This window comes from Motacilla alba, chromosome 19 (assembly GCF_015832195.1).
Source record: "Motacilla alba alba isolate MOTALB_02 chromosome 19, Motacilla_alba_V1.0_pri, whole genome shotgun sequence".
Lineage (NCBI taxonomy): Eukaryota > Metazoa > Chordata > Aves > Passeriformes > Motacillidae > Motacilla > Motacilla alba.
The window spans coordinates 249,276-363,251 of NC_052034.1; the positions used below are offsets into that span (position 1 = coordinate 249,276).

Sequence of the window (113,976 nt, forward strand, 5' to 3'; positions counted from 1 at the left end):
AAATCCAGCCGAGCTCTTCAAATTCACTCATTAAATGCAAATACTCTCTTTTTCATCTTACATTAACCTCCCTTTAATGGTGTGAAAATGTCTTTTCATTTCACAGCTCAGCATTAAAAGACTATATAGTGAGAGGTTTCTGAAGTGTTATAAATCAATAGCAGCTAGAGAACAGAGCGGGTTCCTGCTTTGCTTGCACTGGGGAGGAGCTGCTGTTCCTATAATGTCCAAATCAATCCCCTTAGCTGGCAGTGCCTCCAAACCCTGCCCCTACCAGCTGCTGGAGGCTGGGGTCTGGCTCTAGAAAGTAAGCTCTGGATTGAGGCTTTCCTCTTATTTTGGTGAGATGAATTTCAGTTTCCCCTCTGATGGTGCAGTTTAATGGGCAAATGCAGTTTGCAGATGCCCCTCCACAGACTTTGAATTTCCTGTTGTTGTTGTGGTGTTCCTGCCCTTCAGCTCCTCTCCCAAGCAAGAATGAGAGGCATCAGAGAAGATAAAATGTTTTTCCTCACCTGCCTGTCACAGAAGGTGCCTGTATTGCTTCTCTGGCTGCTTCATGGCTTGGGTAATTAATTGGGGCGGTGATGGAACCTCAGATAAATGGTGTGATTCCACGGCTTCTCTGCTGATGGGAACACTTAATGGGAAACTTACTGGGAATGATAGAGTGATGTATTTAAACAAGCTAAAAGGAGAGTTTGGGTGATGTTTTGAGCCAGCGTGACAACCACAGATCTCTGGCAGCTGACTATTTCCCACTCTGCAAATCCAAACCTAGAACTGAAGGCTGGTGTGCACATCCCCGTGCCCGGGGCTGGACCTTGGCAGCAGCATGGAGGGGGCTGTCCTTGTCCCTCATTTGTGTGGTATTGCACCAGGCTGGAATCTCCCTCAGAGCAAATATTGGGAACAGCTCCCAGGGTGCTGCCAGCCACCCCATTTGCTCCTTTTCACACCAGGTTTTTGCCACCGGAGCAGCAAGCAGAGCATTCATGTGGAGCTGAAACCTTGCAGTGTTATTTCATCTCCATTATTTTTCCCTCCTGATCTATTGAGATATAACCACTTTCAAAGACAGGGACAGATTATGGTCACAGAGATGGCTTAGCTGGGACACAGCTAGTCATTTTTCCTTGCTGATATTTTATTAATATATGTTATTAACCTTGATTCTCCTTCCCCACGGTGCTTTATCATCTGAACTAATTAATTCTTCTTGCAAGATGTGCAGGGAAGGGTTGGGCATGTGAAGGAGATGTGTCTCCAGGTGGCCGCAGTGGTACCTGCAGTGAGGGGTGATCCCAGCTGAGGAGGAGACCTGGCACACAGCAAACAGACCTGGACACATGCACCTGTAGATTGGCTGAATTTGCCCTGTCCCTTTTAACTGGCACAAACACTGAGGGAGATGATACCCTAAGGAATAACCAAGCTGGTTTTCTGCTTTCTAAATGAACACAAGATAGCCAGGAAGAATAAACAACTTGTTTGGTTGGTGCTGGCAGCCAGCACCGTGTGAGGATGTGCAGCACTGGCCAGCCCCCCAGGCCCCCCTGGCCCTCCCTGCTCTCCCCAGGCTGCTGTGGGTGATGCTCAGCCCCAGCCCACCCGCGAGGGCCCAGCAGGATGGAACGGGGCTGTGGCAGGGGCTCCCCTCTCCCTACCCCTCACACCACGGTGTGCCCAGCCCCAGGAGCTCACCAGCAACTCTGTGCTCCCAACAGCTGCTATTAACTCTCTTCTTCATTTTCTTTCCCCCCACCCCCCTCTCTTGTTTTACTCCTTCCTTCTCTCACACCTCCCTGCTCCAGGGCTGACATTTGCTAATAGCAGCATGTTGGTAGGGAAGCAGTGGAAGTCTGAACGAAACTGGGTGCCTGCTATAGCCTGGCAGGGTAAATGTAATCCTGTTAGCAAGATGAAAATACCAGGGAGAGATGGAAGGAGATCAGAAAGGATGACTGTGCTTGCAGAGGGCAAAAGAAAATACGTACACAAATTCATTCAAAACGAAATAAAAATTGACTGGATTTGTAAACAATCTTAATGTCCTGAAAATGGCTCATCTGATTCATCTTACCCAGAGATCTCATTGCACTGAGTGACCTCTGTGTTCCCAGCCTGGGTTTATGCTCTTTATCTGCAGGGTCCGTGGTGCTGGTGAGAAAGGGCACTTCCAAAACCATGCGTTGCTCCTGAGCCACTGCAGGGCTGTGGAGCAGGGGGAGTCGTGTCCCACGGTCTGAGGGGCTGTTTGTCCATTCTCGCTGGGAAATTCAGAACCTCCAAATGCTGAAGGGGAGAGAAGGTTCCAGGGAGATCTTCCTGCAGCTTTTGATGCTACTTTATATTCAGCAGCAAAGTCCTCACCCGGATGAGCCAGTGCTGTCGGTTCTGCCCGTGGCTGTCCGAGCACCCAGGCACTGCCCTGGGCTGGGGACAGTGGCCATCCCCCTCCTAGGGCCCGTGGGCACACACGTGCTGTCACAAGCCAGCGTGGCTGGGAAGAGGGAGTGGGAGCATATTGTCCTTGATGCCAGGAGAGATCTGAAATCCAAATGTTGTTTCAGGGAGAGCATCTCTGAGAGCAGCCTACAGCGTTTTACAGGCATTTGAGTGTTCTTCCCTTTGAACTAAGCTGCAATTTGTCTTTGTAGATGTCTCTAATACATTAATACAAATGGTGTAGTAGTGGAAATGCATTATAATACTGCACAGTGTTGCTCTTAGTAATTCTCCTCCTTCAGCAAGTGAACACTTCCTCGCTCATTTGTATTCATTGTTTTGATGCTTAACTTGAAAAATGTATATTATACAACAGGCTGAAACCCATGACGAATAAAAGGAAAGAACCCAAGGGGATAATAAGCATCTCAGCACTGCTGTGATGTCTCCTGCTGCTAACATCAAAGCAACCAAAGCCATCACGGCTGTGTGCAGGGGACAGGGAGTTCCATGGAGTTCCATCTCACCACAGGGATGGGGACCCCGAGACCAGGGAGACCAGGGAGCACCACCAGGGCCAGCACCTGCAGGGGCTGCTCCTTCCTGTCCCCGTGTCACTGCAGCTGGGTCACGGCCCCCAGCCCCGGTGCTCTCAGCCCGAGACTGCTGCCTCCTGTGCTCCAGCCCAGCAGCTCCTCCTGGGCTTGTCCCGTCCAGCAGGACCTGGCTCTGTCCCACCCTGCGCCCCTGCCCCTCAGCCTGCTCTCGAGGAGCACCTCTCCAAGAAGTCTCTGATGTGTCAGGGGAGGTCTGGCTTTTTCCATATATTGTTGTCTCCAGTAGCCTCGTCCACATCCTGCCTTGTAATTCACACCATGGAATCCTGGATTTAGTTTGGGGGTGTTACTGTCATGGACTTTTACCCTGCGAGTGTACCTGTAAAGCCATTAATATTCAAACAACTTCACTAAATAAGCAACTACACCACAGTAGTTATTTATTACTGTTTATGATGAGACTTACCTAACTGATTTCTCCAACACATTTCTCCAGAGGAAATTAGATACATTGCTTAGTTAAAGCTGTGCCAGGAGGAAATGTTTCTATAAATACTTACCAACTCATCTGGAGAGATGATAAGTGCTGGTGTGTCCTTCACAATGTCATGTTAGTTGCTGAGTCTGGTTTAAAATTCAGTTGTTTATCTTCTCCGGGAGAAAGAAAACCCGATGGTTCTAAAGTGAGGAACAAAGTATATGCAAAAAATCAGTCCTGAACTCTGAAACCTTGGATCTAAGGACTTTTTGCTTCTTTTTTATTTTATTTTATTTTAGATTCAGTGGGGAATTGCCAGACAGGCTAACACGTTCTGCTTGCTTACCTGGCCCTGGAGGACAAAGTGACACATGGTGGCAGCCAGGATGTGTGTGCCACCAGTGCAGTGGTGGGAGCAGTGTCTGTGCCCAGCCCTGGCATGCCCTGCATCCTGAGCCCTGCTCACAGGGAGCTCAGCAGGAGGAGGTGCTGTCCTGCCCATGGGACTGCAGCCCCCTGCAGCAGGTGAGTATGAAATTCCGCTTCAATTACACTGAAAATTCAGTTACAAAAAAGGAAGTTTAGTTGTGAATCAGGCTGAGGCACTGTATGAAATACATTCAGATAAGCAAATGAGTTAACTAAATCTCAGATTTTGCCAGTTATGAAACCTCCTGTGGTTTCCAGCAGGCCTGGGAAATAGAAACAGCCGGCAAATGATGAAAAACATTCCTATAGGCTTCCACCTATGGGTTGCAGGAGGGATGCAGGGAAATTGCATCCTGGTTTACATGAAATAATACACAAAGAGCTGGAATGGATGAGTGAGATTGGGGTCCAGCCTCAGCATTCCTCCATAAGCACACAGAAGCTCTCATTTCCAGTGCCAGCCCCTGTTCAAGGTGACTCTTCAGTTCTGCTGCTGCTTCAGACACAGAAGTGACCCAGGGGCACCCAGTGATTTATTTGTACTAACTCACCATTCAGCAATAGCTGTGGGTGCCAGCAGCTCCCCAGGGGCCGCGGGGGATGCCGGTGCCCCTGCAGGTCCCCTGGTTCCCCTTGGACCCGTGGCTTGATTTACTTATTTCTCTGAGCATCTTTCCTCCTGATTTTTAGAAGCTCAGATATGGGCACTGCTTTGCTGCTGGCTCTGAGGTAATGGGTTTTTTTGCCAGTTACTTTGTTATACAATCTCAAATGTCAAGAAATCCACCTACCGGGCTGTCTCTGCCTTAATAGCTCTATTACCAGCTCTAGCTAGTTTCAGAATAAACTCTAAAACTATGGCTAAACACACACATTGCATCTAGCTGCAGCAGTTAAACAGGCTAATTCCCACTCTTGCCTGGAAAATTGTTCACTCGACAGCTCTTTGGACCTGTCAGGTTATTTTTAGCCACAATTAACACACCAACATACAATGTCATAGCACCCCTTCTGTTAACTGATGTGCCAGCACTTTTCTTTTTTATTCAGTAAACTATAAAAAGTTTAAAATTTTTAGTATTTAAAGCCTTGAAGGAGAAAGCCCCCCCTAGTATTGATGCCTGATGACATTTAGTCAATGAATTAAGAAAAAAAGAACGGTGATGGTTCTGACTGTCTCCCAGCTCTTGCTAGCACTAAATTACAGAATTAATAGGCTTTTAGAAGAGACTGACACACAGTTACTGTGGTAAAGACAATTAAAAGTGGAAAGCCACTTTTCTCACCGCATTTAATTTTAACTGGAGGCTTTGAGACTCAATAAATCTTTTTCTTATTTCATTCTCACATTTTCCACAGGTATTCAAGTCTTTAAGGAAAGCTCCTGCTATAAACAACTTAATTTTTTCTTTCTTTGAATCTTTTGCTATTCTCTTTTTTCCCTTCCTCAATAAGGAGTTGAGGTTCTTTCCCATCACCAGCACCTTACTTTCTTTAGAATTGCTGTTACTGAGCTGTGGCTCAGGTTTTATGAAAATACAGTGTGGCAGGAGTCTCAGTCCCATCTGGGATTTTTCTGGCAAATCTAGCTGGGGGGAAAAAAACCAGACAAAGCCACTTGTCTGCAGGAATATCTCAGGGCAGTGGGACCAGGGTGTAGAAGAGGGTTGGGTTTTTTGGGGGGTTTTTTGGGGTTTTTTTGGTTTTTTGTTGTTTTTTTTTAAGAAAACAACAGCATCATGAAAATGGAAATTTTTATGACAGTTTTGGAAACAGACTCAGAAAATCTTTCTATTCCAAGAACTTGGGCTTAATTAGCCTTTCCTTAAGATAATGGTATGAAATAGAAATGTCAATTTTCTTTAGAAACACTTTCCTAAGAAACTCTTCTTAAAGAAGTTGCTGAGAATGGGTTTATCCAGGCTCAGTGGCTGTTCAGAGGGAGCTGCAATGATTCAGCATTCCCCACGCAGTGGCTCTCTGCAGGGTTTATTAGCACAGCCTGCTCCAATGCCTCTTGGAAAGCTCTTGGCGCAGCGCACTGTAAGTCTCTTCACCTGCCAAAAATTGTTTCAGGCTCTTGTTCAATATCAAGTTCATTTTGTGACCTTGGGTGGAAGCACAGTGCTGCTGCTTCTGCCAGTCAGTTCCTTTGGGGCAGTTTCTCGGGGGAGATGAGCCGTGAGTCAGGCACATCTCCTGGCCAGGGGCATCGTGGTGCTGCTGGTCAGGTGCAGAGCCCACACCCTGTGAGCACTCGGAGGGGTGCAGAGCTCAGCGTGGGGAGCTCAATGCAGATACCCCCGTTTAGCACTTCGAACAGAGTTCATTCTGATGGCAGCTTTGGTAGAGGAAGCAGGACTCTGGGAGACAGAAGAGCCTTCCTTCCCTGCCCTGGTCCTTCGGACAGGCCTCTCTCGGCAGGACCACCATAACTTGTGGTTGCCTTCCAGCTTCCCCAGCTCGCTGCCACTGCAGCTCTGCCCTGAGCTGATGCAGAGCAGCTTCCCTTGCCGAGCAGAGGCAGCAGCATTAATGTCAGGTGACATTTATACCTCCTCCCCACTGACTTAACATCGTGTGAGTGGTTCAATGTCTCCACACAGATTGATGGAGCAAATTACCCTTGCGAAGGACCTGTGTCTCTCTGGCTGTAGGGACTCGGGTGACTAATTTCAGCCTGACACTTCCCTTCCAAGGCAGCAGCACTGAGACGTGTCCTGGCCATGCCCCCGTTGCTGCTTCCCAATTGACTGCTTGATGAATGGCCTGGCCTTGGCACTGGCAGCAGTGGTGATGGATGCACTGCCCGGCTCTGCGGCTGTGCCTGGCCAGCATCTGGCACAGCCTGCTGCTGCCACCTGCTCCCAGCACCTCGCCACCCTCAGAGCAGCCCCACGTCCCTTAGGGACCTTGTCAGGAGGCACTGGTAGCCAAGGGGTTAAAGGAGCTCCACAGCCAGGGCCCTGTGGCTCATAGTCTCCGCTGGGTTATAGTCAATCCCTGTATGATGTTGTCAGGGAGGGTGAAATGAACTTGCAGTAGCTGAAAGCAAGAGAGGTTAATTAAAAATCTTGATCAAAGCGTCATAAACTGCATAAAAGGTTCCATCTTTTAATTATTTTTAAATGGTCTCTCAGGCAGGATGGCCAACAAGAAGTCCCTGTTCCCAGGGCCTGTGAGCTATGGGATTGTGTCATGATGGCAGAGTCAGTTATCACTCGCTGTCCAAACGAGAGAAAGGCACAGCCCGGGATGGTCCCCCTGTTGGGGATGAAAATGAGGCATTGGTGATGAGTCGTTGGCACTGCTCTGAGGGGTCAGGGAGCTGCACAGACCCTCCCAGCTGGGGCAGAGCCGTGCCTGGGGCGAGCCTGGCCGAGCTGGCCTTGCATCCCCTCGGTGCCTCAGCTCTGAATCTCTCACCAAGCGAGTGAGGTTTCAGCACCTTGCGTTCCCACAAGCACTTTGTGCTGTAGAGTGAAATCAAAGCAGTCAGCCCAGCAGCGGAGCGTCCTAGCTCCCTGTTTGACCCAAAGCAGCTCTCTGTGCTTCCCAGCACACTCCTGCACTCGGCAGGGAGCTGCCAGCTGCCCCCGGCTCTGACTGCGCGAGGGCAGAGGGGCAGGGGGCACAGCAGTGATTGTCCAAGGAAGACTTCAGTGGGAGTTTAGCTTACAAATGATAATTCTGCACTCTGTGTAGGATAGCTGGGAGATGCAAATTCAAGTCCTCCCCACCACAGCATGGTGTCCAGGCACAGGTACGGTGGGTGTCAGTGCAGGGATGTGCTGTAGTGAGAACAGCGAAGGCTCTTCCAAATCCCTTCTCCTGGCGTGTGAAACAGGACCAGAGTAGCATGTGCTTCCTCCTGCCCTTTGGCTTTTGTATCTTTCTGTGCTGTCAGAGGCCTGTATTTACCATACATTATACACTTAGAAAATGACAGGCCTGTAACGCTGACTGAAGGCAGTTATGTGGTAGTGTGAATACAAATAAATAGCATTTCCAGTGCGATACTGGGATAGTCTGGGCTGTCTTGGGTGGGGTTCTGCAATTGCAAACACTTCCTGTCTTGTGTTGATTTTGGATTTCATGCAAACATTGTTTCTATCCTATTGTTTAGCCCCTGGGATAGGACTTTTGGAATACAATGATTTCTTGTATAAAGGCCCAGGTTTGAATCCAGCAGTGTTCCTTTCCTGTCTGATGGTTTTGCTGTGAGAGGGGAAAGAAGTGCTGGAGAAAAGAGCAACACACGTACACACAGCTAATAAGAGCAGGGTGTGAAAGCGTCCTGTCCTCCCCTCCCACCCAGCAGGGATGGACTCCACAGCGAGCTGCAGCACCGGCAGCCGTGGGAGGTGTCGCACACGGTTTGCTCATCACCCCGTTTGCTGCAGAAGCAGCCCATCACTGCTCCCTGGAACGAAGAGAAGGACAAGGGGACCTCAGGTAGAGGATTTGTGTGGCCTTGGCAACCTGGGCTGGAGCAGTGGCCACCGTGCCTCTGGGGCCAGCCAGCAGGGGAGGGGAGGCTGCAGCATCTCAGCCCCCCTGGCAGCCCAGGACCTTCAGAGCACCACGAGGGGCTGGGGGTCAGCAGCCCAGGACCTTCAGAGCACCACGAGGGGCTGGGGGTCACTCCTGGCACAGCTCTGAGCACACCCACCCCACCAGCTCACAGCTGAACTGCTTTTGGAGAGCCCAGTCCTGTGTTCTGCAGTGAGCAGGGGGGCTGTTCACAGCATCCTTCCATGGACTGACTTCAAGTGGCCCCTTGAGCTCTCTCAATTAATTAGTTTGATGAGGAGCTGGGTTAGTTACCAAGCACATGAGCCTCAGAAGCCAACTTACAGAGCAGCTGTGAACTGGTTTGTTCTCCTAGGCCAGCACAGACAGAGCTGCTCTGCATCTCCCACATGCTTCAACACAGACTCGTGCCCTTTTCCCTTTCTTTCCTGTCAAATCCCATTCCCTGGGTGCTCTGCCTCCTCCTCCAGTGCTGCAGAGGACAGCTTTTCCCACTTGCAGTATGGCTCTGCACAGCCCACTCACCTCTCAGTGTCAGTGTGATCTGTGTTACAGAGACATCAAAGCACGGCATCCTCGGGAAAAGGAGAGATAAAGGGAGAAGAAAATGTTCCAGAAGCACTGACAAGCAAGAGTTGTGTTCAGCCCCTTTTGAAACAATAATCTCCCCAAAGGTGTGCAGAGCACTCCAGCAACACACAGCGGGAGCAGCCGGGGCTCTGTGCACAGCGTAATCTGATCATGCTCTCTTTGGATAAGAAACACAGCTTCATGCTTTCCACCTTCTAGGAAAGAGATTTATTATGAAAATCAGGTCCCTGCCTCAGAGCACATAAAAAACAGTTGGCTTCATAACCTTGGGGAAAAAAGATAAATAAAGAAATCCCATGAGACACGTGTGAGAACTGAGTAAGTATTAAAACATATGTTGGAACATATTGATCCCTGAAAGCCTCCTGCAGCAGACATGAATCTTTTTCATTTCCAGCCCCACTGATAGTTTAATGAGGATGGTGTGTGCCACTCACCTGGATCAATCATTTATGCAGATTCCTGCCAAGCCCCCACCACTGGCCCTGTCTCAGCGCAGCAGAGAAGCCCGTGCCACGTTTCAGCTGATATCAAACCTCTGCAGGGCGCACAGCCCAGCCCTAGCCAGGCAGCCTGTCTCAGGCTCCAAGGGCTGCCACCTTTGTCAGGTCAGAGGGATGTCTGAGGACCTACTATCTGACCTGTGGATCAGCATCCCTCCTGTTATTCTTGTCCACAGCAATGTCCCAGTGACACCTGCTTGGTGTGAGCAGAGTGCCTGAAATGCACCCTTTAATTCCTGTGTCAGGTAAACCAGATTTTTCCTTCTTCTCAAAGTGTATGTGTAATAAATATAGCACAGGCCTAGGAGGATGAAAAGATGAATCACAGCTATGAAAATATTTGACTATATTTTAAGCAGGACTCCCAGCAGGTACAACCATAGCCATCTACCACTGACGTGCTTCAGAGGCATCAAAAGACTGGTTTTTCCACCACTGAGTTACCGTTAATTATTCTTAAAATAAAGTGCTACCATGCAGCATTAATTCAGGAGAAACTGTAAGTTCCTTGCTATTTTCTACAGCTTGTTTTCACGATGAATTAATGGGAGTTAATTTAGCAGTTCACAACAAACAGGACCACTGCAGGAATACAAACTAGGTGTTCCTCCCTCTTGTTAGTGCTCCTCTTCCACTTTTATTAGATGTAGTACAAAAGGTCTTAGTCTGGCAGAGAGTAAATTTGCTGGAAAGGCAGAAATCAGGAAAAAATACTGCATGATTTTCTCCTCTTGTGGATATTGACAGTTTGGCACAGATGCATTGCTCTCACAGTGGAAAAGAATGGTAAAAAATGGGCTCTAATTCTTTGCAGCATGTTAATATTATATCTGTGAACTGTGTTGGTGTTGTCAGGTCTGTGTAGCATGTCCTTTGTCCAAGACCAATCCCAGTTTTCTGGAGCAAGAGCCATTTCAGCCCACAGGTGGCACTTTGACTGTCGATCACTTTCTCTAAAAATGCCAGAGATTTCAGTCGTCACTGAGATGGAAAACTAAAATAAGCAATTTGGAAAGCATTCTGCATCTTGGAGAGGCTTTCTATAATTTATTCAAACTCAGCTTGAAATAGAGAAATGGTTTTACCCCCAGAAGCATCCAAAAATACATTGTGTTAGCAAGTGCATTGTGTAGGAAAATAACCAAATCTTCAAAAGCTGCAGGTCGAGGTCCCTGTGCTGACAAAGGGCTCATGTACAGCTGCAGCTCCTGTGATGCCTGTGCAAGCCAGATGCTCAGCAAGTGTTGGGGTCCAGCTGGTGTGCAGCCAAGAGGCTCTTCAACCGTAATGTCCCCACAGCCAGATATGAATTCAAGATCCCCCTTAGCCAGTCCAGAAGCTGTAGGGATGCACAGAGGTTCCCTGGGCATTCCAGGAGAGTAGGATGCTCCTGCCTCCTGGCTCAGGCTTCTTTCTCTGTGGTGCCAGAGATGGGAGTTAACTTTTACTGCAGCGGGCATCTGCTCTAGAAGGTCACAAAGAACAAGAGGAAACAGTCCCAAGCTGTGTCAGGGGAGGTTTAGACTGGATACTGGGGAAAATGTCTCCTTAGAAAGGGTGTCCAGCCCTGAGAAAGGTTGCCCAGGGCAGTGGTGGAGTCCCCATTCCTGAACAGATTTGAGAGACATGCAGGTGTGGCACTTAAGGCCACCACTAAACCCTGTCCCTGGCAGTGCTGGGGGAACGGTTGGACTTGAGGGCCTTAAGTGTCTTTCCAACCTCATTAACTCTGTGATTCCACAAAGCTGTTGCTTGTTTTTTTTCTTTGAAGGTGCTTCTGTCCTTCTGTGAGACCATGAGTAGAGCAGGTTGGGGTTTCATTTCCGTCAGGAGCAAAGCAAGTCAGTCCTGGAGATGCTGCCTGTGTGGTTTTAAGGATCTGTAGCAGCAGTTGTAGAGACTGGGGGCGGGGAGAATGGCACACAGAGAAAATTTCATTCAAGCAATTAAGGAATCACCACACTTTTATGATTAACTTCTTGTTCCCAGGCTGAATGCAGAAGCTGTTAGTGGGGGCATTGCTATTCCATACCTGACACGAACAATGGGAATATTTGTTCTGCCCGGGAGGATTACACCTTCCATTAATCTAAGTTTTATTGAAAGTTTAAATAACAGACAGACAAAATTTGATCAATTAGCAGTGTAATTCCAAGGAGATGTCACAGTGAAATTAAATCTCAAGCATTTTTAATGCAAAGAAACCTAGGAGCTCCCTCCAGTTTTCTTTCTCAGTACAGTGTTTAGATTTTAATTGAAAGTTTATTCTGCTTTGTGCATCTTCTAGTAAATTTTAATTTCAGACTGTAATGAGAACAGTTTTCTATTACAGTGTTTGTAGCATTTCACAGATAGATCAAAGATGCCTCATAAATGAAGAAAACAAACAGGTTTGTGTAGAATCCACTAGCCATGGAAATCTCCAGTAGAAAAGATATTTATGTGGGGAAAAGGAGAGGGAATTGGTGCTGTGATGAGAAAGGATGCATGGGGGGAACCAGGTGGCTGTGATTATTGTACCCACGTGCTCCAACCCTGGGGCTCACTCGGGGCTCCTTCAGGTCCCACCAGACAGCCAGGGCTGTTCTCTTGCTCGTCCCACCCCAGACAAAAGCTGCTCCCTGAGCCCACCCCGGCACTGCTGCTCCTCTGCTTCCCAACTGCCGTGGTCCCCTTCCTGCCATCTCTCCATTTCGGCTTTCATTTCCCTATATAATTTCTCTGTCCCCAGTGAAGTGTTATTGCCATCATTACTGCTCCACATGTCTTCCATCGTTCTTATCATAAATGTCATTCTCATACTGCAAATACCAGAAGTGCCACAACCTTCCTGTGAATCTATCTCAGTGCTATCTTTGGAGACATACCTCATCTGAAAAGAAGCAATACTGAAAATAGCTGTATATTTTTGGATGTATATTTCTGTCTGGATGGATGTCAGGGATCAGCTTATCGGGCAGCTGGAGCAATGCAAATCCCCAGTCTGCACAGGTCTAGTTTTGTTTACACTATGAGAGTTCCTGGTCAAACCTGGGCCTTGATACCCTTACAAAAAGCCTCCCAAAAGTGACAAAGACTGCAGGTTTAACAGAAGATACCGGTGAGGAAAGGTTTCCCAGTGATAGTGGAGGCACAGAACGCAGCAGCAGCAGGGACTGAGCTGCCGGGTGCGCAGCACACGGGCTGTGATGGCAAATCACTCTGGACTATTCCCCTCTCAGTCACCATCAGATGAGCAAATACCAGGAGGATCTGGTGCTTGTGAAAATTAATAGACGTGGCTGCACATTCCCAACATCTGATTATCTGTAACTGTACCTGCCAAGCCAATCTGTTTGTGAACCCTGGGGCACCAGGCAGCTGCAGCCCTGGCTGGGGCACACCAGCTCTCTGTGGCATAACCATGCCTGGGAGGTGAGGATTTGGGCTTTCTCAAGAAGTAATTTTTCTTAGTAAAAGCAGTGATTAACCTTGCTTCAGTCACGAGCAGCAGTATTTAAAACAACAACAAAAAAAAAAAAAGGCAGCTGAGAGCTGCCTGCAGCTTGGCTCGGGCAGCCGCTGCTCCATATGGCGTGTGAAATGCCAGCACATGAAATTAACTCTCATAAATAAGTAATAAGGGCTGATTTGCCCAGATCTGGATGGGCTGACTTCCTGTGGAACACAGCCCTTAACCGTGGCATCATTGTAACTGCAGGTGTTGGAGATCACAGAGTTCCAACAAAACGTGTATTCTCGGGAGAGCTTGGAAGGAAAAAACCACTTTGGGAAGGGGCCAGCATTCCAGCCTCATTCCAGGATGCTCAAGGAGGAGTGCGTGTTTGTGTTTTCAGAACTGAGTTTCAGTTTTCTGACACTTTTCCACAAGTCAGGCACAAGTGAAATTGTATTTTTTTCAAACAGAGCCTTTGAAATAACCGAAATTTTCCCTCTTCCAGAGAACTCCTTGTGTGGGAGTTCTTTTTCCTCTCCAGAATGTGAGAAAATTGAAATAATGAAACTTCCTCTAAAAAATCAGAAAGATTTGTCCCACGTCACATATCCCATGTAATCTTTCACTGACAGTACTGGGGGTTCAGACTGAAAGCCCTATTCCTGCTAGAACAGAAATTCAGTATGCAAGAAGGTGGCAAGATTTTAGGTAGAACTCTAGGACTTAGAGTTGCTCATCTCTTCTCTGACAAAAGAAATTGAACACAAATAGTCATATTCTCACAGACCCTGGTGACTTGAGACAGCAGTTTTTTAGCTCATCTGCAAGAGGCCTTCCCGAGTGCCTGGTGTCCACTCGCAGCAGGCATTGCTTCAGGTGTTGACCCAACTGAAAGGGCCAAGCACCAGAGTCTGAATCCCCCTTTCCAGCAGCACCATGGGTTCCTGGAGGCCTGGTCCTGCAGAAACAATGGAATTTTTCTTCAGTCACCGTCAGTGAAATGGAAGCAGTGTCACTGGGAGTCGGGGATTGATGAATGGTCCCTGAAGTGCGGCAGCGCAATCTGTCAGGGCTGAGGTTAATGGGGGGAGTGGAAATAGCCTGAGCCTGCACAGCTGACATCATCTGCTAAATTAGCTGAAAAGCAGCTCACAGCGTGCTCTGCCCCTCACTTCACTGTCATTGACCCCAGTGGCCAGCTGCAGCCTGGGATCCACACGGAGCCTTAGGCAGCTCCTGGGGCGGGCTGGCACTGCCCGGCTCTGCGGGGGCTTGGGCACCACCCCGGAGCACTGCCCCGGCACAGGCCACACGGCCACCCTGCCTCGTTTCAGTGGGACACCAGGCTTGGCTGCAGTTTGTCCTCAGCCACTCTTAGGGCACAGAGGGGGACTCACAAAAACGGGGGAAATCCCACTCAGAATTCATCCCCGTGTGTTGACAGGGTGTCTCACAGGGGAGGCTCTGCATCCCTGCCACTTCGCCAGGGTCTGTTCCTGGTCAGAGCTGGTGCCACTGTGGCCTTCAGAACCAAGCTTACTCTCCTGCCAACTGGAGTGCTTGAGAAATGTTCCAAATGAATTTGGTGCTCCACCTGTGCTGGAGACCAAATTAACCCATAGCTGAGGAAATAGAAAACCAGGAATTTCATTGTTTAATGGCTTCAAATCCTTTACTACTTAATTGCCATTTATATCATAAATACTGAGGAAAATCAAGGTGTTTAAGAGGAAAACAGATCCTAATTTCTGATGATGTCTTCTTCTCACCTTACAGGAAGAAAGGTGCATTCAGAGGCTGGGTTTGGCTCGGGAGGCATCACTCTGCAATGAGAGGCTCCAGCTCTTCCCACAGGTGTGATAATTCACAGTTTAGATAAGTTTTTTCCTGTCCTGAAGGTAAAATACAACGCTGAAACTGCCAGGAGCAGTTTTTTTGGTTTGTGGTTGCAGCATAGCCTTTTCTGCCCTTTGGACATATGCCATGAATGCTTTAATCCCAGCAAGGGTTTTATCTTAAACAGATACAATGAAGGATCTGAGAAGTAGGTCAGGGGACATTAGAGGCTGTTTGATTCATTGTGAATTGTGTGCCTGAAATGTCATTACTTGCATGCAATGAAGCTGCTGTTTTGTTTTAGAAAACAGCCAAATGGATGGTTAGTAGGAGAAAGGAGAGAGGGAGGACTGGGTTTCAGGGGACCAGACACCATTTCAAGCAGGACACCACCACCCCAAGCGAGTGCTTGAGCCACCTGTGCCAGCAGCAGGGACCAGCAGCACCCCAGAGGTGCAGGGTGAGGCTCTGGGGTGGCGATGGGGTTACAGATGTGGCAACAGGAGAGCTGCAGCTGTCTCCTCTGCTAGCAAAACAGTGCTTGGGGGACACTCCTGAGATCTTTTCCAAAGTACTGACAATATTTCTTTCCCCCTCACAGTGCTTTACCACCCTGTGTCTGTCCAGGATGCAGAGTTTTCATTTCTTTTAACGGTTCTCAAGAAATTATTGAGAAATAAAAATGCATTTCAAAGTTATCTTCAAGGCTTACTGTGGTTCAGATGGTTTCTTTAAATCCACAGTGCATATGCTATTTTTCAAAGCTTTACTGGTCCCCAAATGATTGTAATGGGGTATTGACTGGCTTTACTGTGGCCTTGGGAGTTTAGAAAGGAAAAAAGTAACTTAGCAAGGGAAAACCCTTTAAATATATATACATGAAAGTTTTTAAAGTTCATCTAGTCTGTGTCTAGTTTTGGTATTTATAAACCAGACACTGTCATTAAGGTTAACAGCACTTTCCTGTCCTGGGAATGTTGCAGCAGCCCGTTGACTGGAGCTCCTTCATGCCTTAAGAAAAAGAAACCACCCATCTCACAGGGCTGGTGCACCCCTCAAACTGCTGAAATCACTGCCAGGAGCGGGAGCTTGGCCTCACAGCACTTCCCTGCCATTGCTGGAGAGCCTGGGATCCTGAAATGTCCCTGTAACAGCATTAATACAAGATGGATATAGCTCCATACCCTGGATCTGAAACTATTTAACCTGATAAATAGTTTCAGTTAATGGACAGCAAAAGGAATGATGCTCAGTAAATTTGATTTTATGAGCCTTTCACTTATTTGCTGTGCCCATTAGGTCGGAAGTTAGGTAATGGTGAGTGTCCATTAGTGCATTAGCTCAGTGATGAGGGAGCTGAGTTGGAAGAAAAAGACAATGGTGGAAAGCCCCCTGAAGGCAGGTGTATTTATTAAACCTTTGCTCCTTGGTGGTGGCTGCAGTGGACACTGAGCTGGAGAGGCATCGGGGTTTGGTTCAGGTGGGAAGAACAGCAACCCCTGGATCCCCTTCCTGCTCCCACAGCATTTGGTCCGTGTTTCTCCTGCCGTGGGGAGCCTGAGACAGCCACAGGGGCTGTGGGGCAGGGATGGGGCTGCTCATGTGCTCCTGTCCCAGGAAAGCCTCTGTGCAGTGCTGGTGTGATGGGCAGCCTGGGGCTGCTCCTTCCAGTCATGAGTACATGACCCAGCTTGTAACAACCACAATAACCATTTCACTGATAACCCTTTCATTTACTCACTTCCTTTGAATTTTTTTTCTCTGCCCAGGCAAATTAGTTTTTAAAATCTCCTTTCCCAATTTCTTCGTTACCCTGGGATTATTTACACAGCCCACAAAAAGCTGTTTACTCTTCTGGGTAATTCAATGAACATTCACTTGCTTTGAATTAATATGCAGCGTTGTTCCAAGTGCTGGCAATTTAGTGGTAATTGGAACATCTCCTTACCATGGAAAAAACATCCAGCCTCCCAAGTTAGTTTTCACAAATGGCATTAATGCAGCAAGAGAGCCAAATTCCCTTGTTTATGTGCTAGCAAGGAAATATGGAGCTTGTTAGCAATTACGCGGTAAATTTTCTTCCCCTCACCTCCGGATGGTGCTTCCTCTGTAGCTGTGGGGCTGTTTGGGTGACTGGAGTCTGTGTCCCACCACTGCCAGGCCTGGGTGAGTCCCTGCTGTGCTGATTAAGCAGTTTGCCCCGATGTGTTACAGGTGCTGGACAGGAGTTGGGTGGGTAAAAGGGGTTTGCAGCAGGGTGTGGAGGAGCAGGGACAAAGAACCTTTTCAGCAGCAGTTTGATCTTGCCTGGATGCACATCAGAGGTACGTGCTTCAAGCTGTTTGTGAGCCAGGTGAGCTCAGCAGAGCTTTCCTGCAGGATTTGGTAGGGACGTGTGTAATTGCAGTACCCCTTGCTCAGCTGGGGATTGATTCCATCCAGTAACAGCATCAGCCCCTCAGCAGGCATTTCCATTTCCATCTGCTGGGTGCACTGACCACGACAGGCCACGGCTGTGATAGAGACCTGTCTGTGAGGCTAACAGAACCTGATAGACAGCAAACGAAATCTGTTTGCTCTGCTCTGTTGTCTGCTCGCTTCCCTAATCTGGTTCTGCTTACAAGGGCTACTCAGGATGCTAACCCTTCTCCAGGGGTTTCCCAGCAATGGAAACAGCTTTGTTAGGGACTGAGGACAGGGAAAGAGATAATAAGTTGCATTTGTTTTGAGGTTTTGACACAGTTTTGAGGTGCCAGTGGGAGCACTTTGACTCTGTGCAGCCCAAAGTGAGGGTTCTGTGCCTTTCAGAGCCTTTTTCTTCTCTTAAACTTTTCAGCCCATGCAACCTCCTGCCCAGGCCGGACATGGAGCTCAGCCAGAAGGGAAGAGAAAATGTTCTGGGGTTAGTTAAACTCCCAGGTGGGGTTTGCTGCTGGATGTGGCTGTGAGAGCAGCTTCCCTGTGGGATGACGAGTCTCAGAGCAGCAGAGCCCTCCAACAGCCTCTCCTGCTCTCAAGACATTCTTTCTCTCATCACATTTACTGTAGAACTGGAAAATGTAATGATGAAAATATTTTTGTTGATTTTTGTGCTTTGCTTTTGACCTGTGAAAATGTGTTTACAGCAGGGTTTGTGTTAACACCCTGAGAATAAACAAGTGTGAATATGGCACTGATCATGCTAGTACAAAAATTAATGTTGCATATGCAACATTAAATACCGCTAAAGAATTTAATTTAATTAGGGAATCAGTCCTTATGGAAGCCAGCAAGCTGGCAGCCCAGAGAGCCGAAATCTTCTGGCCATGGCAAGAGCTGAGCACCCAGGATCTCACTGAGAGCTGCTGCGTGGGGCACACCTGGCCCTGGTGGCAGGGGACAGAGCAGGGTGCATGAGCTGCCAGCCCTGTCCTTCGCTGCATGAGCAGGGACTGGAGTTGAGAAACCATCTCTAGGGACAGTATTCAACTTCACGAAGTCTCGGGGTGGAAATAGCTTCCAGCCACCAGAACTGACCTGGGGACAATGTAAACCCACAATCCAGAGAAGAAACCCTTCAGAAGCAATTAGAAGGCTCTTGAGCTAACAAGCACACTCCAGACTCCTTGACACCTGCTCATGGAGGCGGCAGAGCTCCGGGGCTGCCAAAGAGGTCTTCTCCATGCCCTGCTGCTCTTCACAGCCCCTCTGCCAGCCCCCAGGGGCTCGTGGCCCTGTCTGCAGCCCCCGTGCTGCCGTGGCACCGGCTCTCCTGCGCATGTGGTCCCTGCCACAGCTGGCAGCTCCCCTGGGTCTGAGCTCTGGGCCTCAGATGTGGAGAAGATGTGGGCTTGTGGGCAGTCCCCACACAGCTCAGATGAGCAGCGACCCACCCAGCACAGTCCTTGTCCCCTGAGACTGCCTTCACAAAGGGTGATTAATGCAGTCTTTGGGAGAGCACATTGACTGAGACATCTATTTACAGAGAGCTTCCTAGTGGTGTCCTCAGGAGAGCAGGGATCCAGACAGCACAGTGTGTGTTGTTAGTAATGTAAAAGGACACTGTTATTTGTATTGCATCACTGAACTCCATTATGTCTTTTATTCACCTTGTTTGCAGGACAGAAGCCATCACCAATCAGCACTCACTGGCAGGTCACCAGGGCAGGTTTTATGCCACGAAAGAAAGAGGCTGCTCTGAATCCCAGCAGGACGGGGCTTACAGTGCCCCTGGCTCAGCATGAGCCACCTCCTCAGCTCCCACAGCAGCCCTGGTCCTCACTGGCCACCCTGGGCACTGCCAGCAAAGCCACCTGAGCTGGCAAGGATGGGAATGCCCAGGGACGGGGCCATTAGCAGGACCTTACCCTCATGCCAAGGTCTTTTTCCTCTGCCAGTTTTCGGTGGAGCTTTCCCTGCACGTCCCCTTGCCTGCTTGTTGCTAGAGCTTGTCACAAGTACTGGGGGTCTCTGTTGGTCACTTGGTCCCTGTCTCCTCCCAGAGCAGGTGCTGGCTGTGGGGCAGGGCTGGGACCACCTCACACGCATCCCTTGCAGGTCTCAGGTGCCTTGGCAGAGCTCTGCGAACAGCTGCTTCCCTCTCTCTCTGCATTGAGATTAATGCTTGAACAGCAGTTGTCCCATCCATCTCTCTGGGAGACTTCCTCCAAACAAATAGCAGGAGGAGGTGGCATCTATTTGGGAATGACAGGGCTTCAATCTATTTATTCCACAGGTAACTGCTCTCTGCTGAAATGTCAGATTGACTCTTCATCTTCCACGGGCTGGGTGCGAGCGCATGTGGCGGGCACGGCCCGCCTCCCCTCATCTGCAAGGAAAAAGAGTCACTGAGATTGATTGCACAGTTGAATATGCAGCATGGTAAACAGTTATTTGGAAATTATTGTTTGTGTTTAATTATGACATACAGAAGTTTAACAGTCATAAATTTTTCATTGGAGTTGGAATGCAAATGTAAGCTTTAACATGCATCAACGAAAGACACAAATCAGCACTTCCCACAGCACATCACAGCTCTGGGGCGGGCAGCCCCACGCTGCTCATGGGCATCCCCCTCCTCAGCATCATGGGCCAGAGCTGTCAGTGAGCTGCGAGTGGCTTGGAAACCAGAGTTTACTTATTTCTGCTTGGCTTGTCCTCTGCAGAAAGTCCGTGAGGCAGAGCAGAGGCTGTGACAGGCAGTCAGGGCTTCACTGCCCCTTGCACTTCTGGGGTGCAGCCAGGGTGGGGAAGGGCCTGTGGGTGTCACCTCCATCCTGGCAAAATAGGAAAACTTTCTGGTTTCATGAAAGTTCCTTGTCAGCACTTTTGCTGCTGGCAACAATTCTTTCCAACAATTATCAGATTAATTTTCCCCATCTTTTCTCTCTTTTTATTCCTTTCTTATCTCTTTCTTCTCATTCCCCCAGCACATGCACATGGACACATGCTGTAGCTCTTGGCAATTGAAGAAAATGAAAAATAGATATGTAGAGGGAAAAAAGTTTAACAGCAAGAAAAGATATGGTAGAAAAGAGGGTGGTAATAAAGGAATCTAATTAAAATGAAAAATTTCTGTGGGAAAAGGAAGTGGTGTTGGGGGAGGCAGAGGTAGAACATTGTTTCTATCCAGCCTGCTCTTTTGGGGGAAGAAGCAGCATTTCCCAGCTGATTAAAAGCTGGTATGATAATGACAGTTGAGTATTTTTCTGTCTTTGTATTTCTGAAGCAAATCTCTCGTGGGACAAAACATATCACTCAGTGAGTTGCATAACGTTTAATTCTGTATCAGGCAAAGAAGAAACTGTGTCTGTGTTGTACAGCTCACACGTGAGCAGAAAGGTGAGCACACGTTCTCTGAGCACCCACTGGTGCCTCCAGAGACAGCAGTTCTAGGGAGGATTGTAGGGAGAGACAGGAGTCCAGAGGGTCTTGTGACTGTTTCAGGGGTCAGCAACTGGGGTATGGAGATCTCAAAATAGATGTGCAGAAAGGGCTGACCTGTAGCTGAAGGATGTGTTTGAGCAGTGCTGACCTCGTCATCAAAGCTTGAGATGAAACATCTCCCCGGACAAGTTCTGTTTATGATGTTCTCAAGCTATTTTAACAACAGTATTGTAGCCAGTGGAGCTGTGATTTACTCCACAATGGCAGAGGTGTCCTCGGGGCCCCTGCAGGGTGGCCACCCTCGGCAGGGGGAGAGCAAGGGGTCACAGCCCTGGGGACATGTCCTGCAGCCAGTTCATGGCCACGCTGGCTCTGATGCCTGAGCTGTGGCAATGAGGGACTCACTGCTTCAACACAGAGTGGCCCAGACACAGCACATTGGGGCAGGGGGTGCTGAGAAGGTGGATAAATGGCACTGGGCTGTTTGTGTTTCTGCATATTGTGACTCTGTGCAGCTGTCAAATGACCCACGGCTAATCTCAGTGATTTAGGCATCTCTCTGTTCCTTCACTGGTAAGGGTGACAGGGGAATCTGTGGCCATTGGGACCCAATGAATCAGTTCTGGAAAAACAAATCCTCCAAAGAGGAAACTGTCTGTAGGAAGTGGGGTGTGAATGCTAAACCAGAGATGTGGCAGTGGGAATGGCTTTCCTGGGCTTTGCCTTAAGATTACTCCTTGCTGTCTGTCACTTCTTGGTCCTCTTGCCATGTTCTGGTTGGAAGGACACCTCTGAAATGAGGGATGAGCCATAATGAGAAAATAAATGCAAATTAATCAAAGATGACACTAGAAATTATGTGAAACATGATTTCTTTGGCATAGTGTTCCACTGTAGGGGGGTCTGTGTGTGAGTACCCAGGCACACGAATGTGAGCCATCGCCGTTCATTGTTACAGTGCTCACAAAAGACTTTACAAATATGAATGCTAATAGCTCCCACGCAGAGCTGTGGGTGACCTTCACTTGGGGCTCTGGAGCTGGATTCAGAAGCCATTGGTTTGCTTGCTGTCTGTCAGTTTTCCTTTGTGGTTTCAGGTACAATCATGAGTGGCAGCAGCAGTGGCAGTGACAGAATTCCCCAGTGAGCAGCAGAGCCTGAGGACCAGGTGGGTAATGGTGAGATACACCTGAGGTAGGCTGGGGGGAAAGGAGGAGTAATGTGGTACTCAGGCTGTATAGCTGCAGTGGAAGGGAAATGCTGTTAAAGAACTGAAGTGGTTCTAAAAACCCAGAGTATTTAATCTTGGAATGCAATTTCATTCCTGTAAAATCTTTCACTGGCATGGTGCTGGCTGTGGAGGTGAGTGCCAGAGACCTTCTGCCCACGACTGCAGAATTTAGTCAGCTTGTGAGTGAGCAGTGATGCATGAATAACCAAGACACAATGTGTGTCCTTTCATGAGCGTTCATGCTAGATCTGTGTCCTGAGAGGAAAGCAGTGTTTGGGTCACAGGACAGGGCAGCGGGAACCTTCAGTCCCACGGGAAATAAAAATGAAAGAAGCAGTGATATCGAGAACTTCCCCAGCGAGAGATGGTGTATCACAGTTGTTCTCTGTTCTAAACACCACCTTGAGCTCTTGCAGGTCCGGTGAAGAGAAAAGTGAAATGAAAACATTGCAATGGGTTAGAAAATGCTGAACGAGACAGCTCCATTCAGCGCGAGTCTGCGACATGTCAGGACTGGCAAAATGTTTCAGTGTGCCAGTTATTAAAAATGAAGAAATTGTGTGCAGTGTGAGGGGTGATGGTGATTGATTGTGTGCTCGGAGCTCGTGGGGTCAGCCCGAGCCAGGGCAGTACCCACGTGGTGACACGGCAGGAGTCGCAGCGATCGCTACCACGCTCAGAACTGTTTTCACTGCTCTGCTAAAATAAATACCTCAGTTCTGCCAAAACATATTAAAGGTAAAATGAGTCACCACTAAGGCAAACGGAAAGAAAATTCCCTTGAAGGAAGTGAGCACAAACATAACTAAAAGCAGTAGATTAAAGATTGAAATATAAACTGCAGATGACAGACAAACCTTTTCTTGGTGATTTTCCAGAGGAAAAGCATTTCTCGTGTCTTTTTCACTGTGCACTCTGCCTTCCCCTTGCAGCACCTCACACTGCCCTCACAGCCTGAACCCTGAGAGCTCTGAGCCTTTACTTGCCAAAACTCCATCCCCCTGTCCTGCTGGGTGTGATTATACCCATACCCATATCAAATGTGTGTATGTTTCTAGAACAGTTATACACTTTTGGGGTTTTTTGGGTTGGTTTTTTTGGGGTTTTTTGGTTTGGTTTTTTTTTTTCGGGATACATTCATGCACATTGCATGCAGTGGGCAGTTAATGGGCTGCCCCTCTGCAGTCAGAGGTGTGCACACACTCACCCTCTGCTCCCGGGGTCCCTGGCAGCGTGGCACTGTCCCCACCAGCGTGGCACTGTCCCCGCCTGCCACACCCGCTCGTTGGAGCCATCCTGCCAGAGGAGCCCTGGGTGCTGAGTCACTCCTTCCTGGGTAAATATCAGGGTAAAAAGACATGACATTTTCTGGGCCGTTCTTCTGTATTAATAAGATTCCAACTACAGGGTGACCTTTTCACAAAGGATTTGTAAATGCCAAAAGCTGCATAAAAATCTCTCTTTCTCAGGCAAACAGAGGCATCATAACTTTGCATTTATTTCTGAAATGGTGTTTTCCTGTCTTTTCCCCTTTGATCATCTCTTTCCCCTGAATGGATGTAGTGACAGCTGCACCTCCAATAGCAGCTGTGCAAGAGAATGAGAGAAAATCAGTGATTGAATCATTGCCTGCTCAGGGGATCATTCTGCTCAAGGGGCTGGATGAGTGAAAACAAACAGGACAGGGATGATGCCCAAGCAGGGAGGGATCAGCCTCTGCAGGAGAGGGACCACAGAGCTTGGGCTTGGGCTTTGCCTTGGGCATGGGGGAACACTGGTGCCACTCCCAGTTTGTGTAAGGAGGGCTTACACTGTTTATTGCCACTGAACCACATTCACACCCAGAGAACAGGAAAATCAGCACCAACCCAGCACCCAAGGCTTTTATGTTACATTGCATTTAGGGTATTTGATTTATCAAATAAAGGCTGCCTTTGCAGCAGGCTTTACACCCTCTTTGGGTGTATTTCCAACCATAGGAAAATAATAACAGCCAAACAAAAACCCAACAGAACAAAAGGCTTATAGCTTTTCCAATGGAAAGCTGAGGGTTCATCCAAGAGCAGGGCACTGGTACACACCACCACCACCACCCTGCATTTTGTCGAAGGCCCCCAGGGCATGGACCTTGCCTGACCTCTTTGGTCAGGCTTTCAGTGAGCTTAGAGTCGCCCTGAAAATCACTGCATTGCCTTAATTAATACAGTGTGTAAGGAAACTCTCGTACCTTTTTCTTTCACCTCCATGGTTACCTTTTTCCTTTGTCCTCTTTCTGCATTTCTTATGTCTTTTCATCACCAACTAACATAATTTAATTCCTTCTCCCTTTTGCAAGAGTCCAGAGCCTGCACTTGTCACTGGCAAGCATTCAGCTTTTCCTAAACTGCAGCTTAAAAAGGAAAAAATGAGGCTGGATCTGAGTCAAATGCAAGTTTCATACTTTAATGTTTTATCACCTCAAAATATCATCCTGCTTTTAATTTCCTGAGTGATTCTTGTGCCCAGCTCAGCAAATGCTAATACGCTCCCCTGATTCCCACTCCGGTTCCTCCCAGGTTTTCTAATTTTCCTCCCATTTCCGTGACAAGTGTATGATCAAAAGGAGCAACAAACTGTAGGTGGGTTCCTAAGGTGTCACCTCAAATATTGAGGGTTGATACGAGAGCAGGAAATATGTCCACGATTGAATAGGAATATGTGCCAGGTAGACATGAAATCAGCAAAAACTTATCCCTAGGGTCCTGGTGAGTTACCTGGGAGTCTGCATGTCAGCTGCCTGGACTCTAGGCCAGGTTCTTCAGTCAAGCCAGGACAAACCTTCCCCTCATGCTCCTTCTGTGGTGTTACCCTCAGGACTTTTGCATCACAATCCAGGTTTCCCTTCAGCAGCACACAGCATTACTTTTTGTTCTGCTGCATTGACTAATGAGAGTAATTGGTCTCTGTCCTCTTCATAATGTCCCTCTAAGTATTTGTAAAGAGTTATCATGGCTCCCTCCAGTCCTCTTTTCTCTTCACATAAAGATTCTCAATTCATTTTAATTCGTCCTCCCTGACCCTCCCTCCCACTCCCACTTTATATATCGAATAATGGAACCCAATTACCTGGCAGCCACTCCACATTTGGAGGAGAGAATGGAGGAGGGGACAGCAGCGTGCACTGGAAGACAGCTGTGAGTTCTGCGGTGGCCAGCAGGTCGCCCTGTGTGTGACCACTGCCCGGGCTCAGCAGCCCTGGCTGGGTGCGAGCCCTGCAGCACCTCCAGGATCCTCAGGTGCCGCCGCAGCTGCAGCTGGAGCCTCGCCGGGCACTGCCGGGCCCTGCTGTGCCACGCCAGGACATGCAGCACGAGGGGATGCAGAAACAGAAGCAGAGGCCAGAATCCCCTCCTGCACTCTGTAACATAAGACGAGGGTTAATTTGGATTAGCAAAATGGAAATGTCAAGCTTCGTTTACATTCTGGCACCCAGTGTTAATTACCTTTCCCTTTTTTTAGTAACCATTCTTGTGTTCTGTTTCCTCACTTAAAACTGATAATAAGCTGTCCATCTATGTAACCACTCTGCTGACACAAATAATGATGGATATGGAAAGAAATAAAATGAAAATCTAATGAGACATTGCTCAGAATGAGACAAAAAAAAAATTGAACCATGTTCTTTAATCATCAATGTGCAAAGCCAACCAGAATGAATCTGTTTCAAGGAGGCCTCATTTCTATTTAAATGTAAAATACACTGAAATACTTTAAGAACCACAGAAAACTATGGATTTTGGATAAAAGGCTAAATATTAGCCTTGTAATTCCAGCCAAAAAAAGCCCCATACCAACCAACCAACAAATTCAATGCCCTGGTGCTGCAAAGAGGCCGATGGCTTCTCTTGCTTAGACTTCCCAGAGGGTAAAGCAGAACTCCTTAGACATAAGGTCACTGAAAACTTCAATCACTCGTTTGCTCTGCAGGACAAAGACTCATCAATTGCCAGCATCATCATAAATACAGGAAAAAAGAAAAAGCCTAATTCTGACCTGATGCTGGTATAAATAAGAATATCATTGCATAAAGTCAATAAGAGGTCATGAGCATTTTGAAGGGTTCAGTCCTCTAACCTTCCTCCTTCCTTCCCCCCCCCCCCCCCGTTATCATATTTTCCCCCATTTGTGTTTGAATCTGCATTTCTACTCCAGTGCAGAGTGAGACACACTGCCTGGCTATAGCAGCCACTTCACTGCCGTGGTCCATGTGTTTCAGAGCATATTCCAAACACTGTGATCCTCAAGGAAGCCCTGTATCAGGAAGAGTTAGTAAATTTAGAGTAATAAATCCAGTCTTTGAGAACAAAGAGGGTCTTTGTTTACCTTCTAAACAGAGGTTTCAGAACATACTCAGAAATCATCCTCTTCTTGGGCGTATAAAATTAAAATTTTTAAAAAAATCTCATTAAGAAAAGGAAGCCAGACTCCCAGTCCTGTGCTCAGAAAACAAGGCTTTAATAAGCAAGATGTTGTGGAAGCCTGCAGTGAGATTTGTGTGAGTGGTGTGAGGAGGGTGACAGTGGATGTCTGTTCCTTATGCTTGCTGCAATGGGAAGGGGTGCCCCTGAAGTCCCCAGGCACTGTGTAATTAAATGGTGAGATGTGTGACAGCCAGAAGGATAAATGGGTTCAAAAGAGATTCAATTAATTCAGAGGAGAAACCTATCTGTGGCTGTTAAGCCCCTTGTTCCCAACACAACTCGTGGCTCAGGAAGTCTGTAATCTGCTAATTACTAGAAACTGAGAGCCTGATTTGTGGGCTCAGATCTGTCCAGTTTCTGCTGGAGACAGGGTGCTGGCTGGGTGATTTTAGATGCTCCAGTGTAACAGGTCTTTTGTTTGGGTCGTGTAAAATCATCTCCCTGGGGCCTCCGTGGTGCCCTGCTCGTCCCTGCTGCCTCAGTCCCTGAGCCTTGTCACTCAGCCCTGCCCCTGCAGGATCCTGTGGCACACCCAGCAGAGCTCCAGAAGATCCCAGCGTTGTTTTGGGTCTCCATTTCATGTTCATCTGCCCCTTAGGTCTTTGAGGGGTATTTTTCCCTTCGTGTTTCTTCAATTATTTGGATGATGTTTCATCACTGCAGTCAAGTAATTGCACTGGCACATATGAACATTAATATTTGCCGTGTGAATTGAGAAAAACACCATCTTTAAACCTCCACAGCAAAAATGCTCCTCAGCAACAAATGAAGGTGCCACAGCATGAGCTTCCCTGCAGCAGAAATCCCTGCTTCTCCTCCAGGACTTTGAACACCTCCACCACCAGTACCACAAACAAACAGCAAAGTCAAACACTTTTTTCTCAAACAGACACCCAGTCCTTGTGATTTCAGATGTGATTTTGTTTCCTGATTTTATCTGCATGAGCAGTTTGAATGGTTTTATAATTTGCCTGTGCTTCCATTTTATCACATCTGCCTCCCATCTGTTATTTTTATGGTTTGCATTCCCATTCTTCTCTCCTAATGCCAGCAGCTTGACTGTAAAGCTGATGGCACATCCTAGAAACTTATCACCTCTCTCAGAAAAGCATGTCTCGTGCAGGATGGCGTAAGAACCACCTGGAGAAGGATGGGTGGATCTGTTATTAATGATTTTCTTTAGCAAGAGCCCACACTACCACTGTACGTGGTGCAGGTGCATGTTCTTTTCTCACTGCACCTTCCAAAAGTCACACTGAATGAACAGAAACCAAACGTAAACAAAACCTTAGCGATTCAGGGGTGTTTGTCTGCTATATTCCACTGTGCTGAGAACAAAGCAGGAACAGAGTGAGCACTCCAGGGCTCCAGGCTCTTCCCAAGCCTTATCCCAAAAGACAGGGGTGTGTGGGAGCAGAGAGCTGGTCCCAGGGATGTTCCATGAGCTTCCCAGGGCTGCAGAAGTGAGGGAGAAATTGAAAACCAGCCTCTGGACCCCCAGGCTGAGCAGTTCCCTGTCACACTCAGAAGATAAATAAGTAATTTGGTCACTGTATCATGACAGGCATCCTCCTCCCGAGCATTGCAGTGCAGGGACCCGGCCACAAAACACCTTTGAATCAAAGTCAGTTCACTGCAGCTCTCACAACCCTGGCTCTGGTCCACAGAGCCCGCAGAAGAAATGTGAAAGGGGCTGCAGGACTTGTGCACTGCTGCCGGCTTGGCATCAGGTGGAAGAACCATAACGTGCAAAATAAATACAGAGTTTCCCTAATGTCTCCAAAACTCAGTGCTCAACCTCTGATAAACAACAGATGAGTCCCACATGCGCCGCAGGCTTGGGCCACTCAAAATTTTCACTTATTTGTGCAACACAGACTTTTTCTCCTTCTTTTATAATTTTCCAAGCACATGTATAATTGGCTCTGGCCTGCTACCAAGAGGTTTATTAGAGCGGCAAGGGATGAAACTAATGATTGTTAAGAAGATCTAATTCCAAGGATACTGAGTTGTTGATTACACATTTATGGCTGCTAACCAGCAGCTCTCGAATAAGGGCCTGCGGATTTGTTTACCTTGCCAAGGCTCTAAGATGTAGCCAGTCACTAAAATTCAGAGTTGAGGCAGAAATCAATACAGAGCTGCTGAACACCCTCCTGTGCAGCTGGGAGAGACTAATTGCTGATGAACCTATGAGTCCAATAAAAATGTGCATAATTTAAATTGTATTAAAGCCATAAGCTGCTAAAACATCAATATTTAAACACCATCCCACCATCCCCTGCAGTGTCACTAGGGATCTTACAGGAAGAACAGACATTGCTGAACATTAAAGCAACAAAGGCGAAAGAATTGCCTGAAATATTTCTTTCACCACATTTCTGACCTGGATTTGAATAAAAGAGTCTCACGGAAAAATTTGGCCCCAGGTGTTCTTCCTCTTGGTGCCAAGAGCAGGTGCTGGAGCTGCAGCTGTAGGGGGAGGTTCACTGAGGGCTGGCCCTTTGACAGCAAGGTCCATTCCCAGTCTGTTGACCATCCTGGCAATACTCAATCCAGAGCTCACCTGCTGAGAAAAATGCATTTATCACCAAGATTCTACCTGTGTGTGCTCTACAAGGTGTGCACGTGGCAAACCTCCATCATTTTCTCAGACACTCTGGGATACATACCATGAAATTTAACAAGGTGTGTCCTATACAGGGCTGTAACATTGCAGCTGTGTGCACTAATTAGATAACACTCATTATTGTTCGTTCAATTTGCATTTGCAGAGGCGGTGCCAGCACTGGCTGCCGGCCCTGATTGATTGCTCCCACTTTGCATTCATTAGGAAGGTGGCCTCAGCACGGTGGTTTTACAGCGTGTTTGCCACCCCTTAACTGGAAATGCCAGTCAAATGCCTTGAACTGTGTCTCTTGATTAACAACATTTTGCAAATGCAGTGCAGGCTGTTTGAGCGACCTGACAGGCAGTGGTGGGGCTGGGCGAGCACTGCTCCACTCCCTGCAGAGCCCCCCTTCCTGCAGGCCAGGTGGCAGAAACGCTGCTGTGACACAGGGGCTGGGGACAGCTCACAGGCACATCAGGGTCCTCAGTGGCCGTGTCCACTGCTCACCTCCTCCACGCAGACGAGATTGACAGAAATAAACGGGCCTGTCAGAGGGTTTGGCTTTGTCAGACAATACTGAGCTGGGGCACATACAGGTCTCAGTGACCTCTGAGGTTTTTCCTTCATGTCCCCTCAGCTGCAGAGCGGGGTTTTCTCTGGACCATCTCACTCCAGGCATCACCTCGGGGATCACTGGAGCCAGGGACTCATCTCTTGCCTGGGTTGCTGCAGCAGCAAACAACAGCCTGGAAGCACCCACTGCCCCAGCCCAGGGACCTCAAGACCCTCTGTTCCCAGAGCCCCCACCCTCCTGTCCTCCCCAGCTCAGCCCTTTGCCGCCAGTCACTCAGACTGACAAAAGGAGGAGGCTGGGCTGGCAGGGATCCTCCTCTCAGCACATCCCATGGCTTGGCACAGCTGCTTCCCTGCCAGAGCAAGGGCACTACGTGGCAAGGTGATGCCATTGAGTGCTGGACTGATTTTGGGGGATTTTCCCTCACGCTAGTGTTGCTGGGCTGCTGACACACAGCAGCTCCACAGCCAGTGTGTTCAGCAGATGAACTGTCGCTCCAGCTCGTTCCAGGGTGAAACACTGTCACTTTTCCCTTTTGCATATGCAGCACACACTGGGGAGTTCAGCTCTGTGCACAACAGATTTATTCATCAGTAATCGTTTCATTTCTGCAAAGGAAATATGTTCCACTGCTCCTGCAGCTGACAGGCTCTGGCATCAGTTGGAGGCTGAGGCTCCGAAAGGAGGCAGAATATGTTTATGGAACGAACCACAGCTGTTTGCAGTATTCCCCTGCCCTAGCAATTATTTTAATAGAAAGAATTCCTGGAGGGTTATTTGGCTTCACATGGTGCACGTTGTGTTCACAGCCACTAGTTCAGGTATCAGGCGAGAGAACCTCTGAAGACAGTTCTGCTCCTGTAAAGCATTTTTTAAAAAAGGCAGCAGGTTGAATGCTGCAGCCTGCTCACACACCAGAAAACACTTGCTCCCATGGGTAGCAGAAGAAATGATAGGAAAGCTGGTACATTTACATAATCTGCATTATCGTAAAGTTGTTTATCAGCATCGCTGAGCTGCCCAGTGCTCCCAGGGTGTGAGAAGAGATGCTGCCCAGTGCAGCCGATGCTGTCTAACTTAGAGACACAGAAAAGGTGAGAAGACACATTCCTGCAGAAAACATGAATCATCTGGCTCCACACATTTTTCCCTGAGGGAGAAGAGGTAGGACCTCCCCGACTTGTTCATAGTGCAATGGTTTCCATGGGTGCCTTTCTGCCCCCGTGGAGCAGTTCCTGGAGGAAGAGTCTCTGACCAGGCTGGCTGCAGCAGTGCAAAAGGGAGTACTTGCTCCAGTGCTGTATTTCCACAATAAACTGGAGTTCATTTAAAATTCAGCAGCATTGTGTGAACGTGTTACTGCTTTTCCTCAGAAATAATCAGTCAAGACAGTCCTCAGACACTGCTGCTCATTAAATAAAACACCCGGAGTCCTCCCGAAGGGGAAGGTTCCTCAGGGACTGGCAATATTTTAGCCTGCTTGCCATCTGAGGGCTTTAAAATACTTCAGAAGCATTAATTAAGTCTCAGGACATGCCTGTAAGATGGAAGATTAGCATTTACTCAGCGGTGAGCAGCACTGGGGCTGCAGGCTGGGGATGCTCCAGGACTGTAGAAGTTTGGATGCGGTGCTGTGAGTCCCAGAGCGCTGCTGGTGCCAGCACAAGGGAGAGGAGGGTTCCCAAGCTGCAGCTCCTGCCCTGACCCGCCTGTGGGGCCAGGCTGGTGGCCTTGGAGAGGAAGGTGAGTTCCCAGGTGGGGATGCTCTGCTCCCAAAGCTCCTGTGCCAGCTCGGGTGGCTGCCCTGCTGCCAGCCTGGCCCTCCCAAGCCTGCACTGCTGCGATCAGCACTGGCAAGCACCCGTGTCCTTCACCGAGAGCATCTCGCACAGACGTGGGATTTGGTTCAGGTGGCTTAATGAGAAAATTAGTAAATCCCTTCCTGGGTTTTTTATGTTCAAACCAGGTGTCCAAAACATGAGCTATCTGAATTCCTTATAGCTTTGGGATGTTAGACTCAGTTTTCCCTCTGAAAATGCCCATTTTTCAGTGCACAGGAGAGCTCTAGCTGTTCATCCCACCAACAGGACTTTAGTCACACACTTATGAATGTATAAAGGGAAGTCAAATGCTTTAATACTCCTGTGAAAATAGATATAAGAGAGGAAAGCACAGGTAAATAAAATCTGCCAAGTGATGCTTCGGAAAGTTGTCCAAAAAAAAAAAAAAAAAGAAAGAAAGACTGAACAAATATCCTGTAACTCAAAGGGGAAACAGGTAAGGGTTTGTGTCACCAAACAGTGCTGCTCACATACAGAAATGCCATTTCTTACCTGGAGATTTAGATGAGAAGAGAAGCTCAGTGATTTTTATCAGTGCCTTTAGTTTCTCTGCAGAGAATATGAGCACACTGCTACTGACAGAACATCAATAATGGGGGAGGTAAACACTTCCAAAGCGTTAATTCTCTCAGCATTGTGAGATCCAGCATATGCATCATCACTGCACGTCAGCGAGGGATAATGTGAGCAGGCACCACAGTCTAAAATACAACAGTGCAATCTGCTTCTGAAAGAGATTTCCATGTGGGAGCAGACCATGTTTCAGCAGTTTCCCATAACAACACCACGGCCAGACGCAGCTCCTGGCTGCTGGAATCTGCCTTTGTCACAAACAGCTTTGCAGTAAATGCACCTGGTGTGGATGAGCACAGCCCTGTGGGTCAAGGGAAGGGAAAAGGCAAGGGCAAATGGGAAAATCAATGCCATTGAACTGTCACAAACCGTGCAAACACCCTGAGCAGCACGGGAGGCAGCTTTCCCTGACTTCCCAGGGCAGGCTTGGCTTTGACCTGCATTCTGCATGCCCAAATCATTTAGTTCTTATGAATACTTAATTCCCCACTGAATTGCTTCAGTGCCAAGTAGCTTTCCCTTACTGCACTTCCTTCACCCCAGAAGGAGGTTTAGGAAGGCAAAATGATTCTGGACCATCTTCTGGACACAGAATGTAGGCTTCTGTTTGGGGTCATACCATGGTCTCTGACTCACTAACAAGAGCTGGGAAAGAAGAGATTGAGCAATCTCTGTCTCTATCTACCTTCCATATGTTTATCCAGGACACTACTAGATCTGGGCAAAGGATTACGCACAAATATTTCTTAGATTTTTTTTTTTAGTCTTGACCATTTTCTCACTCCTCTTATATGGGGTTTTCACTTCTGTGACTTTATTCTACCAGCTCTGTTTAGTATCAAAGTATTCACTGAAGCAGCAAATTATACATGATTATTGGAGATTACTCACTGAGAGTGAAGTGATAAATGAATAATTAATTCTCATTATTAGCACAGTCTCCCTGTTGCCTGTGGCCTCTGTGAAACGAGGACCCCGTTGCCTTAGGTACTGTGCTAGCAAACGGGGACAGGCAGCTCTGGCTCCCAAAGGGCTCAGCCTGGAGAGGTGGCACAGCTCAGGGGAAGGTAGAGAGGTGACGCAGGGGCTGGGGCAGCATTCCAAAGCCCCGTGGGTTCTGCACAAAGAAATGCCCAGAGGCTCCCTCATTTCTTTGTGTGCTGGGTTGGAAGGGTGCTGCCCCTCCCCTGCGGAGCTCATCACCCCTCAGGCACAAACACCGGGGGCAGCTCTCGCTGTGCTCTCACTAACCAGCACCTCTCACAACACCACTGATTTTTCTGTGGCCATGTTATTTCTTTGGCCTGTTTTGCTCTTTGGCTTAGAGGGTTTTTGAGCCTCAGCTCCACCTTCTAAGTCAGGAAGGTGAAACACAGGTGCAGGAGCTGCTAGGGAGAAGGCAGGAGGAGCAAAACCCCCACGTTTCCTCCCTCCTGCCGGGGCTGCCGTGCACAGAGAGTGATCAGAATGATGTATAGCTGTGGAACTCCCCCAAAGCACACACAAATAAAACAGGGAACAGGTTGTAAAATATGTTGGAGCTGGAAAATGAATGATCTCTGTCAACTATTTAAAAGCAATCCAGTAATGTGAACAATCAGAAGTGAAGAAAAATCAATACACTTTTCATGGCACTGAAATGGAAAATAAGTGGGATTTTACTCTGGTAAAATCCATGCAAACAAAACCCAACAAATTAATTCTGCTTGTCAATGAATATGGTCATGTCTTCAGCAGCAGCACGTCTTCCCACAGCACATCCTCCTTCAGCCCCAGCACTGTGCTAGTGATGTAGCAGAAATCCCCACTGGACTCAGTCGTACATGACAGAGAATTATGAACCATTGTGTGTTATTCCCAACACACTCAATTTGTTTAACAAATAATTCCTCCAGGAAGGCTTCAAGGAAAGCAAACAGACAACAGAGCACAGCAGACACAGCCCAGTCCCTGCTTCTGCACACAAAATTCAGACAAAGCACCAGAGTAAAGCAAAGCATCACAGTCCCTGTCAGACAATTGGGGGCACAACCAGAGTGGCCAAAGTGGCCATTTCTACACTCCGAATTGCAGCCAGCTTCTGACTCCAGGTAACAGAGGGCGACGGCCTTGGGGGCACGGGGAGAAGCTCCTGCAGCAGTCAGGAGGTGTGGGGGCCCCTCCCAGAGAGAGCTTGGTGGGAATTGGAAGGGGGAAGGTGTACAGTGGGGAGGGATCCAAGCGAGATGGATCAGTGGGTGGAGTGAGACCTTGCAGAGCTTCACAGAGCCACTCAGTTTCTCTTGCAGGTCTCAGTGCCAGGCATGCACAGAGACAGATCTATCCGCTTTCCTTTCCAAACTTTCCTCTCCTACTGGACACAAGAAATAGAGCCAGAAACAGCACGGAAATTAAAGACCATGGCACTGGCTGTAAGAGAACTGCCAGATGTGCAGCCAGCTTCTGGGCCTTGGCCAGACCCGTGTTTGGCACTGTTGAAGTTCACAGCTTTCAGCAACGTTCCCTCTGCATCCCAGCAGCAAAGGTCGTGGCTGACTCCACCCAAGATGGGACTTGCGGTACCACAGGAAGGACTTCCAGCAAGCCTAACTAATTTCTGCTCACTGGGACAAACATTCTTTAAACTTGTTGCATTTGGCAAAGCTGTAAAGGAAACATGAGCAGCACCATGAGCACAAACATGCCGTTTGCAGCTGAGCCTCTACCGGCAGCAGCTGCTCCGTCCCTAGGCAGAAGCTACTGTGAGACGCGAATTTGAGGTCTCCTGCAGCGCCTCCAACATTGCAGAGACAGGAAGGTTTTTCCCATTTAGTCAGCCGTGTAAGCTCTAAGCTGCTACAGGTACAGTTATTTATGTTCAGGTTACCTGCAGAGCCGATCTCCGCAGGTTCGGTTTGTGTCTCCGCTCCGCGGTCCCGGGCGGAGCTGACACAGCGCGGGGCTGAGCCCCTGGGCAGAGCCGGGACCGGCTGGGAGAGCTCTCATCCTGCGGGCGGTGAGCTGGGCTCCGGGGCTGAGCCCCTCCAGACCCTGGACAGAGCCGGGACCGGCTGGGAGAGCTCTCATCCTGCTGGCGGCGAGCTGGGCTCGGGTCCTGCGCCTTGGCTGAGACGAGCCTGCATGGAGAGGGCTGCTCGGAGCGGAGATGGCTCTCGGGGCCTGGCCGGGGCCAGGAGAGCCCCCAGCTCAGCCCCCAGCTCAGCCCCCCAGCTCAGCCCCCCAGCTCAGCGCCCCCAGCTCAGCCCCAGCTCAGCCCCCAGCTCAGCCCCCAGCTCAGCCCCCCAGCTCAGCCCCCCAGCTCAGCCCCAGCTCAGCCCCAGCTCAGCCCCCCAGCTCAGCCCCCCAGCTCAGCGCCCCCAGCTCAGCCCCAGCTCAGCCCCCAGCTCAGCCCCCAGCTCAGCCCCCCAGCTCAGCCCCCCAGCTCAGCCCCAGCTCAGCCCCCAGCTCAGCCCCAGCTCAGCCCCCCAGCTCAGCGCCCCCAGCTCAGCCCCCAGCTCAGCGCCCCCAGCTCAGCCCCCCAGCTCAGCCCCAGCTCAGCCCCAGCTCAGCCCCAGCTCAGCCCCCCAGCTCAGCGCCCCCAGCTCAGCCCCCAGCTCAGCGCCCCCAGCTCAGCCCCCAGCTCAGCCCCAGCTCAGCCCCCAGCTCAGCCCCCAGCTCAGCCCCCCAGCTCAGCCCCCAGCTCAGCCCCAGCTCAGCCCCAGCTCAGCCCCCAGCTCAGCCCCAGCTCAGCCCCTCCTCGGGAAGGACACGGCGCTGGCCAGCTCGGGGTTCAGGACAGTCTCTCGCCGTCCTGAGCGCTCGGGCTCCGGCACCTCCCACCAGAGCCCCGTTCAGTGTGGGGCTCAGACACTTCAAATGCGCTCTGTGCCGCAGTCACCCGGTAAATTAACCCTCAGCAAGAGGCAGAGCGGGACTCGCTGCCCGCGAGAGAGGGAGCGCTTCTGTTCCAGCTGTTCTGACAGCTGTCACCCAGACCCCCGCCTGTCGCTAAAGGCAAGCAGATGATGAGACTTCATTCCTGTATTTCCAGCGCCACCTCCTGTACAGAAGGGGAAACCTCTGAGTTCAGCAGCTCCGAGGAATGAAACTGGAAAATTCTTCCCCCACCCACGTGGAAAAACTCAGTGACTATTGAAAGTAAACACTGAAGGATTTACATTTTCAGTAGCTCAACAGCCCACTGAGTTGTGTGCTAGAGACACCCACAGGTGCCAAAACCTTCTAATTTTACAAAGAAAGTACATCAGCCTCACTTTGTGTTTGTCATAAATTTGTGCAGTTTCTGGGGTGGGATGTAATGGGTGAGAGAAATAAACATCCACTATTACAAAAAAAAGTAAAGCATAAGTCTGGCTATAAATATCAAAACCTCACATCAAATAAATTCATGGGACCATGATTAAAGTATATGACCAGAAATAGTTATTTTTTCTTTTCTTTGTCATCCTGAGCCTCTCCCAGAGGTTTTCAGCCTGGGACTGCTGTGGGGCTGCAGGGTCCTGGCTGTGGCACGGAGCACACACCCCATCCTTGGGGACCTCACTGCATCCAGCCACACAGACAAAGCACTGCAGCTTTTTTATATTGTATAAAGAGTTTGCAAGCATTAAAAAAACCACAGAAACAAAAACATGTTGGGTTTTCTTGTCCCTGATTTCAATTTCAAATATTAAGAACAAACCTGATTTTTATCCATGGGTGCCTTGCTTGGTGCCCAGAGCCATTGCCAAAGCCGGATCCAGAGCAGCAGCTCTGCAGAGCCACATCCCTGGAAGTGTTCAAGGCCAGACTGGATAAGGCTCTGAGCACCTGATCCCAGTGCATCTCCCTGCCCTTATCAGGGGCGAGTAGGTGATCTTTAAACTTCCCTCCTAACCCTAAGCAATTCTGCGATTTCATTCGTCCTTCTACTTGCTGACAGTGCCTAGAAAATTACTTGATTAAATACATTCAGGAGGTTTCCCACGAAGCACTATTCAGCATGATTATCTGGTACCTCCAGACTTTCATTAAAGAGACAGACAAGGTCTTATCATCTTTCCTAATAGCTGCCCCATGCTGCCCTGCCAGATCTGATAAGCTCTCAAGATGATTTGGAACAGCCTTAGAACATCCAACCACTTTTAATTGGGGTCAGTGTCTTCACGTCGGCAGATGCTCCTGTCACAGAGTGATCAAATCACTCTCCTCTGTGACCAGGACAGGCAGTCTGCAGCCCAGTGAGCATCCCTAGGAGACACAGAAGGTGCTCAGGCAGTGAACTCACCCTCCTGTGACTCTGCACCTCTGGCAGGGCCACACTGGGCAGCACCACTGTGTCCCCAGCTTTGGCTCTGATCACATCTGCCATTGCTGGCAGAAGCTGCTCTAAAGCTGTGGAAAGCTGGAACCGAGTGAATGAAAGACTCTACACAAACTCCTCTGAAACCTGGATTTAGGTTCTTGTTTCCACAACACTCACAGTTTGTTTAAATGATAAAAGTGAGCGAAGCAATCCTGGCTGAGCAGCGTGTTTCGAGTTTGTGTTCCAGTTGTCTGCAGCATTTGAGTCTCCCTCCCACCAAACTGAGGAGTTCAGATTCTGTGGGAAGCTTTCCAAATTCTGGCTGGAATACTCGGCCATTAATTCCCAACTTGCCCATCTGCCCGGTCTAGAAAACATTTCTTTAAAACATATGTCAAAACTGCTTGTTTATCTGTCAACATTGTCTCACACTGTTTAAAGTTTAACTTTTTAAACCTCTCAAGGTTGACCCTGCTCTGAAGGGGAGGAGCTGTCAGTGGGTTTGCCCCATGTAACAACTGCCCGTGGCACCAGACAGGCCGTGTGCCCGCTGATCACAGCCCGAGCTGCTCAGGCTCTCCCACAGCAGCCTTGTCCCTAACCCCTGTTAAAATTAAAAAAAAAAAAAAATAAAAAATTAAAATGGATTTGAAAGGAGGCTGAGGAGCTGGAGAGAGAAAATGCAATCTCCTTGTTAGCTTACCTGCACTGCCCAGAGGCCTGATGCCCTGAGGGGAGCTCGGCTGGCACAGAATTGTTGCCACATGGGCTGGCTGCTGACAGGAGCCGGTTGATGTGGAGCTTTATGGAGCACTGATCTCAGTTCAGACAGGACAGCTCTCGGGGTTGAATGGCTGAGTGTGCAGAAGCGTGGCTGGCTCCTCCTCCACTGCTCCAGTCCCAGAGTTGGGAGCACCAGCAGAGATTTCCCCGTTTTTGTTGCTGTGCTTCAATATTCCTCTTCTTCCACCGCTGGGGTGTTTGACCTCACGGGAGCTCCCCCAGGCCCCCACTGCCACGGCTCTGCCCAATCCATGCCCTCACCTGGTTTTCAAAGGAAAGTTCCCAAACAGCTCCTCTAAAGCTGTCGCTACATGGCCACACACAGAGCACATACATGGACACAAAATATGTTATTTATTGTGAATTTTGCAAAGACACATTTAAGCAACAAAATATACATTTGTGAACCTTTCATTTTATACATAACAATCTGCTACCATAGCAATAAATTAAATATACATTATTTACAACAGACATAGGTCACCAGAAACTACAAAGCACTGCCTCTCTACATCAAAAATAAACTTTGTCAGATACATTTCTCCAAGATTTATTTTCACTCTATAAACTCTCTTCACATTCTCTGCTGTAAATCCAGCATTCCCTCCGCAGGACATCCGCAGCGCTACATTCACGGGAGGCGATGCAAGCATGCGGGGCTGGGCGGAGGCTGCGGAGCAGCGGAGCGCAGGCGGGGCCGCAGCGGCGCCGGCTCTGCCCCGGCTCTGGGCGGTACCGGCACCGAGCACCCCCCGGCCAAGGGATGCCAGCCGCAGGCACAGCCCCTCGGGGCAAACACCCCTGGGCCCTTACCTGCCGCTCTTGAAGAACCTCAAAACTCTGGGCAGAAACGGAGTTTGTGCTTGGGCTGCCCTGCTTCCCTCCGAAAAAGCGGTGCCGTGTTGTGCTTTGGCTCTGTGGGCTTTCAGGAAGATGCGAGTAGGTGCCAGCGCTGTCCCGAGGGGCCCAGCGCCGGGCTCTGCCCGCCGGGGCAGCCGCACGCCGGCCCCGAGGGAGGCGACGCCGCCGGACGGGAAAGGCCCCGGCACAGGGACACGGAGCCCGGGCACCGGAGCTGGCCTGAGCCCAGCGGCTGCAGAACCAGCAGGCAGGACCCAAACCCGGCCCAGGGGGAGCACCCCAGCAACAGAGACCCCTCCACACGGCGGGGGCTGCCCCACCACCCCTAAGGCGTTTCTGAGCCCCCTCTGCTCCCTCTGCCATGTCCCTTCTGAGGAGGGCAGAAGCTGTGAGCATGGAAACAGTGGAATCAGAAAGGAAAATGCACTGCCCAGTAATTCTAGTGTCAGTTAAGGATCCTTCCCTTTATATATATAAATATATATATTTTATACATATATATATATATATATATCCCTTTTATATACGTATGGATGTGCAAGTGCCACTTATAAGCACAAAAGATTTTGCAGAATATATACAGGAACACCTCCACCCGCCGCTGGGAGGGCAGAAGCGCCCGGGCTGTGACACAAGCGCTGCCGAGCGCCCCGGGACAGCCCAGGGCACTCCGGGCTGCAGGGAGCCGGGCCGGGGCAGCCAAACCCAGCTGCTGGAGGGAGGATGCACAGCGGGTTTCGGGCCTTTGGCCGGGAGTGCTGCTGGGAATGTCCCGCAGGAGCCGCTGGCACGGCTCCTGCCAGAGCCCGGCCCCGCCGCTGCAGCGCAGACAAGCCCAGAGCACGGCAACTCTCCCTGAGGCTTCACACTGTTCTGCCTGGTAGTTCCATTCGAATAATTCCCAAATCAATCAGGTCAAAAAGGAAAGCCACAGTTTCGAGTGAAAAAAAAAAAAAAAAAGGCAACAAAACAACCAAAAATGGCAAACCAGCTGACAGTAGCCACTGCATCATCGGCTGAAAGATCTCACGGAGATCAACACCCACAGGAATGACAACATCTACAGAACCGAGTGACTTCTCAGAGGAAAAAAACCCAGAGCAGACCCTGGGAGCAAGTCATTGCACCAGTCAGTGTTTCACTGTGCAGCCTCGGGAAATCAGACCAAAGCTTCTCAGAGGAGAATTGGGGGCGGTTTGAAAGTGCTACTGAAGCATCATCAGACAAGTGCTGAACAGCAAAGTGTGTGATCCTGAGACACCTACAGCTACAGGCTGGGCTGAGCACACTGCATGCTCCTCTTCCAAAGGAAACTCAAGGCTTAAACTCTATTGAAATGCAACTGGCTGGGAGCAGGAGGAGCATCCCCATGGGAGTTATTGATATTAACTAGTCCTACACAGCACTTGGGGCCGGTGAAACTGTTCCCTGCCTTTTCACAACTGTTCTCCTTCTTTAACCTGGTGCCCCCATCATAGCCACAGCCTTCCCCCATGGATTAATTCCAGCACCAGCAGAGCACCTACGTGAACCGGATCCGAAGGCTCTGGGGGAGCAGCTCCCTGCAGGACCAGGGAGAGCAGAGCACGATCTGCTGGGCTGGGCTCATCTCTGGCCGGGAGATACAGGGAGGAGGGCAGGTGATGGATGAATCCTATCAGCACTTCCCCAGAGAGAGGGGAGCAGCAGCAGCCACAGCCACGGCGACTGCCCAGGAGCACAATTGTGCCTCTGAAACCTCTGTCAGGTGCTTTGTGCCTCTTGCAGCACCCACTGGAAGAAGGTGGCTTTGGCACTCAAAGTCCTGTTTTCAGTAGGAATCACAAACTTGAAGAACTGTGTTCACTTGAGACTGAGAACCTGATTTCATGAGGGTGCCCAAAGGTCACAGGCTGGGGGGACAGGGGGGAATATCACTGCAGCATCAAGGCCTGTCTTCCAGGAAATGGGTAAGGGAAATCTGAAAGCAATGTGAAATTTACGGACACGCTTCAGGAAACTTCACGTGAAGTTCCATAAAAGAGCAAAAGGATTTCTTGGCATGTTGAGAGAGGTATTTTCTGGGAAAGGGCATTATGGGAGAGTTACCTTACAGAATCTATAATCCTTTCAGAACAACAAGAGCTTGCTCAAAAGCAGCAGGACAGACTCTGTAAGGGCTGGAGCAGCCTAATGCCTCACAAATCACCAGAGTTTTATGCATTTGCTTGCCTGGTGATCCAAGCCATAGGGCAAAGCAGAGCCCACCAGGTAAATCCCCTCTGGTTCCAGTTCTAGTACTTAGAAAAGCTAAAGCTGTAATACAGCACAGCTTTAGCTTTAGGTCACCTTTCCCAGGCCTGTGCTCAGTGTCAGGCAGGGACAAAGCAGGGAGGATGAACCTGCCAAGGAGGATGAGTGGCTGCTGTCCCCAGCTCCACTCCCTGGGCCAAGTCACTCACCTGCCTCTTGTGCAAGGAACTGAGCAAGTCTGGAGCAAGGGGCTGCCTCTGCCCCAAGAGTTTTGGGGTGTAGGAAGGAGCTGGGGGATGGCTGGGGAGACCCTGCAGACCCCACTCCAGGGAGAGCTGCCCAGGGCCCCCCCAGGGAGGTTTTGCCCCATTTTCTCCAGAGAACAGCAACAGCAAACAATGGTGGAGGGCAAACTGCCCCAGAGCCACTAACCCCTAACTTTGGCCTCACCCTCCCACCCTTCAAACAACAAACATAATCCCCTGTTTCCCCCCCGATAACTGCAAATAAAGCATGGAGGGACCTAAACTATGTGGAGGTCTCTCCTGCTGCCCCTCTGCCCCAAAGGAGCTGCCAGGCAACCCAGGGACAGGGGAAATGGACGGTGCCCACCAGCTGCAGCACATTGGGCAGGCACAGGGTGACCCAGCACAGCACCAGCAGGGGACATGGCCCTGCCACGTGCGCAGCACAGTCAGGGACACGTCCCCTCCTGCACGCAGGGCGTGCACTGGACAGGGGGACAAGCGGGTGACAAGGTGGCTGCTCCCTGCCAGGACAGGACTGCAGCAAGGTGAGAGCTCTTTTCTGGTGTGGCGGGCGAGGGCACCTTGCTGCCCGCAGCCGGGGCATGCGTGGTCCATGGGGTGCTGAAGATTTTTCCCTTTGTTGAAACATTCTGTGCAAAGAAGAAAAGGATAAAAGTCAGGAGTGTGGAGGGAGAATATTCCCAGCCCTGAGGTGCTGGCTATGAAGCACCTGTCCCAGGGAGGGAGCTGAAGCCACGGCAGTACCCTTCCCCAAAACGCCAGGCCACCCATCACTCCCAGGTTGTGGGAGAAGGAAACCCAGTGACTGGGTGGAAATCCCAGCTTTTTGAGACCCATGCTTTCAGAAATGTAACTTTCATTTCAAGTTCTATGGGCTCTTCTGCTCAGTTTGGATCTTCCTCATGACACCCTTAATTTCATGGAACAGAAGGAACCCAGGTAAATCCCACTGAGTTCCCTTTACCTCTGCCCATGAAATCCATCTCCCGTATCTTCTGTTTCCCCTTGGATTTTTGGAATGGGTAAGGGCCTGCACTGCCTTTCCACCCCAGTGCCCAGAGCACAGCACAGCACACCTGGAGATGAGCAGCAGTGCTCGACAGAGGTTAACTGGGAAACTGCAGCCTGCTGGGCTGGGGCGCCTGACCCTGGGAGCAGGTGCAGGAGCACGGTGCTGCAGAAAGGAACAGCAGCACTGGTGGGTGCAGACTGCCAGGGATCCCTGCCCCTTCCCTGCCCCACCTACAGCAGCATCCGAGGCGTTCTAAGGCACAGGATGGACCCATAAGCAATAGCAAGCAGAGTGAGCAGCCGGGGTTGGCTGAACACAGCTGGCCCCCAAAGAGCCTCTTTGCACAATACAAAACACACCAACACTCACCTGTGACAAGTTCATGACTTCCTCCTGCTAGTGGCTCTATGTGAAAGAACAGAACACGGGGTGGGTTGCAAACAGAGGGGCAAGAAGTCACAAAATCCCTTCCCTTTTCTCCCTCATGGCCCCAGAGCCGCCCCCAGAGCCAGGCAGGGAGGACACGCTGGCAGCATCCCACAGTGAGAGCCCTGGCACCTACCATGCTGGAGCTGCCATGGCTGAGCTTGTCAAAGCGAAACTTCAGGTTGGACCTTGGAGAGTTTCTGTTCTTTAGATCTGCTGGAGGGAGAGGACAAACAAAGAACAAAAATAATAAACTGTGAACAAAAATATTTGCTGTAGTACTGGCTGCACTCGCCCAGCTAGGCACTTTAATAGGCTGTCAGGAGTGCTACCAATATTTAGTCTGCCTTGGCTGAATGTTTGGCAAAAGCTGTACATTAAGTGTTTGTGATGGAACAAATTGAGGCTTAATTACATTTCACAGTCCTTCCCCTGGAAATGCCACTGAAAAGGCTACAAGGAATGACTGATCCATATAATGTATGGGTGGATTTTCATGTTCTTGGCAGGAAAAATACAAAATAAACACTTCAAGCATTAAAAAAGGCTGGTTTAAGAGTTCAGAAAATCACTGACGAAGTAAGGAGGAGGACCCGTGGGGTGCTGAGACACAAGAAGCCTGCCTGCACTCCGTGGTCCCATTTTGCCTGCAACACTCCCAGTTACAGAGCTGTTTGGGTCTGTTGGTGCTTCCCAGCTGTTTCAAAAACAGCTCCTCAGCTGACAGTGTGTCTCCACGCGGCTGCTGGTGCCTTGTGGCAGGCTCTCTGTGGCTCAAGGAACCAGAGCCATGGGGATTTGTGGGCGAGGGGTGACTGCGGCCGTCCCCTGTCTCGCTGCACCGCCACCACAGGATGGGCCAGCAAAGAGCTTTTCCTGCCTGTCTGGCCCTTTTGAGCTGCACCTCACCGTGCAAATCATCCAGCTGAAATGGATGGAGTTGGTGAGAGGGTTGGCAGGAGAGGATTGGAGCCAAGACCACGGGAAGCTGATTGTTGATTAAGTAATTGTGAGTCATGGCTCAGCCTCTGGAGACAGAGTTTCCACGACTACTGCACATGCCTGTCAGGGGAGACAGAGGGAACAAAGCCACAGCAAGAGCCACCTCTGCTCTCTAATTGAGAAAGGAAACCAATTCCCCACGGAAGCAACCACAGCACATGGGGCCATCTCTGCAGAGCAGCCCTGTCAGGATGGGGCTGCCCCACACCCCGTGGGCGCCCGTCCTGCCAGGGCAAGCACAGCTCGGCTTCGCCAGGGCTGGGAGGGGGCTCCTCCATCCCAACGCACCACCACAGGAACCCAGGGGCTTTGGCTGGCTCCAGGAGCGAAAGGCAGAGCCGGTGCCTTCTGCCAGCGTGCGTGTCACCCACCTGTGGGGCTCCTGCTCATGATGACAGGGGTGGCCCCCGCGCCGGGGCTCTCGCTGCCGGGCGAAGCGCTGTACACAAACACGTCCTGCTTGAATGGCGACGCCGTGGAGGGCTGGCTTCCCTGCTCACAGAGACAGGACATGGCTTTTCCTGCAGTCAGGCCTTCCCCCACGCCCTGCCAGTGCCCCACTGCACCCGTGCCCACTGCAGCTACTGGCCTGGGCAGAGCGAGCCGTGCCCAGGGCATTCCAAGGCTCGCCGGGGTGCCACGCAGTCACAGAATGGTTTGGGTTCTTGGTTTGGAAGGGACCTTGAAGACCCTCCCTGCCATGGGCAGCGACCCCTTCCACTAGACCAGGTTGCTGCCAGCCCTGTCCAAGCTGGCCTGAGACACCTCGAGGGATCGGCAGCCACAGCAGCCCGATGTCCCACCACACACCAACCCTCCTCCCCACAGCCAGAGATGGGCTGAGCCTCCCCACCTCAGCAATGAGCAGGCACCGGGGGCTGCAGGCTCATCCCCCCTCAGAGCCCGGGGGTCTGGAGGCAGCAGGGAGCCGAGGGGAGTGGGGAACGTGCCACGGGGAGGGTTTGGTACCCACCACGCTGTCGTACTCCTCCAGGGTCTCGCTCTCCCCCGCCGTGCTGCTGAAGCTGCTGGTGCTGGAGGAGGAACGGGAGATGTTCGACCGCCCGTTCTCTTTCAGCTTGATAAAAGGCCTAGAGAGAGGCGGAACGGAAGGAAGGGCGCGGGGCTGTCACCAGGGAAGGGTGTCCCTTGGACTGTGACAGGGGGACAGACCCTCCTGCACACCCCCGGAGCAAAGTGCTGCCGAAGGAATGAACCTTTTGGGGTGCTTCAGCACACAACCACTTCCAAAGGCGTGGGATAAGGCATTGGGTGGGTGCCCAGCAGGAAACCCTAGGTGGAACTGACTTCGCCTTGGCAGGGAGGAACAGGCACAGCAGCCTTCCATGTCCTGAGGATTCGGGCAGCCTCGGTCAAACGCTGCTATTTGCTCTTCTTTGTAAAGACCAAAAAGGAGCTGTGCTCAAGAATCACCAGAATCTTTTCTCCCTTAATATCAAACTTATTTACAGTAAAATTTAGATATGATTTTGTTTGACAAATTCCTTGACGTCTGCTGAGCTGTGGTGGAAGGAGGATGGGCTCCTCCTGGCTCACCTGTCTTTGTTAGGGCATATTTCAGGGGAGCTGGGGTTGGATGAGGTTTCAGATTTCATCTCTTGGGAAGAATGTCCCAAATCTGGCGTCTTCTGGGCTCCAGAAACACTGTCACTGAGGGCACACAGACAGGTCGCACAAATTATACAAGAGACTTTACAGATATGGTCAAATTGTAGTACCCAACACCAACTACAAACTGTGAGAATGGCAGAGGCTCTGTAGGCACCACCACGGACTCACCACCTTGTCCTGCTCTCCGCCTGGCTCTCCGATGTCGTGTGCAGGCGAGGGAACAGCCCTGACCGGCGCTTGATGGGGCTCCTGGACTGGTTCTTGGCAGCAACAGCTGGGACAGGGGGCTGAGAGCAGAGAACAACAGGGTTTGAAGGCACAGCTCTCTCCTGGGGCTGCGAGGAACTGCACCGCCTGCACATCTAAAAACCCCATAATGCCAGAACTTCTTTTCTATCTCCTTTCACTTTGGGGCCAGAACCCCAGGAAGCTTATCCTTGGTTCTTCCACAAATGAGCCCAACTTGAACAAGGCATCCAAATCCACAGCCTGCTCGAGTCTGCCCCTCAGCCTGGCCCTCGCTGCCCATGCAGGGGACTGCCAAGCTGAACACAGTGACCCGTCGGGCTGTGGAGGGGTGGGAAGAGGAAGGGACAGTGGGACAGAGGGACAGAGGGACAAAGGGACATGCTCACCGAGAAGGTGGTCTTGGTCACCTCGCCGCTGTTGTGTGCAATGCCCCCGCTGAGGCTGCCTGGGATGCCACTGCCATGGTGCTTCTTCTGGCTGCCCACCATCGTCTCCATGGAGTGGCTGCGCACCCGGATGGCTCTCTGTGGCACAGGGGACAGGGGACAGCAGGTCAGCACCACCCAGCAGGGTGCTGTCCCCAGAATCCTCCCCAGCTTCAGGTCTTCCCCAGGCACAAGGGAGAGCAGCCTGTCTATGGCTCCCCGAGAGCAAGCACCCCCCAACAACAGCACAGCTCGTGGCAGCAGCCCTGGCAGGTGCTGCTGGGCATGGGCTGCCCCTGGGGAGCCCCACAGCCACCACAGGATCAGATTTTCCCCCCACTGCTCTGTGCTATCAAGGACTCCATCTCTGGGACCAGGAGATGCAGACACAAGCCCCAAGCCCTGCCTCCTGCCTGGCCAACCTCCCAGACCCCTTGGCAGGAGTGGAGACCACAGCCAAGCCATAAGCCATGTTTCTGTGCACACCCTCCACAATTCTGCCTGGACTCAGAGAGGACAGATGCTCTCCTGCCTTTCCTGCACTTCTCCTGCACCTCTCCAGCCTGTCCCAAAACAGCCCCTAAGCTGGAGGCTTCACAGCCACATAAAAGTGTTTCTGTTCTTCAGCAAGCTACTGCTTGAGAATACATTTAACCTGAATCACTGCTGTGGCTTCTGGGTTGGTCAGTCCACCTCTGGAAGGGACTGGAGGTGAGCTGTGCCCCATGGCAGCCCCAGGCTCTCCCTGCTCCTGCTGATCTTCATTTCTTCATGCCCCTTCCCTCACTCTTCTCAACAGCAACCTTCTCTGTTCCCTTCTCAGCTATCCCCTCAGCCACGGCTCCTCCAGCCCCTGAAGCCCAGCCCAGACTAAAGAGTAAATGAGCCAAGGCAGGCCAAATTCCCAAGGGTGCCTCTGCAGGGTGCAGGCTGTTTGCTGCTGGCTCCGGGGGGCATGGAGACACAGAGAGACCTGTACCAGGGCAAGAGGAAGCTGCAGCCCTGAGCTCTCACCAAGCCTCCAGTGCTGAAGACCACAGCCCCAACTGCCCCTCCTGCCCGGCCAATAACGAACATCAAGCAAGAGTCCATCAGGCTGAATTTATTGGGGTCAGCAGCGTTCATACACAATTTGATGTTGTTCTTAGGTAAAAGTGATCCGTTGCTTTGCTGCGAAGCAGCAGCCACAGGCACTCACACTCTGCAGGCTCCTGTCCAGGGCTGGGCAACTCTGAGGGGTTCCCCAACACCCCAGCCCTGAGGAGTGGCTCCTTTCCCCGCAGAAGAGGCAAAGGCACCTCTCACTCACTCAGAGCCCAGCAGAACTGAGCTCTGCTCGCCTCTGAGAACTGGGCCCCCATTGCCTGGCCAAGGGGATGGGTCGTGGGTGCAAGGCAGCGGGCAAAGAGATACGGTGGGGCCAGGTGTGAGCCCCTGCAGCCCTCCTTTAACAGTGGGGCCAGGTGTGAGCCCCTGCAGCAATCCTTTATGGTGGGGCCAGGTGTGAGCCCCTGCAGCCCTCCTGTACGGTGGGGCCAGGTGTGAGCCCCTGCAGCCCTCCTGTACGGTGGGGCCAGGTGTGAGCCCCTGCAGCCCTCCTTTACGATGGGGCCAGGTGTGAGCCCCTGCAGCAATCCTTTATGGTGGGGCCAGGTGTGAGCCCCTGCAGCCCTCCTTTACGATGGGGCCAGGTGTGAGCCCCTGCAGCCCTCCTGTACGGTGGGGCCAGGTGTGAGCCCCTGCAGCCCTCCTTCGGCGCGGGTGCTCCCCGGTCACTCCGAGAGCGCGCGGTGCAGGACGTAAGCCAGCAGGCAGCCCAGCAGCGCGGGCCCGAGGCGCCCAACACGGACCACGGGGCTCACCTCCCACCCCAGCACTCCCTGCAATGCCAAGAGAGCACGGTGTGTCTCCTCACACACACAAAGTGTGCCAGGACATCACTGCTCCACCTCAGCGCTGAGACCCAGAACGCTGCGATGTGTGACTGACTGCACAGCAGTGCCCTTCCTACACGTCTCACACTGGAACAGGGCACATCCGAGCCTCTGCAGCGGGCTCTGGGGAGCTGTGCACCCCTCCTCCCCAGCCCCATCCTCCGGGTACAGGATGAGGCGGCTCATCCACCAGTCTCACTTCCCTGTGCTACAGAAATAACCGTGCCTGAGATAACAGCAGGAGCTGTCCCAGCAGGCACAGCCAGGACAGGCCCCTGCCCAGCCAGTGACAGCCACCCAGCGCCAGCCCCCATCCGTGCTGCAGGGCAGCTGCCCCACAGACACCTGGCGATGGCTCATACCCTCACACTCAGGTGCTGCCCCTCCACCTCGAGGGGTGTCCCTGCTCCCCAGCCAGTCCCTGTCCCCACTGCCAGTGGCTGCTCAGAGTTTCCTCCGCAGCACTTGACCCATTCTTTTCCCTGCAGCCCACATCACCTGCTTTCCCTCCCGCTCACGCCGTCTCCCTGGCACTCTCAGCACCACTTCCCCACTCCACACCCAGCACATTCTCTCTGTCTTGTGTTTTAAGCACAACGACCATCACGCCCACCCGCCTGCCATGGCAGCTGCCCCAGGCACCCCTCCTGATCCCTGTCCCCCAGCGGTGCCAGCCAGCAGCCACAACGGGAGCGGGACATGTCCTGCCACAGCAGAGCCCAGCTGCAGGCACACTCTGTGGCAGGGGACTGGGCCTGAACTGAGACCCCTCCGGGGACACAAAAAATGCTGCAGCACACTGGCAGAGGGATGCTCAGGAGCTCTGGAGAAGTCACTCCAATGGGGACACTCACCAGGAATGCAACCGTGCCAGCTTCTGCTTGCTCCCACTGGGACCAGCTTGGGCACTTGGCAGGCTGAGCAGGCAGTGGTGGCAGCAGCCCCCACCTCCTCTTGCCGCCCTACCCTCAGGGGACACCTCTTGTCCCCCAACTGCACTCTGCCAACCCCAGGTGCATTTTAGCTCTGCTCTTGGCAAGGGCAGGGCTTTACCTTGAAAGACTCCAGAAAGCCTCCATGGCCCCCATTCTCCAGCTTGTCCTCCTCGGGGCCCAGCCCCAGCATGGTCTGCGTGTGCCCGTGCAGCTCGTCGTGGAGGTTGTCCAGCAGGGCAGCCCGTGTCCGGTCCTGCGGGGGAGCCAAGGCTCAGCCAGGGCTGCAGGGAGGAGCAGGGGCTCCGACCCAGGCCAGCAGCCGTGCCTCCCCGGGGGCAGGGTCACCACGCTCCCGTCCCTGCGAGCACTGACCCAGCTCAGCAGGGAAAGGCGGCTTTGAGGAGGAGTGGGACAACTCCCGAAGCCGCTGCAGTAGGGACACGTGGCCAGCGTTACCTCCAGCTTGGCAAACTTGTCGGACTTGCAGCAGGCGTTCTCAGCATTGATGAGCTTGGTCAGCAGGAACTCCCGGAACTCGGGGCTCTGCAGGGACAGAACCCAGGGAGAAAACACCCACCATTTTAGGGCTCTCTGCATCTCTGGTACCACAGCTGTACCAACCCAAACCCCAAGCTCGCAGCACCTGGCAGTCCCTCCAGATGTGGAAGCTTTGGTGGAAAACCCCAGGTGGGTTTGAGGTGCTCGTCTGCAGCAACACAGCCCCTCAGCACCAGAGCTGCTGCTGCCGCCTTGCTCAAGTAAACCATGCAGTGGTGCATGGCCACTCACCCTACCATAAACACCAGGGGCCTCAATGGAAACCAAAATTAATGCAGGTCAATTCCAGAAGTCCTGTTTTCCCCAAGCCAGTGTGCTTGGAAACACCTCAGACACGCACATCTACATTTTTATAGCTTGGAACATGCCTCCCTCTCAGCCCCTACCTTCTGGAACACCGGTGGGCTCGGCAGGGGTGGGCCAAAGGAGGGAACGTCTTCCCGGGCTGTGACTGACACCTGAGGAGTCAAGAGACATGTTATTCCCACGGGTGCAGCAGGATAACAGGGTTTATGCCACCTACACCCAGGTGATATGTCAGACTGTTCCAAGGCACATTCAAATGCTGAGGATCATCAAAACTCTTTAACAAATGAGCTGTTTTACAAACATGTATTTTATGTACTGATGTCTGTATACACACATTATGTCACAGTGCATACATAACACACCTGAGTGCACACTCAGCACACAGGTACAGTCCCCACCAGGCCGAACACTGACTGCATCACTGAGCACAGGGTAAGTGCCCTGGGTATCCTGTGCCAGGGCCTCATCATCCTCACAGGGAAGAATTTCCTCCTAATCTCTAATCTAACCCTGCCTTTCCAAGCAGGAAGCCATTCCCCCTTGTCCTGTCACTCCATGCCCTTGTCAAAAGATGCTGAAGCAAAACTGGGTGGGTGCACCCTGGGACTGCCCTCACCTTGTAGGCTGTATTATCCGCCTCGGGGTTCTCCACCTGCACCACAATGTAGGCGTGCAGGAAGTTGGAGGCAATCATGTCTGGCACAAACGGCGTGTTCTCCTCTTGGAAGATAATTGCCACAATGTCATTGCCAATGTGCCTCTTCCTCTGGAGCTAAACCGAAAGGGAGAACATTGGGTCAGCAACACCAGGCAGCTCTGCTCCTGCAGGAGCAAGGGGCAGTCTGGGAGCCAAGCAGCCACTTCCCACGGGGCCGGGGCGCTGGCAGGGCAGCGTCAGGGCATCCCCACCCAGACCCTTCTGCACAAGCTAACAGCTCTCTTACTTGTTGCGTGTCTCCCTCGGTAAAAGGCAGCTTTGTAGAGACATGAAACATTATCTCCCTGTCCCTGAACACCGTGTACACAGACTCCACTCCCGTCTGCCCGTGGCTGACATCCAGGCCTCCTCGAAAACTGGAGATCAAGGGAAAGGCGGAGAGAAACCAAGAGATGTTAATTGAAAGCTCCACAGAGAGCACCAGCGGCTGTCAGGGGACAGGCTGATGGAACAGCCCAGCTCATTTATCTTTATCTAGCAGCGAGCAAATGGGGAAGAACAAACCGTGCGTCATGTGTTGCAACCAGCCATCGCTGTCACCAGCCTGAAATACAGGGTGCACACAAAGCAGGGCTGGCCAGCCAGGGCTGACCACAGCCATGGGCACGAGCCGTGGCCTCACCATCCCTCAGCAGCAGTGGAGGTCTCTGCCTGCACGGTGGGAGCTGCAGGGACTGCCCCGGAGGCACCCGTGGCTGAGCCGCGACACCGGGCGCAGCACATGGCCACAGACTGCCTTCCATCTATGGCTGAATATAGCCAGATTTTATCACAACCTCAAAGCTGCAGGAAAAGAAATTTTTCTCTCTTGGCAGCTCAAATTTTTTTTTTAACTCCCCCAGCTTTGAAAAACAAGCCAAAACTATATTTGCTTCTGCTCCGCACATCCCGCTCATGAGCGAGATGACTTCTGTTCTCACATGTAGATATTTTTACATATGACATGGTCTCTTGTTAATGTATTTGTAAAATCATCCTTTTTATTTAACTTACCCTTTGAAGTCCTGGAGAGTTATGGTGTCTCCCAGAAAACTTAAGAAGTTCTTGAAGGCAGCGCTCTCTTCATTATTGCCAAACAGCTCCTCCTCTTGGGTCTACAAAACACAGGGTGCATGTGCTGACAGCCCCAGTTTCCCTGCCTGTCCAATCCCCTGCCATTCCCAGCTCCATCCACGGGGTCCCTGGGGTCTGGCCAGCACCTTGCTCATGGTGTCCTGCACAGCCACAGGCTGCTCCCCACCTCTGCTCCCCAGGCTGGCACCACCACATTCACCACCAGCCACCAGCACCACCCGTGGGCTGTCACAGCCCGCTCAGCACAGCCCAGGACAGCCTAGGGCAGAGCTGCTGAGAGCCTCTTCTGAGCCCCAGCAAGGACCTTAGGATAATTTCCAGCAAATACCAAAGCAGAAGCGAATCCTCTGTTGAAAAATCCCTAATTGTCTCCTGCTTGCTGTATTTCAAAACAATGAGACCCTAATGACAGCCTTGCACAAGTCACTCAATCCAACCCAAAATGCAACATGTAGAGTGCCTGCCAGAGTAATTTAATTCTCAGTGAGTTCTGAGGCTGAGTTCTGCCCTCCCCAGCCAGAGTCCCCCTGCTAATGACAGCATTTTCAGCAAGCGCCTCTCTTCAGAGCCCGCAGTCCCTCCAGACAAACGTAGCTGTTTAGCTGTCTAAACATATATCTGATTAAAATACCACGCCTGCTAAAATCCACTTTCACATCCGCTTTTCCCTACAGCAGCTTGTGGGCTGATTTCCATACTGAGACTTTTCAGTCACATCATTTTTTAATGAGTGGGGAAAACCTCCGAGCAATGAGAGACAGCCAGTGAGGACATCCGGTGACACGAGGTGCTGCACGTGGCAGAATTAAGGTCAGAGCTGAGCCTGTGCTCGTGAAACGTGGATCTCTGGTGCACAGGGACACGCTCCATGAAAGCAGCGTGGGGACAACTCACCTGCCTGAACTTCTGATAGATCACACCGAACTTGAACGTGTTGTTGACCTCATGCTCATCATAAGACACTATCATCTGGGATGCCTGCAGGAAAGCAAAATGCCAGTTGTTTCATCTGGTGGTTCAAAATGTGATGGCCAAAAGATCCATGGTGAGGAAAGCCCACCAGAGCTGCAGCAGGGTACAACAACAGCTGGGCAGCATCGGGGGAGTGGAAGGGGGTAAGAAGCCAAATTCCCACATAATTAGGCTAAAAGTTTTCAACGCTGGCCCTGGGTGTGGTTGTCAGTGTCCCTGCAGAACACACAACCAACTTGGGCAAGTTACCTCACCTTGGGGTAGAGAACCGGGTTAAACTTCAGCCCAGAGGCATCGTCACAGAAGGCCTGTGGGCAAGGGGAAAGAGCAGTCAGTGCCAGGTCCTTGGCCAAAACTTCAGCCATGAATGTCTTATAAAGAAGCCAAATACAGCCTCCAATAGCAGGAGCTCCCCACTTCACACCCTCTCTCTCAGATGCCCCATGGCCTGGCTGGCCCCAGCTGAGGATGCAGCAAGCCAAGTCCCAGGTCCCTCTGTGCCAAATGAGGGCCACCTTCTCTCCCTTGCCCAGGACCAGCAGGAAACCAAGAGCAGGGCGAGCACACAGCACCACCCAAGCGCCCCTGGACCTGAGAGCCCAGGCACTGCTGCCCAACACGTGCCAGCACTGCCTGAGGTGCACTGGCCCAGGCTTTGCTGCACGAGCTCCAGCCAAGCCAGGCAATTCACCTTTGCAATCTGGGGGATACTCGGGAGTTTGCTGAATCCTGCCAATGGAATCCTTTCATGCAGTGTCTTCACTTTGGACCTAGCAAAGAAACAAAGAGCAGGCAGATGTCAGAGTGTCTGCAGCGAAGCAACACCCGCTGCTGGGAAACACAGCTGTGCTGCATTTGTTGGGCTGGTTAGTGAGCAAAGGCTCGATTTGTCTTCTCATCTCTTAAAATATTCATAGTTCCAGGGAAATGACACAATGGTTCAGACATGCTGGGTCCTGTCAGCTTATGGAGGGATGGTGAGAGAAGTGGCTGGTGTTATCCCAGGGAGGATTAAACCCACAGAGGTTTACGTTCAGTTCCAGCGGGTTTAGCGACAGATCAAAGTCTCACCTTCATTATCAGGTTTAGGCAGTCCCAGCACAGAAACATAGGGATGCTGCCACTGCCTCCCGTCCCACCCAGACCCCCTCCACATGCTGCCAGTCCAGCTCAAGCTCCTGCTGTAGAAACAGAACCAGGGACTCCCAAAGAGAGAATATTTTGTTAAACAAAGTTGGGTTTTTTTCTGTACCTGAGTATAACCCTTAAATATTCTGTGCCATCTGTCTCCTCGCATTTAACAGAGAGGATCAGATTTCCAAGGCTGCTGGCTGTACAGTAGAAATTTAAATGATCCTAAAAATAGAAAACAGCATGTTAGCAGCCGGGAAGCAACTCGCCGATGGCAGGGACACTGCCTGGGCACTCACCTGCCGCCCCAGCACCCTCCCATCACCCCCCCTGCCCCCCGTGCCAGGAGCGGGGCTGTGAGCAAGAGGGCAGGGGCTGCCATACAGGGCCCCACGTTGGCTGAGCCCCAGGTCCCCAGGGGCAGGAGGCTCAGAGCCAGCATCCCCACTGCTGTCACAGGAGACCTGTGGCTGTGGGGCCCGGGGCAAAGGCCACATGTGTGCCCCTCACTGCCATGCTGGGAACCCAGCAGTGCCTCCATTCCCTGCAAACAGGGAAATGGTAAAACTTGCCCAGTTTGCTCTCAAGTGGAGAGTTTTCTTAGTCAAAGGTGTGCAACTTTGAGCCCGTGGGCTGGAGGAACCCACCTTCCCCAGGAAATGCTTGCGGTAGGCTCTGGCCTCTCCCTTGCACTCCAGCTTGTAGCCGTAGGTGCTGGGGCTGAGGTTTTCCTCCTCCTCCTCGCAGATGCTGCTGTCAGATGAGGTGGGCGTGCCAAGGTTTTCTGGGTCTTCTATCCAGTACCCCCCAAACTGGGGCAGGATGATCAGCGGGTATGGGCTACCCTTCTCCAGGATCTGCAGAGACATGTGCCGTGAGGGCTCAGGCAGGACAGGGGTGTGGATGAGGGATGCAGAGCTCATTGCTCCATGTTTTGCCCCCCTGCTGCAGCAGACCCCAGCCCTGGCACCAGGAGGGACACATCCAGCCCCTCTCTGACACCTCTTCTCTGTCACAGAAGAGGGCACATGCTACTGAGGAAAGCCAAAAACCACAAAGGCAGGGAGGGGAACACACTTTATGTAGCTCCTCTCAGAAACAGAATCTCCACCAACTCCTCTGCCACCAGCAATTTTGGAAAGGCATTCACCAGAAGGTGTTCGGGGGTTCAGGGCACCCACCTCATCGATGCTGGGGTATGGGATGTAGTCTTCCTGGAAAAAGGAACCAAAACATCATCTATGACCATCTGCTCCCCACCAGCTGCCCCTTAAAACCCCAGCCCTGCCCACCCAAGGCAGGGAGCGCCTCCAGCACCCGCTGGTCCCTCGCAGGAAGGCACCAATGCAGGCTAAGTCCTGCCTAAAGGGAGTTCCTGTCCTGGTGCAAGTTCCCAGTGCGGTGGCAGACCGCAGCCCTTCTGCACAGCTGGAAGCTGAAATGCACGGGTCTGGACACAAAGCGGGATTAGGGATTTACAGGCACCGTGCTCCCATCTCTGCCATTCAATCAGTGCCTTGTTTTAGATAACATCTAAATCCTTCCCAGCCCTCTGAGTGGCTGTCTTTGACATCACATTAAACCTCTGAGATGGGAGGGACACTTGAAGAAATCCCCTCAAGAAACAAAAATCAACCAACCTTGTGTTTTTGGCTTCCAGACCTCTGTTCTTCCAGTTTTGGTGCCTGTTTGGAACAAAATGAATGCATCAAACAATTGAGATGCTTTTACCCACACAGGAAGTCAGTCCACCAACATGAGAGTATTTTGCTACATGGAGATCACTCCAACCCAAGCGGCTGGAAGGTGAGGTCTGTTCCTGGGACAGGCCCTCTGCCCTCAGGGGCTCTGCTGGGGCACACATCCCCAGTTACTGGCATGCACACTGCTGCTCACCTGCATTTTTTCCAGCATTTCGAAGAATTCTGCCGACTGAAAAGAAAAGAAGGAAATCTACTGTTCGATAAAAGCAGACACAAGGCAAGCCAGTCCAAGCCACACCACAGCAGGGACACTGCACCCCCACCCTGAGCACTTGTCCTGCTCGCTGAATGTGACCAGGCAGCTGTGACACCGGGATTCCCATCCAGCCCCACCTGGAGCTCAGCATCCTTGCTGCAGCTGCCCTCGCCAGAAGCCCTCGACTCCCAAAAACGCCGAGCTTTGAGCACGTTTGATCAGGGTTCTTGAATCATTTGTTTTCCTAATGACAGCAGCATTGGTGAAGCTGCTGCCGTGGCGCTGGGTTGCCCGGTGCAGGGTTAATCCCCCTTGCCACAGGGACTAAGGGGATTACTGAGCGGCTCCTGTTAGAAACCCGTTCCCGCTGCCGGGCAGGAGCCGGGCAGGAGCCGCGGCACCGCGCCCACGGGCGAGTGGCCCCGCGCCCGGGGCGACACAGGGGGACAGGGACAAGCACCCCAGCAGGCGGGCACAGCCACCACCGGCTCTCGGGAGAGCTCGGACCCGCTGACGGCTCCGCCGCGCTCTCCCCCGGCGACAGGACCTTCAGGTGAGCCTGTTCCTGATCTACCTGTGCTGCCAGCGAGGGCCAGTCCCGGCGGTGGCCGTGCTCCCGGGAGCTGCTCTGGGCCCCCCTGGACCTGCTGGACACTCCCGATCCCGCTCCCAGCTCTTGCTGCTGCCAGGTACACACAAATAAACTGCCCTGCCGAACTGCGGCTGCGAAGGCGGCGCTCCCACTAACCCTAAGTGGCTTTCCTGGAGGCGTGGCGCCCCCGCCCCGTCCCGTCCCGTCCCTCTGCCCTCCCTCGACCGCCCGAGGGGCGAGGGAAGAGCCGCGTCGGCAGCTCCCATCCTCCCGGCTGCCAGAAACGGTGTGCGGGAGAGACACGCGTGATTTGGGGCCAAAAAAAGGGGTCATGGTCACAAGGGGAAAGGCAAGGGGGGTGATTTTTAGTGAGAGCTTAGAATAGACCGAATTTCTCAAAAGACAAAAAAAAAGGAAAAAAACAGAGGAAGCGATAAAGAAACAAAAATCAAAGGAAAGGAAAAGTCTGAGAGAATTTTTTTCCTTTAATATTTGTGGTGAGCAAAGGTCGGATTTACAGCACGAGCAGTCCATGGCTGCCAGCACAGGTGGAGCAGCTGTGGCTGGGACACAACCCTGGCTGTTTCCAGATTTAGACCATGCCCCTCCTTACCTAACACACCTGCAGGAGTCAAAAAGAAAAACCTCAGGCTCAGACAGCTCTGTGCCCCCAGCGGAACACTCTTTAAAAAGTCTTCCTTAGATTGAGCTTGGTTTGGATTCTGTTTATCTCCAGGTACAAATGTTCTCGGGCAGTTCCAGGTCCTGCTCTACCAGTGGCCAGAGCCAAGACCTGACCCCACGGTGGCCCTGGCCCCAGCTGCTACTGAGAGCCCCAGAGAAAATGCCACACGTACTGAGCACGGCATGCAGCCCTTCAGAGCACACCTGGAGCCAGCTTTCCTGGGCCACAAAGGAAAGGACAGAAAGAAAACCCCGCGCCAGGCAGGAGCAGAGTGGAGGGCAGCAAGCAGAGCTGTGCACCCCTCCCCAGTGCTCTCCCCCCATGTCGCAGCCCTGGAAGAAACCCATTTCCTTCCTGGCATGGCCACATCATGCATCAGCCACACAGCCAGACCTCCTCACGGGCACCCAGCAAGAGCTCCAGCCCCGCCATCCTGCCCAGCCCGCCTCCCTTTGGGAGCGTTTCCTCAAGCCAGAGGCACAGCAGGACAGCCGGCTTGTTATTTCAAAGGGTGGCTCCCCTGGGAGGCAAAGTGCCCGGAGCAGGCTGGGCGGGCAGCAGGCGGGGTTCGCAGGGCACAGGTGGGGTTTGAAGGGCACAGGTGGGGTCTGCAGGGCACAGGTGGGGTTCGCAGGGCACAGGTGGGGTTTGCAGGGCACAGGCGGGGTTTGCAGGGCACAGGTGGGGTTCGCAGGGCACAGGTGGGGTCTGCAGGGCACAGGTGGGGTTCGCAGGGCACAGGTGGGGTTTGCAGGGCACAGGCGGGGTCTGCAGGGCACAGGTGGGGTTCGCAGGGCACAGGTGGGGTCTGCAGGGCACAGGTGGGGTTCGCAGGGCACAGGCGGGGCTCGCAGGGCACAGGCGGGGTTCGCAGGGCACAGGTGGGGTTCGCAGGGCACAGGTGGGGTTCGCAGGCACAGGTGGGGTTCGCAGGGCACAGGCGGGGTTCGCAGGGCACAGGTGGGGTTCGCAGGCACAGGTGGGGTTCGCAGGGCACAGGTGGGGTTCGCAGGGCACAGGCGGGGTTTGAAGGGCACAGGCGGGGTTCGCAGGGCACAGGCGGGGTTTGAAGGGCACAGGCAGGTAGGTGCCTGCTGGGACGCGCAGCTCAGGATGCCCAACCCCGTGGCGGGCACAGAGCCACCCAGCACGGGGCTGGGAGGGTCACCGGGAGGGAAATACCCTGGGAATCACCCAGAGGCAGGCAGCCCGGGGCTGGGGAGGGTCACCGGGAGGGAAGCAGCGCCGGGACCCGGCGCCCCGCCTGGCAGCGCCCTCGCCCGGGGCGGCGGCGGGGATGGGCCGGCACGCATGGGCCGGGCGGAGAGGGATGGCGTCGGAACCGGCTGCATTCCAGAAACCACCTACTGCTGCTCCTGCGGGAACAGCCCCGAGCCGTGCGGCCGCTGCGGAAGCGCTGCCGCCCCAGCCCGGCCCCGCACCGCACCCTCACCTTCATGGTCGGGGGCGCCGTCAGGGGGGGCGACAGGGGCCGCTCCGGGACGGTCACATCCGCGCTGTTCAGCAGCTCCTGTTTCCTGGAAAACCAAACACGGGCATGTCAGCTCCCCCCGGCCCGAGCCAGCGCACCACGCTGGAGATAAGGGTTATCTCCTCAAAGCCGTGGTGTGCAGCTGCCTGTGCAGTAATACCTGGAATCTGAGAAAAAACCCAGCAGGCAGTGTGAGGAGGTGATAAAGTCATCAGAAGAGCCTGTGCCCAGGGTGGGCTGCGAGTCCCCAGGTGTGGTGCTGGTGGTGCAGGGACAGCAGGGCTGGGCTCCTATGACAGGAATCAGCCATGCCCGGGGCTTCCCTCCCTCTGGCACCCTCCCCACCCGGGCAGGACCTGCGGCTGAGCAGCCTTCCGGCAGCAGAGGAGGCTCAGTGACACCCAGGGACACCCCAGCACGGCTTTGCAGGGACCCAGCTGAGGGCCCTTTGCCAAAACGGCACCTGGCACCCCATTTGGAAGTACCAAGAGCCATCATGAAGATGCAAGACCCCAGGAAAGCAGAAAGCAGCCTCTGTGCCATGGAGCTGTCAAGACAGCCCCCCCAAAAGTCCCCTAAGCTTTGGAAAAGCAGGGCCTCAGCCCTCCCCTGAAGAAAATTCCCATCCCTGTCGCCCGGCGGTTCCGGGCAGGCAGCCACGCCACCACGCAGCGGCACTGCCAGATGCTCCTCCGGGAGTCAGAAAATCTGAGATTTAATTTAGTTTCCTCTTGTCCCTGCCAGGTTAGTCCTGCAGAAACCGGGCCAAAATGCCCAACTGTTTATCTCGGTAACGAGGTTTGGTTCCCATGGCAGCGCGCCCCGGGATGGCTCCGCGCAGCGCCGCGGCACCGATCCCGCCGGGCCCTCCAAAACGCACAGCTCCTGCCACGGGGTGCACCTGCAGCTCCTGCCCCCCGGAACACCTGCCCCCGGCCGCCAGCCCCACCACCCGCGCCCTGCCCTCCCAAGCCCCGGGGTTTGTGACAGCAGGTGACAACACCTGCGGGTCGTGGGTGCCTGCAGCCCCTCCTCGGCAGGGCCCCGCGGCACGGAGGTGCTGAGGGGATGCACTGGGGAGGCAGAGTGGGACCAGCAGCATCGTCCCACTCGCAGCCAGGGGAGTCATGGCACCACCTGGGCTGAGCCAGCGAGATGGGCTCAGCCAGAGGCACTGGGGGAAATACCCACTGCATTGAGTCCAAATGTGAATCCAGACCAAGAACTGGTGTCTCACATCACATTAAATCAAACTAAATCTTCGTTCTCTCTTTTTCATATCAGAGCAGGTTAAATTTACATTGTTACACCTCATTTAAGCTCCTGGCATCTTCCACTTTTCCAGTGCAAGAAATTAGCTGGAGCAATGTGGGGCGATAGCAGAATTGCTGTCCTGCCCACCCGTACTGTTTATCAAGCTCCTTCCCCCTCTGCTCTCCACAACCTCACCATGTCTCTACTGCTGAAAATTGCCGAGGATGACAGATTTTCCTTGTTTGCTCTTTGACTTTCTAGGACACTAAAGCACAGCCTGATCTGGAGCAAACCACTCATCCCCTGCTCTCCTTGCTTTGAACCCTGAGCTCTGCCTGATTGCACTCAGCTGCACAGTGGCCTCAAAGGCATAAAACAGATACGACTTTGAAAAGATTAAAGTTAAAGGGATGCGCACAAATAATTTGATTTGATCTGGGATTTGTAGTGGGTTGCCATAGCATCATATTCTAAGTATTATAAAATCACCCAACTTAACAACATGTTCCTCTGTCACATGCTGGCTGCTTCTTTGGGGCCAAACTGCTGGAACTGCTCCTGCAGTTCCGGGAGAGCAAAACAAGCCCATCCCCAAGGACTGCTTGGAACGGGCCTCTGCGCTGGGAATCTGTTATGGCAAAGTCCAACCACAGGCGCCGATGATTCAGCCCGCCACCAGCGCGGGGCTCAGGGGCCGGCGCCCATTCCCAAACTGATTGCCCTCGGAGGACGATAAACGAGTCAGGGGGAAGATTAGCACGCCCTTGTCTGTGCACCGGGAGCTCACAGCAGCCCCGCTCTGCGACCCAGCTGGCACGGAGGGTGCGAGTCTCTGCGCAGCCTGAAGCACAGCAGAGGATGGGCCCTGGGCACGCCGGGCAGCTCCCCGGCACTCGCCCTTCCCTGGCACCACAGGGGATGTGCAGCTCCAGCAAAGGGCACAGCGCTGTGTCCGCCCCCTAAGGGGGCAGCTGGCAGCTGCCAGGGGGCTCTGCCCGCCCCTGATGCCCACCCTGGCCACGGCCACAGCCGGGCAGCAGCGCCCAGGACGGGCCAGAGCATCCTCCGGAGCCGCGCGGCCGGACACCAGCCTCTCCAGAAGGAAACGTGGGCATCACTTCTGCAATTTGATTTCTTTGTTTTTCTCGTTAGGCAAATTAAGAGAGAAGGAAAAAGAGAGAATTAGAATCCTGCATACTTAGTAAATCTAATTAAGGAAATACCTTAATGCGGTTATGGCAGGGCCGACTGCAGGGTTTCCGAAGGGAGACTGAGATCAGCCCAGCCATCCCGGCCCCCCCGGTGCTGGGGGGACCTGTTGCCAGCTCTCAGGGAGGCAAAGCCCACCTGCCAAGGGCTGCTCTCCTGGCTCCTTCCAAAGAGGGAGAAAATGGGGATTTTCCCCCTCATTTTGGGGGGAAGCCATGGACACCGGTGAGCTCCCAGCACAGCACAGGCAGGTGAGGTCTTTCTCTTTAAAGCATCCCTGATCACAGTCCTGAAGCACCTTCAAATTAATATCCTGTATTTGGTAAAAGCCCTGTTCAGCAGAGCCACGGCTGCCTGGACCCCTGGAGTGTTCCCAGCCAGACCCTGACTCCGAGTGCACCCCTCTCTCATGCTCTCTCAAACCAAAGCCTAATGAAAACCCCCAGTGCATCCCACCTCCTCATTTTGTCCATCGGATTGATTTCCCAGACAGGCTCTAAACCAACACAGTGCATTTAGATAAACCCCAGGTGGGGAGGGGAGATGCCAGTCTATTCTCTGACGTGGTGAAATGCTCCACATGTGGCTGGCTCTACCTCTGTCAAGATGTGCAAATGAGAAGGGAGCACCCCAGGTTACCCGCATGCCTATGCTCAATTCCACAGACCAAACCTGGCCTAAGGAGGTACCAAACTCCTGCAGCAACAAGTTCTGCCTGTCAGATGCCTCATCCTTGAGAAGGTCAGCAATGACTCTTCTGTAAATTAACAGCCTCTATTTTTGGACTCATCATTTTTTATCCTTGATGGGCATCACCTTGCCAGCTGCTTGCTTTTTAGTTTGTTTCATATTCCATGCCTGATCTCCTAAGTTTTCAGAGGGGACTGTGCTTCCATATCACTTTCCATCCCCCCCCACCCAGGCTCAGCCCTGTCCACAGCGGGCAGTGGGAGTGGGGCACATCCTCCCTCTGGGGGGGCTGCTCTCCATCCCCCACACAACTGGGACTGACCCCAGGGACACAAGCACCTGCTGACACACCAGGCAGAGCAGCACGGCCAGGGGCTCTTGCCAGCTGCTCACAAATTGAAAAAAAAACCAAAAAAAAACAAAACCAAAAACTGTGGGTTTTTGCAACACAGACAAGGGCACCTTGCTGTGAGCTTACACCTGGAAATCTGCAGTGAGCGCCTGAACGAAGAACCTTGCCCTGACTTTGAGCAGCTCTCCACCCAATCCCAGGATGCCAGGCAGGCAAGATCTCGCTGCATCATCACTCATCCCACGGAGGACAGCAGCAGAGGACATGCACTGCTGCAGGCTCCCACTGATGTCAGACAGTTGTGGGGCTCCAGAATCCCCAGACATGGGGTGCAGCCCAAGCACTCAGTGCTGCAGAGCTGCCAGACCCTTGGGCAGAGCCCCTGCCGTGGAACATCTTCCCCAGAAACTGATTTACCTTGTTATGTCCTGGCTCAGCTTTGCCCTATTCAGCAGTGCTGCCTTCTCACATCGAAGCCTGAGAGTCAGCAAAAAAAAAGTGCAGCATTTTCTCATCTACATTTCTTGCAATAAATTACATATTTGCAAACTGCCAGCCTGCACCTGCACACACACAGTGTCCCTGGCCCGCTGTCCTCGGAGTGGGACTGCAGCCCTGCTCAGGGAAAGGTGACACAACTGCCGGTGGGGTGGGCTTTAATTGCCCCTCCAAACAGCAAATAAACATTGTTGAACAGTTCAGCGCTTGAGCAGGCAGGATCCCAGCTGCCTGTGCTGGCCACAGGGGCCACTCTGCTGCCTGCACTGGCCGTGGGGTCCCTGCTGCAGCACACACTGCCCGTCCCGCTGGGCAGGGGGCAGCAGCAAGGAGCTGACTCCTGCTTTGCCTGCACCTCTACAGACCTGGAATCTTCCCAACGGGCCAAGGGCTTCCCACTGGGCCAGCCCAGGACAGGACAGTGAGGCTCGAAACGCAAGTAATGGTGAAAAGAAGTTTTTATCCTTTACAAAATGCGCTGCCTGGTCTGCCTTGCAGGAATATAGAAAGTGGCAATTTCCCGCAGATCGGGGTAAATCAGCCAAGGCACTTGCAGACATTTTCAGACCAGAAGGCTCGTCTGATCCTGTTCCTGCCAAACCCGAGCCAGGAACCTCGGGCAGCCGTTTCTGAGCTGATTCAATAATTTGCAAATTGCAGAGAACAGCTCCCAGAAACCTGCGCCTCCAAACGCCGCGGCACTGGTGCCAAAGGGCAAGGGGAGGCTGTGAGAGGAGACGTGCCCCCCACCAGGGCACCCACCCACCAGCTCTGCCCTGTGAGAGGACAGCCACCACGGCGTCACCTCACTTGCACGTGGGACAGTTGGGAAAATTCATTTAGATATAAATACAGTTCCAAATGCCAGGCTTTCAGAGCAAAACAGGAGAAAGGAAGAGCCCGCAGCAGCAGCCACCCCCCAGACCTGCCCCCCAGCTCAGGTGTGCAGGGGAGGCACAGGTGAGAAGACTGCAGGTGGAGGGGCAGGTAAGCATCACCCAGCTCTGCCAGGGGAGCCTGGTGTGCCACGCTGCGCTTCGCTGGGCTGCTGACAGGGAGGGACATGGGCCACCACAGACTCTGCAGCTGCCACCGATCCTGCCAGGCTTGCATATGGCTCATGGAAAGCAAAATTCAATTGCAAATGCAGAACAAAGACTGAATGTAGGAGGGAAAAAAGCAAACAGGAGCAGGTGGAGGAACAGAGTCCCTTTTGACGATGCTGCTAGCAGTCCCTTCCTTTTCCTGCAGATTATGTCACTTTGATGGCCCTGGCAGCTTGCATAAGATGAAACAACCACCGTAAAGCACTGCTTGAATTCTTGCAATCACTCCCATGGAGGCTCCTCAGTCCAAGGCAGACAGAAAAAAAACCTCCTCAGGGTCTTGTTCTCCCCTTGAGAAATCCGTGTGACTCTTGTTGCACTCAGTAAACCCTGCAGCAAGAGGCGCACTGAGACGTTCTGTGCACAACATGATGCTGGGGAAAAAAATAAAAAGGAAAACCAGGCTCAGACATCACGGGGCAGATTCCGGTGCAAGTTCAGAGCCAGGTTTTTTCTAAGCACTCCAGTGTCGTGTTGAGCTCATTCATAAAAACCTGGTACCTGGGGGAAAGAGAACTCTTTGGCAAAGTCTTCCTCGGTGTGACTAGTAAAGCACGCCCTGCCCTTGAGGCAGGTGCAGGATTGGCCAGTGAGTTTCAGTGGGTACAACATCCAGAGGACCATTCGGGTCCCCACCAGTGTAACTCTGCACTCAGACAGTCCCCACACACCTGAAAGCAGGAGGAGAGACGTCAGGTCACCCCCAGCCAGCCAGTCCCTCCAACACATGCCAGCTGGTAGCTAGAGCCCGTGGTCCAAGGGCAGAGCTATGGCTACAGCAGGCCTGGGCTAAACAGGACAAAGCCCAAGGGGCAACAGCAGGGGCAGGAACAGCCAAGCCCAGCAGGGAGCCCCAGCACAGTCCCCACACCTTCATTCCAGCCCGGGAGTGGGGTACAGGGGACCCTGTAGCCACGGCTCAGCTCAGGTGAGCAGACATTAGTGCTGCCCATCCAGGGCCTGCGGGTTGGCTTTCTCCAGCTGTTCTGCTGTGATGATCTACCTAACACCCCAGGGAGACGAAAATACCTCAAACCAGCAAGTGACACAGGAACTCCCCAGGAACGCCACTGTTCAGTCCTTAGTGCATCACTGACATCCTGCTGTCCATGGCCCCAGCTGTCCAAGGCAAAGTCCCAATGCCAGCAGCACTGAAAAATGGGGTACAAGCCCTGCAGTCCACAGCTGATGGCAGACAAAAAGCTCCATCCTCAGTCAGCTCTCTCTGATTTTTCATGCTTATAGATTAGGGGGTGGGGGAATATTTTACAATCACGATTCCAAATAATCATTTCTTCATTCATTTTAGTCTGGTACAAAATCACAAATTGAACCAAGAAAAAGAAAGAAACAAAAAAACCCTCAGCCTGCAGCAGTGCCCATGTTGCTTCCACCCTGAAACAGAGGTACTCACACCGTGAGGTTCGGGTGCATATTTCCGACTATTTTTAACACCAAAGTTGCCAGAGCAGCAGAGTCCTGGAGGAGAAAACTCCCTGCCCGGGGCAGCCCGCACAGATGAGCGCGGGGTCAGCCTCTGAGGCCGAGAGCAGCTCCCGAGCACAGCGGGGGGAGCGCTGCCCGCGGAGCAGATGCCAGCTCGCAGAGCCCGCGGACAGGCCATTTCCTCCGGCACAAAGTTGAGCACCAAGCACAGCCCATGGCTCCGGCAATGAAAGATGAAACCGTTCGTCAGCTGTTCCCGCCGCAGACAAAGCTGCGGAGCCGAGTTACAGCAGACCCGCACGGGAGCCCGAGGGGGCCCTGGGGAGCGCGCCGCCCCTCCCGGGCGAGCCGGGCTCACCGGGCCCGGCCGGGCTCACCGGGCCCCGCACACACACGCACGGACCGAGCGGCCACGGCTGCTCCGCTGCGCGGCTCCCGGCGCCCCGCACAGCGCGGGCGGGTCGCGGCTAGCCCGGCGCCGGCTGTCCGGCCCCCGGCACCGCTCGGCGCGCACCGCGAGCGGCTCACGATCATCCCGGCGCCTGTTCTCCAGCTCCCGGTACCGCCGCCGGCACCCCCCGCCCCGTAATTCCACCCGCCGCCGGCCCCGCGTCCCCCCGCAGCCCCCGGGCTCTGCCCGGCTCCCCCGGCGTCACCTTCTCTCGCTGCTCTGCCGGGAGCGGTGCAGCAGCCCGATCAGCACCACGGCCGCCCGCACCCCCGCGCGCCGGGACCGCGTCCTGCCGCCCGCCCGGGACATCGCCGCTGCCGCCGCCGCCGACCGAGCCCGGCACCGGCGGGGGCGGCGGCGCGTCCACGGCCGCGACCGCCCCCGCCCCGCGCCGCCCCGCGCGCGCCCCGCGCCGCCGGTAACGAGCGCGGGGCCGGTGGCGAGCGCGGGGCCGGTGGCGAGCGCGGGGCCGGTACCGGAGCCCCGCGGCGGCCCCGGAGCGGCGGCAGCGCTGCCCCTGCCCTCCCGCAGGCCGGGGGCCGTGGGTGTGTCCGCAGACCCCCGGACACCCCCGGGCCGCTCCGCGGCGGGCGGGGCTCTGGGCACGTCACGGGCACGGGGAGCGGACCGCCGGCGGCACAGCCCCCGCTCACCCGGCACCGAGGCTGCCCCGGCTGTCCCGGCAGCCGCAGCCCGGGCTCCTCACGGGGCGAAGTGCCAGCGCAGCCCCCTCAGCCCCCGCACAGGGAGGACTCGCTCCCCCCACAGCCGGGCTCCTCTCCGCAGCAAACCCCGCAGGAGCTCTCGGCTGGCCCCAGCCTGGCCCTGCCAGCCCTCTGCCGGGCCGAGCATCCCTCCCTTGAGCCCAGGCTGCAGCAGCAGGACAGCACGGGGCCTCGAGCCTCTCCCGCACACCGGGAGCTGACACACAGCTCCCTCCAGGAAATGAATTCTTTTTTTTTATTAAGTAAACTGTAAATTATCTACTTCTCACTTCAGCACCTTTCCCTGGAAGTCCTCGTTGCCATGGTGATAAAACACCCAGGTCCCTCTGCCCCCCTTATCTCACCTCCCTCCTCTTCCAGTTTGATTTTCACAGGAATTAGACACAGGACGAGCTACAGCACTTTGAGCTACTTCCTAGTCTAAGGGATGGAAGCACCATCCCTGCTGCCAGCACCATCCCCCCAGCACAGGACAGACACAGGCTCCTGCCCAAACCTGCTGGCTCTCTGTGTCCCTGCAGCCACCAGGAACAGCCGAAACAATCCTCCTGCAGCTGCTCCAGCCCACTGCCCTGGCTGGGTCTAAGCAGCCTGCCCTTAGAGCAGGGAGGGCAGAGCCTCTGGCAGTGGCACACGGTGCAGGGCCCCTGGGGCAGCTCCAAGTGCCACAGCCAGGTCAGGGTTTTGGGGGGGCCCCTGCCACAAACAGGAATCTACTGGGGGGCACACACAGGCTGCAGGCAAGCGCATCCATTCCAGCAGGACCTGAGCAACTCCTGGGGAAAGACAGCAAGAAAGGGCCCTGCTCCCCAGCCGCAGAGCAAGAGCCCAGCACAGAACAGGAGCTGCCTGGAAACCCCCAGCTGGGGCAGTCAATCATTAACAGGGCATGGGGCTCCCCTGGCAAAGCCTGTAATAAATGTGTTTGCTCAGGAGAAACAGCTTGCAGAGGCCACAGACCACATCTGGCAGGGAACAGCCGCTCCTGCTGCCTCGGCCTGCCTGTCACACTGCTGCTTCAGCCGCCTCCCCGCCTGTCACCCTCTTGTCCACCACCCTTAAGGAGATCAACAGAGCCTCAGTGCTGGCCTTCTCTATCTCAGTGTTTCAGCAGAATCTCTAATCAGCTGGATTCCTTAAATGCAACAACAACAAAACCCCTGTCATTGCCATAATCTCTTTCTGTATCCTACTGTAAGTCAGATAAAAACAGGTGTGATGTTATTTTTGTCAACACACCACACGAATTCACCCCAGATGAACCAGACAGCGTTTCAGCGTCACCACAGCACCCATCCCGATCTACACCGTGCACAGGGAGCACTCCAGAGAGCCAAGACCCAAACTGAAATGCAAGATCAGTGCTTTTGTGTTTCACCAGACCTCGAGGTCCCTGGGGAGACTGAGGCAGCAGCAATTCCAGCAGACAAGTGTTGAGGTACCCCTTTTCCCACAGGAAAAAGTCCAACTCATTCTTCAACAATTGCAAAATGCATTTCTGTCTCCTCAGAACCACATCAGATGATGCCAAACTCTGAGTGGTGCTGAGAGAACATAAGTGGGTAAGAGGAATGAATCTTGCTAAAGATGCTACCTGCACTGCCAAGCCTTTCAATAAAGTTGTTGATGGATCAACAGATCTCTTCCTGCAGAAAATACCTGTCGGCTTTCCTTCAGGCTGAAGCTAGCAGTCTGACAAATTCCTCAGGCACAGGAAAAAAAAAGATTAGATCCTATTTCTGTGCCAAATTACACCAATTCTCAAATTAATTTCCAATTAATGGAGGGGGAGTGGGTTAATTTTAAATCTTTTAGCTCTCACATTAAACAGGCAGATTTGAATTTCATTGAGTCTTCCTCTCTGGAGACATTTTCCACATCTCTCCTCTCCTTTCCCAGACAAGGTAAGTATTAATCTCCCCTTGGTTTATGCTGAAGTGGCTTTGTATTGATTTTTAAAGATGTTAAATTCTCTCCTATTTGGAAATAGACAGACACTTTGAGCAGAAACTCAGGTTCCCTCTCCACGCAAACACGGCCCAGCCACAGTGGAATAATGGCATCTGGACTCACTGCAGCTGATCTGCAATTTACAGCCTGAGGGCAAGACAGTAGATGGTGAGGGGCTGAGGTGGGCTGGGGGCTGTGGGCTCCTAGGAGGGCTGGATGCCCACACGGCAAAAGGAACCTGGACCTCCTTCCCCACAGGACATCACCTCTGGCTGAGCCAGGCCCTGCAGAACCTGCCCAGTATTTCTCAGGTTCTGCCACCTGGGAGCTGCTCCAGCGTGGACCAGGGCAGGATGACAGGGGTACCTAGCAAGGCACACAAGGTGGCAGGGCTGGTGCATCGGGAAGCTCCTGCCCTGCCTGCCCTCCCCATGCCTCACCCCCTCCAGCTCCATCCAGCCTGTTCCCACAGTGGTGCCACCAAAGCATCCATCACCTCCCTGAATGCTTCAACAGGAATGCCCTGCCAGGGCCAGCACCCCCAGAAGCTCTCCAGATATCCCAAAGGACATCTAAGACAGAACGCTGCAGTTCCAGACATTCCAAGTCTCCATCCTTCCTTTAAAACATCAGTATCAGCCTGTCAGTGACTACACTACCTCCAGGGTAAGCAGTTGCCCGTTTCATGAAGAAATAGATATCCCTTGAAAAATGCCCTGACGTTTTTGCTCCAGACAAAGCAGTTTGGCAGTGAACTGGGAAGCCTGAGGGGCTGGAGGGAGCACATGACAGGTCAGGACAATTACACACTGTGATTAACACATCACCTGGCAGCCATCTGGACACTCTGCTCAGAAAGGAGGACCTGGAAACGCCAGACTGGGACAAGATTGAGCCTTTATCCCCAGGAGTACTGAATCTGCCTCGAATAAATGACACTATTAATATTATTATGAAGCCATTAATTTATGTAATAACTTTGGCTTTTGTATAGATGCTGCTGTGAGATGAAACCCCCCATGGGTGAGCAGCCCATCAGTCTGCCTCAGCCACCTGCAGAGGAGCCAGCCAGTGCTCACACCTGAGCTGCAGCCACAGCTGAGCCCAGCTCTGGTGACTCAGGGCTTCTCTGGCCAGAGCCGCGGCGCTGCCTCATCAGACAGCGCAGGACATGTCCCTGTCACCCTCCGTGCCTCCCTGGCCAGGAGATATTTCGGGTTCCCTCGCTCACGAGGGACAGTGCCAGAAATACAGAGCTATGCCAGGCATCAGCCACAGCGGGTGGGGCACGGCCAGCCCATCCTGCCTGAGCCGCAGGGGCTGAGGGAGCCCAGAGATCTGCCCAGGGCCCCTCCCCACCACCCCGGGACCCTTCTCCACCCTCTCAGAGCCCCTCTGGGCCCTGCCTGGCAGCACACCCTGTGTTCAGCAGGGCACCTGCCCTGCCCAGCCCGGGAGCTGAGAGGGGGCGGCTGCGCCAGCACCATGGACTGGGAGCCAGCGAGGAACAAAAGGAGACAATGCAACACGGCCCAGACCCAAAAATAGTAACTGCTTCCCTGCAAAGGAGCAGTCACATCCCCATCTCCCTGGCACGGCAGAAACGGATTTGGGAGCTTGCAAACGAGGGAGAAAGCGATTACAGAGTTTCAATTGGTGCTGCAGGAGGAGGATAAGAGGGCATCCACTTCTACAGAAGTATCACAAGAAAGAGAGCTTTAGATTACACTACATCCAGCCCCAAGTAATCTGATTAGAAATTTATTTTATGGCTCCAGTTAGAAAGACATGAAGGAAATCCCAGGAAAGCACAGAGCCAGCTCTTCCATGCAGGCAGTGAGAGACAGGCACAGGGAGCCCATCTCCCCAGAAATGGTGTGAGGCGGGAGTGACGCGCCCAGCCACCCCGGCACCACACCAATGCTGAGACTGCGTCGAGGTGTGCCGCGGCGTGGGGCAGCCCCAGCCCCCAGCTGCCACCCCACACGTTGGCAAGGCCCAGCACAGCAGTGCCCCAGCCCTGGCGGTCCCTGGGCCCCAGCACTGTGGCTCCTGCACAGAGCAGCAGAGCTGAAGCGCAAGGAAGGAGAAATTTACCTGCTGAGCTCAAGGAGGAGCACACAGGGATGGGCTGCCCTGTCCAGAGCCCATCCCTGTGACAAGTGCAGTCCAGCACTGACCTTCTGCCTGGGCTGTGGCCCAGGAGTGTCCATCTCCCCAGCACAACTTCCAGCCCTCCCAAGCAACAGGCAGAAGAGTGGCCACAGCCACAACAAAAGAACAAAAATAAAAGAACTCTCCCTGCAGAAAGCAGCTGAGGTCAGGGGGGTCGTGTCACCTCCCCTGGGCAGAGGGGATGCTGAGGAGCACAGCTCAGGAAGCTGCTGGCAGCAGCCCCTCCCTGTGCAGCCCAGGCTGCCCCTGCTCGAGGGTCTCCAGAGCAGCCCATGAAGGGGCTCCTGGCTGCAGCGTGTGCAGGTGCCACTGAGCACCGTGTGTGACAGGCACGCTCAACCAGACCAGCTCCAGAGGGGAGCTCCAGAGCCACAGCCACACCAAGAACTTTAAGAAAGCCACCAAAGAGCAGTGACCCAAGAGCAATCAGTGACAGGAGCCTGGAACACTGACCATGCCATCAACACACCAATGCATGAGTGGGTGGTTTTCCAAAACCCATTTATCAAGGAACAAAGCAAGCTATGGGTACAAGGAGTCTCTTGTACACCTCTCCCATCCATTGTGTGCCACTGGCCACGAGCCAAACACTATTCTGTAATTGAGGCAGCCCTGAAGTGAGCCACCCTTGGGCTCTTGCTGCTCAGCAGCCTGGCTGCGTGGTGGCAATGGGGGGCAGCATCAGCCACAGCAGGGCTGACACAGAACGAGGTAGTCATGGCCACGACGGCAGCACAATTACATGGAAATTGTATTCCTGATAATTTGGGATATTTCTCCCTGTGAACGCAGGCCTCCTGAAGAGATGAGCTCCAAGATTTCAGCATCCAATTAAATTAGATCAAATCAGCAGAGGAAATTAGTCTTTACAGCAAGAGCAGATCCTCTGAATTTTACTGGCAAATGAGTGAGCTAAATGTCACCATTGATCATTAACATCACTAATAAAGCCAGATTTGGGAGGCACAGCCACTAACGTGTGCCACTCACCCAACGCTTCCAGCACCCCCAGCACCCTGCTCAGCCCCATGCAGAGCAAAGAGCACCCCTGGAGCCTTCATGCCAACCAGTCACCACGGGAGTCCTGCTGGGGAGCTCGGGATTAGGCCCAAACTTTAGCCTCAGCGGAGCAATGCCCTTCCCGAGGGTGCTGCCAGGGGTGTGGAGGAGGAGGTGGGCACGAGGGGGTCATGGGGCAGGTCCCAGTGCCCCGGGGGTGGCAGCAGGAGCAGCAGCAGCAGCTGGGCCCCAGCCACTCTTCTGGAGATGACACCATCTCAGTTACCCGCCTCCCTTGTTTGATGTGAAAGCATTAAAAGACATATAATTTGCAGAGCTAAAACACAGGTATTATCTCTGACACATCCGTACTACAGGGAACGTTCTGAAGTCAATCACATCCAGGGGCTTCTGCTGCTCAACAGATTTTTCCTTGCCTCTTGCTCCAAATAAGAAAAGATGGAAAATGAAGCAGTTTTTAGCTGCAGACTCACCATCTTCCTCTTCAAATCACCTCACACTGTGCAACCTCACCAATGATTGGGAACAAGAGACCCAGATCAGCTTGTCAGGGCTTTAGAATGTGGACTCTGCGTTCCAAACTGGAAAGGATTAACACTATATTGTTGTAGGAGAAAGGAGCTGTCGTGGTCCCTGGTGTGACACCAGTGACATTTGAGAGGAACGAGAGAGGACGGTGCCTGAAAGGACTGACCTTTGAGACTTCACAGAGACTCAGAACACAGCTCTGACCTATTCAAGTACCTGTCAAGCCTCTACACGTCCCTTCTGGGGGGGAGCCTGAGATGAGCCGTGTTTCCACAGCAGGCTTTGGAAGACGTGAGCTCCTTGGGTACGGTATGGGTCACCGAGAGCATCACGAGCCCCAGTGACAATAAACCAGCCGAGATGGAGAGGGCCATGCCCAGGAGGAACCGTGGCTGGGCAGTGCCACTGGGTGCCAGTGGCCGCCCATCCCTGCCAGAGCAGGAGGCCAGGCCCTGCCAACTGGCAGGAAAAGCGACAGCCGGCGGGAGCGGTGCAGTAATTAACAAAATTATCATCAGGAACAAACCACGGGCTTTGGCAGAATGCCGGCACTGCCACGCCGGCACTGCCTACCCTGCCCTGGGCTCCTTGGCTAGGCAGACACGGGGCTGCTCACGGTCCCCAAATCAGGGCACCTGTCCACGGCCGAGGGGAGGCCAGCGGGAGCACGGCCGGGGCCGAGGGGAGGCCAGCAGCCACCCCGCGTGGGGCAGGAGCCCCTGCACACCCTGCCTGGGTGACCTCTGTGACTGCTGCAGACAGGGAGTGAACCCAGCGCAGATGGGGCCGCAATCACCGCAGCCACCATGGCTCCCTCCACCCTTCTCGACAATATTTGCTCTCAGAAGGTGGCTGCTCTCCCAGCAACCACCCTCCGGCTGCAAACAGCTCCCAGCCTGACAGGCTATAAATATGGCAGGAGGAAAAACCAGCACAGTTTATTAGTTCTGAGACAGAGCTAAAAATAGACCCATGTGGGGCTGCTCGGTCCTCTGGGCAGATGTAATTGTGGATAATCTAGCTTTAAATATGGGAAGGCTGTCTGACAGCAACAACAACATTTTAGCATATGGACGGGGCGGCACTCGCGCCACCCCCAGCGTCACGGGGAGCAGCATCTGCACCGCCGGATCCCAGCCCACCTCTTCTGCTCCCCGGCTGGGCTTCCTGCAGGAACCAACCCTCACACGAACCCAAATGTCTCAGCAGGCCACCAAGAGGAAAGCACAGAGTCTAATACCAAGGGGGAGCATCAGTGGAGCTGTGCCAGTGCCCATTCCCGCGGCCTGAAATTTTATATAGCTCAGGCTTACCAGATTAAATGGCTGGGACACTCCAAGTCCTCAGAGCTGACAGCACCTTCCTCCTCCTGTGAAAGCTTCCTCTGTCCCAGGCAGGCTGTGAGACGTGCTGGGAGGATGCTATGTGGGTGCAGGGTTGGGTGTGGGCAGGCAGCCAGGGCGATAACTGCCCTTCCACGAAGAGGGAAGCGCTCCCGCCTGCCTGCCAGAGATAGCAGGGAGACGTTGGGACTGGCTGGATTTTGTAAATCTCCCACCAGCCCCTGGGCTGACGGGGAAGGACAGACCATGCCACCATCCTGGCAGGCAGCTCAAGCAGCTGAGGGCGAGCAGGGCCCGTGGCAGCAGCAGAGCCCTGTCACCATCCCTGGGCACACACCTGCAGCTCCCTGGCACTGCAAGGCGCTTCATCCCAGCAGGAACCCAGCCAAAGACCTGCTGCCAACACAAGGGCTCGTTTTGCCCGGCATGCCATGCCCAGCCATGGCTCTCTGAGCTGTGCACTCTGCTGGGTGCACAGCCAGCACCCACCCAGCATTGACCCACGGGGAGAGACAGCCTGGCCCCATTCTGCCCTCCAGCTCAGCACTGGCTTTAACTGAGTTTAAAGTTTTCTGCAAGGCCAGAGCATTCTTTGCACCCTGGCCCTGCACACTCAGTCCTTCCCCCAGCACACAGGCAGGAGGGGTCACTGCCAGGCTCCAGAGCTGGGATGGCCATGCAGGGCATGCTGCTGGTGGGGGTCACTGTTGGGGTTTGCACTGGGCTGGCTCCACGCCCATAGCAATGGAGAGCAGCAGTTCCAAAGACACGGAGATGGGAAGCCTCCCTGCGTGCTGCAGCTGGCTGCTTTGCAGTAGTTTTGACAGCGTTTCATTGCATGTGCTTCTCTGGCTAAATATAATTGCAAAACATACATTTACATGCAATTATCCATTTATGAAGTGCTAATAAGTCAAAGGAATTTACTTAGATGCAATCTGCTCGCCAGACCTTGTCCTCACAGGACCCAAGCACAAACATCCAAGATCAGTGCAGTAGTCAGTGCAGCCAACGCCAAGATGCTAAATCATTCCCACATCTTCCCATTAACTCAGCTCCAGCCCATCAAATATTAAAGAGCCTCAAGCCTGGACACAGCTCTTTTTAAGAAGGTTGAGCAAATCTTTCATCCCTTCCCACCTTCATCCTCCTGCTCCCATCAGCAGAGGAGCATCACATGCTCTTTCATGTGAGTTCTGACTGCACACACACTGACTCCCAGTAATTGCTGTGCATGGCTCCTCCATTCCACAGAGACACGATTATTTTGGTGCTATTTCTGCTTTATAAGGCTAAAAGAAGAGGTGACTCTGCCTGAAGGTGGGGCTTTTTTACTGACTTTTTTGTTTCACACTCTGTGGTTTCTCAGTACACCCCATCAGCTCCAACGAGCAAACACCCAGAGCACAAAGGCTGAGGAGCTGCCAGCAGGCACAGGGCTGGAGTCCCCCCGTGGGACATCACCCCACCAGTTTGCTCCACAGAGCAGGAGGAAGGGCCCCACGAGTCCCCATCCCGCTTTTCCACCTCCAGCATCCCCAGTACAAGGATTTTACAAGGCCAAGGGGGCTCGAGGGTCTCTGCCTGCCTTCCTGGGGACTCCTGCACTTGCCGGGCTGCTGTGAGGGGCAAGCAAACCCACCTGGCTGGCTCACCTGGCCAGAACTGCTCCTTGACATGCAAAGATGCTCTGCAGGCTGATGTTTTCCTCCAGGGTGACCTTCCCACCAGGGAAGCAGCTTAGCTGCCATCTGGCTCAGGCCTTCCCTTCCCGGCAGCACAACCTGACCTCAAACACCCCACGTGTGACCAGGACTGCATGGAGCTGTGCCCCCAGGAGTGCCAAGGGGACCCCAGGAGCCTGGAGACACTTGCAGCTCCCTACAGAGACTGCATGTGACACAAGAGAACACCAGGCCAAGGCTGGGGAGCTGCTTCTGGGCACGATTCCCCTTTTGCCAGCCCAGGGGATTCAGCAGCTCCAAGCGCTTTCGCCTGAAGTGGGTGAGGAATAAAAAAATGTAACAGAAAAGTAGGGATCACAGAGGAATTGGTCCAAACCAAATCCAGGCTCTGCAAAGGCCAAATCCCATTGACTGCCCAGGGGTCTCAGTTTCCACCCCACAGCTCCCTGGGGCCAGCCCCAGTCCCAGCAGCTCTCAACAGCCCCAGCACCCGAGCAGAGCAGCGCCAGCGCCTGCTTCCACCCCGGGGGACGTGCACCCCCAAAAGCAGTCACAGAGTATCCCCAAGCCCTCTCCCAGACTCTGCATCCCCCAGAGAGCGCCTTTGGGCAGGAGCATATGTCAGCCCCCCAGAGCAGCCAGAGGCTCAGCTTCCTCCTGCCGCAGGACAGGGGGCTCCAGAGCCAGGGCTGGCCCCCAGGGCACTCAAACTCCAGAGGTGGCACAGGGCACGGCAGCTCCTGGCTGGGCTCTCAGGTTGCTGTGCCCGGCAGGCACGGGCATGGCACGGCTCCCTGGGGCAGAGCCAGACCCAGAGCTCCCCGGCTGCCTCACAGAGGCTCTGTGGCTGCTTGGCAGCAGCTGCCCGGGAATGCCCGAGCCCTGGACAACACCTTCCCTGCCCACCTGCAGCCCTGGCACCTTTTCCTGTCACCAGAGGGGTCAGCTGGGCCCTGCCTGTGCTGCCAGGGCTCCTCACCATCACCTCTCGACACTGCCCCTCCGCAGCGCCTGCTCGCTCTCCAGTCCCTCAGACACATCCACGGTTACCATAGGAACGAACGAAACCGAACTGAAGAAGAAAACCGAGCGGCAGGCAGAGGGAAAACTGCTTTGATGCCCCAGTGCCACCCGCGGGGTGAGTTTATCCCGACCCTGTGCGGGCAGTTTGTCCCGGGGAGGACAGGCAGGGCTTGCCCTGCATCCCTCACCCTCCTCTGCCGGGGCCACTCCAGCCCCCGTGTGCTGGGGCCTCCCCGGCCTCTGCAGCAGGGCTGATGCCTGCACGAGGCTCCCTGAGCTCCGATTTTCGGTAATAACCTACATGGGAAAGAAAACTTCCAATGCCGGGTGCCTCTGTGCCACGGGTTAAACCAGGACACTCCGACAGAGGCTGCAGCAACAACAGGAGGGCGCTAAAACCCCAAAAGTCTGGGTTAATAATATTTTTATAATTTTAAAAGCTTTTACAAGTACGAAACGTGGCTCTGGCTGAGCCCCAATTGCAGAACCACTTAATGAAGCAGCCTACCCACAGCCCAGCAGCACCACGGGGCTGTGGGAAGCATTAGTGCAAACAGCAGTGGATGTTCATCAAAAGCTCCAAGGAAACTCCCTCCTCTGGCCAGGGCAGGAAAGGCAGAGAGAGAGAGAGAAGCGTGGCCCCAGAGCCTCACCCTGCCCAGGCAGGAGCACGGCAGCGTGCCCACAGCACTGGCACAGCGTTCCAAGCTGCCTGGCACGGCGCAGAGAGGCGGCTACAGGGGGGTTCTGCTGCAGAACTGCTGCAACACCTTCGAAAAAAATCAGGGCACAGTGTGCAGCACAAAGAGCAGCTCAGTCCTTCTCAGCTTCACGGAAAAAGGAAAGTCTGCGGAGAATTCCCGCCACTCCCCAAAGTGGTAGGCATTGATTTAAAGTTCTCATTAGTTCAGCACAACCCGAGCAAGGAGCGTGGTGCCAGCGATTCTGCCGTGCCATTACAACGGGCACGCGGCTGGCTCAGGCAGCAGCTCCCCCAGGCCTTCCGGATACTTTTCCATTAATGAATAATTTGCACAATGATTATAGAGGGAAACCGCATGAGCCATCACCCCATGCATTGCCTGGAGCCCGGGGGAGGCTTGGCCAGAGCATTTCTGCATCAGCACAGGGTGCAGCTGATAGCACTGGAGCTGCACGTGGGCTCACAAGGGGGAACCCCGACCCGGGGTTCCAGGAATCCAGGACCCAGAATCCAGGAGAGGGGAGGGTGCACTACAGTGGGAGGGAAGGGATCAGTACCCAGGATGTGCAGCCAGGAGCACAAAGCTGGTGGGAACAGGAGGCAGGTCCCAGACAGCCACGAGTGCTGCGGGAGCGGAGAGCATCGGTGCCACCACTCCCAGACTTTCTGCACCTTCTCTTCCCTATCAGCTGAGGGCATATCCCAGCAGGGATGGTGACCTCACACAACTGACTCCATCACAGCACAGAACCTGGCCCAGCAACCGCCTTGCCAGAGCTGCACAACCCACACCACCCAGCAGTGTCCAGCAAGTGCCAAATCCAAGATGGACCCACCAAGCAACACTGCCAGCCCACAGACCCTCCTGGACCCCAGTAGCATCTCCACCCCCTCCCCAGCAGTGCCCAGAGCCCCTCAGCAGCACAGGAGAGGAGCTGGGTCACCAGCACTCACTGTTCCACTGACACCACCTCTCCAGACTGAAAAACAAAATACAAAACCTCCAGACTTCACTGGATTTCCACCCAGAAGCTCCGTGCCAGCCTGACCTGCTGATTCCCACCCCCATGACCCCCGAGGCAGAGCTGGTGCCCCGTGGGCTGCCCCGTGCACACCTCAGCCCACTGATCTCACAGCGAGCGTGTCACCGTGCTGGCTGCAGTCTCCCAGTGCCTGATTCACTCCAGGCTCCCAGGAGAACAGACTGCGGGACACGCACGAGCGCGTGTCCCGGAGTGGGCGGACATGGCTGGACTCCACTGCACCAGCTGGAGCCCAGCTCCCAGGAAAGCATCCTCCACACACGGAGCCAGCTCCCAGCCCCACGCAGCCCGCGGGAAATCACAGGGAAGAGCCAGGTACTCACTTGATCTTCAGGCTGGCCAGCATTGTCTTGTCGATCCTGAGGAGAGAGCAGAGGAGGGTGTTACTGCAGGCACGGGGCTCCAGATGTAGCTGGGAGGGGGCTGGGTACGGGGGGCTGCTGCCAAACACGACCTCAGCACATCCTTTGGAGGTGCCAGCTCCGGCTGACACGACGCTCGCCACAGAAAGATTTCATTGGAAAACAAAATCAGCCAAAAGATAAACCAAGATTTAACCCAAAATGAAGCCTGGCAGAAAGCGAGAAAAGATCCCCCCAGTTCTTTCCTGGTGCAGAACTGCTGCCTCCCAGGCTGGAATGCCAGAGGTGAGCTGGGAAGCAGAGGAGGGCATCGCCTGTGCCCCAGCTCTCTGCAAAGCACAGCTGCCACAAACCACATTTTACAGATCGTGGGCCTGTGGCAGCCCTGACGGGCTGGGAAGATCCCCCAAACCCCACGTATTGCAACCCAGCCCCAGGCAGACAAAACACAGAGCAGCCCCATCGCTCCCAGCCCTAGCTGGCTCATGTGGGAGCAGGAGCCCCTTCACTCATTTCCCTGGCACTGGTAATGAGTGCTCATCTCCTCAGAATCATTGTGGTTACAGTCATATTAATATTAATTAATGCAAATTATAGTAATGTCTCAAAATGCAAAATAACGTCTTTTGGCAGTCACTGAAAATGCTCTGTTATCTGCCGCATTGAATCAATTCCACGTCTCAAAAAAAGACCAAACAGCAAAGTAACACCCCCAACACCCTCTTGTTTTGTACTGTGATCGCAGAGAACACAGCGTGGCCACAGAAATACAGCTTCCCCCCACTTGCAGCTCTACCCTGTCCCCCCCAGGCTGGGCTGTGCTGTCGGGAGGGGGCTGCACCCACGGGTGGCACAGGGGGCCGGGTGCTTGGCACTCTGTGCCCAGGCTGAGCCCGGCAGGCACTCGGGCACAGGAGCCACTGCCCTTCCCAGGGTCCCTCACTGGCAGAAACCTCACCCTCCCAAAACCCCATGGCCACGGGAGCTCATTCCAGGCATTTCCCCAAGCATCAGCTTCCATGCTCTGCTCTGGAGAGCCAGCGTGCTGCTGCTCCTAAAAATAGATCTAGGGCACCTGCTATTGTGACTGAATACCTCACAGTCCTGCCCAGACCTTGTTGATCATTAAATCACGTTGAACAACGGAGCATGCTGGGGAGCAGAGCTGTTTCCAGACAATGGCAGAGGCACAGCAGCCCAGGGACAGCGGGTGGCTGGGACAGCTCCCATGGGACTGTCCCCGAGTGAGGGCTGCCCCAGTGGCTCCATCCGGAGCCACGGGAAGAAAAAACAGTTGTTGTTATTTGGCCTCTTAGAGTGAGAAGGGGAGAAAAAGAAACAACAACAACCGAAAAAAAAAACCCAAACCCCACACAGGAAATAACTCCCATGTTTGGGAAACCGCAGTTGCAGGGCGGCTGTGAGAGCCGTTTGTCTGCCCTGCCCTGCCCTGCTCCAGAGGCGGCAAAATGAAACTGCCCGCGCCCCACGGCCCGGGGGCTCCGCGGGCAGCGCAGCTCCGGGGCAGCTCAGGGCGGCTTCGCCCACCGTGTGCATCCCCGCAGCCACGCTGGGACACCGCTCCTGTCCCCAGGACCAGCGCACTGCTCCGGGACCTCGCTGGCAGCAGATGCGGCTGGCGGGCAGTTTTAAAAAGGGCAATTTCCAGCTCAGCAGAGGCTGGAAATAGCGAGTGCAGCCGCAGCAGGAGGCGCTGGGTGTGCCCAGGCACCGCACAGGAAGGGCGGGTCGGCCGGCACCGTGAGAAGCGGCCGGTGCAGGTACGGGGCTGTGTCCCGGCTCTCCAGCGCACGCCCGGGGATGGGCTCCCGGGCAGCGCCCAGGGCTTGCCCCGCGGGACCCGGGGAGCAGCCACCCACCCCTGGGGAGCAGCGCCCACCCACAGCTCCTGGAGGATGGGGCTCCCCCGCCGCTCCCACCCTGCACACACTGCCGTGGTGCCTAAAGGAAAGCCCTGTTCCCCCAGCCCCCACCGCAACGGTGGCACAGCCCCCGAGAGCCAGTGCAGCCCCCCGAGAGCTCCCTCAGCCCCCCGAGAGCCAGTGCAGCCCCCCAAGAGCCAGTGCAGCCCCTCAAGAGCTCCCTCAGCCCCCGAGAGCCAGTGCAGCCCCCCGAGAGCCAGTGCAGCCCCCCGAGAGCCAGTACAGCCCCCCGAGAGCCAGTGCAGCCCCCCGAGAGCTCCCTCAGCCCCCCAGAGCCAGTGCAGCCCCCCGAGAGCCAGTGCAGCCCCCCGAGAGCCAGTGCAGCCCCCCGAGAGCTCCCTCAGCCCCCCTCCAGCTGGCAGAGCCCGTTTTCCTCAGTGACTCTCTGGCTCGTGATTTTCTTTCCCCTGCAACTGCCAAAGCACAGCAAGAAAAAGAATCCAGAGCAGAGCGCAGCTGGCCCTGGGTGCCCCGCCAAGGAGGGTCACGGCTCTGCTCCGCCGCGGAGCTCCTGGGATGCCCCCGGGCAGCCAGGGCCCCAGAGCCGCGTGGGGCAGCGCTGTCCAAGAGCTGCGACTTGGCCACCGCAAACTGAGCCCACAGATCACAAAACTTATTTGCACAGAAGTCTATCCAAGTGCTCCCTTCCCCTGTGTAAGTGAAGAAAACCCAGCGCGGCCAAGGCAGCTCTTGGCTGCAGCGAGGCGTGCGCTCCATCCCAGGGGACCCTGCCGACAGCCTTGGCGCTCCCGCTGCCCTCCCGCTGCCCTCGCAGCCACTCAGCATTTCCCCCAGCCGGTCTCGGGCAGCTCCGAGTGCACGGCACCACGCTCCCCTCAAAGCCCGCGGCTCTCGCTGTCCAGTCCAGCCCCTGCGGAACGGGGAGGGTGCAGAGCAGCCTTTTGCCCCGAACACAACCACTACACATGGGAACAGGCATAAAACACCTCGCAGAGGAGACCTGCAGCGAGGGCAGAGGGAGAACCGCGTCGTTTCCTTCAGCTGTTTCCCTACAGATGAACCCCTCTCAGAGGGAAGAGACAGGAGCAACGGTCCCGCTGAGCTCGGGGCGCAGGCAGCAGCTCTGCTGAGGACAGACCAGGAAGGGATGACTCCTGGAGGTGCCAGGAACCTGCCCTGGACCAGGAGGGAGCTTGCTGCACACCCCACGGTGGCTGCAAGCATCGCTGTCTGAGTGCGGGAGGAGCGGGCAGCGGGGAGAGCAGCGAGAGGAAGGCGCGGGGGCAGACACCCCCGCAGGGGACGCGCCGCAGGAGCCCCCGCCAGCCCCGGTGCGCGCCCATCGCCCGCGGAGCGCCCGGGGCGCCGCTCAGGGGCTGGGGCTGGGCCAGGCTTGCTGCGGGCACGGGGCGGGAAGGTCCTTCCCCACGGCCGCACACCCGGGCGGGCCCGGGCCGGGGAAGGGCTCTGCCCGTGATTCCCGCTGCTCGGGAGGGAGGGAAGCGGCTCGCACGGCTCCCAGCGCGGCGAGGGAGGGAGCGAGGAAGGGGAAGGCACCCACCAGCCGTAGCCGCCGAAGGAGACGCTGCGCTTCCTCTGGAACATGCTGGTGGCTCGGTGCTGCCCCGCGGGGACAGCGGGGACGGGACAGCGGGGACGGGACAGCGGCAGCCGTGCGGGGACCGCGCTGCGCGGGGCGGGGGGACCCCAGCACGCCGCGGCCAGCCGCCCCGGCGCAGCAGCGCATGCACACGCACGCACACAAGCACCACAAAAAAAAAGTCATTTCCTTTTCTTCTCGTGGCCACAGGCTTTTCGCAACCTCACGCTGCAAATATCGTATTTCTCCTAATGGCAGGACCACCGGCAGCGCCGCCCGGCAGCGGGGCTGAGCCACGGACACCGTGTCACCCACAAACATCGCGCCCCGCGGCTGCCCCAGCCACTACGGCCCGATCCAGAGGTCACTGGTGGCAGCGAGCTGGTCTGCCTCTTCCTCTCTGTCCCCGAAATGGCAGCGCTGCAGTCACAGCACCGGCTGGCTCCCTGGAGGGGGAACCTCCACCCACCCCTCCGGTGCCCCTCAGGGGACATCCCACCACAGGCATCAAACCTCAGCAAGCAAAACCCCATCACTTCATCTCACATGGCAAACAGATCCCACCATCCCAGAGCCCAGCAAGGCACCTCCCACTAGTCCCCATGCAGCTGCCTGTGGCACAGGTTTTCCATCCTCTGGTTCCCTGGCAGCTCTGTAAGGCTGAAGTGGCATCTGCGGCCTGACCACCACCCAAACACCCCTGTCCTTTAACAGCCAGGCTTCAGAAATCCCACGGAAATGGAAATGCTGACATCTAGCTGGGTATGAGCTCCCATCCATCACAAATCCCCAGAAAACAGATGGTGCTCCCTGCACCACGCTTTGGGCATTGTAGGGCACAGCAGAGCCGTGGGGAGGGGAGCCCAGTTGCAGGGGTGGGCACGGTGCCCAAAGGCTGAATGTGGTGCCCAGGTGTCCTCACACCTTTCACCTCCCCAAACCAACCACCAGCACCCACCTGCACCCACTCAGAGCTACACCAGGGGATCCCCAGCACTGCAGCTCAAAGGCCAGAAGGAGCCTCTGACTGCCACGGTCCAACCAGATCACTCACCTCCTAGCCCAGTGATCCAAGCCAGCGCCTGGAGTGGACTCACAGCATCCCCCTGCCCTGGCACTCCATGCAGTGCTGGCTCCTGGGTCAGAGGCAGCTCTAGCCCAGCGTTCTCATACGAGCACCCAAAAGCTTTAAATTGAGAGGCACTTGGATTCTGTCTGATGTGTGAAAAAAGGGGTGGGGGGAGAGAGGGTATAGGGAGCTGGAGAGAGAAATCACTCAGCTCCAGGGAAAAAACTTGGACTGAAATCCAGCTATTTCAACTCCTACTTTCTGCCCACAGCCTTAAAGGGATGAAACGATGGAAATTCTTTTAATTTTAGAGCTCTTAAGGACATTATTAAAAAAAATGCTGCAGGCTTTGAAGCCATAATTCAGGTGCTACAAAATATCTGGAGCAGTCATTTGCTTGGAACACGTTCGTTCCTGGCCTGCATGATCTGTGTCAAAGCTCTGCACCACCAGCAGCGTGACGTTATCCTCCTGCTTCATCTTCCCCCAGGTCATGTCTTCCTTACACTGCTCCCAGTGGATTTCTGCCCAGCTCTACCGAGCTGCTCACAATTAAAATGTCTGAAAACAAAAGCTTTGGGTGTAGCCAGGCTGTGCCACACACTGGAACGAGACCCAGTGTGGCTCCAGCACGGCCCTGCGTGCAGAGGCGTGGGACACGGAGGGACAGCGGCTGTGGGAAGCACTGACCTTGGCTGGGACCACGCCAGGAACAGCTTGGACAGCCCCAGAGACACGGCCAGCTTTAGACCTTTCCCCTTTTCCCCCTGCAGCACCTTTGCCCTGGCAGTTCCATCTCCTGCCTCTTGTTCTGCTGCTTCGGCCCCGCGGGAGCTCGCGGCTGCCGGAGGTGACGCAGGAAGGGTGACAGGGACACGCAGAGCAGGGCAGGACCTGGCTCCCCTTGCCGGGAGCTCACCTCAGTCAGCAGGTGACAATCACTGCTGCAGCTCCTCCTCACGTCACGCTAAAGCACAGGTAACCCCCGTGCCTGCCCCAGGGTTTCAGAGCACACCAGGGCAGGACCCTGGCGCGGCCACAGGGAAGCATCTCCGTTCCTGCTCTCCAGGAGGGTGTGGGGCAGCCCCTGCAAAGCCCACCTCGCCCCGCTCCAGCACCTGGGGATACCCATGGCTGGCAGTGGTGGACGTGGAGCTCTTCCTGCTCCCCATCCCCGCACAACTGGCAGCCCCCCCAGGGCCACACCAGCTACCACAGATCCAGGCTCAAGCTGCATTTGAACCAGGCAAAGGTTAAAAATACACCAGGGACCAGCCTCAGCTCCCCCAAGGCCACCAGCCTCCCCCGCGCCCGGGTACCACAGCACTGCCTGCCCAGCACCATCTCACCCGCAGGGGCGTGCCTCCAGAAATAGTCTCTGCAATGACATTTTCTCACTTCCCCTCTTCCCCCCGAAGTATTTCACACAGGCTCAAAAACAACAAGGAGAAAACCTTCCTACTTTCAGAGCAGGCACAGGCAAATCATAACCGAGCAGCCAAAATTAGGGAACAAAAACCTGGGGGAGAACGACTCCTCAGTACCATCTGCACCAGTCTAAATTAACATCTCCCAGGGGCCTCTGCCAGAACCAGGATCCCATTGCTCCACCCCAACCTGGTGAGCAGCCCCTGCCCACTGGGAACACTGCCACACTGCTGGTGACACCTCAGAGCAGGATTGTGCCCAGCAAGGGCAGCATAATTCTTCCCTTTCTTACTGGGATTGCATCTTTAGTGCTTTAATATTGCCTGCAGCACTCTGAGGGCATTCAGCTTCCTATAATGAGTCTAAAGAAGGTTGTGGGCACCCAGAAATATTAGATTTTGTCCTGACAGGAAGAACATGCCGTGCACATTATCAGCTTGACCTACAGAGCAAAGGAAAACAGTGTCCAAATTACCTCTGACTCAGTTCATGGAATATTTAAACACTATTTTCTCCCCTTTATGGTACTGCTGAAGAGAAAAGAGAAACTCGATGTCTTAAATGCAGCTTCTCACAAACCCCAGCTTGCTCTCGGGGGTGGCTCGTCACTGTTCAACAGCTCCAGACCAGAAGGACTGAGAGGCTCCTTCGGCCACCACGCTGGGGAGGGGAGGCTGGTGTCACCCAAGAGGACAGACTGAGGACAGGAAAGCCAGAGCCCTTCCTGAGCCCAAGGCCATGCACAGCTCGGGCTGCAAACCGTGCTTGAGAAACCACTGATGGCTCTTGGACTCATCCCTGTGTCCAAAGGGATCTGACCGCTCCTGCTCACTAATGTGGAAATGGCTGGAAAACAGATCCTGGAGGCAGCCACCATGCCACCTGCAAAGCATCACTTCTCAGGCACGGACGGATACTTACACCAGGTATGGCAGCACCAGCTTTCCCAGCAGCCCAGGAAGCACCCAGCACAGAGGAGAGAAACCCAGGAACCCAAAAGGTGCTGGCTGACAACCTGGCCCCCGTGCTGGCCGGGTGCCTGTGACCCCCAAAGCCCCACTGGCCTCCCCCACCATCACATGAACCAGCTCTTTGCCCCAGAGGGACACAGATCATGTCTCATCACAGCCCTGTATGCAGGAACTCATCACACAGGCTCCCAGGCTCACTGAATTCTTCTCAGCCCACTGAATGTAATGTACAGTCTTGTTTGTTTTCTCAAGGCCACCCATTTTAGAGTCCTGCCTTGCTAGCAAGGGCATGAAATTCCTCTCTCATGAAAAGGCATGAAAAGGCTCTCTCTAGGAAAAGCCTGTTCAAGCACACAGATTTTCTGTGCCTGTTTTCTCCAGCTCTCCCAACCACCCCCTTCCCATGCCAGAGCAGCCTGAGGGAGGCTGCTCCAGGGAAGCAGCAGAGGCTCGCGTCCTCATGCAGCCTGCCTCCCCAGCCCCCAGCAGGAAGGCTGCCCTGTGCATCCACACAGCGCCCGCACGGGCACAGGATGCTCCGGAGACAGGGCGGGCGCCGCTGCCCCCCGCGCTCCCCTCTGCCTGGGGCACCCCTGCTGCAGCCAGACGAGCAGCTGCCGCCAGCAGCAGGGCCCTGGGCGCTGTCTCCATGGCTACCTGCACAGCCAGGCACATCTCCCCGCTCCTGCACGGGCGCAGGCAGAGCAGGGGCTGCGCTGGGGCAAACCTCCACAAAAACCTGCTCCCGGCAGCAGGCTGGCACCGGCAGCTGCGCCAGGAACTGGAGAGTGTTTGGCCCAATTCACACAACAAACACGGAGCAGGGGGGTGGCTGCAGCCAGTGAAGGAATTGTGGAGAGACAGAAAAAGAACAGCTTAAACTGAAAACCAGGGCTGGGAAAACGTGGGGGCGGGATGAAAGCATGGGAATGAGACAGACCTGAACATGCTTTGGCTGGAAATTAGGAGGTTTCTTATTTTCAATACAATCAATCTCTGGAACAGTTTCCTAATAATGGAAATAAAGGAATCAAAAATACCCCAAGCCTCTCATCAAGACTCAGAACATTTAAGATGTTACACAAGATGGTAAAGTCTAGTGTCCCTGTCCATAGGAGGGGGATGGAGCTGGGTGACCTTTACAGTCCCCTCAGCCCAAACCGTTCTGTGCTCCCGGGATGCCCGCAGCAGTGGGGCCCTGGGCTCGCTGGCCCAGCATGTGCCTGGCACCTTCCCCTGCAAGGGCTGCTCCTCTCAGACACCCCTGCCCTGCACCCCGGCCTCAGCAGCTCACGGGGCATCGGTGCCTGCCCGAGGCTGAGCTGCACTGGCACAAGGGCAGACCTCAGCTCAGGCACCCTGGACATTGCAAACGAGCCACATGGGGCTTGGACTTGAGCTTTTCCAAATCCTGCTACTTCTTGCCAACATCACCTGTATTTTTCAACCATTTTGGGTTGGCTTTTCAAGAGCCCAGCTGAAGCCAAATCACAGTCAAGGAACAGTCCTTCTGGCATCCAGCTTGGAGGCAGATGTTAACTCCAAGCAAGGATTCATCTACCCCCACAAAACTGCAAAACTGTCTGTGGAGAATGAGCTGTTTTTAGCTCCTGGAAAAAATGTCTCTCCTCCTGTTGCTGCTGAAGTCCTGTTCCTGTTTCCACAGCAGCAGCAGCCACCAACCACCAGAGTGCCTGACCAGGTACACGACAGGCAGCAGCAGCAGCAGAGGGCCTCTCTGAGCAGCCCCAGGACCCTGCTGCCACGCAGATATGCCTAGGGATGAAGGGAAGGAAGGATGATAAAACAAACAAGCAAGGAAAAAGGCGTTTTGCTGCTGTGGTTATCGTCTCTAGTGGGAGGAACCGGCAGCAGAGGGAGAATGCAGTATCTGTGAAACCTGGCGTGTGCAAGCGCGAGCCAGCTGCCTGCAATCACAGCGCAAGTTGGATCTGAATTTAAACTCTTTGGCACGATTCCAGCCTTCAATAAATCGTGCCTTGTGGACAGATATTTTGTCCCTTCTGCTGCTAAGACAACAAGCAGTCTTAAATGAAACAGCAGAGCCTAGAGCGTGCAGAAGGGAGCCCAACCTGGCAGGATCCATCTCACAGCCTGCATTTGCCAGGGATGCAAACAACATCTCACCCAGCCCTCACAGGCTCTGTGCAGCTCCACGCCAGGCACATCGCTGCTCTGCCTGTGGGAATGAGCAGGATGAAGGGAGACGCTCGGCCTGGTGAGCAGACATTGCACTGCTTTCCTGTCAGGGATGGGCTGCAGCCTCGCTCGGGGGCAGCGGTGGGGAGGATCGCCGCAGCAGACTGGCGTGGGGCACGCAGGAAGGCTCAGACGTCCCCTTTCTGTGCAAACACCTGGGGCTCCCAGCCAGGAGGTGCCCGGGGGAGGCAGGACAAAGCCCCTCGCACGCCACCGGACCCCACCACCCCGACCCCCGGGGACAGCAGGCAGAGCCCCACACGGACTGCTGGAAATCGCCTCCTCGAATGGTCAATGTTTCAAGAGCGGTGCTGGCAGCCACTTCACCGTCCTCCCGCACATGGGTCCCGGTCCACCGTCCCCTGGAGCGTCCAGCCCCCGGCTCCCGGCCCCAAGCCCCTGCCCTGGCACCGCGGCCCCGAACGCGGGGCTGCCCCGCCGGGAGCGCGTACCTACCGCCGAGGATGGAGCCGCGCCCGCCGCCCCGCGCCGCGCCCGCCGCTGCCCGCCTGCGGATCCCGCCGCGGTGGCGGAGCCGGCCCCCGCGGGGCGGTGCGGGGCGGTGCGGGGCGGGGCAGAGCGCTGCGGGGCGGTGCGGGGCGGTGCGGAGCAGAGCGGGGCGGTGCGGGGCAGAGCGGGGCAGAGCGGGGCGGTGCGCGTTCCCTGCCCGCCGCCGCGGCCCCGGGATCCCACAGGCTGCGGGGGCAGAGCCGAGTCCCGCCGCCCTGCCCGGCCCGCAGGCGGCAACACGGCCCTGCCGTGGCTGTCTCCCTTCCCTTCCCTTCCCACCGAGCAGCAGCCGCAGCAGGCGGCCCGGCCCGCAGCATCCCTGCGCCCAAGCGGCGCCCGCAGGGTCCCTGTGCCCCAGCGGCGCCCGGCCCGCAGCATCCCTGTGCCCCAGGCAGAGCCTGAGCAGTGCCCGCAGGGTCCCTGTGCCCCAGCGGTGCCCGAGCAGTGCCCGCACTGTCCCTGTGCCCCAGGCAGAGCCCGAGAAGTGCCCGCACTGTCCCTGTGCCCCAGCGGTGCCCGCACTGTCCCTGTGCCCCAGCGGCGCCCGCACTGGCCCTGTGCCCCGGCCGGAGTTCACACTTGGGCTGCCTTGGGACACAAACATTTCACTCCAATGACTCAGATACAGACACGGCTCATGACTGGTCGCTGGTGTCCTACAGACGCTCCAGACGGCTCCAGGTAGCTTCCTAGGGGAAACTTGCAGGTAACTTTTCCTCTGGGAAGTCAAACGAATCCAGGGAAATTAACCCCCTCGGGAAATCAAATGAATCTAGTGAAATTAACCCCAACAGCACTTAACATAAATTATAAATGATGTTACACGCGTTTCAGTTGCACGTGCCAAATGAAACATGCACATCAGGCGCGAGGCTAACACAACCTCTGAAAGCAATTTGCAAAAATTAGTTAAAATCAATAAACAGCACAGTCATTCCAGTTTCTGGAAAGCCTCTCCAGCGGCGGGCAGAGGAATTCCCATCGCGGGAAGCAGATGGCAGCAGTAAGCGTGCATGCCGTGGCTCCTGCCGGGAACAGCTGGCACCTCCCTCAAGCCCCTGGAAGTCTCTCCCAGGTGTGAATGTCACCTCCTTCCACCCCCACCCTGCTTGCCCTGCCTGAGGAGTACCCACAGCCCCTCCTGTCCCGGGAAATCCAAGTCTTTTAGGCACCTCCTTCCTCTGCAGCCACCCTCCCACTGTTGTTCTCATCCTTGCAATTCCAGGCAGATCAATACTGCAGGGCTTTAAGGGCTCTTGGAGCAAAACTGCTGCTGAAACAGAGAGGGAAGAGCTTTTAGTGCCACAGCCACTCAGGGACTCAGCATGTTCCAGAGCTCTTTGAGGGCCAGAGAGCAGATGTTGCTCTGTGTGCCTGTGCTTTTATGCTAATGGTGTTTTGTCATCAAACACGGGATGGGAACTGACAGCAATGCATATGCATCAGCAGGGAGAGCCATGGCACAGGCCTGGGATGTGGCTCCCAAGGGGAGAGTTTAAGCACCAACCTAATTCAGGGGATCAGAACAGATATTTCCCAACGACCACTGGTGGCTGGGGGAAACACAGCCCCTGGCTCCCATCTGTTTTGAAGTAAACCTCAAGTGCTGCCCACATAAAGCAGATCCTCAACCAAAACCATGGGGGCGATCACAAGAAAAGTTTGGGCAGGCAGGTGATAATTTGTCCTTTCCACTTCTTTAAACCAAACAGCTCTAGCGTGGTGCCGGCAGCTCCTGCTGCAACCGCAGCGCCTGGGACTGCATTTCCAAGCAAAGCCCAAGATGCTGGTGTCCCACGGGGCTCCCAGACAGGCTGGGGCTCGGAAGGCCCGTGTCAAAACCACAAGGGCTTGTGCAAGAGCAAGCAGCAGGGCGTGTGGCAGTGCTCCCCACGTCCCCCTCACCTGCTGGGGGAGCCCAGGTCGGCCCGGCTGACGATGCGGTGCTGCTGGGGCGAGTGGAGCCACTGGAAAGCCGTCAGCGTCCTCTCCTCGATGCGGAAGCGGCCTTCCCGCACGTACCTAAAAATAACACCCGGGGAGACTGAAATATTCATCAGCGCTGGATGGAGGCAGGGAGCAGCACGCAGGCTGGCTCGGCACCTCCGCGCTCCTCAGGGGCAGCAGAAAATCCCTGCACAGCCCATCCGCCTGCAGCCCTGTGCCACCCCACCCCTCACTGCCCCCCAGCCGCGTCTGGGACAGGGCATCCCTTGAGACTGACCCCCAGGGAGGGGTCCTGCACCCTCCTGGGGTGTCTGTGGGGCTGCTGCCAGCAGCACCCCCCTACAGCCCCGGGGGACAGAGCCCCCAGCCCACTCAGGGCCCTCAGACCAGACCCACAGGCCCCCGTGACCGCCTTGTGCAGGAAAGCAAAGCACAAACATTCCCAAAGCAGCACAGGACGTTGCCCTGTAAAGCCCCCAGGTACAGCACCCTCTGCTCAGCACCCTCGTCTTGGGGTACAGCCTGCCCCCAGCACACACCCACCCCCCAGGCCAGCCCTGTCCCCAGGCTGTCACTGGCTCCAAGGCCTTTCCAGCATCACTCAAATGCCAGCCCAGATGTTGAGGCTTATCCAGCAATAGTCAAGCAAATTGGTGGTTATTAATTTGATTAGAAGAGTATGGGTTCCCTGTTAAGTGAGCAAAATTCTGATAACTGCAGTTGTTTCCATGTTTTGGAACAAGATCCTGCTGCCTGCTTCCATCCCAGCAGCCAGCTGCACTTCATACACACTCCTCTGAACGTGAAATTTCATCAGCAAGTAATTAATAAGTTAAAGCCCCTGTAGTACTGATTGCAGAGACACGCACACACAGCTGCAGCAGCCACGGACCTCAGCCAGAGCTGGAGAGGGCTCCTATCCCTTCCTCTGCATAGGGATGCTCATTCCCAACATCAGCCACAGGGATGTGCCCACACTGTCTGCACGGGGCTGAGGGGAGGCTCCACTGTGCCGTGAGCTCCCCACGTGCTGCTGCTGGGCTCTGTGACCTGCCTGAGCCCCCCAGCCCAGCCGGTCCTGTGGAGCTGGGGCAGTGACAGTGCAGGAACTGTGACTTCACGCTGCAGCAAAGGAAACCCGAAAGGCTCCCTGAGCATCCCCAGCACAGAGCGACCTGCCAATTTCCTAGTTAAAAGCAACCAAGCAGGGTGCTCTGCCAATGCTCCCTGCTCTGGGAGCTCTGGGGTAGGATAACCGTGCTCAGAGCAGAGGCAGGGGAGGCAGGGTGTCCCTTGGGAAGTGGGGGTGAGGCAGCGGGGACGCAGAACAGCCGTGCCACGCAGCTGCTGTAACAGTTTGCTCAAGTGTGTGAGGGGAAAAAGTGTCCTTGGCTGCGAGGAGGGGAGGGAAAGGGAGGGAGAGAGGAAAAGAAAAAGCTTCAGTGATTCCCACTCTTGCCCTGGCTTGAGGGGCTCCCACCCACAGCTCCCACCCGAGGCCGGCCTGGCTCGGGCTCTGCTCCCGCCAGGGCCCAGCCCGGGCCCGTGCCAGCGCCCGCACGGAGCCCCAGCACCTCCTGGCATCGCCGCAGCGCCCTGCTCAAAAGTCACAAGCTGCGGACGTCACAAACTGCACAATTCAACATAAAAGAGCACAGACAAAGCTTGTTCTCAATGTCAGCCCGTCCCGGCTGCTCCGGGCACAGACAGTGCCCTGTTCCAAGCCCCGTCCCCGCACGCCAGAGGCCGGAGGAGCCTCCCGCGAGTCCCGGGGACTCCCCCGGCTCGAGGAGACCTCGGCATCCCGGCGCGCTGCCGCTCCCACGCTCCTCCTCAGCGGGCAGACCCTTTCCCGAGCGCAAAAAGTCTCCGGGATCCGACTCTCCTGCCTCTGCCGGCGATCCCCTCCCAGCACGGACCCGCCCCCTCCCTGCAGCCCGTGTGTCCCCCCGCTCCAGCCGGGACCACGCGGCGCCCCTCGGAGCGCCCCGCAGCATCCCGCACCCAGGGCGAGATCCCGTGTCCCCTCAACCCTCCCGGGGGCCCCCCAGCCCGGGTTCTCCCCCTCTCCCGGGCTGGGAGCATCCCCACGCCGGAGCCCAGAGCCCTCGCAGGCTGAGCCCCGCCGCTCTCCAGCTCGGGACCCCGGGCCCGCCGCACTCACCAGCGCACCAGCTCCCACCGCCGCTCCCCCGCCGCCTTGCCCGAGGCCATCCCGGGGGTCCCGCCGGGCGGGGCGAGCCCGCAGACCCCGCTCGGAGCCGGCGGCGGCTCCTCGGCAGCGGCCCCGGGGCTGGGGCGGCTGCGCCGGTTCCTGCGCCGGTTCCTGCGCTCCCGCCCCCTCCGGCGCCCGGGGGACCGGGGGGGCCTGGCCCCGGGCAGGTGCGGGGGGGCCGCACCGCTCGGCCCGGTTATGTAAAGCGTTATGCAACGCCCCCGCCGGGGCGGCCCCGAGGGGCACAACGCCCCCGGTACCTCGGCGCGGCCCCCGGGGTCTCGCACCGACCAGCCGGACCCCGGCCAGGGCTCCAGGGAGATGCGCGCTTGGCAGCCTCTCACACACTCAGAGCAAGTCCGCGCTGAGCATCCAAAGTGCCTCGGGAGCAGCCCCCGGGGCAAAGAAACCCCAGGACGGGGCCCTGCTCCTCCCCAGGCCCCCCACTCACCCAGTGGCTCACAGCTGCCTGGCCGGGGCTGGACCCGCCACGGTCCCTGCTCGCGGCAAGAGCACCCACCCAGCCCAGCTGGCAGAACCGGCAGAACTATTCTCCCAGAAATTCAAAGCACAACCTGCCCGAGCCGGAGCTTCCCTCCCAGAGCCCCTGGGCGCTGCAGGGGGCTCAGGAAGCAAACCACATGTGCACTCGGGTGTTACTTCAAGGAGCTTTAAACCACACGGAAAGCTGTTTCCCAGAAGTGGTGTTTGGGCCCTAAATCCTCACCTTTCTGATCTTTGAGAACTTAATTTCACAGCTCAGCAAACCCAGGCGCTGCATCCACAAGCGAACAGCTTCATTTAAAGCAAACGCTGTTAGTTACTCGAGTAAATTCCTGTTATTGGCAATTCTGAAGTCCTGCTGTTGTTGGGCGCAAACACATCTGGAGGGCATTGATGCCTCCTCTCAGCTGGGGAGCAGAGCTTGCTCAGCCATGCCAGCTGGAGAGGCCGTGCCTTGCCTGGGCCCGGAGCTGAGCCACCCCTGCTTCGCCATAACAACTTTTACAGACCTGGGAGATTTAAAAATAAAAGCAACTTTCATTGAAAAAAAGTTTTTAAACAATGAGAAAAATTTAAAATTGGACTGTTCACATATCACATATGCACTAACACAGAGGAACAAATTGCATTGCTTAGCTCAAGCAAATATCCTTACCAGTAGATATTTTCCAATCCCTGTGGAAATGTTAAGCTAATGTTAAATTTATTAAAATCCTCCAGCTTTTAGCCTTTAGACTTTAAGGAGCTCCTTATTAGGTTCTTCAAAGCAATTAGAAGGCGCACACACACACTACATTTCAATTAGATTGAAAAATAATATCTGAGGCAAAGTTAAACTCATTTATAAATTAAATGAAAAAATCCCCCTAATAATTAACTCGGGGGTGGCGGGGGAAAGCTCTGGTCTCAAAGCACTCCGTAGCCACCCTGGAAGGGCACAGGATTTGGGTTAACTGCAGTGCACATGGGATGCAGCTCCACTGGGAACCAGCTGTCTCTTCCAGGAATCAGTCACCGCTGGAGGGACCCGGGCTCACTCAGCACAGGCCCTTGGCCACATCCAGACCTGCCGGCGGAGGCTCCATCCCTCAGCTCCTCTGGCAGCCCCGGGAAGGAGGGAGAATGGCCAAAGCAGCCCCAGGTGCTCCAGGGCCTGTCCCTGCCCGCTGAGTGTGGCACGGAGTGGGATGGCTGCTGTCCTCACGGGACAGGGAGCTCAGCTAAGACGGGATCAAGCAGAACTCCGCGCCACAGCGAGACTCGGGCACCGCTGAGCACAGAACGAGGCCGTGGTGCCCAGCACACCTTCCCCCTGCAGGGCAGCACGGCCCTGGCCCTGCCAGCCCCGGGTGCGGGGTGTCCAGCGCGGCCACAGCGGGAACGCAGCCTGGCACGGCCCCGAGCCAGTGACACGGGCACGAACACACGGAAACACACAGGCACACATGTACACACACACACACACACACACACACACACACACACAAACACACGGAAACACACAGGCACACATGTACACAAACACACACACACACACACAAACACACGGAAACACACAGGCACACATGTACACAAACACACACACACACACACAAACACACGGAAACACACAGGCACACATGTACACAAACACACACACACACACAAACACACGGAAACACACGGAAACACACAGGCACACATGTACACAAACACACACACACACACAAACACACGGAAACACACATGCACACATGTACACAAACACACACACACACACACACACAAACACACGGAAACACACAGGCACACATGTACACAAACACACACACACACACAAACACACGGAAACACACGGAAACACACAGGCACACATGTACACAAACACACACACACACACAAACACACGGAAACACACGGAAACACACAGGCACACATGTACACAAACACACACACACACACACACACACACGAAAACACACGGAAACACACAGGCACACATGTACACAAACACACACACACACACACACACACACGAAAACACACGGAAACACACAGGCACACATGTACACAAACACACACACACACACACACACACACACCCCTACACACAAACACACACACCTACACACGTGTACACACACACACACACACACATGCACACACATAGACGCACGGGTGCTGCCTGTACCGGCGCTGGTGCCGGTACCGCTTGTGCTTACCGCAGCCGGTACCGCTGTCCGCCGCTGCCGCTGCCGGTGCCGGTGCCGGTGCCGCTAGAGGTCAGTGCCGGCACGGAGCAGCAGCAGCGGCGGCGCCGGAGCCCAGCCCCGCTCGGGAGAGCTGCCGCCCGCAGCCCCATCCGCAGTGCCCGCATCCCGCATCTCTCATCCCACGGCTCGGCATCCCGCACATTTCATCCCTGCATCCTCACATCCCCACATTCCCCGCCCAGCATCCCCCGGTCTCCACCTGCCTCGGACCAGGGGGAAAGCCACGCTGCTGCAGCAGAACCCGGAGCTGGGGCACCTGTGGGTCTCCCCACGTCTGCTGCCCCGTGGATCAGGGGCTGCCAGCGCTCCCACTGAGGCACAGGGCAGTGAGATGTCTCCAAGCTGGGGTACAACAAGCAAGGAGCTGAGTGCCTCTGCCCAGCAGGCTCTGGAGCTCAGTAACGCGTCTGAGGCGGCAGCAGGGACCCCCCAGTTCCTCCTGAGCTGGCATTCCTGCCATTTTTGCCTCACTGTATTGTAACCTCAGACTTGTTTGAGCAGGAACTCCTGTCTCTCGGAGCAAGCAGGGAGTGGGGAAGAGATGCAGCATAATTGCAGTGCAGGACATCGCGGTGGCTGGAAGCATCAGCAAAAGGACTGCCGTGTCATGTCCTGCTCAAGAAAGCTGCCAGTGAAACCAGTTAATTTTGGAACTGGTGATGGGAATCATGAGCAGCCTGCGTGCACCAGAGTGACCCCAAGATGCCAGCTGATCGCTGTGGAGGGAGCCGACGTTCCCTGCGCCGCGCTGGGTGCAGAGGATGCGCTGCACTCTGCTGCTGTCCCGCCCGCCCGGCAGGCTGCATCCCGGAGCGATGACCTCATTTGCAGAGCAGCTCTCTGTCCCCGAGTGCCTGACCTTGACTGCTTGCAGGCTTGTCTTTTATCCAGTGGAAAATCAATGAAAATTGTACAAACCTTGTGAAACATGATGCACTCAGGCGTTCCCCCTGTCCTCCTCCCGTCTGTAGCTCACTGCTGCTCAAGTTAGCACACAAGTTAGGGGAAGACACAAGGAGACATTACAAACACCCACACACCCCAAAGATGGCACACTGCCCTGAGAGGGACAAGTGACACTCGGCAAGCACCGACCTGAGGGTCACAAAAGGGTGAGAGGGGCTCCACGTGAGACAGTGCTGCTCTGAACAAGAACAGCTGCATTGTCCCCCTTCACACAGGCACCTGTGACCCCTCAACAACTTCTTGTTTCAAGAAGAACTCATTTTTCAGAGAACACAAGTTGAGAGGAGGCCCGCATAGGAGTTGGCATGACTGGGTGAGCATTGGCAGACCCTGAAGCTCTCTGTTGCACTGTCTGGGGCTGCCAGCAGATCTGCCTGAATAACTCATTGCAAATGAGCTTCTTGTGTGTGCATGTACAGACCTTCAGACCACACTGCTCATCCTTTCTCCCGATTCAATGATTTCTTTCTTTGTGTGAACTAAATTTAGTGTCCTTAGATGAGCCCTAACACCAAGCTCAGCCTTTCTCAACTACCAGAAACAACAAGCCAGGCTGGACCCCGCCACTGTGCATCAGGTGAGGGCCCAGTCCTTGGCTGTTACTGTGCAGAGATGCCACAAACCTTCTGTATCACACCTGCAGCGTGTGCTTTGCTGCAGGCACAGGGCAGTCTATTGGCCACAGCACATCCTCACTGGATCTGTGGAGCACCAGCACTCACCAGAGCCTGGAAGCATTCAAGGGGAGGGAAGGATGTGGCATGGCAGAATGATACCACAGACCACGCTCTGTGAGCTCCCCTACAACTCCTCTGTGTGCTGGATGCACACCGGGATAAGCAGGATTGCAGCAGCTTTAACAGGAGACGGCAGCACAATTCAGCATCAGAGCAGGAGCACGGCACTCTCCAGGCACATTTGGGTTTCAGGGAAGGGGAATCAGCAGACTGTCAGCTGACGGGGAGGACGCTACCATTTTGCTGTGCCGTCACCACCGAGCAGCTTGGAACAGGCCACCGCATCCCAGCCTCCCTGCCGGAACAGAGGCGCAAAGGATTGAGTCATCCTGCGATGCGAAGCCCCAGCTGGTCTGGGCACCACAAACAAAAGGCATGAAAAATCAGTAACCACTTGAGTAAACAAGTTTTTATCACCATCTCTCTGACCGCAGCTCCGCTGGTTTGACCGACCGGTTTTCCAGCTGCAGCCGGTACCGGCCCGCATCCCCCCGAGCGGCGGTGGCACTGCAGCCCCCGCAGGGACACTCCCCAGACACAGAGCCCCCGCTCTGGCCGCCCGGGGCTGCTCGGGGGTCCCCGCGCCCGGGGCTGAGCGGGCGGCGGCCGCGGGACCCCCGGGGCAGCTTCGGGCTCGGGCTTCAGCACCGCGGACAGCGGCGGGGAGCGGCGGGGAGCGCAACCCCGGCCGCGCCCAAGGTCCCGGGGACCGCGACCCCGAGACCCCCGGGGAGCGGGACCCCGAGGCCCCCGGGGAGCGGGACCCGGCCGCAGCGAGGGTCCGGGGGCGCGGCAGCGGGGCCCCGAGGGTCCCGGGGGGCTGAGCCCCGCTTCCCCGGGGGTCTCGGGGAGCGGCGCCCCGGCCCCGACGCGGCGGCCCCGGCTGGCTGGCGCGGCCCGGCCGCGGGCAGGGTCGGTGCCGCCGCCCCGGCGGAGCTCCCCAGTTCCGGTCACGTTGCCGCTGTTTACGGGCGGCGGGGCCGGGCCGGGCGAGGCGGGGCCGCCGCAGGCAGCGCGGGCAGCGCGGGAGCCGGCGCGGCCCCGGCCCGGCCCCGGCCCGGCCCCGCGGCCCATGACGCCCAGCGGGCGCCCCGCGGGGCCCCGCCGCTCTCCCCAGGTAAGGCAGCGGCCGCGGGGCGGGACGGGCCGGGCTGCGGCCGGGGGCTGCGGGGCGGGCGGGTCCCGGGGCTGCGGGGCGGCCCCGCACAAGTTGCCCGCAGCCCCGCCGTGCCCGGTCTAGCGGTCGCCTCTCCCGGTAGGTGACCCCGCGGGGCTGTCGCTGCCCCGCCGCAGCGGCCCCGCCGCTCCCCGCGGCCCCCCCGGCCCCGCCGGGCTCTGCCGCCGCGCCGGCTCCGGGCGCTGTCGCTGCCAAGCCCCAGCGGCACCGCGGGCTCCCCGCCGGGACGGGCACTGGCCCGGAGCGGCGGTGATGGCCCGGGTCCGCTCCCGCAGCAGAGCTGGATCCATAGCGAAATCTCTCGGAGCCGGGAGCAGAAAGCACGGACTTGCCTTCAGCCTCCGCAGCCCCCTGACAAGCGCCACCGGGGCTCTTCCTCAGGCGGTCGTGCTCAGAGAATTGCAAGAAACAATAATTTATAATCACCATCTGTATTGATTTTATCTGTAAATAGATACTGACAGATAATGAATAGCGAACAGCACTCCGAGTGTAATTCTGCCTCTGCTGAGATCAGGGAAGGTTTCCCACTGACTTTTCCAAGGCCGGGATTTCACCTCTGGTTTCTATTCCTGGCATCGCCACTGCCTCTGTGACCTTCTGCAAGTTTCTGAGCTTCCTGCTTGCCTGATTTCCCTACATTTAAAGATACACTAGCTTAGTGGCACTGCTGCAGTTTATATTGAGCTGTAAATATCAAGCACTATGGATTTCTAGTGTGTATCAGTGTTTATTCCTGCGTGTGCTTCAATGGGATGGAGAAAGGGTTGCTGGCAGCCACAGCAGGACAAATTATCGACCTGTTCCTGCAAACCTCATGCCCCTGACTCCCAGCTAATCTGCCATTTATGGGGAATAATCACAGGTAAGGGCCAGACCATGGGGTGACCATGGTGTGTACAGAGGTACACAGACACGCAATACTGCATCTCCCTTTCAGATGCATCATTGGGATGGAGGGTTTTTCTTGGTCAAAGCTTTGGGATTCTGATTTACACTGAACAGCAGACTTAAGCAGAGTTTTGACCTGGAAGCAAACTCTCAATCAACCTGTCTGTGCAAAGGAAATCAGCTCTTGGTAGACTTGCAACTGAATTGGTCATTGTAGCTGCTCCAAGAGGCTGCTTCAGTCATTTTGGTTTGTGAAATAAGAATTTGATAAATTGGGATGGAATTGTAAATCTCACTGGGGTTTTCCAACAGCACTTTGAAAGAAGCAGCTGAGATCAGGATTCCCAATATTCTTGTGCCAGAGGTCATGGTTGCATAGTGAAAGGACAAGAAGTGTGGATAAACACGTGGTTTAGAGGCAGGTGCACAGGAAGGCTCTGCAGTCGAGACCATGCCCATGGTCACTCCACGTGGGAAACTGGAGGGGGCTGAGCCCAGTGCCACCTCATCAGTTCTGTGCTCAAAATCTTGGGGGATCAGCAAGGGAACCTTGTTCCTGGCTCTCGATGGTGGAGCAAAGCCCTGTGGATGTCCAGTCCCCAAAACTGGAGAGAACTGTTTAGCCAGAGCTCTGCAGGGAGCAGGGGCCAGCCCCGGCTGTAGGTGTCACCTTTGAATAGGGGCAAACCACACTGCTCAGCTGACTGCTGCCTCCTCTGCTGCTGTGTGTGCACATGTTCAACTCTCAGAAGCACAAGGGCACAGAGCATCCTTCAAGCTAAAGAGGACTGCTATCGCTTACTCTTGGCTTTTGTTATGAATGGCATTGTTTTCTAAGGTTGTAACCTCATACGTAACTCGTCAAAATCACAGAGTTCACAGTCACCGTGAGAGCTTCCACCACCAGCTGCCTTGGCATCTTAGAACTGTCTGGAAAGGAGAAGTAACAGCTACAGCAGCAAGGGAGGGATCAGAGTAGGGGCACCAACCGTGTCCCTGTTGCTGCAGTGCAACCATCCTCTTGGGAGCCACGCTCACCCAGCTGGGGCAGGAGGAGCCGGTGGCAAGGACAGCCCCACTCACCATGCTTTGGCTCTCGAGCCTGTGGCACAGGGTGGAAGTTCCTGCCATGGAACAGGCACGGGCTTTTGGTCATCACCATTGTGGGAGTTCTGAAGCCTCAGCACAGGGAGTTTTGGTGTTACCAGCTGGGAGCTGCAGTGACCCTGTAAGTGTTAAATCAGCCAGCAGCAGCTAATCCTCCTTAACTTCCAACACCGCCCAGGATGGAACCGTGTGAAATGACAGAAGGCACACATCAAACTAAAGGCTCAGGATGCTCCTGCAATCCCACTTGCCTTCAGAAGCATTGGAGGGAGGATACCAGCTGTTGAGAGCTTGGTTCTGAACTCCTTTGGAGTAAAGGGTGGACACAAATGCTCATCTACTGCCCTCGGGTAAATTTAGGGACACTCAACACTGATGTTACTGAAGCCTGAGGATGAGATTGCATCTTCCTTAACAGCTCTGGCTCTTGCATCATCACCTGTGAGGCAGAGCTGTGTGACCTGCAGAAGGGACAACACGGCCCTCCCATGGGGCTGCACATGGTGAACAGAAGCAGCCTCAGGTCCCTGGAATCCCTGGAGAGCTCTTCCCCTCACTGCTCTTGGGCAACAGCAGGACTGTTTCCAGCATTGTCCTCATTTCCAGTGAAGGCAGCTCCTGCCCTGCTTGCCTCTGTGTCCCACCCCTGCCTTGCTCCATGCCCTTAGTACTGGTGGGAGGTTCATGGCTAAACAACACAAGGAGCTTGCTCCCTCACGTGGGGCTTCAGATGTTCCTGCCACAAGCTGAGAGCTGCTCCTCAAGAGAAAACATGAAGGTCATGTTGGACAGGCAAAGCTGATTCAAACTCACTAAGGATTTCCCATTGCAATTCTGGAGACAGACTTCTCTTCCCACATACACAGGTAAATTATGAAGGCTCTTTGCTTCCAAATCAGAGACAACAAACAAATCTCAATTCCAGATTTTTGACTTTTTTTTTCCAGCTTGAAATCTATCAACTATTTTTAAATGAAAACATTTTCATTGGTAAAAGAAAAAAGAAGAGCAATTTCCAACTTAAGGGGAGAAGGGAAAGTTCAATGGAAAATTTGCAGCCATTTCTACTAAAGACATTTCTATTAGACAGAACAAAGTGCTTGAAAATAGCAGTATGTGTCCCCTGGGCTTTGGCCAACCTACTTTCTGATGTTTCCTGAGATGAGGAACACAACTCCCACCAAGAAGCTCAGCCCACCACGGCCAGGGCTGGCAGGAGGATGTACCCATGCTGTGGTTTGCACTCCTGGTCTCTGGCAGATGCCAGATAACTCCCATAACTCTTGCACTGGCATCAGGACACGTGGCCCTCCAAGGAGGATGGCCCAGCCAGCCCCAGCCCCCTGGCACAGCTGGGTTTGACACCTTCCATAAGGACAACTACAGGACAATGCACTTTGGATCATTTCTTTACCAGCAGGCTGGGTGCTCAGCTGTCCCCGACCAGCCTGCCCCCCTCACCTCATCAAATACAGGAGACCCGACTGTAGAGTTGTCACAAACCTAGAGAGCCTTTGGCAGGAACAAAGCTTTGACCGTGGGGCACTGCCAAGACCACTTTCTGAGGGACTGATCTTAACTGCATTCCGGGTGCAGGAATTGCAAAATGCCCTATGTGACCATGCCAGGGGTGCTGGAACAGTGAGCCACAGTGCTGGCTTGGTTCTGCAGTTTCTGTAGAGAGAAAACTGGAGTCAGATGTGGGAAGCAGCTGCCCAGGGACAGGATGATGCACTCCATCCCTCAGGCTTGTGGCACAGCATCTCCCCATAGAATCATTTAGGTTGGAAAAACCTCTCAGGTCATTGAGTCCAGCCATTCTGCCAGGTTACCTTGATTTGCTGCAGCTTCCCTCCTTCTGGGCCGTGTGTAGGGAGCAAGGACAGATTCCACACACCACAAAATGGTATTTCCTGGGATAAAGGGCTCTTTCAGGGGCTATTTTTATCTCTCTGTGCAGCAGCAGAGGTGGGCAGCTTTTGCAGCTGCTTTTCTGCAGCCACTGATGACGTGGGGACGGACCCCCAGCCCAGCCCAGCTTGGCTGCCTGGCACAGCCTGCCAGCAGCTCTTGTCTGCCAGGCAAATTACCAGGGAAGATGTTCCTCCTCCTGGAAGACAACGTGACTCTCCTAGCCATGCGGTGCTGATCGGGTTAGACAGAGCATATTGTATTTTTCATGCGCTGGATCGCTCACTGCAGCTGCTGCTGTGTAATGTGGGGCTTGTCAAGCGAGAGCCAAAATCGTCTCTGGTGCAACTCCCACCTGGGGACAACGAGGAGCGAGCCTGTCCCAGATGCATCCTACTCAGTGATAAAGTATTTCCTAGGGCCAAATTCAGAACAGACATGCATGCTATGATGCCAGGGTTCATGCAGCAGGATTTTCTGCCTGTGCAGTCTCAGAGCAGGCAGGACAGGAACTGGCTCCAGAGGCACTGGAAGGTGAGAGGGCTGAGGCCATTCCCTGGGCATCAGCTGAGCAGGGCTGCTTTGCCCACAGCCCCAGTCCTCATGGAGAGGGCTGAGGAGAGAAGGCACCACCCTGCACCTCTGTGGGGGGCTCTGCCCCTGACAAGGGCTCCGGGGCTGGGGCTCGCGAGCCCAGCGCAGCGCTGCACGTTTGATCACCAGCCATCTCCACTCCCCGCAGGCCTGGACTGTGAATTTGGTTGCGATGGAGACCGTGTCCCTGGAGCACCAGATCCAGAGCGTGCAGCGGCACATCGCTTTCCTGAAGAAGGAGCAGATGGAGCTGCTCCACGACCTGCACCTGGAGATCCTCCGCTTGCAGAAGCACTGCTCAGGTGAGCGCTGGGGCGGCCACGGTGTGCGGGAGCTGGGTGCTCGCGGAGCTCCCTGGGCAGGAAGGCTGCTGCGGGCAGCCCGGGGTGCTCTCACAGGTGCCCGGCAGTGGCAGAGGAGGCAAGTGCCAGGCTGCGGCGCCAGGCTCGGGGCCCGGGCAGGCTGTGCTGCGGGGTGCACAGCCGCCCCCACTCCCTCCAGCCACCCCTGCAGCACTGATGGCTGACCAGCCTTGTGCCACCACTGGAACTCATTCCAACTTGTGCTGCTGCTCTCATCAATAATTCAGCCATAGCTAATTACTCCTTGTCTTCCAGCCTCTCGTTCTCCCAGGTTCCTGGGAAACAAAGAAATTGTCTGCACTGATAAAATTGGCTATTTTCCCCCCATCATTTCTGAGCTTTTGCTGTTCTGTTTCATTGTTTTACTGGTTTCATCTACGGCCTCTTCAGGCAGGCAAAACAGTGGGATTCTCCTGCTGAAATCAAACTTGGGAGGTCTGTCCCCATGGGCTGAAATGAGCCCACTGCACGGGTGATCTCCCCTTCCCAGTGTGACCCAAGGACAGCTGTATCTGAGCAGAGGGTCCTGTCCTCCTGGGTGAGGTGTGTGCTTCTGCCAGGAGTGCCAGGCAACCCCTGCGCAGTTTTAAGGAGCCTTTCCAGACACTGGAGTGTCATTATCTGGGGGCCTGTTTGCGGGAGGAGAGTAGAGTCTTTCAGTCAGTTTTTCCTCAGTGTGGCCCTGTGGAGCCTTGCCTGCTGCCCTGGCACTGTTGTTTCTGACTTTTTCACTATCCCCTTGGTCTCTCTGAGGTATCCCTGCGGGAAAGGCTCTCCCTCCCACAGAGGTGGTTCTCAGCTGCCCCTAAGGGGTCATGGGGATGGTACTGAAGCAGATCAGCACCAGCCCCCTGGCTCCAGCACAGAAACTGGGAGCCCAGGCTGTACATCATCCCTGCACTTGCTCAGCAGGATGATGTCTTTGGAAATAGGCAACTGCTTTGGTTTTCATTTGAAATATATCTGTGACTCCAAACCTATTATTTTAGCTTCAGAAAAATAGCACAGTGGCCATTGATTCCCACCGGGGCAGTGGAGAGTGCTGAATGCTTTCCAGAAACTGCATTACAGTCTCAGGTACTTCTGCCTCCTCACTACAGATTTGTTTTCCAAGACAGACAGGCAGAGCAGCCTGAGACTAGCGTTCGGTTTCAGAAGGATGGCAGTGATGAGGATTAGAGTCAACACAAAAGCAGATTAAAAGAAAAATGTAGGGCAAAGATTAACCATTTGAACTCATTTTCAGGGGAAAAAAAATAACCCCCAAACAGCTGAATGCTGCTGCTACCACTGTCTTCCTCTGCTCAGGGCTGTTAGTGGTTGGGTGGGCTGTGATAATTAATTCAAAAGGGACTGTCTGTAAGAGCGCAGGGTAAAGTGAACACCAGAAGGTCCCTGAGCTGCCCTTTGTGACCTGGGGCTAGACAGTGAGCAGGCAAAGGGCAGCAGAGAGTAGGCAGCATGTTGGGGCTGAGCAGGCAGGTAGGTGCTGCAGCTCCTGAGATTTGGAAGGGATTTGGATGCTCCACGTTGCCCTGGAGCAGGGCAGCATCCTTCTGCAGACACACCGTGGTGGGACGAGGTCGTCCCCGTTTGCGTCACGTGCAGAGGCAGTGATCAGCCTGGAGCAGTAAATTATGAAATGCTTTGGGTGGCAGCTTACACTTTGGTCTATTTTCAATCCATTGCTCTGCTCTTTGTCCTGCTTTACAGCACTGAAAATGGTTCAGCAACTCTTTTAGAAAAAGGAAAGGCAGAGGAGCAGAGCATCCCGCGGACCATGTCTCGGCCATGAGGCTGCTTAATAACACATAAATTGCCAGAATTGCCTATTTTTAGCTCAGCCTTTGGTGCTCCACGATGGCCACACTCCCATGAAGACTGGGCAGAGATACCACTGCAGCCATAGTGATGTCCAGTGCCCCAAAGGGAGCAGAGGAGGGCATGGGGAGCACAGAATGGGTGGGATGCTCCTCCTCAGTCCCGCTGGATTTCTCTTCCAGAGCTCACCCATGACCTGGAAATGAAAGAGCTGGAGGCCCGCCAACAAGGTAAGAACACGGCTTTGGGCACAAGATAAGGGGGAGCAGGTGTGGGTGCAGAGAGCCTGCGGCCAGAGGGGCCCATCAGGGCTGCAGGGAGGGCACAGGGACCTTGCCTGAGGGGGCAGCGGGGCTGAGGGCAGGGCTGGGCAGGCAGCGTGCACAGCCTGCTGGCAGCCCAGTAACTGCTGGTGACGCCCGGGAGCCCGCGGCCGGCAGAGGCTGCTCTGTGAGCAGCCTGGCTCCTCTCCTTCCTCTGCCCACTGATGAAATGAAACTCCTCCCTGGCGCTGCCTGGGCACGGTGCCTGGCAGCCAGCCCCAGCTGTGCTCTGTCCTCAGTGCCAGGGCAGCCAGGCCCAGGGTGGGTGCGGGCTGCTCCCACCGGGGCCAGCAGAGTCCTCGCCCTTGGCACCCTCACGCGGTGCCATGGCTGGCTCCATGGCAATTCCCAACTCCCAGCCCCTCCCATGGAGCCAGGGCTCCCTTCCCTGCACCCGAGGGCTTTGCTGGCTGAGGGCCTGGTGCCCACCCCACCGGGTGCCATCGGGGTGTCACCAGCCACAAGGCAGCGAGTCTCATCCATGGTGCCTGCCCATCCTTGAGCCTTTTAGAGCTGCACAATCACTCTGCCACATTTATGGGGCAGCACCTCATTTACGATGCCATCAAATGATTGCTCTTCTAGTGCCGTTCATGCAATAATTACTGCCTGCAACTGCCTCCCTAAGACCTCATTATATAGCTGCAGAAACACTGAGGAGCTGAGGCTGTAAGTGGCTGCCAATCACATAATAAAAAGCAGATTACTGCAGAGGATGGGAGCAGGCCTGGGCAGGCCAGGGAGCGTGGGCAGGTGCCAGCCTGCACCCTGCCAAGGGCTGGGTGCTGGAGCAGGCAGCCAGGGCTGGGGTCAGGAGTCCTCAGCCCTCCCGCTGCCCACTGGGCTTGGCTCCAGAACCCAGGGCTGCAAATTCCCCAAGCTGCCTGGCCATCCTGCCCCAGGACAGCATTCTCCAGAACTCGCTCCCTTGTCCCAGGATGGAGGCTCCTTCCCTGCTGAGTGCAGCCCAATTCCTCTGTAACCGTGGATCAGCATCTCCGTCCTGACTAACCAGGCTTTGGAATCCCAGGGCTTGAGGCCAAAAGTCCCTCTGAAGTTGGGCTGATGGTTTCCCTGCACCATTTCCTTTTCTCTTCCATCCCGTGTGCTCCCCCCCACCCTCTGCACACATTCAAAGTCACTTTTAGGGTGAAAAACTACTTACCTAGGGGAATTTTAAAACTGTAGCAAGGTAGAGGCAGCAGGTTCCATGGCAACAACATCCTCCACTGAAACTGCCTTTTGCTGTCACCCCGCATTCGGGTGTTACACACGGCACCATGCCAGCGGCCGGTGCCAGGGTTCCTGTGCCTGCGCTGGCAGTGAGCTCTGCTCGGGCAGCTCACAGGGGGTTTATCCCGACTTCTAGAAGCACGCAAGCAGCCTCACTGGCCCTGCTGGGACATGCTGGCACCATGGAGTGGTCAGCAGCCACGTCCAGCCAGGAGCAGTGGGGCTGAGCCCCCACTCCCCATCCTGACCCCTCTGTGCCTTGACCCACAGATGTCCTGGACCGCGAGCTGGAGGAGAAGTGCCGGGTGATGGAGGCCCAGCTGCAGGAGAAGGAGAAGGACAACCTGGAGCTGCGCAAGGAGCTGCAGCACAAGGAGACGCTGGTGGCTGCGCTGCGCTCCAGCCTCCGCAGCAAGGAGCGCCGGTTCCTGGAGGAGCTGAAGCGCCGGAGCCACCGCGTCACCATCCTCGACACCGAGCTGCAGAAGCAGACGGAGGCGGCCGCCTACCTCTCGCTGCAGCTGCACGCCACGGCCCAGCGGCTGCCGGGCCCCCGGGCGGGCGGGCGGCCGCCCCCCGAGCAGCCCCCGGCCGAGGCCCGGCCCCGCCGCCGCGGCCACAGGGCGCCCGCCCGGCGCCCGCCCGGGGACGGCGCCCGGCCCAGGGACCCCGCGCAGGAGGAGCACGATGCCATGCCCGACCCGGCCCTGTTCCTGTACGCGCCGCGGCCGCACGGCCCGCAGCGCCCGCCGCCGGAGCCCCCGGGCCCGCCCCGAGCCTCGGCCGGCGCCGCCGCGGCCTCCCGGGGCCAGCGGCCCCCCCGGCAGGAGCCGGCAGCCAGGGCCAGGTCGGCCAAGGGCGAGCCCAGCAAGAGGCAGGGGGCCGGAGCCCACGGTGCCCACGGTGCCCACGGTGCCCCCCGGGCCCAGGAGTAGGCGGCGAGGGCATGGCGCGGCCCGAGCGGCCCGAGCCCGGCGGCATGGGCGGGCGCGGCCGAGGCTCCGGCCCCATCCCCTCGGTGGAGAGGAAGGGGCGGCCGAGAGCGGAGCCCTGCACGCGCCTCGCACCCACCGGCAGCCAGGGAGGGTCCCCGAAAGCTCTGAGCCAGGGGTGTCACCGGCGGTGCTGCGGCACAGGGGAGCATCCAGCGCCCGGGCTGTGAGGGGGACACGTCCGAGCGCCTGTGCGGAGCTTGCGAGGAAAAAAGAAAGAAAGAAAGAAGAGGAAGCATTTTTGAAATGAGATTTTCCTGCTGCTGCTGCCCTCAGAGTGGGCGCCGGGTTGCTTTCCGTGGCCGGGGTGCTGGGAGGTGGGCACAGCAGCACAGGCTGCGCAGCGCACGGCTCGGCACCCCGGGATGAGCCCGGCCGGCCTCCAGCCCCGGCCGTCACCGGCACCGGGCACATCACCGGGAAGGTTCTCCAGAACGCAGGCAGCTGAACGAGGTGGATCCTTGCGTGACGGAGGGATCCCCTTCCACAAGGACAGTGCTGCTGTGCCGGCCAGGCCCTGTCCCACGCTCCCTGGGCAGCGGTTTGGCTGTCTCCAACACGGATTTCCCCTCATCACGTTCTCGTGCAGGACTCGGACAAGGCAGCTGGACGAGTGCCGAGATTGGCAGTCCTGCTGGACTGCTCCTCAGCCGCTGCACGGGCTCCGAGTGCTGCTGGAGCAGGGCTGCACCCCGTGCCCCCTGCACAGGGCTCTCCTCGGCACCAGCATTGTGGTTCTCAGTCACATCCACAGCCAGGTCTGGGCTTGCTGCTGCGGGCTGAGCAGCCCCCGGTCCTCCCGCATTGCAGCCCGTCCTTCCCCGCACAGCGGCCGTACGCAGCTGCCTTCGCCCCGCTGGGGCAGCCTTGCCCCATTTCCAGCCAAACTGTCGGCTTTACAGTCACTCCCTGGCTGTTGTGAAACACCGTTAGGAGGGGAGGGCTCTGCCGGCCAGGCAGGGCAGAGGTCACTCTGCTCCGCTGCTGCCGGGCCTGCGCTGCTCAGGGCAGCCCAAGGGGCAGGTTTCACCCTGGCATGCGGGCTGCCAGCCGGGAGCCGGCCCCTGCCTGCAGCCAGCCCTGCCAGGCTGGTGGGCAGCAGCCTCCCGCAGGACCCTCACTGCCTCCGCGGCTGGTGCGGGCAGGAGGGAGCTGCAGGGTGACATCAGACCCCATTTCCTTCCAATTCAATTTGAAACCTCTTGAAAGACATCACCCTCATAGACTAGCGAGGCTTGGCCTGCCCGCACTCACCCTCAGTGTGCCCGTGCAGTCAGAGCTGTCTATTTTTGTAGTTCAATATTTATATACTCTATTAAAATGCTTTATGAGATTGACAGCAGCAGTCGCCAACCAGCTCTTTAGTAAAAACAAACCCCAAAGCATATGAGCTGCACTAGCAGGGCAGAAATTAGTGGCTTTTGTACCTTTCCTTTGGCTGTTATGTGACTAGTCAGGCTTTGGAGGGCAAGACCGCTCGTGCTCTCCCAGCGCACCCCTGAGGGCTGGGACTCCCCAGCTGCTCCCATGGTCCCTAACACACCCCTGGGTTTGGGAAAGTGCCCAGCAAAGCCACGCTGGGCAGGGCCCCCTCACAGGGCCCAGGCAGCAGCTTGGCTTCAAGCCCGGCTGAGGTGTGCAGCTCCTGGGGCACAGAAGCTCCAGTGGGATATGTTTGCAGCCCCCGAGGTATCTGGAGCTGCTGCCTCGGCAGTGCAGAGCCCCAGGAGCCCCCCGCTCTCCTCCCAGACTGCCCAGCCGTGGGAGGCTGCAGGGAGCCCGGCAGGGTGCTCGCAGGCCGTGGCTGCAGCGCTCCACGTGCCCAGGCTGCCCGCACAGGTTGGGCAGGTGCAGGGCAGCACGGGGGGCTCTGGTAACACCCTCCTGGGCTCTGAGCACCGGGAACAGTTACGTGAGGGAGAAAAGCCCTGAGCTCCCCAGCAAGGCTGCAGAATGCTTCCTGCCTGTTTCCCTCTGCACAGTGACCCAGGCAGGCGCTGCCAGGCCCAGCTCCGGGGTGAGCTGGGTGTGCTGGAGCCCTGCTGTCACCCACCCTCGGGGGCAGGGAGGGCAGGTTTGTGAGGGGAGCAGCCCCAGAGCTCCAGCGGTGCAGTTCCAGGAGTGTTGTGCCGGTATTGGCCTCTGGAAATCGCTGTTTCTCTCAGGTTCTGAGAGGTTCTACTGCACATTTGTCTCTGCTCTCGTAGGGTGAAAGAGGCAATGCCTGTTCCTGTGTGCTCGGCTGTTGCTGCAGCTGTGGTGTGCACAGCTGCTTCCCGTCCTTCCTAGACAATCCTGATAGACACACTATGTTGCATCTTTATTACAAACTTCTTCATGAGATCATGGTGTTTATGACTGAGCATTGAGAAGTGGAGGGAGAAGTATGATCCTTCTCCAGTGTAAATACCTTCCTAGCAATCATCATCCGTAGTGCCTAGTATGTAAATGAAGCAGCCCTGTCTGAGCTGCAGGGCCCTTCCCTCTGCACCAGTAATTAGCAGCTTGCTCAAGGAGTTGATCTCATTCCAGTCCCCCATGCCGGTCCCTCCCCAGCTGGGCAGGTCTGGAGCCCCGCGGCCGGGCAGGCAGAGCCGCCTGCAGCGAGGGGGTTCCCCAAGGATGGAGAGCCAGCACCCCAGTTCCCCCCTTCATGCCAATTAATGTGCTTGGAGATGAGTTGTCAGGGTGAGCCCTGCACTTCTCCTTGGGCACATTTGCCTTGGAGCAGGAAGGATCAGCTCTTGTGTGCTGTACCTGCTTCAGTCACTGCTGCTTTTCTTAGTGGGGAGGGAAGCTCTAGAGATACTATATATACACTTATATATATATATGTACACCCACATACATGCACTTGTTTTGAAAGGAAAACACTGTATGATTGTAATAGAAATAATGTTGACATAAATTATTTTAATCTTTGTATTTATATAAAATGATCAAAGAGATCAAAATGATAAAAAAAAAAATCAAAAAGACAGTATTCCTATTTTTTACTCAGAAGGCTGCTGGAGCCACCAGGAGCCTGAGAGCCAGTGGGACCCAGGCAGGGCCTGCCCTCCCCTCCTGGAGTGGGGGGCTCTTGTAGACTCCCCCTTGCACTATAAGCTCGCCCTTAGCCTGTAAGGTGTAACAGGGATCTGTAGGTGCATTTAATCTGTGTTCTGCACTCCTTGGAGTCCAAAGGGCACACACAGCTCCGATCTGCACCGCGCACCTGAAAGCACAGGCTGAGGAGCACAACCGCCCACAGCGATGGAACGGGCAGTGTTTGATGTTCACCCGTAAAGCTTAATGATTAGACTGGAATGGAAGCATAGCAATAACGCTCGGTTGTTAAACAACGTCTTGTGTGTGTGAACCACCACGTGCTGAGAGCTGTCCACAGACTAACAGCCGGGCTCCTCTCCTCTGCACCCCCTTTCGCTCTGTAGCTCTGCAGAGGCTTATGGATTTGATGTGTTTGGTTTGCTGATGTCTCTTTTCTTTATTATTATATTATTATTATTATCATTGTTTTTCCTAATGCTGTCTAAGAAAGTAATGTCTCAAATGCACCTTGCAGCAGGTGTGAGGTGAGCAGTGGATGTGGAAAGATGCACCCGCTGCACTCACTGTGGCAGAGCCAGTCCTGGCAACGGGGTATGCGCTCCCCTGGACTTATTTAACCCTGGGCAGATTAGTCAGGAAGTTCTTCTTCTTGACCCTGTTAACTAAAAAGCCATATTTTCTGAATGTGTTTGCTGGGGCTAATCTAAGCACTCCCAGCTGTGTCCTTCCCATCCCCACTAGGCTCCCAGCCTGCCCACTGCTGCGTGGCTCTGTGCTGAGACAGTCTGAACTGGGCCAGGCCCAGGAAAGAAAGCTTTCTGTGAATCGCCTTACGGCAGGCCAAGCCAGGTTCATGGCCCAGCTGCTGGGTGCTCTGGAGGCACTGAGGGGTGCTCTTTCCTGAGGGCCCAGGAGAGGTGGCAGTGGCACAACAAGAAACATCCTGCCTGAAGTGGCTGGAGCCAGCAGTGTGAAGGGATTGCTCTGCTTTTCCCAAGTCCTCCCCAAGCTCTTCACACTAGGAAGGTAAATCAGCAGCACAACAAGGGACTTTCATTGCTGGGGGTTAGGTGAACCTTTCAGAGTCCTTGAGTACAGCCTTGTGACCTGGCTCCCGCTGCCCCAATGAAGCCACACCTGCCTTTCCTAGAACACCAGCCCTCATGTCCCAGCAGCCCCGATGAGCCAGTCGAGCTGTAGTGACGCTGCAGCCGCCTCGCTGCACGCCTGTTCTTGTCACCCTCTTGCACTGTCGGCATCTGGATGGGAGAGAACTCCCTCATGCCTCTGGGTTGCCTCATGCAGGCATCTGAGATCTGTGGATAAGATCAGCAGTGCCGAGCGCCGGCTGGGTGAGCAGGAGGAGCTCAGGATCGATGAGTACAGCAGCTGTGGAGGAGCCACCAGACATCACGGCCAGTTAAAGCACAAGGATCAAAGCACCGTGTGCCCTCGCCATCAGAGCTGCCCTTTGCTCCCCAGGGCCCCATTTCTGCCTCTGTGTCCTCCCTGCCAGCTCTGGCCCTGCAGAGACGCTGCTGTCCCAGCCCCATGAAGGGATGGTGCCTCTGGGCAGGACACAGAGGGTGGCACTCGGTACTGCCACCACATGTGATCCCTTCATGTCCCCCTCCCTCTCCTCGCACCTTCCGGCAGGAACAGGGGGCGAAGCTGCCGGGGTGTGTGAGAGGTGCACCCAACCCACACCCAAACGGTGCCTGGTCCTCCCTGGCCAGGGTGTGGTTATGCCTCCTGGCTCTTCCCGATAGATTTCAGTCGTCTTGCAGCTTCCAAGAAAGCTCCCCTTTCCTGTTGTTGCAATTATCGCAGGAATTAGACTATCAGGCCCTGGGAATGCCCCAAATCTTTGCACGTCTGAAGCAGCAGACCCCTTGTGCCCAGGGGCTGAGGGTACAGCTCTGAGCTGCAGCCCCCTCGGCCCCCCAGGACAGGCCCTGTCTGTGTGTTCCAAGGTCACTGTCACCCCACTGGGGTGGGGACATCACCTCTGCCTGGCCAGAGCTGTGCCGGGACCCCGGCAGGGCTCAGGCAGAGGGATGAGGAGGGCAGCACTTCTGCTCTCAGCTCCCCTGGTCCCAGAGCAGCTGTGGTTTCGCTGGAGCAAAAATATTGTCCTTGGCTGAGTGTGCGAAGCTCAGTGAGAACAATAAACGCCTGTGCCTCGTGCTGGGGAGCGCCGCCGCAGAGGGACAGATGCCAAAGGTTTGACACTGCTCTGCTTTATTTGAATGTTCATTTTGCTACATGTCACCACTTTTTGCCAGGATGATATTCTTGTCGACTTTGCTTTTTAACCAAGTGCTTTTCAGAATGTGTTAACACCCAGAGACTAGAGTATGGAGCTGTACTTTAGAAGTTGTTGTAATATGCCTTTTTCTTAATAAAGAGACTGAAATCTGCAGGTTGGTACTGTCCTACCCTAGAATGCAGGACCTCCAGCCACAAACCAGAAGCATCTCTGTCTCTGTCCCAGGACTGGCTCCTACCTCACTCCCCACAGCTCTTCCACAGCTCTGGGGAGTCCTCAGAGTGACACCCCAGTTCTTGCAGGGGGCCTGCAGGTATTTGGGGGATCATTATCAGGATCTGGAGTGCCAGCCCAAGCAGGAATGGCTTCCCACTGCCAGAGGGCAGGGTTAGAGGGGATATTGGGAAGGAATTGTTCCCTGTCAGGCTGGGGAGGGCCTGGCACAAGTTGGCCAGAGAAGCTGTGGCTGTCCCATTCTTGGAAGTGTTCAAGGCCAGACTGGACAGTGACACAGAGAAACGGGAAATAAATTCTCCAATCAGTTTGTTTGGTTAGAAAGTTGACATTATTCAGAACTAGGAACATGAGGGATTGTTCCACCTAATATGTATGGCAATTATCAAAATTTTTAACAATGTATATATTTTAGCAAACAAAGGAATTAGTATGCATTGGCTACAAATTACATAGTTCTCTTATTGATTAGTATTCTCTATTGGTTAATGATTCCCTGCTTCCCATGCTGATTAGTCTTTCTCCTCTTTTGGGTCAGTTGATTTCCAGCATCAGTGGTCTGTGGGTTGATGGCCACAGACCCCTCCTACCAGAACTACCTTCTACCCATTTGGAGGTGATTTCAGCACAAACACTGCGTTAGTTTTATTAGTTATTCCTTGTCTTGGGAGTCCTGCCAAATGTCCTTGTGGCCCATAAATTCCACACTCTTTGTGTCCATTATTAATGGTAACATCTTTCTTCCCAAGCTATGTTAACTTCCTCCCCCAGGTCTTAGATCATTGAATCATGTCAAGCCCTAAATTTTGTTTTTCTAACACATGGACATCACTTACAGCTTGCTTGTTAGCTACTATGTGTTTCATGGATTAAATATCCCTTCTTGTTGGTTAGGCTTGAAAGTTACAAAGATCAAACATTAAAGAACATCCTTTCTGTGTTTGGTTGGAATTTTTGTTTTGTTTTGGTTGGGATTTTTATTGTTGTTGGTTTTGTTTGGTTTTTGTTTGTTGTTTGTTTTTTTTTACCTATCACCAACCATTATTTGTTACAATTAAAGATTTTCCCAACATTTCCCGCCATGGCTGAGACTCCTGATTAAAGAACTATAACCTGTTCAGTAAAGGGGGCTTGGGGGAGGTCTCCCTGGGCCGCGCCCTGGGTGCCGGGGGGCTGAACGGGGCCATGAGGGGCCATGAGGAACCGTGAGGGGCCAGGAGGGACCGTGAGGGGCCATGAGGGGCCATGAGGGGCCATGAGGAACCATGAGGGGCCATGAGGGACCGTGAGGGGCCAGGAGGGACCGTGAGGAGTCATGAGGAACCGTGAGGGGCCATGAGGAACCATGAGGGACCATGAAGAGTCATGAGGAACCGTGAGGGGCCATGAGGGGCCATGAGGAACCATGAGGGGCCATGAGGGGCCATGAGGAACCATGGGGGGCCATGAGGGACCATGAGGAACCATGAGGAACCATGAGGGGCCATGAGGGACCGTGAGGGGCCAGGAGGGACCGTGAGGGACTGTGAGGGGCCAGGAGGGGCCATGAGGAGTCATGAGGAGTCATGAGGGACCATGAAGGGCCATGAGGGGCCATGAGGGGCCATGAGGAACCATGAAGGGCC

At 54.9% G+C, this 113,976-nt stretch overlaps 2 protein-coding genes and 2 long non-coding RNA genes across 31 annotated transcripts; 1 reads left to right on the forward strand and 3 right to left on the reverse strand.

Moving 5' to 3' along the window:
- Positions 1 to 1,495: 1,495 nt before the first annotated feature.
- On the reverse strand, positions 1,496 to 9,554 carry LOC119709948. The gene is made up of 3 exons (XR_005259461.1): positions 8,971 to 9,554; positions 3,566 to 3,683; positions 1,496 to 2,550 (listed from the first exon to the last, which is right to left on the reverse strand). It is a non-coding gene; the product is annotated as an uncharacterized LOC119709948 (long non-coding RNA).
- Positions 9,555 to 18,920: 9,366 nt separating this feature from the next.
- On the reverse strand, positions 18,921 to 39,100 carry LOC119709946. Of its 5 annotated transcripts, XR_005259459.1 has the most exons (5): positions 35,844 to 39,100; positions 25,013 to 35,082; positions 24,135 to 24,296; positions 23,115 to 23,239; positions 18,921 to 19,618 (listed from the first exon to the last, which is right to left on the reverse strand). It is a non-coding gene; the product is annotated as an uncharacterized LOC119709946 (long non-coding RNA). The 5 variants fall into 5 exon arrangements; XR_005259456.1 differs by having other exon boundaries at positions 23,115 to 24,296; XR_005259458.1 differs by lacking the exon at positions 18,921 to 19,618 and having other exon boundaries at positions 21,860 to 24,296; positions 25,013 to 25,304; positions 28,754 to 35,082.
- A 738-nt stretch (positions 39,101 to 39,838) lies between these two features.
- Positions 39,839 to 94,802, reverse strand: RAP1GAP2 (RAP1 GTPase activating protein 2). Of its 23 annotated transcripts, none has more exons than XM_038158346.1 (26): positions 94,633 to 94,802; positions 89,671 to 89,787; positions 78,025 to 78,060; positions 58,462 to 58,546; positions 55,669 to 55,704; positions 55,413 to 55,457; positions 54,954 to 54,986; positions 54,420 to 54,629; positions 53,894 to 53,997; positions 53,333 to 53,411; positions 52,896 to 52,949; positions 52,564 to 52,647; positions 51,589 to 51,689; positions 50,822 to 50,951; positions 50,494 to 50,649; positions 49,955 to 50,026; positions 49,467 to 49,553; positions 49,129 to 49,263; positions 46,103 to 46,240; positions 45,636 to 45,754; positions 45,393 to 45,506; positions 44,809 to 44,926; positions 44,207 to 44,327; positions 42,970 to 43,049; positions 42,777 to 42,812; positions 39,839 to 42,024 (listed from the first exon to the last, which is right to left on the reverse strand). In XM_038158346.1, the coding sequence occupies exons 1-25, from the start codon at positions 94,785 to 94,787 to the stop codon at positions 42,804 to 42,806; spliced, it is 2,418 nt and encodes an 805-aa protein (XP_038014274.1). In that variant the 5' UTR covers positions 94,788 to 94,802; the 3' UTR covers positions 39,839 to 42,024; positions 42,777 to 42,803. The 23 variants fall into 23 exon arrangements, with proteins under 23 accessions (XP_038014274.1, XP_038014289.1, XP_038014278.1 ...); XM_038158361.1 differs by lacking the exon at positions 94,633 to 94,802 and adding an exon at positions 92,655 to 92,676; XM_038158350.1 differs by lacking the exon at positions 94,633 to 94,802 and adding an exon at positions 91,877 to 92,310.
- Positions 94,803 to 97,394: 2,592 nt separating this feature from the next.
- On the forward strand, positions 97,395 to 107,449 carry CCDC92B (coiled-coil domain containing 92B). 2 transcript variants are annotated; one of them, XM_038158260.1, is made up of 4 exons: positions 97,395 to 97,503; positions 102,215 to 102,368; positions 104,432 to 104,479; positions 106,076 to 107,449. In XM_038158260.1, the coding sequence occupies exons 1-4, from the start codon at positions 97,459 to 97,461 to the stop codon at positions 106,738 to 106,740; spliced, it is 912 nt and encodes a 303-aa protein (XP_038014188.1). In that variant the 5' UTR covers positions 97,395 to 97,458; the 3' UTR covers positions 106,741 to 107,449. The 2 variants fall into 2 exon arrangements, with proteins under 2 accessions (XP_038014188.1, XP_038014187.1); XM_038158259.1 differs by lacking the exon at positions 97,395 to 97,503 and adding an exon at positions 97,545 to 102,006.
- The last annotated feature ends 6,527 nt before the right edge of the window (positions 107,450 to 113,976 follow it).

Excerpts from the sequence above, each read along its gene's own strand:
- RAP1GAP2 (XM_038158337.1), bottom strand. The coding sequence starts at position 56,857 with ATGGACTGCTCGTGCTGTAAATCCGACCTTTGCTCACCACAAATATTA. Across the intron at positions 55,705-56,305 it reads GGCCCTCGCTGGCAGCACAG|TCGGCAGAATTCTTCGAAAT; the intron begins GTAGATCAGGAA and ends TTTTCTTTTCAG. Across the intron at positions 50,027-50,493 it reads CGGATAATACAGCCTACAAG|GTGTCAGTCACAGCCCGGGA; the intron begins GTGAGGGCAGTC and ends TTGACTCCTCAG.
- CCDC92B (XM_038158259.1), top strand. The coding sequence starts at position 101,911 with ATGCATGCTATGATGCCAGGGTTCATGCAGCAGGATTTTCTGCCTGTG. Across the intron at positions 102,007-102,214 it reads GGCTCCAGAGGCACTGGAAG|GCCTGGACTGTGAATTTGGT; the intron begins GTGAGAGGGCTG and ends CACTCCCCGCAG. Across the intron at positions 104,480-106,075 it reads GCTGGAGGCCCGCCAACAAG|ATGTCCTGGACCGCGAGCTG; the intron begins GTAAGAACACGG and ends CTTGACCCACAG.